The sequence below is a fragment of the Solea solea genome, chromosome 4, assembly GCF_958295425.1.
Source record: "Solea solea chromosome 4, fSolSol10.1, whole genome shotgun sequence".
Lineage (NCBI taxonomy): Eukaryota > Metazoa > Chordata > Actinopteri > Pleuronectiformes > Soleidae > Solea > Solea solea.
Window position 1 is genome coordinate 8,689,491 of NC_081137.1, and position 144,179 is coordinate 8,833,669.

Consider the following 144,179-nt stretch of genomic DNA (forward strand, 5'->3'; position numbering starts at 1 on the left):
CAGTGAAATCATTGCAAAATCAAACACTGAAGACATATAACTATATCTTATAAGATTTTAACTTTATTTGTGAGGTTTATGTTATGGGACAGTAGAAAATTGAAAAAAATCAGAAAACAGCCGTATACTTGCACAAAAACAGACACAAATAGAAAAACACATCCAAAGAGTGAAATCATTGCAAAATCAAACACTGAGGGTACAGAAGTATATCTTATAAGATGTTAACTTTATTTGTGAGGTTTATGTTATGGGACAGTAGAAAATTGAAAAAAATCAGAAAACAGCCGTATACTTGCTGAATGTGCACAAAAACAGACACAAATAGAAAAACACATCCAAACAGTGAAATCATTGCAAAATCAAACACTGAGTGTACAGAAGTATATCTTATAAGATGTTAACTTTATTTGTGAGGTTTATGTTATGGGACAGTAGAAAATTGAAAAAAATCAGAAAACAGCCGTATACTTGCTGAATGTGCACAAAAACAGACACAAATAGAAAAACACATCCAAACAGTGAAATCATTGCAAAATCAAACACTGAGGGTACAGACATATATCTTATAAGATGTTAACTTTATTTGTGAGGTTTATGTTATGGGACAGTAGAAAATTGAAAAAAATCAGAAAACAGCCGTATACTTGCTGAATGTGCACAAAAACAGACACAAATAGAAAAACACATCTAAACAGGGAAATAATTGCAAAATCAAACACTGAGGGTAAATAACTATATCTCATAAGATTTTAACTTTATTTGTGAGGTTTATGTTATGGGACAGTAGAAAATTGAAAAAAATCAGAAAAAAGCCGTATACTTGCTGAATGTGCACAAAAACAGACACAAATAGAAAAACACATCCAAAGAGTGAAATCATTGCAAAATCAAACACTGAGGGTACAGAAGTATATCTTATAAGATTTTAACTTTATTTGTGAGGTTTATGTTATGGGACAGTAGAAAATTGAAAAAAATCAGAAAACAGCCGTATACTTGCACAAAAACAGACACAAATAGAAAAACACATCCAAAGAGTGAAATCATTGCAAAATCAAACACTGAGGGTACAGAAGTATATCTTATAAGATGTTAACTTTATTTGTGAGGTTTATGTTATGGGACAGTAGAAAATTTAAAAAAATCAGAAAACAGCCGTATACTTGCTGAATGTGCACAAAAACAGACACAAATAGAAAAACACATCCAAACAGTGAAATCATTGCAAAATCAAACACTGAGGGTACAGAAGTATATCTTATAAGATTTTAACTTTATTTGTGAGGTTTATGTTATGGGACAGTAGAAAATTGAAAAAAATCAGAAAACAGCCGTATACTTGCACAAAAACAGACACAAATAGAAAAACACATCCAAAGAGTGAAATCATTGCAAAATCAAACACTGAGGGTACAGAAGTATATCTTATAAGATGTTAACTTTATTTGTGAGTTTTATGTTATGGGACAGTAGAAAATTGAAAAAAATCAGAAAACAGCCGTATACTTGCACAAAAACAGACACAAATAGAAAAACACATCCAAACAGTGAAATCATTGCAAAATCAAACACTGAAGGCATATAACTATATCTTATAAGATTTTAACTTTATTTGTGAGGTTTATGTTATGGGACAGTAGAAAATTGAAAAAAATCAGAAAACTGCCGTATACTTGCACAGAAACAGACACAAATAGAAAAACACATCCAAAGAGTGAAATCATTGCAAAATCAAACACTGAGGGTACAGAAGTATATCTTATAAGATGTTAACTTTATTTGTGAGGTTTATGTTATGGGACAGTAGAAAATTGAAAAAAATCAGAAAACAGCCGTATACTTGCACAAAAACAGACACAAATAGAAAAACACATCCAAACAGTGAAATCATTGCAAAATCAAACACTGAGGGTACAGAAGTATATCTTATAAGATGTTAACTTTATTTGTGAGGTTTATGTTATGGGACAGTAGAAAATTGAAAAAAATCAGAAAACAGCCGTATACTTGCTGAATGTGCACAAAAACAGACACAAATAGAAAAACACATCCAAACAGTGAAATCATTGCAAAATCAAACACTGAGGGTACAGAAGTATATCTTATAAGATGTTAACTTTATTTGTGAGGTTTATGTTATGGGACAGTAGAAAATTGAAAAAAATCAGAAAACAGCCGTATACTTGCACAAAAACAGACACAAAAAGAAAAACACATCCAAACAGTGAAATCATTGCAAAATCAAACACTGAGGGTACAGAAGTATATCTTATAAGATGTTAACTTTATTTGTGAGGTTTATGTTATGGGACAGTAGAAAATTTAAAAAAATCAGAAAACAGCCGTATACTTGCTGAATGTGCACAAAAACAGACACAAATAGAAAAACACATCCAAACAGTGAAATCATTGCAAAATCAAACACTGAGGGTACAGAAGTATATCTTATAAGATGTTAACTTTATTTGTGAGGTTTATGTTATGGGACAGTAGAAAATTTAAAAAAATCAGAAAACAGCCGTATACTTGCACAAAAACAGACACAAATAGAAAAACACATCCAAAGAGTGAAATCACTGCAAAATCAAACACTGAGGGTACAGAAGTATATCTTATAAGATGCTAACTTTATTTGTGAGGTTTATGTTATGGGACAGTAGAAAATTGAAAAAAATCAGAAAACAGCCGTATACTTGCACAAAAACAGACACAAATAGAAAAACACATCCAAACAGTGAAATCATTGCAAAATCAAACACTGAAGGCATATAACTATATCTTATAAGATTTTAACTTTATTTGTGAGGTTTATGTTATGGGACAGTAGAAAATTGAAAAAAATCAGAAAACTGCCGTATACTTGCACAAAAACAGACACAAATAGAAAAACACATCCAAAGAGTGAAATCATTGCAAAATCAAACACTGAGGGTACAGAAGTATATCTTATAAGATGTTAACTTTATTTGTGAGGTTTATGTTATGGGACAGTAGAAAATTTAAAAAAATCAGAAAACAGCCGTATACTTGCTGAATGTGCACAAAAACAGACACAAATAGAAAAACACATCCAAACAGTGAAATCATTGCAAAATCAAACACTGAGGGTACAGAAGTATATCTTATAAGATGTTAACTTTATTTGTGAGGTTTATGTTATGGGACAGTAGAAAATTGAAAAAAATCAGAAAACAGCCGTATACTTGCTGAAAGTGCACAAAAACAGACACAAATAGAAAAACACATCCAAACAGTGAAATCATTGCAAAATCAAACACTGAGGGTACAGAAGTATATCTTATAAGATTTTAACTTTATTTGTGAGGTTTATGTTATGGGACAGTAGAAAATTGAAAAAAATCAGAAAACAGCCGTATACTTGGACAGACACAAATAGAAAAACACATCCAAACAGTGAAATCATTGCAAAATCAAACACTGAGGGTACAGAAGTATATCTTATAAGATTTTTACTTTATTTGTGAGGTTTATGTTATGGGACAGTAGAAAATTGAAAAGAATCAGAAAACAGCCGTATACTTGCTGAATGTGCACAAAAACAGACACAAATAGAAAAACACATCCAAACAGTGAAATCATTGCAAAATCAAACACTGAGGGTACAGAAGTATATCTTATAAGATTTTTACTTTATTTGTGAGGTTTATGTTATGGGACAGTAGAAAATTGAAAAAAATCAGAAAACAGCCGTATACTTGCTGAATGTGCACAAAAACAGACACAAATAGAAAAACACATCCAAACAGTGAAATCATTGCAAAATCAAACACTGAGGGTACAGAAGTATATCTTATAAGATGTTAACTTTATTTGTGAGGTTTATGTTATGGGACAGTAGAAAATTTAAAAAAATCAGAAAACAGCCGTATACTTGCACAAAAACAGACACAAATAGAAAAACACATCCAAAGAGTGAAATCATTGCAAAATCAAACACTGAGGGTACAGAAGTATATCTTATAAGATTTTAACTTTATTTGTGAGGTTTATGTTATGGGACAGTAGAAAATTGAAAAAAATCAGAAAACAGCCGTATACTTGCTGAATGTGCACAAAAACAGACACAAATAGAAAAACACATCCAAACAGTGAAATCATTCCAAAATCAAACACTGAAGGCATATAACTATATCTTATAAGATTTTAACTTTATTTGTGAGGTTTATGTTATGGGACAGTAGAAAATTGAAAAAAATCAGAAAACAGCCGTATACTTGCACAAAAACAGACACAAATAGAAAAACACATCCAAAGAGTGAAATCATTGCAAAATCAAACACTGAGGGTACAGAAGTATATCTTATAAGATGTTAACTTTATTTGTGAGGTTTATGTTATGGGACAGTAGAAAATTGAAAAAAATCAGAAAACAGCCGTATACTTGCACAAAAACAGACACAAATAGAAAAACACATCCAAACAGTGAAATCATTGCAAAATCAAACACTGAAGGCATATAACTATATCTTATAAGATTTTAACTTTATTTGTGAGGTTTATGTTATGGGACAGTAGAAAATTGAAAAAAATCAGAAAACTGCCGTATACTTGCACAAAAACAGACACAAATAGAAAAACACATCCAAAGAGTGAAATCATTGCAAAATCAAACACTGAGGGTACAGACATATATCTTATAAGATGTTAACTTTATTTGTGAGGTTTATGTTATGGGACAGTAGAAAATTGAAAAAAATCAGAAAACAGCCGTATACTTGCTGAAAGTGCACAAAAACAGACACAAATAGAAAAACACATCCAAACAGTGAAATCATTGCAAAATCAAACACTGAGGGTACAGAAGTATATCTTATAAGATTTTAACTTTATTTGTGAGGTTTATGTTATGGGACAGTAGAAAATTGAAAAAAATCAGAAAACAGCCGTATACTTGGACAGACACAAATAGAAAAACACATCCAAACAGTGAAATCATTGCAAAATCAAACACTGAGGGTACAGAAGTATATCTTATAAGATTTTTACTTTATTTGTGAGGTTTATGTTATGGGACAGTAGAAAATTGAAAAAAATCAGAAAACAGCCGTATACTTGCTGAATGTGCACAAAAACAGACACAAATAGAAAAACACATCCAAACAGTGAAATCATTGCAAAATCAAACACTGAGGGTACAGAAGTATATCTTATAAGATTTTTACTTTATTTGTGAGGTTTATGTTATGGGACAGTAGAAAATTGAAAAAAATCAGAAAACAGCCGTATACTTGCTGAATGTGCACAAAAACAGACACAAATAGAAAAACACATCCAAACAGTGAAATCATTGCAAAATCAAACACTGAGGGTACAGAAGTATATCTTATAAGATGTTAACTTTATTTGTGAGGTTTATGTTATGGGACAGTAGAAAATTTAAAAAAATCAGAAAACAGCCGTATACTTGCACAAAAACAGACACAAATAGAAAAACACATCCAAAGAGTGAAATCATTGCAAAATCAAACACTGAGGGTACAGAAGTATATCTTATAAGATTTTAACTTTATTTGTGAGGTTTATGTTATGGGACAGTAGAAAATTTAAAAAAATCAGAAAACAGCCGTATACTTGCACAAAAACAGACACAAATAGAAAAACACATCCAAACAGTGAAATCATTGCAAAATCAAACACTGAAGACATATAACTATATCTTATAAGATTTTAACTTTATTTGTGAGGTTTATGTTATGGGACAGTAGAAAATTGAAAAAAATCAGAAAACAGCCGTATACTTGCACAAAAACAGACACAAATAGAAAAACACATCCAAAGAGTGAAATCATTGCAAAATCAAACACTGAGGGTACAGAAGTATATCTTATAAGATGTTAACTTTATTTGTGAGGTTTATGTTATGGGACAGTAGAAAATTGAAAAAAATCAGAAAACAGCCGTATACTTGCACAAAAACAGACACAAATAGAAAAACACATCCAAACAGTGAAATCATTGCAAAATCAAACACTGAAGGCATATAACTATATCTTATAAGATTTTAACTTTATTTGTGAGGTTTATGTTATGGGACAGTAGAAAATTGAAAAAAATCAGAAAACTGCCGTATACTTGCACAAAAACAGACACAAATAGAAAAACACATCCAAAGAGTGAAATCATTGCAAAATCAAACACTGAGGGTACAGACATATATCTTATAAGATGTTAACTTTATTTGTGAGGTTTATGTTATGGGACAGTAGAAAATTGAAAAAAATCAGAAAACAGCCGTATACTTGCTGAATGTGCACAAAAACAGACACAAATAGCAAAACACATCCAAACAGTGAAATCATTGCAAAATCAAACACTGAAGGCATATAACTATATCTTATAAGATTTTAACTTTATTTGTGAGGTTTATGTTATGGGACAGTAGAAAATTGAAAAAAATCAGAAAACAGCCGTATACTTGCTGAATGTGCACAAAAACAGACACAAATAGAAAAACACATCTAAACAGGGAAATAATTGCAAAATCAAACACTGAGGGTAAATAACTATATCTCATAAGATTTTAACTTTATTTGTGAGGTTTATGTTATGGGACAGTAGAAAATTGAAAAAAATCAGAAAAAAGCCATATACTTGCTGAATGTGCACAAAAACAGACACAAATAGAAAAACACATCCAAACAGTGAAATCATTGCAAAATCAAACACTGAGGGTACAGAAGTATATCTTATAAGATGTAAACTTTATTTGTGAGGTTTATGTTATGGGACAGTAGAAAATTGAAAAAAATCAGAAAACAGCCGTATACTTGCACACAAACAGACACAAATAGAAAAACACATCCAAAGAGTGAAATCATTGCAAAATCAAACACTGAGGGTACAGAAGTATATCTTATAAGATGTTAACTTTATTTGTGAGGATTATGTTATGGGACAGTAGAAAATTGAAAAAAATCAGAAAACAGCCGTATACTTGCACAAAAACAGACACAAATAGAAAAACACATCCAAACAGTGAAATCATTGCAAAATCAAACACTGAAGGCATATAACTATATCTTATAAGATTTTAACTTTATTTGTGAGGTTTATGTTATGGGACAGTAGAAAATTGAAAAAAATCAGAAAACTGCCGTATACTTGCACAAAAACAGACACAAATAGAAAAACACATCCAAAGAGTGAAATCATTGCAAAATCAAACACTGAGGGTACAGAAGTATATCTTATAAGATGTTAACTTTATTTGTGAGGTTTATGTTATGGGACAGTAGAAAATTGAAAAAAATCAGAAAACAGCCGTATACTTGCACAAAAACAGACACAAATAGAAAAACACATCCAAAGAGTGAAATCATTGCAAAATCAAACACTGAGGGTACAGAAGTATATCTTATAAGATGTTAACTTTATTTGTGAGGTTTATGTTATGGGACAGTAGAAAATTGAAAAAAATCAGAAAACAGCCGTATACTTGCACAAAAACAGACACAAATAGAAAAACACATCCAAACAGTGAAATCATTGCAAAATCAAACACTGAAGGCATATAACTATATCTTATAAGATTTTAACTTTATTTGTGAGGTTTATGTTATGGGACAGTAGAAAATTGAAAAAAATCAGAAAACTGCCGTATACTTGCACAAAAACAGACACAAATAGAAAAACACATCCAAAGAGTGAAATCATTGCAAAATCAAACACTGAGGGTACAGAAGTATATCTTATAAGATGTTAACTTTATTTGTGAGGTTTATGTTATGGGACAGTAGAAAATTGAAAAAAATCAGAAAACAGCCGTATACTTGCTGAATGTGCACAAAAACAGACACAAATAGAAAAACACATCCAAACAGTGAAATCATTGCAAAATCAAACACTGAGGGTACAGAAGTATATCTTATAAGATGTTAACTTTATTTGTGAGGTTTATGTTATGGGACAGTAGAAAATTTAAAAAAATCAGAAAACAGCCGTATACTTGCACAAAAACAGACACAAATAGAAAAACACATCCAAACAGTGAAATCATTGCAAAATCAAACACTGAGGGTACAGAAGTATATCTTATAAGATGTTAACTTTATTTGTGAGGTTTATGTTATGGGACAGTAGAAAATTTAAAAAAATCAGAAAACAGCCGTATACTTGCTGAATGTGCACAAAAACAGACACAAATAGAAAAACACATCCAAACAGTGAAATCATTGCAAAATCAAACACTGAGGGTACAGAAGTATATCTTATAAGATGTTAACTTTATTTGTGAGGTTTATGTTATGGGACAGTAGAAAATTTAAAAAAATCAGAAAACAGCCGTATACTTGCTGAATGTGCACAAAAACAGACACAAATAGAAAAACACATCCAAACAGTGAAATCATTGCAAAATCAAACACTGAGGGTACAGAAGTATATCTTATAAGATGTTAACTTTATTTGTGAGGTTTATGTTATGGGACAGTAGAAAATTTAAAAAAATCAGAAAACAGCCGTATACTTGCTGAATATGCACAAAAACAGACACAAATAGAAAAACACATCCAAACAGTGAAATCATTGCAAAATCAAACACTGAGGGTAGAGAAGTATATCTTATAAGATTTTAACTTTATTTGTGAGGTTTATGTTATGGGACAGTAGAAAATTTAAAAAAATCAGAAAACAGCCGTATACTTGCACAAAAACAGACACAAATAGAAAAACACATCCAAACAGTGAAATCATTGCAAAATCAAACACTGAAGGCATATAACTATATCTTATAAGATTTTAACTTTATTTGTGAGGTTTATGTTATGGGACAGTAGAAAATTGAAAAAAATCAGAAAACAGCCGTATACTTGCTGAATGTGCACAAAAACAGACACAAATAGAAAAACACATCTAAACAGGGAAATAATTGCAAAATCAAACACTGAGGGTAAATAACTATATCTTATAAGATTTTAACTTTATTTGTGAGGTTTATCTTATGGGACAGTAGAAAATTGAAAAAAATCAGAAAAAAGCCGTATACTTGCTGAATGTGCACAAAAACAGACACAAATAGAAAAACACATCCAAACAGTGAAATCATTGCAAAATCAAACAGTGAGGGTACAGAAGTATATCTTATAAGATGTTAACTTTATTTGTGAGGTTTATGTTATGGGACAGTAGAAAATTGAAAAAAATCAGAAAACAGCCGTATACTTGCTGAATGTGCACAAAAACAGACACAAATAGAAAAACACATCCAAACAGTGAAATCATTGCAAAATCAAACACTGAGGGTACAGAAGTATATCTTATAAGATGTTAACTTTATTTGTGAGGTTTATGTTATGGGACAGTAGAAAATTGAAAAAAATCAGAAAACAGCCGTATACTTGCACAAAAACAGACACAAATAGAAAAACACATCCAAACAGTGAAATCATTGCAAAATCAAACACTGAGGGTACAGAAGTATATCTTATAAGATGTTAACTTTATTTGTGAGGTTTATGTTATGGGACAGTAGAAAATTGAAAAAAATCAGAAAACAGCCGTATACTTGCACACAAACAGACACAAAAAGAAAAACACATCCAAACAGTGAAATCATTGCAAAATCAAACACTGAGGGTACAGAAGTATATCTTATAAGATGTTAACTTTATTTGTGAGGTTTATGTTATGGGACAGTAGAAAATTGAAAAAAATCAGAAAACAGCCGTATACTTGCTGAATGTGCACAAAAACAGACACAAATAGAAAAACACATCCAAACAGTGAAATCATTGCAAAATCAAACACTGAGGGTACAGAAGTATATCTTATAAGATGTTAACTTTATTTGTGAGGTTTATGTTATGGGACAGTAGAAAATTGAAAAAAATCAGAAAACAGCCGTATACTTGCACAAAAACAGACACAAATAGAAAAACACATCCAAACAGTGAAATCATTGCAAAATCAAACACTGAGGGTACAGAAGTATATCTTATAAAATGTTAACTTTATTTGTGAGGTTTATGTTATGGGACAGTAGAAAATTGAAAAAAATCAGAAAACAGCCGTATACTTGCACAAAAACAGACACAAATAGAAAAACACATCCAAACAGTGAAATCATTGCAAAATCAAACACTGAGGGTACAGAAGTATATCTTATAAGATGTTAACTTTATTTGTGAGGTTTATGTTATGGGACAGTAGAAAATTGAAAAAAATCAGAAAACAGCCGTATACTTGCACAAAAACAGACACAAATAGAAAAACACATCCAAACAGTGAAATCATTGCAAAATCAAACACTGAGGGTACAGAAGTATATCTTATAAGATGTTAACTTTATTTGTGAGGTTTATGTTATGGGACAGTAGAAAATTGAAAAAAATCAGAAAACAGCCGTATACTTGCACAAAAACAGACACAAATAGAAAAACACATCCAAACAGTGAAATCATTGCAAAATCAAACACTGAGGGTACAGAAGTATATCTTATAAGATGTTAACTTTATTTGTGAGGTTTATGTTATGGGACAGTAGAAAATTTAAAAAAATCAGAAAACAGCCGTATACTTGCTGAATGTGCACAAAAACAGACACAAATAGAAAAACACATCCAAACAGTGAAATCATTGCAAAATCAAACACTGAGGGTACAGAAGTATATCTTATAAGATGTTAACTTTATTTGTGAGGTTTATGTTATGGGACAGTAGAAAATTTAAAAAAATCAGAAAACAGCCGTATACTTGCTGAATGTGCACAAAAACAGACACAAATAGAAAAACACATCCAAACAGTGAAATCATTGCAAAATCAAACACTGAGGGTACAGAAGTATATCTTATAAGATGTTAACTTTATTTGTGAGGTTTATGTTATGGGACAGTAGAAAATTTAAAAAAATCAGAAAACAGCCGTATACTTGCACAAAAACAGACACAAATAGAAAAACACATCCAAACAGTGAAATCATTGCAAAATCAAACACTGAGGGTACAGAAGTATATCTTATAAGATTTTTACTTTATTTGTGAGGTTTATGTTATGGGACAGTAGAAAATTGAAAAAAATCAGAAAACAGCCGTATACTTGCACAAAAACAGACACAAATAGAAAAACACATCCAAACAGTGAAATCATTGCAAAATCAAACACTGAAGGCATATAACTATATCTTATAAGATTTTAACTTTATTTGTGAGGTTTATGTTATGGGACAGTAGAAAATTGAAAAAAATCAGAAAACAGCCGTATACTTGCTGAATGTGCAAAAAAACAGACACAAATAGAAAAACACATCCAAAGAGTGAAATCATTGCAAAATCAAACACTGAGGGTACAGAATTATATCTTCTAAGATGTTAACTTTATTTGTGAGGTTTATGTTATGGGACAGTAGAAAATTTAAAAAAATCAGAAAACAGCCGTATACTTGCTGAATGTGCACAAAAACAGACACAAATAAAAAAACACATCTAAACAGGGAAATAACTGCTAAATCAAACACTGAGGGTAAATAACTATATCTTATAAGATTTTAACTTTATTTGTGAGGTTTATGTTATGGGACAGTAGAAAATTGAAAAAAATCAGAAAACAGCCGTATACTTGCACAAAAACAGACACAAATAGAAAAACACATCCAAACAGTGAAATCATTGCAAAATCAAACACTGAGGGTACAGAAGTATATCTTATAAGATGTTAACTTTACTTGTGAGGTTTATGTTATGGGACAGTAGAAAATTTAAAAAAATCAGAAAACAGCCGTATACTTGCTGAATGTGCACAAAAACAGACACAAATAGAAAAACACATCCAAACAGTGAAATCATTGCAAAATCAAACACTGAGGGTACAGAAGTATATCTTATAAGATGTTAACTTTATTTGTGAGGTTTATGTTATGGGACAGTAGAAAATTGAAAAAAATCAGAAAACAGCCGTATACTTGCTGAATGTGCACAAAAACAGACACAAATAGAAAAACACATCCAAACAGTGAAATCATTGCAAAATCAAACACTGAAGGCATATAACTATATCTTATAAGATTTTAACTTTATTTGTGAGGTTTATGTTATGGGACAGTAGAAAATTGAAAAAAATCAGAAAACAGCCGTATACTTGCACAAAAACAGACACAAATAGAAAAACACATCCAAACAGTGAAATCATTGCAAAATCAAACACTGAGGGTAAAGAAGTATATCTTATAAGATTTTAACTTTATTTGTGAGGTTTATGTTATGGGACAGTAGAAAATTGAAAAAAATCAGAAAACAGCCGTATACTTGCTGAATGTGCACAAAAACAGACACAAATAGAAAAACACATCCAAACAGTGAAATCATTGCAAAATCAAACACTGAGGGTACATAAGTATATCTTATAAGATGTTAACTTTATTTGAGAGGTTTATGTTATGGGACAGTAGAAAATTGAAAAAAATCAGAAAACAGCCGTATACTTGCTGAATGTGCACAAAAACAGACACAAATAGCAAAACACATCCAAACATTGAAATCATTGCAAAATCAAACACTGAAGGCATATAACTATATCTTATAAGATTTTAACTTTATTTGTGAGGTTTATGTTATGGGACAGTAGAAAATTGAAAAAAATCAGAAAACAGCCGTATACTTGCTGAATGTGCACAAAAACAGACACAAATAGAAAAACACATCCAAACAGTGAAATCATTGCAAAATCAAACACTGAGGGTACAGAAGTATATCTTATAAGATGTTAACTTTATTTGTGAGGTTTATGTTATGGGACAGTAGAAAATTGAAAAAAATCAGAAAACAGCCGTATACTTGCACAAAAACAGACACAAATAGAAAAACACATCCAAACAGTGAAATCATTGCAAAATCAAACACTGAGGGTACAGAAGTATATCTTATAAGATGTTAACTTTATTTGTGAGGTTTATGTTTTGGGACAGTAGAAAATTGAAAAAAATCAGAAAACAGCCGTATACTTGCTGAATGTGCACAAAAACAGACACAAATAGAAAAACACATCCAAAGAGTGAAATCATTGCAAAATCAAACACTGAGGGTACAGAAGTATATCTTATAAGATGTTAACTTTATTTGTGAGGTTTATGTAATGGGACAGTAGAAAATTGAAAAAAATCAGAAAACAGCCGTATACTTGCTGAATGTGCACAAAAACAGACACAAATAGAAAAACACATCCAAACAGTGAAATCATTGCAAAATCAAACACTGAGGGTAGAGAAGTATATCTTATAAGATTTTAACTTTATTTGTGAGGTTTATGTTATGGGACAGTAGAAAATTGAAAAAAATCAGAAAACAGCCGTATACTTGCACAAAAACAGACACAAATAGAAAAACACATCCAAACATTGAAATCATTGCAAAATGAAACACTGAAGGCATATATCTATATCTTATAAGATTTTAATTTTATTTGTGAGGTTTATGTTATGGGACAGTAGAAAATAGAAAAAAATCAGAAAACAGCCGTATACTTGCTGAATGTGCACAAAAACAGACACAAATAGAAAAACACATCCAAACAGTGAAATCATTGCAAAATCAAACACTGAGGGTACAGAAGTATATATTATAAGATGTTAACTTTATTTGTGAGGTTTATGTTATGGGACAGTAGAAAATTTAAAAAAATCAGAAAACAGCTGTATACTTGCTGAATGTGCACAAAAACAGACACAAATAGCAAAACACATCCAAACAGTGAAATCATTGCAAAATCAAACACTGAAGGCATATAACTATATCTTATAAGATTTGAACTTTATTTGTGAGGTTTATGTTATGGGACAGTAGAAAATTGAAAAAAATCAGAAAACAGCCGTATACTTGCTGAATGTGCACAAAAACAGACACAAATAGCAAAACACATCCAAACAGTGAAATCATTGCAAAATCAAACACTGAGGGTACAGAAGTATATCTTATAAGATGTTAACTTTATTTGTGAGGTTTATGTTATGGGACAGTAGAAAATTGAAAAAAATCAGAAAACAGCCGTATACTTGCACAAAAACAGACACAAATAGAAAAACACATCCAAACAGTGAAATCATTGCAAAATCAAACACTGATGGTACAGAAGTATATCTTATAAGATGTTAACTTTATTTGTGAGGTTTATGTTATGGAACAGTAGAAAATTGAAAAAAATCAGAAAACAGCCGTATACTTGCTGAATGTGCACAAAAACAGACACAAATAGAAAAACACATCCAAACAGTGAAATCATTGCAAAATCAAACACTGAGGGTACAGAAGTATATCTTATAAGATGTTAACTTTATTTGTGAGGTTTATGTTATGGGACAGTAGAAAATTGAAAAAAATCAGAAAACAGCCGTATACTTGCACAAAAACAGACACAAATAGAAAAACACATCCAAACAGTGAAATCATTGCAAAATCAAACACTGAGGGTAAATAACTATATCTTATAAGATTTTAACTTTATTTGTGAAGTTTATGTTATGGGACAGTAGAAAATTGAAAAAAATCAGAAAACAGCCGTATACTTGCTGAATGTGCACAAAAACAGACACAAATAGAAAAACACATCCAAACAGTGAAATCATTGCAAAATCAAACACTGAGGGTAGAGAAGTATATCTTATAAGATTTTAACTTTATTTGTGAGGTTTATGTTATGGGACAGTAGAAAATTGAAAAAAATCAGAAAACAGCCGTATACTTGCACAAAAACAGACACAAATAGAAAAACACATCCAAACAGTGAAATCATTGCAAAATCAAACACTGAGGGTAAATAACTATATCTTATAAGATTTTAACTTTATTTGTGAGGTTTATGTTATGGGACAGTAGAAAATTGAAAAAAATCAGAAAACAGCCGTATACTTGCACAAAAACAGACACAAATAGAAAAACACATCCAAACAGTGAAATCATTGCAAAATCAAACACTGATGGTACAGAAGTATATCTTATAAGATGTTAACTTTATTTGTGAGGTTTATGTTATGGAACAGTAGAAAATTGAAAAAAATCAGAAAACAGCCGTATACTTGCTGAATGTGCACAAAAACAGACACAAATAGAAAAACACATCCAAACAGTGAAATCATTGCAAAATCAAACACTGAGGGTACAGAAGTATATCTTATAAGATGTTAACTTTATTTGTGAGGTTCATGTTATGGGACAGTAGAAAATTGAAAAAAATCAGAAAACAGCCGTATACTTGCTGAATGTGCACAAAAACAGACACAAATAGAAAAACACATCCAAACAGTGAAATCATTGCAAAATCACTGAGGGTAGAGAAGTATATCTTATAAGATTTTAACTTTATTTGTGAGGTTTATGTTATGGGACAGTAGAAAATTGAAAAAAATCAGAAAACAGCCGTATACTTGCACAAAAACAGACACAAATAGCAAAACACATCCAAAACAGTGAAATCATTGCAAAATCAAACACTGAGGGCACAGAAGTATATCTTATAAGATGTTAACTTTATTTGTGAGGTTTATGTTATGGGACAGTAGAAAATTGAAAAAAATCAGAAAACAGCCGTATACTTGCTGAATGTGCACAAAAACAGACACAAATAGAAAAACACATCCAAACAGTGAAATCATTGCAAAATCAAACACTGAGGGTACATAAGTATATCTTATAAGATGTTAACTTTATTTGTGAGGTTTATGTTATGGGACAGTAGAAAATTGAAAAAAATCAGAAAACAGCCGTTTACTTGCTGAATATGCACAAAAACAGACACAAATAGAAAAACACATCCAAACAGTGAAATCATTGCAAAATCAAACACTGAGGGTAAATAACTATATCTTATAAGATTTTAACTTTATTTGTGAGGTTTATGTTATGGGACAGTAGAAAATTGAAAAAAATCAGAAAACAGCCGTATACTTGCTGAATGTGCACAAAAACAGACACAAATAGCAAAACACATCCAAACAGTGAAATCATTGCAAAATCAAACACTGAAGGCATATAACTATATCTTATAAGATTTGAACTTTATTTGTGAGGTTTATGTTATGGGACAGTAGAAAATTTAAAAAAATCAGAAAACAGCCGTATACTTGCTGAATGTGCACAAAAACAGACACAAATAGAAAAACACATCTAAACAGGGAAATAATTGCAAAATCAAACACTTAGGGTAAATAACTATATCTTATAAGATTTTAACTTTATTTGTGAGGTTTATGTTATGGGACAGTAGAAAATTGAAAAAAATCAGAAAACAGCCGTATACTTGCTGAATGTGCACAAAAACAGACACAAATAGAAAAACACATCCAAACAGTGAAATCATTGCAAAATCAAACACTGAGGGTACATAAGTATATCTTATAAGATGTTAACTTTATTTGTGAGGTTTATGTTATGGGACAGTAGAAAATTGAAAAAAATCAGAAAACAGCCGTATACTTGCACAAAAACAGACACAAATAGAAAAACACATCCAAACAGTGAAATCATTGCAAAATCAAACACTGAGGGTAGAGAAGCATATCTTATAAGATTTTAACTTTATTTGTGAGGTTTATGTTATGGGACAGTAGAAAATTGAAAAAAATCAGAAAACAGCCGTATACTTGCTGAATGTGCACAAAAACAGACACAAATAGAAAAACACATCCAAACAGTGAAATCATTGCAAAATCAAACACTGAGGGTACAGAAGTATATCTTATAAGATTTTTACTTTATTTGTGAGGTTTATGTTATGGGACAGTAGAAAATTGAAAAAAATCAGAAAACAGCCGTATACGTGCACAAAAACAGACACAAATAGAAAAACACATCCAAACAGTGAAATCATTGCAAAATCAAACACTGAGGGTACAGAAGTATATCTTATAATATTTTTACTTTATTTGTGAGGTTTATGTTATGGGACAGTAGAAAATTGAAAAAAATCAGAAAACAGCCGTATACTTGCTGAATGTGCACAAAAACAGACACAAATAGAAACACACATCCAAAGAGTGAAATCATTGCAAAATCAAACACTGAGGGTACAGAAGTATATCTTATAAGATGTTAACTTTATTTGTGAGGTTTATGTTATGGGACAGTAGAAAATTTAAAAAAATCAGAAAACAGCCGTATACTTGCACAAAAACAGACACAAATAGAAAAACACATCCAAAGAGTGAAATCATTGCAAAATCAAACACTGAGGGTACAGAAGTATATCTTATAAGATGTTAACTTTATTTGTGAGGTTTATGTTATGGGACAGTAGAAAATTGAAAAAAATCAGAAAACAGCCGTATACTTGCTGAATGTGCACAAAAACAGACACAAATAGCAAAACACATCCAAACAGTGAAATCATTGCAAAATCAAACACTGAAGGCATATAACTATATCTTATAAGATTTTTACTTTATTTGTGAGGTTTATGTTATGGGACAGTAGAAAATTGAAAAAAATCAGAAAACAGCCGTATACTTGCTGAATGTGCACAAAAACAGACACAAATAGAAAAACACATCCAAACAGTGAAATCATTGCAAAATCAAACACTGAAGGCATATAACTATATCTTATAAGATTTTAACTTTATTTGTGAGGTTTATGTTATCGGACAGTAGAAAATTTAAAAAAATCAGAAAACAGCCGTATACTTGCTGAATGTGCACAAAAACAGACACACATAGAAAAACACATCCAAACAGTGAAATCATTGCAAAATCAAACACTGAAGGCATATAACTATATCTTATAAGATTTTAACTTTATTTGTGAGGTTTATGTTATGGGACAGTAGAAAATTGAAAAAAATCAGAAAACTGCCGTATACTTGCACAAAAACAGACACAAATAGAAAAACACATCCAAACAGTGAAATCATTGCAAAATCAAACACTGAGGGTACAGAAGTATATCTTATAAGATTTTTACTTTATTTGTGAGGTTTATGTTATGGGACAGTAGAAAATTGAAAAAAATCAGAAAACAGCCGTATACTTGCTGAATGTGCACAAAAACAGACACAAATAGAAAAACACATCCAAAGAGTGAAATCATTGCAAAATCAAACACTGAGGGTACAGAAGTATATCTTATAAGATGTTAACTTTATTTGTGAGGTTTATGTTATGGGACAGTAGAAAATTTAAAAAAATCAGAAAACAGCCGTATACTTGCACAAAAACAGACACAAATAGAAAAACACATCCAAAGAGTGAAATCATTGCAAAATCAAACACTGAGGGTACAGAAGTATATCTTATAAGATGTTAACTTTATTTGTGAGGTTTATGTTATGGGACAGTAGAAAATTGAAAAAAATCAGAAAACAGCCGTATACTTGCACAAAAACAGACACAAATAGAAAAACACATCCAAACAGTGAAATCATTGCAAAATCAAACACTGAAGGCATATAACTATATCTTATAAGATTTTAACTTTATTTGTGAGGTTTATGTTATGGGACAGTAGAAAATTTAAAAAAATCAGAAAACAGCCGTATACTTGCTGAATGTGCACAAAAACAGACACAAATAGAAAAACACATCCAAACAGTGAAATCATTGCAAAATCAAACACTGAAGGCATATAACTATATCTTATAAGATTTTAACTTTATTTGTGAGGTTTATGTTATGGGACAGTAGAAAATAGAAAAAAATCAGAAAACAGCCGTATACTTGCTGAATGTGCACAAAAACAGACACAAATAGCAAAACACATCCAAACAGTGAAATCATTGCAAAATCAAACACTGAAGGCATATAACTATATCTTATAAGATTTTAACTTTATTTGTGAGGTTTATGTTATGGGACAGTAGAAAATTGAAAAAAATCAGAAAACAGCCGTATACTTGCTGAATATGCACAAAAACAGACACAAATAGAAAAACACATCCAAACAGTGAAATCATTGCAAAATCAAACACTGAGGGTAAATAACTATATCTTATAAGATTTTAACTTTATTTGTGAGGTTTATGTTATGGGACAGTAGAAAATTGAAAAAAATCAGAAAACAGCCGTATACTTGCACAAAAACAGACACAAATAGAAAAACACATCCAAACATTTAAATCATTGCAAAATCAAACACTGAGGGTACAGAAGTATATCTTATAAGATGTTAACTTTATTTGTGAGGTTTATGTTATGGGACAGTAGAAAATTGAAAAAAATCAGAAAACAGCCGTATACTTGCTGAATGTGCACAAAAACAGACACAAATAGAAAAACACATCCAAACAGTGAAATCATTGCAAAATCAAACACTGAGGGTACAGAAGTATATCTTATAAGATGTTAACTTTATTTGTGAGGTTTATGTTATGGGACAGTAGAAAATTGAAAAAAATCAGAAAACAGCCGTATACTTGCTGAATGTGCACAAAAACAGACACAAATAGCAAAACACATCCAAACAGTGAAATCATTGCAAAATCAAACACTGAAGGCATATAACTATATCTTATAAGATTTTAACTTTATTTGTGAGGTTTATGTTATGGGACAGTAGAAAATAGAAAAAAATCAGAAAACAGCCGTATACTTGCTGAATGTGCACAAAAACAGACACAAATAGAAAAACACATCCAAACAGTGAAATCATTCCAAAATCAAACACTGAAGGCATATAACTATATCTTATAAGATTTTAACTTTATTTGTGAGGTTTATGTTATGGGACAGTAGAAAATTGAAAAAAATCAGAAAACAGCCGTATACTTGCTGAATGTGCACAAAAACAGACACAAATAGAAAAACACATCCAAACAGTGAAATCATTCCAAAATCAAACACTGAAGGCATATAACTATATCTTATAAGATTTTAACTTTATTTGTGAGGTTTATGTTATGGGACAGTAGAAAATTGAAAAAAATCAGAAAACAGCCGTATACTTGCACAAAAACAGACACAAATAGAAAAACACATCCAAACAGTGAAATCATTGCAAAATCAAACACTGAAGGCATATAACTATATCTTATAAGATTTTAACTTTATTTGTGAGGTTTATGTTATGGGACAGTAGAAAATTGAAAAAAATCAGAAAACAGCCGTATACTTGCTGAATGTGCACAAAAACAGACACAAATAGAAAAACACATCCAAACAGTGAAATCATTGCAAAATCAAACACTGAAGGCATATAACTATATCTTATAAGATTTTAACTTTATTTATGAGGTTTTTGTTATGGGACAGTAGAAAATTTAAAAAAATCAGAAAACAGCCGTATACTTGCACAAAAACAGACACAAATAGAAAAACACATCCAAAGAGTGAAATCATTGCAAAATCAAACACTGAGGGTACAGAAGTATATCTTATAAGATGTTAACTTTATTTGTGAGGTTTATGTTATGGGACAGTAGAAAATTGAAAAAAAATCAGAAAACAGCCGTATACTTGCACAAAAACAGACACAAATAGAAAAACACATCCAAACAGTGAAATCATTGCAAAATCAAACACTGAAGGCATATAACTATATCTTATAAGATTTTAACTTTATTTGTGAGGTTTATGTTATGGGACAGTAGAAAATTTAAAAAAATCAGAAAACAGCCGTATACTTGCACAAAAACAGACACAAATAGAAAAACACATCCAAAGAGTGAAATCATTGCAAAATCAAACACTGAGGGTACAGAAGTATATCTTATAAGATGTTAACTTTATTTGTGAGGTTTATGTTATGGGACAGTAGAAAATTGAAAAAAATCAGAAAACAGCCGTATACTTGCACAAAAACAGACACAAATAGAAAAACACATCCAAACAGTGAAATCATTGCAAAATCAAACACTGAAGGCATATAACTATATCTTATAAGATTTTAACTTTATTTGTGAGGTTTATGTTATGGGACAGTAGAAAATTGAAAAAAATCAGAAAACAGCCCTGTACTTGCTGAATGTGCACAAAAACAGACACAAATAGAAAAACACATCCAAACAGTCAAATCATTGCAAAATCAAACACTGAGGGTACAGAAGTATATCTTATAAGATGTTAACTTTATTTGTGAGGTTTATGTTATGGGACAGTAGAAAATTGAAAAAAATCAGAAAACAGCCGTATACTTGCACAAAAACAGACACAAATAGAAAAACACATCCAAACAGTGAAATCATTGCAAAATCAAACACTGAAGGCATATAACTATATCTTATAAGATTTTAACTTTATTTGTGAGGTTTATGTTTTGGGACAGTAGAAAATTGAAAAAAATCAGAAAACAGCCGTATACTTGCTGAATGTGCACAAAAACAGACACAAATAGAAAAACACATCCAAACAGTGAAATCATTGCAAAATCAAACACTGAGGGTACAGAAGTATATCTTATAAGATGTTAACTTTATTTGTGAGGTTTATGTTATGGGACAGTAGAAAATTGAAAAAAAACAGAAAACAGCCGTATACTTGCTGAATGTGCACAAAAACAGACACAAATAGAAAAACACATCCAGACAGTGAAATCATTGCAAAATCAAACACTGAGGGTACAGAAGTATATCTTATAAGATGTTAACTTTATTTGTGAGGTTTATGTTATGGGACAGTAGAAAATTGAAAAAAATCAGAAAACAGCCGTATACTTGCACAAAAACAGACACAAATAGAAAAACACATCCAAACAGTGAAATCATTGCAAAATCAAACACTGAAGGCATATAACTATATCTTATAAGATTTTAACTTTATTTGTGAGGTTTATGTTTTGGGACAGTAGAAAATTGAAAAAAAACAGAAAACAGCCGTATACTTGCTGAATGTGCACAAAAACAGACACAAATAGAAAAACACATCCAGACAGTGAAATCATTGCAAAATCAAACACTGAGGGTACAGAAGTATATCTTATAAGATGTTAACTTTATTTGTGAGGTTTATGTTATGGGACAGTAGAAAATTTAAAAAAATCAGAAAACAGCCGTATACTTGCACAAAAACAGACACAAATAGAAAAACACATCCAAACAGTGAAATCATTGCAAAATCAAACACTGAGGGTACAGAAGTATATCTTATAAGATTTTAACTTTATTTGTGAGGTTTATGTTATGGGACAGTAGAAAATTGAAAAAAATCAGAAAACAGCCGTATACTTGCTGAATGTGCACAAAAACAGACACAAATAGAAAAACACATCCAAACAGTGAAATCATTGCAAAATCAAACACTGAGGGTACAGAAGTATATCTTATAAGATTTTTACTTTATTTGTGAGGTTTATGTTATGGGACAGTAGAAAATTGAAAAAAATCAGAAAACAGCCGTATACTTGCTGAATGTGCACAAAAACAGACACAAATAGAAAAACACATCCAAAGAGTGAAATCATTGCAAAATCAAACACTGAGGGTACAGAAGTATATCTTATAAGATGTTAACTTTATTTGTGAGGTTTATGTTATGGGACAGTAGAAAATTTAAAAAAATCAGAAAACAGCCGTATACTTGCTGAATGTGCACAAAAACAGACACAAATAGAAAAACACATCCAAAGAGTGAAATCATTGCAAAATCAAACACTGAGGGTACAGAAGTATATCTTATAAGATTTTAACTTTATTTGTGAGGTTTATGTTATGGGACAGTAGAAAATTGAAAAAAATCAGAAAACAGCCGTATACTTGCTGAATGTGCACAAAAACAGACACAAATAGAAAAACACATCCAAAGAGTGAAATCATTGCAAAATCAAACACTGAGGGTACAGACATATATCTTATAAGATGTTAACTTTATTTGTGAGGTTTATGTTATGGGACAGTAGAAAATTGAAAAAAATCAGAAAACAGCCGTATACTTGCACAAAAACAGACACAAATAGAAAAACACATCCAAACAGTGAAATCATTGCAAAATCAAACACTGAGGGTACAGAAGTATATCTTATAAGATGTTAACTTTATTTGTGAGGTTTATGTTATGGGACAGTAGAAAATTGAAAAAAATCAGAAAACAGCCGTATACTTGCTGAATGTGCACAAAAACAGACACAAATAGAAAAACACATCCAAACAGTGAAATCATTGCAAAATCAAACACTGAGGGTACAGAAGTATATCTTATAAGATGTTAACTTTATTTGTGAGGTTTATGTTATGGTTCAGTAGAAAATTTAAAAAAATCAGAAAACAGCCGTATACTTGCTGAATGTGCACAAAAACAGACACAAATAGAAAAACACATCCAAACAGTGAAATCATTGCAAAATCAAACACTGAGGGTACAGAAGTATATCTTATAAGATGTTAACTTTACTTGTGAGGTTTATGTTATGGGACAGTAGAAAATTTAAAAAAATCAGAAAACAGCCGTATACTTGCTGAATGTGCACAAAAACAGACACAAATAGAAAAACACATCCAAACAGTGAAATCATTGCAAAATCAAACACTGAAGGCATATAACTATATCTTATAAGATTTCAACTTTATTTGTGAGGTTTATGTTATGGGACAGTAGAAAATTGAAAAAAATCAGAAAACAGCCGTATACTTGCACAAAAACAGACACAAATAGAAAAACACATCCAAACAGTGAAATCATTGCAAAATCAAACACTGAGGGTAAATAACTATATCTTATAAGATTTTAACTTTATTTGTGAGGTTTATGTTATGGGACAGTAGAAAATTGAAAAAAATCAGAAAACAGCCGTATACTTGCTGAATGTGCACAAAAACAGACACAAATAGAAAAACACATCCAAACAGTGAAATCATTGCAAAATCAAACACTGAGGGTACAGAAGTATATCTTATAAGATGTTAACTTTATTTGTGAGGTTTATGTTATGGGACAGTAGAAAATTGAAAAAAATCAGAAAACAGCCGTATACTTGCACAAAAACAGACACAAATAGAAAAACACATCCAAACATTGAAATCATTGCAAAATCAAACACTGAGGGTACAGAAGTATATCTTATAAGATTTTAACTTTATTTGTGAGGTTTATGTTATGGGACAGTAGAAAATTGAAAAAAATCAGAAAACAGCCGTATACTTGCACAAAAACAGACACAAATAGAAAAACACATCCAAACAGTGAAATCATTGCAAAATCAAACACTGAAGGCATATAACTATATCTTATAAGATTTTAACTTTATTTGTGAGGTTTATGTTATGGGACAGTAGAAAATTGAAAAAAATCAGAAAACAGCCGTATACTTGCTGAATGTGCACAAAAACAGACACAAATAGAAAAACACATCCAAAGAGTGAAATCATTGCAAAATCAAACACTGAGGGTACAGAAGTATATCTTATAAGATGTTAACTTTATTTGTGAGGTTTATGTTATGGGACAGTAGAAAATTTAAAAAAATCAGAAAACAGCCGTATACTTGCTCAAAAACAGACACAAATAGAAAAACACAGCAAACAGTGAAATCATTGCAAAATCAAACACTGAGGGTACAGAAGTATATCTTATAAGATTTTTACTTTATTTGTGAGGTTTATGTTATGGGACAGTAGAAAATTGAAAAAAATCAGAAAACAGCCGTATACTTGCTGAATGTGCACAAAAACAGACACAAATAGACAAACACATCCAAACAGTGAAATCATTGCAAAATCAAACACTGAGGGTACAGAAGTATATCTTATAAGATTTTAACTTTATTTGTGAGGTTTATGTTATGGGACAGAAGAAAATTGAAAAAAATCAGAAAACAGCCGTATACTTGCACAAAAACAGACACAAATAGAAAAACACATCCAAACAGTGAAATCATTGCAAAATCAAACACTGAAGGCATATAACTATATCTTATAAGATTTTAAATTTATTTGTGAGGTTTATGTTATGGGACAGTAGAAAATAGAAAAAAATCAGAAAACAGCCGTATACTTGCACAAATACAGACACAAATAGAAAAACACATCCAAACAGTGAAATCATTGCAAAATCAAACACTGAGGGTACAGAAGTATATCTTATAAGATTTTTACTTTATTTGTGAGGTTTATGTTATGGGACAGTAGAAAATTGAAAAAAATCAGAAAACAGCCGTATACTTGCTGAATGTGCACAAAAACAGACACAAATAGAAAAACACATCCAAAGAGTGAAATCATTGCAAAATCAAACACTGAGGGTACAGAAGTATATCTTATAAGATGTTAACTTTATTTGTGAGGTTTATGTTATGGGACAGTAGAAAATTGAAAAAAATCAGAAAACAGCCGTATACTTGCACAAAAACAGACACAAATAGAAAAACACATCCAAACAGTGAAATCATTGCAAAATCAAACACTGAGGGTACAGAAGTATATCTTATAAGATGTTAACTTTACTTGTGAGGTTTATGTTATGGGACAGTAGAAAATTGAAAAAAAATCAGAAAACAGCCGTATACTTGCTGAATGTGCACAAAAACAGACACAAATAGAAAAACACATCCAAACAGTGAAATCATTGCAAAATCAAACACTGAAGGCATATAACTATATCTTATAAGATTTTAACTTTATTTGTGAGGTTTATGTTATGGGACAGTAGAAAATTGAAAAAAATCAGAAAACAGCCGTATACTTGCTGAATGTGCACAAAAACAGACACAAATAGAAAAACACATCCAAAGAGTGAAATCATTGCAAAATCAAACACTGAGGGTACAGAAGTATATCTTATAAGATGTTAACTTTATTTGTGAGGTTTATGTTATGGGACAGTAGAAAATTGAAAAAAATCAGAAAACAGCCGTATACTTGCACAAAAACAGACACAAATAGAAAAACACATCCAAACAGTGAAATCATTGCAAAATCAAACACTGAGGGTACAGAAGTATATCTTATAAGATGTTAACTTTATTTGTGAGGTTTATGTTATGGGACAGTAGAAAATTGAAAAAAATCAGAAAACAGCCGTATACTTGCTGAATGTGCACAAAAACAGACACAAATAGAAAAACACATCCAAACAGTGAAATCATTGCAAAATCAAACACTGAGGGTACAGAAGTATATCTTATAAGATGTTAACTTTATTTGTGAGGTTTATGTTATGGTTCAGTAGAAAATTTAAAAAAATCAGAAAACAGCCGTATACTTGCTGAATGTGCACAAAAACAGACACAAATAGAAAAACACATCCAAACAGTGAAATCATTGCAAAATCAAACACTGAGGGTACAGAAGTATATCTTATAAGATGTTAACTTTATTTGTGAGGTTTATGTTATGGTTCAGTAGAAAATTGAAAAAAATCAGAAAACAGCCGTATACTTGCTGAATGTGCACAAAAACAGACACAAATAGCAAAACACATCCAAAGAGTGAAATCATTGCAAAATCAAACACTGAGGGTACAGAAGTATATCTTATAAGATGTTAACTTTATTTGTGAGGTTTATGTTATGGGACAGTAGAAAATTGAAAAAAATCAGAAAACAGCCGTATACTTGCACAAAAACAGACACAAATAGAAAAACACATCCAAACAGTGAAATCATTGCAAAATCAAACACTGAGGGTACAGAAGTATATCTTATAAGATGTTAACTTTACTTGTGAGGTTTATGTTATGGGACAGTAGAAAATTTAAAAAAATCAGAAAACAGCCGTATACTTGCTGAATGTGCACAAAAACAGACACAAATAGAAAAACACATCCAAACAGTGAAATCATTGCAAAATCAAACACTGAAGGCATATAACTATATCTTATAAGATTTCAACTTTATTTGTGAGGTTTATGTTATGGGACAGTAGAAAATTGAAAAAAATCAGAAAACAGCCGTATACTTGCACAAAAACAGACACAAATAGAAAAACACATCCAAACAGTGAAATCATTGCAAAATCAAACACTGAAGAAATATAACTATATCTTATAAGATTTTTACTTTATTTGTGAGGTTTATGTTATGGGACAGTAGAAAATTGAAAAAAATCAGAAAACAGCCGTATACTTGCACAAAAACAGACACAAATAGAAAAACACATCCAAACAGTGAAATCATTGCAAAATCAAACACTGAGGGTACAGAAGTATATCTTATAAGATGTTAACTTTATTTGTGAGGTTTATGTTATGGGACAGTAGAAAATTGAAAAAAATCAGAAAACAGCCGTATACTTGCTGAATGTGCACAAAAACAGACACAAATAGAAAAACACATCCAAACAGTGAAATCATTGCAAAATCAAACACTGAGGGTAAATAACTATATCTTATAAGATTTTAACTTTATTTGTGAGGTTTATGTTATGGGACAGTAGAAAATTGAAAAAAATCAGAAAACAGCCGTATACTTGCTGAATGTGCACAAAAACAGACACAAATAGAAAAACACATCCAAACAGTGAAATCATTGCAAAATCAAACACTGAGGGTACAGAAGTATATCTTATAAGATGTTAACTTTATTTGTGAGGTTTATGTTATGGGACAGTAGAAAATTGAAAAAAATCAGAAAACAGCCGTATACTTGCACAAAAACAGACACAAATAGAAAAACACATCCAAACATTGAAATCATTGCAAAATCAAACACTGAGGGTACAGAAGTATATCTTATAAGATTTTAACTTTATTTGTGAGGTTTATGTTATGGGACAGTAGAAAATTGAAAAAAATCAGAAAACAGCCGTATACTTGCACAAAAACAGACACAAATAGAAAAACACATCCAAACAGTGAAATCATTGCAAAATCAAACACTGAAGGCATATAACTATATCTTATAAGATTTTAACTTTATTTGTGAGGTTTATGTTATGGGACAGTAGAAAATTGAAAAAAATCAGAAAACAGCCGTATACTTGCTGAATGTGCACAAAAACAGACACAAATAGAAAAACACATCCAAAGAGTGAAATCATTGCAAAATCAAACACTGAGGGTACAGAAGTATATCTTATAAGATGTTAACTTTATTTGTGAGGTTTATGTTATGGGACAGTAGAAAATTTAAAAAAATCAGAAAACAGCCGTATACTTGCTCAAAAACAGACACAAATAGAAAAACACAGCAAACAGTGAAATCATTGCAAAATCAAACACTGAGGGTACAGAAGTATATCTTATAAGATTTTTACTTTATTTGTGAGGTTTATGTTATGGGACAGTAGAAAATTGAAAAAAATCAGAAAACAGCCGTATACTTGCTGAATGTGCACAAAAACAGACACAAATAGACAAACACATCCAAACAGTGAAATCATTGCAAAATCAAACACTGAGGGTACAGAAGTATATCTTATAAGATTTTAACTTTATTTGTGAGGTTTATGTTATGGGACAGAAGAAAATTGAAAAAAATCAGAAAACAGCCGTATACTTGCACAAAAACAGACACAAATAGAAAAACACATCCAAACAGTGAAATCATTGCAAAATCAAACACTGAGGGTACAGAAGTATATCTTATAAGATTTTAACTTTATTTGTGAGGTTTATGTTATGGGACAGAAGAAAATTGAAAAAAATCAGAAAACAGCCGTATACTTGCACAAAAACAGACACAAATAGAAAAACACATCCAAACAGTGAAATCATTGCAAAATCAAACACTGAGGGTACAGAAGTATATCTTATAAGATTTTTACTTTATTTGTGAGGTTTATGTTATGGGACAGTAGAAAATTGAAAAAAATCAGAAAACAGCCGTATACTTGCTGAATGTGCACAAAAACAGACACAAATAGAAAAACACATCCAAAGAGTGAAATCATTGCAAAATCAAACACTGAGGGTACAGAAGTATATCTTATAAGATGTTAACTTTATTTGTGAGGTTTATGTTATGGGACAGTAGAAAATTGAAAAAAATCAGAAAACAGCCGTATACTTGCACAAAAACAGACACAAATAGAAAAACACATCCAAACAGTGAAATCATTGCAAAATCAAACACTGAGGGTACAGAAGTATATCTTATAAGATGTTAACTTTATTTGTGAGGTTTATGTTATGGGACAGTAGAAAATTTAAAAAAATCAGAAAACAGCCGTATACTTGCTGAATGTGCACAAAAACAGACACAAATAGAAAAACACATCCAAACAGTGAAATCATTGCAAAATCAAACACTGAGGGTAGAGAAGTATATCTTATAAGATTTTTACTTTATTTGTGAGGTTTATGTTATGGGACAGTAGAAAATTGAAAAAATTAGAAAACAGCCGTATACTTGCTGAATATGCACAAAAACAGACACAAATAGAAAAACACATCCAAACAGTGAAATCATTGCAAAATCAAACACTGAGGGTACAGAAGTATATCTTATAAGATGTTAACTTTATTTGTGAGGTTTATGTTATGGGACAGTAGAAAATTGAAAAAAATCAGAAAACAGCCGTATACTTGCACAAAAACAGACACAAATAGAAAAACACATCCAAACAGTGAAATCATTGCAAAATCAAACACTGAGGGTACAGAAGTATATCTTATAAGATGTTAACTTTATTTGTGAGGTTTATGTTATGGGACAGTAGAAAATTTAAAAAAATCAGAAAACAGCCGTATACTTGAACAAAAACAGACACAAAAAGAAAAACACATCCAAACAGTGAAATCATTGCAAAATCAAACACTGAGGGTACAGAAGTATATCTTATAAGATGTTAACTTTATTTGTGAGGTTTATGTTATGGGACAGTAGAAAATTGAAAAAAATCAGAAAACAGCTGTATACTTGCTGAATGCGCACAAAAACTGACACAAATAGAAAAACACATCCAAACAGTGAAATCATTGCAAAATCAAACACTGAAGGCATATAACTATATCTTATAAGATTTTAACTTTATTTGTGAGGTTTATGTTATGGGACAGTAGAAAATTGAAAAAAATCAGAAAACAGCCGTATACTTGCTGAATGTGCACAAAAACAGACACAAATAGAAAAACACATCCAAACAGTGAAATCATTGCAAAATCAAACACTGAAGGCATATAACTATATCTTATAAGATTTTAACTTTGTTTGTGAGGTTTATGTTATGGGACAGTAGAAAATTGAAAAAAATCAGAAAAAAGCCGTATACTTGCTGAATGTGCACAAAAACAGACACAAATAGAAAAACACATCCAAACAGTGAAATCATTGCAAAATCAAACACTGAGGGTACAGAAGTATATCTTATAAGATGTTAACTTTATTTGTGAGGTTTATGTTATGGGACAGTAGAAAATTGAAAAAAATCAGAAAACAGCCGTATACTTGCACAAAAACAGACACAAATAGAAAAACACATCCAAACAGTGAAATCATTGCAAAATCAAACAGTGAGGGTACAGAAGTATATCTTATAAGATGTTAACTTTATTTGTGAGGTTTATGTTATGGGACAGTAGAAAATTGAAAAAAATCAGAAAACAGCCGTATACTTGCACAAAAACAGACACAAATAGAAAAACACATCCAAAGAGTGAAATCATTGCAAAATCAAACACTGAGGCTACAGAAGTATATCTTATAAGATGTTAACTTTATTTGTGAGGTTTATGTTATGGGACAGTAGAAAATTGAAAAAAATCAGAAAACAGCCGTATACTTGCACAAAAACAGACACAAATAGAAAAACACATCCAAACAGTGAAATCATTGCAAAATCAAACACTGAAGGCATATAACTATATCTTATAAGATTTTAACTTTATTTGTGAGGTTTATGTTATGGGACAGTAGAAAATTGAAAAAAATCAGAAAACAGCCGTATACTTGCTGAATGTGCACAAAAACAGACACAAATAGAAAAACACATCTAAACAGGGAAATAATTGCAAAATCAAACACTGAGGGTAAATAACTATATCTTATAAGATTTTAACTTTATTTGTGAGGTTTATGTTATGGGACAGTAGAAAATTGAAAAAAATCAGAAAAAAGCCGTATACTTGCTGAATGTGCACAAAAACAGACACAAATAGAAAAACACATCCAAACAGTGAAATCATTGCAAAATCAAACACTGAGGGTACAGAAGTATATCTTATAAGATGTTAACTTTATTTGTGAGGTTTATGTTATGGTTCAGTAGAAAATTTAAAAAAATCAGAAAACAGCCGTATACTTGCTGAATGTGCACAAAAACAGACACAAATAGAAAAACACATCCAAACAGTGAAATCATTGCAAAATCAAACACTGAGGGTACAGAAGTATATCTTATAAGATGTTAACTTTATTTGTGAGGTTTATGTTATGGTTCAGTAGAAAATTTAAAAAAATCAGAAAACAGCCGTATACTTGCTGAATGTGCACAAAAACAGACACAAATAGAAAAACACATCCAAACAGTGAAATCATTGCAAAATCAAACACTGAGGGTACAGAAGTATATCTTATAAGATGTTAACTTTACTTGTGAGGTTTATGTTATGGGACAGTAGAAAATTTAAAAAAATCAGAAAACAGCCGTATACTTGCTGAATGTGCACAAAAACAGACACAAATAGAAAAACACATCCAAACAGTGAAATCATTGCAAAATCAAACACTGAAGGCATATAACTATATCTTATAAGATTTTAACTTTATTTGTGAGGTTTATGTTATGGGACAGTAGAAAATTGAAAAAAATCAGAAAACAGCCGTATACTTGCACAAAAACAGACACAAATAGAAAAACACATCCAAACAGTGAAATCATTGCAAAATCAAACACTGAAGAAATATAACTATATCTTATAAGATTTTAACTTTATTTGTGAGGTTTATGTTATGGGACAGTAGAAAATTGAAAAAAATCAGAAAACAGCCGTATACTTGCACAAAAACAGACACAAATAGAAAAACACATCCAAACAGTGAAATCATTGCAAAATCAAACACTGAGGGTACAGAAGTATATCTTATAAGATGTTAACTTTATTTGTGAGGTTTATGTTATGGGACAGTAGAAAATTTAAAAAAATCAGAAAACAGCCGTATACTTGCTGAATGTGCACAAAAACAGACACAAATAGAAAAACACATCCAAACAGTGAAATCATTGCAAAATCAAACACTGAGGGTACAGAAGTATATCTTATAAGATGTTAACTTTATTTGTGAGGTTTATGTTATGGTTCAGTAGAAAATTTAAAAAAATCAGAAAACAGCCGTATACTTGCTGAATGTGCACAAAAACAGACACAAATAGAAAAACACATCCAAACAGTGAAATCATTGCAAAATCAAACACTGAGGGTACAGAAGTATATCTTATAAGATGTTAACTTTATTTGTGAGGTTTATGTTATGGTTCAGTAGAAAATTTAAAAAAATCAGAAAACAGCCGTATACTTGCTGAATGTGCACAAAAACAGACACAAATAGAAAAACACATCCAAACAGTGAAATCATTGCAAAATCAAAGACTGAGGGTACAGAAGTATATCTTATAAGATGTTAACTTTATTTGTGAGGTTTATGTTATGGGACAGTAGAAAATTGAAAAAAATCAGAAAACAGCCGTATACTTGCTGAATGTGCACAAAAACAGACACAAATAGAAAAACACATCCAAACAGTGAAATCATTGCAAAATCAAACACTGAGGCTACAGAAGTATATCTTATAAGATGTTAACTTTATTTGTGAGGTTTATGTTATGGGACAGTAGAAAATTGAAAAAAATCAGAAAACAGCCGTATACTTGCACAAAAACAGACACAAATAGAAAAACACATCCAAACAGTGAAATCATTGCAAAATCAAACACTGAAGGCATATAACTATATCTTATAAGATTTTAACTTTATTTGTGAGGTTTATGTTATGGGACAGTAGAAAATTGAAAAAAATCAGAAAACAGCCGTATACTTGCTGAATGTGCACAAAAACAGACACAAATAGAAAAACACATCTAAACAGGGAAATAATTGCAAAATCAAACACTGAGGGTAAATAACTATATCTTATAAGATTTTAACTTTATTTGTGAGGTTTATGTTATGGGACAGTAGAAAATTGAAAAAAATCAGAAAAAAGCCGTATACTTGCTGAATGTGCACAAAAACAGACACAAATAGAAAAACACATCCAAACAGTGAAATCATTGCAAAATCAAACACTGAGGGTACAGAAGTATATCTTATAAGATGTTAACTTTATTTGTGAGGTTTATGTTATGGTTCAGTAGAAAATTTAAAAAAATCAGAAAACAGCCGTATACTTGCTGAATGTGCACAAAAACAGACACAAATAGAAAAACACATCCAAACAGTGAAATCATTGCAAAATCAAACACTGAGGGTACAGAAGTATATCTTATAAGATGTTAACTTTATTTGTGAGGTTTATGTTATGGTTCAGTAGAAAATTTAAAAAAATCAGAAAACAGCCGTATACTTGCTGAATGTGCACAAAAACAGACACAAATAGAAAAACACATCCAAACAGTGAAATCATTGCAAAATCAAAGACTGAGGGTACAGAAGTATATCTTATAAGATGTTAACTTTATTTGTGAGGTTTATGTTATGGGACAGTAGAAAATTGAAAAAAATCAGAAAACAGCCGTATACTTGCTGAATGTGCACAAAAACAGACACAAATAGAAAAACACATCCAAACAGTGAAATCATTGCAAAATCAAACACTGAGGGTAGAGAAGTATATCTTATAAGATTTTAACTTTATTTGTGAGGTTTATGTTATGGGACAGTAGAAAATTTAAAAAAATCAGAAAACAGCCGTATACTTGCACAAAAACAGACACAAATAGAAAAACACATCCAAACAGTGAAATCATTGCAAAATCAAACACTGAGGGTACAGAAGTATATCTTATACGATTTTTACTTTATTTGTGAGGTTTATGTTATGGGACAGTAGAAAATTGAAAAAAATCAGAAAACAGCCGTATACTTGCTGAATGTGCACAAAAACAGACACAAATAGAAAAACACATCCAAACAGTGAAATCATTGCAAAATCAAACACTGAGGGTACAGAAGTATATCTTATAAGATGTTAACTTTATTTGTGAGGTTTATGTTATGGGACAGTAGAAAATTTAAAAAAATCAGAAAACAGCCGTATACTTGCACAAAAACAGACACAAATAGAAAAACACATCCAAACAGTGAAATCATTGCAAAATCAAACACTGAAGAAATATAACTATATCTTATAAGATTTTAACTTTATTTGTGAGGTTTATGTTATGGGACAGTAGAAAATTGAAAAAAATCAGAAAACAGCCGTATACTTGCACAAAAACAGACACAAATAGAAAAACACATCCAAACAGTGAAATCATTGCAAAATCAAACACTGAGGGTACAGAAGTATATCTTATAAGATGTTAACTTTATTTGTGAGGTTTATGTTATGGGACAGTAGAAAATTTAAAAAAATCAGAAAACAGCCGTATACTTGCTGAATGTGCACAAAAACAGACACAAATAGAAAAACACATCCAAACAGTGAAATCATTGCAAAATCAAACACTGAGGGTACAGAAGTATATCTTATAAGATGTTAACTTTATTTGTGAGGTTTATGTTATGGTTCAGTAGAAAATTTAAAAAAATCAGAAAACAGCCGTATACTTGCTGAATGTGCACAAAAACAGACACAAATAGAAAAACACATCCAAACAGTGAAATCATTGCAAAATCAAAGACTGAGGGTACAGAAGTATATCTTATAAGATGTTAACTTTATTTGTGAGGTTTATGTTATGGGACAGTAGAAAATTGAAAAAAATCAGAAAACAGCCGTATACTTGCTGAATGTGCACAAAAACAGACACAAATAGAAAAACACATCCAAACAGTGAAATCATTGCAAAATCAAACACTGAGGGTAGAGAAGTATATCTTATAAGATTTTAACTTTATTTGTGAGGTTTATGTTATGGGACAGTAGAAAATTGAAAAAAATCAGAAAACAGCCGTATACTTGCACAAAAACAGACACAAATAGAAAAACACATCCAAACAGTGAAATCATTGCAAAATCAAACACTGAGGGTACAGAAGTATATCTTATAAGATGTTAACTTTATTTGTGAGGTTTATGTTATGGGACAGTAGAAAATTTAAAAAAATCAGAAAACAGCCGTATACTTGCTGAATGTGCACAAAAACAGACACAAATAGAAAAACACATCCAAACAGTGAAATCATTGCAAAATCAAACACTGAGGGTACAGAAGTATATCTTATAAGATGTTAACTTTATTTGTGAGGTTTATGTTATGGTTCAGTAGAAAATTTAAAAAAATCAGAAAACAGCCGTATACTTGCTGAATGTGCACAAAAACAGACACAAATAGAAAAACACATCCAAACAGTGAAATCATTGCAAAATCAAACACTGAGGGTACAGAAGTATATCTTATAAGATGTTAACTTTATTTGTGAGGTTTATGTTATGGTTCAGTAGAAAATTTAAAAAAATCAGAAAACAGCCGTATACTTGCTGAATGTGCACAAAAACAGACACAAATAGAAAAACACATCCAAACAGTGAAATCATTGCAAAATCAAAGACTGAGGGTACAGAAGTATATCTTATAAGATGTTAACTTTATTTGTGAGGTTTATGTTATGGGACAGTAGAAAATTGAAAAAAATCAGAAAACAGCCATATACTTGCTGAATGTGCACAAAAACAGACACAAATAGAAAAACACATCCAAACAGTGAAATCATTGCAAAATCAAACACTGAGGGTAGAGAAGTATATCTTATAAGATTTTAACTTTATTTGTGAGGTTTATGTTATGGGACAGTAGAAAATTTAAAAAAATCAGAAAACAGCCGTATACTTGCACAAAAACAGACACAAATAGAAAAACACATCCAAACAGTGAAATCATTGCAAAATCAAACACTGAGGGTACAGAAGTATATCTTATACGATTTTTACTTTATTTGTGAGGTTTATGTTATGGGACAGTAGAAAATTGAAAAAAATCAGAAAACAGCCGTATACTTGCTGAATGTGCACAAAAACAGACACAAATAGAAAAACACATCCAAACAGTGAAATCATTGCAAAATCAAACACTGAGGGTACAGAAGTATATCTTATAAGATGTTAACTTTATTTGTGAGGTTTATGTTATGGGACAGTAGAAAATTTAAAAAAATCAGAAAACAGCCGTATACTTGAACAAAAACAGACACAAAAAGAAAAACACATCCAAACAGTGAAATCATTGCAAAATCAAACACTGAGGGTACAGAAGTATATCTTATAAGATGTTAACTTTATTTGTGAGGTTTATGTTATGGGACAGTAGAAAATTGAAAAAAATCAGAAAACAGCCGTATACTTGCTGAATGTGCACAAAAACAGACACAAATAGAAAAACACATCCAAACAGTGAAATCATTGCAAAATCAAACACTGAGGGTAGAGAAGTATATCTTATAAGATTTTTACTTTATTTGTGAGGTTTATGTTATGGGACAGTAGAAAATTGAAAAAAATCAGAAAACAGCTGTATACTTGCTGAATGCGCACAAAAACTGACACAAATAGAAAAACACATCCAAACAGTGAAATCATTGCAAAATCAAACACTGAAGGCATATAACTATATCTTATAAGATTTTAACTTTATTTGTGAGGTTTATGTTATGGGACAGTAGAAAATTGAAAAAAATCAGAAAACAGCCGTATACTTGCTGAATGTGCACAAAAACAGACACAAATAGAAAAACACATCCAAACAGTGAAATCATTGCAAAATCAAACAGTGAGGGTACAGAAGTATATCTTATAAGATGTTAACTTTATTTGTGAGGTTTATGTTATGGGACAGTAGAAAATTGAAAAAAATCAGAAAACAGCCGTATACTTGCTGAATGTGCACAAAAACAGACACAAATAGAAAAACACATCCAAACAGTGAAATCATTGCAAAATCAAACACTGAAGGCATATAACTATATCTTATAAGATTTTAACTTTATTTGTGAGGTTTATGTTTTGGGACAGTAGAAAATTGAAAAAAAACAGAAAACAGCCGTATACTTGCTGAATGTGCACAAAAACAGACACAAATAGAAAAACACATCCAGACAGTGAAATCATTGCAAAATCAAACACTGAGGGTACAGAAGTATATCTTATAAGATGTTAACTTTATTTGTGAGGTTTATGTTATGGGACAGTAGAAAATTGAAAAAAATCAGAAAACAGCCGTATACTTGCACAAAAACAGACACAAATAGAAAAACACATCCAAACAGTGAAATCATTGCAAAATCAAACACTGAAGGCATATAACTATATCTTATAAGATTTTAACTTTATTTGTGAGGTTTATGTTATGGGACAGTAGAAAATTGAAAAAAATCAGAAAACAGCCGTATACTTGCACAAAAACAGACACAAATAGAAAAACACATCCAAACAGTGAAATCATTGCAAAATCAAACACTGAGGGTACAGAAGTATATCTTATAAGATGTTAACTTTATTTGTGAGGTTTATGTTATGGGACAGTAGAAAATTTAAAAAAATCAGAAAACAGCCGTATACTTGCTGAATGTGCACAAAAACAGACACAAATAGCAAAACACATCCAAACAGTGAAATCATTCCAAAATCAAACACTGAAGGCATATAACTATATCTTATAAGATTTTAACTTTATTTGTGAGGTTTATGTTATGGGACAGTAGAAAATTGAAAAAAATCAGAAAACAGCCGTATACTTGCTGAATGTGCACAAAAACAGACACAAATAGAAAAACACATCCAAACAGTGAAATCATTGCAAAATCAAACACTGAGGGTAGAGAAGTATATCTTATAAGATTTTAACTTTATTTGTGAGGTTTATGTTATGGGACAGTAGAAAATTGAAAAAAATCAGAAAACAGCCGTATACTTGCACAAAAACAGACACAAATAGAAAAACACATCCAAACAGTGAAATCATTGCAAAATCAAACACTGAGGGTACAGAAGTATATCTTATAAGATTTTGACTTTATTTGTGAGGTTTATGTTATGGGACAGTAGAAAATTGAAAAAAATCAGAAAACAGCCGTATACTTGCTGAATGTGCACAAAAACAGACACAAATAGAAAAACACATCCAAAGAGTGAAATCATTGCAAAATCAAACACTGAGGGTACAGAAGTATATCTTATAAGATGTTAACTTTATTTGTGAGGTTTATGTTATGGGACAGTAGAAAATTTAAAAAAATCAGAAAACAGCCGTATACTTGCACAAAAACAGACACAAATAGAAAAACACATCCAAAGAGTGAAATCATTGCAAAATCAAACACTGAGGGTACAGAAGTATATCTTATAAGATGTTAACTTTATTTGTGAGGTTTATGTTATGGGACAGTAGAAAATTTAAAAAAATCAGAAAACAGCCGTATACTTGCACAAAAACAGACACAAATAGAAAAACACATCCAAAGAGTGAAATCATTGCAAAATCAAACACTGAGGGTACAGAAGTATATCTTATAAGATGTTAACTTTATTTGTGAGGTTTATGTTATGGGACAGTAGAAAATTGAAAAAAATCAGAAAACAGCCGTATACTTGCACAAAAACAGACACAAATAGAAAAACACATCCAAAGAGTGAAATCATTGCAAAATCAAACACTGAGGGTACAGAAGTATATCTTATAAGATGTTAACTTTATTTGTGAGGTTTATGTTATGGGACAGTAGAAAATTGAAAAAAATCAGAAAACAGCCGTATACTTGCTGAATGTGCACAAAAACAGACACAAATAGAAAAACACATCCAAAGAGTGAAATCATTGCAAAATCAAACACTGAGGGTACAGAAGTATATCTTATAAGATGTTAACTTTATTTGTGAGGTTTATGTTATGGGACAGTAGAAAATTGAAAAAAATCAGAAAACAGCCGTATACTTGCTGAATGTGCACAAAAACAGACACAAATAGAAAAACACATCCAAACAGTGAAATCATTGCAAAATCAAACACTGAGGGTACAGAAGTATATCTTATAAGATGTTAACTTTATTTGTGAGGTTTATGTTATGGGACAGTAGAAAATTGAAAAAAATCAGAAAACAGCCGTATACTTGCACAAAAACAGACACAAATAGAAAAACACATCCAAACAGTGAAATCATTGCAAAATCAAACACTGAGGGTACAGAAGTATATCTTATAAGATTTTTACTTTATTTGTGAGGTTTATGTTATGGGACAGTAGAAAATTGAAAAAAATCAGAAAACAGCCGTATACTTGCTGAATGTGCACAAAAACAGACACAAATAGAAAAACACATCCAAAGAGTGAAATCATTGCAAAATCAAACACTGAGGGTACAGAAGTATATCTTATAAGATGTTAACTTTATTTGTGAGGTTTATGTTATGGGACAGTAGAAAATTTAAAAAAATCAGAAAACAGCCGTATACTTGCACAAAAACAGACACAAATAGAAAAACACATCCAAACAGTGAAATCATTGCAAAATCAAACACTGAGGGCACAGAAGTATATCTTATAAGATTTTAACTTTATTTGTGAGGTTTATGTTATGGGACAGTAGAAAATTGAAAAAAATCAGAAAACAGCCGTATACTTGCTGAATGTGCACAAAAACAGACACAAATAGAAAAACACATCCAAAGAGTGAAATCATTGCAAAATCAAACACTGAGGGTACAGAATTATATCTTATAAGATGTTAACTTTATTTGTGAGGTTTATGTTATGGGACAGTAGAAAATTTAAAAAAATCAGAAAACAGCCGTATACTTGCTGAATGTGCACAAAAACAGACACAAATAGAAAAACACATCCAAACAGTGAAATCATTGCAAAATCAAACACTGAGGGTACAGAAGTATATCTTATAAGATGTTAACTTTATTTGTGAGGTTTATGTTATGGGACAGTAGAAAATTGAAAAAAATCAGAAAACAGCCGTATACTTGCACAAAAACAGACACAAATAGAAAAACACATCCAAACAGTGAAATCATTGCAAAATCAAACACTGAAGGCATATAACTATATCTTATAAGATTTTAACTTTATTTGTGAGGTTTATGTTATGGGACAGTAGAAAATTGAAAAAAATCAGAAAACAGCCGTATACTTGCACAAAAACAGACACAAATAGAAAAACACATCCAAACAGTGAAATCATTGCAAAATCAAACACTGAGGGTACAGAATTATATCTTATAAGATGTTAACTTTATTTGTGAGGTTTATGTTATGGGACAGTAGAAAATTTAAAAAAATCAGAAAACAGCCGTATACTTGCTGAATGTGCACAAAAACAGACACAAATAGAAAAACACATCCAAACAGTGAAATCATTGCAAAATCAAACACTGAGGGTACAGAAGTATATCTTATAAGATGTTAACTTTATTTGTGAGGTTTATGTTATGGGACAGTAGAAAATTTAAAAAAATCAGAAAACAGCCGTATACTTGCTGAATGTGCACAAAAACAGACACAAATAGAAAAACACATCCAAACAGTGAAATCATTGCAAAATCAAACACTGAGGGTACAGAAGTATATCTTATAAGATGTTAACTTTATTTGTGAGGTTTATGTTATGGGACAGTAGAAAATTTAAAAAAATCAGAAAACAGCCGTATACTTGCTGAATGTGCACAAAAACAGACACAAATAGAAAAACACATCCAAACAGTGAAATCATTGCAAAATCAAACACTGAGGGTACAGAAGTATATCTTATAAGATGTTAACTTTATTTGTGAGGTTTATGTTATGGGACAGTAGAAAATTGAAAAAAATCAGAAAACAGCCGTATACTTGCACAAAAACAGACACAAATAGAAAAACACATCCAAACAGTGAAATCATTGCAAAATCAAACACTGAAGGCATATAACTATATCTTATAAGATTTTAACTTTATTTGTGAGGTTTATGTTATGGGACAGTAGAAAATTGAAAAAAATCAGAAAACAGCCGTATACTTGCACAAAAACAGACACAAATAGAAAAACACATCCAAACAGTGAAATCATTGCAAAATCAAACACTGAGGGTACAGAAGTATATCTTATAAGATGTTAACTTTATTTGTGAGGTTTATGTTATGGGACAGTAGAAAATTGAAAAAAATCAGAAAACAGCCGTATACTTGCACAAAAACAGACACAAATAGAAAAACACATCCAAAGAGTGAAATCATTGCAAAATCAAACACTGAGGGTACAGAAGTATATCTTATAAGATGTTAACTTTATTTGTGAGGTTTATGTTATGGGACAGTAGAAAATTGAAAAAAATCAGAAAACAGCCGTATACTTGCTGAATGTGCACAAAAACAGACACAAATAGAAAAACACATCCAAACAGTGAAATCATTGCAAAATCAAACACTGAGGGTACAGAAGTATATCTTATAAGATGTTAACTTTATTTGTGAGGTTTATGTTATGGGACAGTAGAAAATTTAAAAAAATCAGAAAACAGCCGTATACTTGCTGAATGTGCACAAAAACAGACACAAATAGAAAAACACATCCAAACAGTGAAATCATTGCAAAATCAAACACTGAGGGTACAGAAGTATATCTTATAAGATGTTAACTTTATTTGTGAGGTTTATGTTATGGGACAGTAGAAAATTGAAAAAAATCAGAAAACAGCCGTATACTTGCACAAAAACAGACACAAATAGAAAAACACATCCAAACAGTGAAATCATTGCAAAATCAAACACTGAAGGCATATAACTATATCTTATAAGATTTTAACTTTATTTGTGAGGTTTATGTTATGGGACAGTAGAAAATTGAAAAAAATCAGAAAACAGCCGTATACTTGCACAAAAACAGACACAAATAGAAAAACACATCCAAACAGTGAAATCATTGCAAAATCAAACACTGAGGGTACAGAAGTATATCTTATAAGATGTTAACTTTATTTGTGAGGTTTATGTTATGGGACAGTAGAAAATTTAAAAAAATCAGAAAACAGCCGTATACTTGCTAAATGTGCACAAAAACAGACACAAATAGAAAAACACATCCAAACAGTGAAATCATTGCAAAATCAAACACTGAGGGTACAGAAGTATATCTTATAAGATGTTAACTTTATTTGTGAGGTTTATGTTATGGGACAGTAGAAAATTGAAAAAAATCAGAAAACAGCCGTATACTTGCACAAAAACAGACACAAATAGAAAAACACATCCAAACAGTGAAATCATTGCAAAATCAAACACTGAGGGTACAGAAGTATATCTTATAAGATGTTAACTTTATTTGTGAGGTTTATGTTATGGGACAGTAGAAAATTGAAAAAAATCAGAAAACAGCCGTATACTTGCACAAAAACAGACACAAATAGAAAAACACATCCAAAGAGTGAAATCATTGCAAAATCAAACACTGAGGGTACAGAAGTATATCTTATAAGATGTTAACTTTATTTGTGAGGTTTATGTTATGGGACAGTAGAAAATTGAAAAAAATCAGAAAACAGCCGTATACTTGCTGAATGTGCACAAAAACAGACACAAATAGAAAAACACATCCAAACAGTGAAATCATTCCAAAATCAAACACTGAAGGCATATAACTATATCTTATAAGATTTTAACTTTATTTGTGAGGTTTATGTTATGGGACAGTAGAAAATTGAAAAAAATCAGAAAACAGCCGTATACTTGCACAAAAACAGACACAAATAGAAAAACACATCCAAAGAGTGAAATCATTGCAAAATCAAACACTGAGGGTACAGAAGTATATCTTATAAGATGTTAACTTTATTTGTGAGGTTTATGTTATGGGACAGTAGAAAATTGAAAAAAATCAGAAAACAGCCGTATACTTGCTGAATGTGCACAAAAACAGACACAAATAGAAAAACACATCCAAACAGTGAAATCATTCCAAAATCAAACACTGAAGGCATATAACTATATCTTATAAGATTTTAACTTTATTTGTGAGGTTTATGTTATGGGACAGTAGAAAATTGAAAAAAATCAGAAAACAGCCGTATACTTGCACAAAAACAGACACAAATAGAAAAACACATCCAAAGAGTGAAATCATTGCAAAATCAAACACTGAGGGTACAGAAGTATATCTTATAAGATGTTAACTTTATTTGTGAGGTTTATGTTATGGGACAGTAGAAAATTGAAAAAAATCAGAAAACAGCCGTATACTTGCTGAATGTGCACAAAAACAGACACAAATAGAAAAACACATCCAAACAGTGAAATCATTGCAAAATCAAACACTGAGGGTACAGAAGTATATCTTATAAGATGTTAACTTTATTTGTGAGGTTTATGTTATGGGACAGTAGAAAATTGAAAAAAATCAGAAAACAGCCGTATACTTGCTGAATGTGCACAAAAACAGACACAAATAGAAAAACACATCCAAACAGTGAAATCATTGCAAAATCAAACACTGAGGGTACAGAAGTATATCTTATAAGATGTTAACTTTATTTGTGAGGTTTATGTTATGGGACAGTAGAAAATTTAAAAAAATCAGAAAACAGCCGTATACTTGCTGAATGTGCACAAAAACAGACACAAATAGAAAAACACATCCAAACAGTGAAATCATTGCAAAATCAAACACTGAGGGTACAGAAGTATATCTTATAAGATGTTAACTTTATTTGTGAGGTTTATGTTATGGGACAGTAGAAAATTGAAAAAAATCAGAAAACAGCCGTATACTTGCTGAATGTGCACAAAAACAGACACAAATAGAAAAACACATCCAAACAGTGAAATCATTGCAAAATCAAACACTGAGGGTACAGAAGTATATCTTATAAGATGTTAACTTTATTTGTGAGGTTTATGTTATGGGACAGTAGAAAATTGAAAAAAATCAGAAAACAGCCGTATACTTGCACAAAAACAGACACAAATAGAAAAACACATCCAAACAGTGAAATCATTGCAAAATCAAACACTGAAGGCATATAACTATATCTTATAAGATGTTAACTTTATTTGTGAGGTTTATGTTATGGGACAGTAGAAAATTGAAAAAAATCAGAAAACAGCCGTATACTTGCACAAAAACAGACACAAATAGAAAAACACATCCAAACAGTGAAATCATTGCAAAATCAAACACTGAGGGTACAGAAGTATATCTTATAAGATGTTAACTTTATTTGTGAGGTTTATGTTATGGGACAGTAGAAAATTTAAAAAAATCAGAAAACAGCCGTATACTTGCTGAATGTGCACAAAAACAGACACAAATAGAAAAACACATCCAAACAGTGAAATCATTGCAAAATCAAACACTGAGGGTACAGAAGTATATCTTATAAGATGTTAACTTTATTTGTGAGGTTTATGTTATGGGACAGTAGAAAATTGAAAAAAATCAGAAAACAGCCGTATACTTGCACAAAAACAGACACAAATAGAAAAACACATCCAAACAGTGAAATCATTGCAAAATCAAACACTGAGGGTACAGAAGTATATCTTATAAGATGTTAACTTTATTTGTGAGGTTTATGTTATGGGACAGTAGAAAATTGAAAAAAATCAGAAAACAGCCGTATACTTGCACAAAAACAGACACAAATAGAAAAACACATCCAAAGAGTGAAATCATTGCAAAATCAAACACTGAGGGTACAGAAGTATATCTTATAAGATGTTAACTTTATTTGTGAGGTTTATGTTATGGGACAGTAGAAAATTGAAAAAAATCAGAAAACAGCCGTATACTTGCTGAATGTGCACAAAAACAGACATAAATAGAAAAACACATCCAAACAGTGAAATCATTGCAAAATCAAACACTGAGGGTACAGAAGTATATCTTATAAGATGTTAACTTTATTTGTGAGGTTTATGTTATGGGACAGTAGAAAATTGAAAAAAATCAGAAAACAGCCGTATACTTGCTGAATGTGCACAAAAACAGACACAAATAGAAAAACACATCCAAACAGTGAAATCATTGCAAAATCAAACACTGAGGGTACAGAAGTATATCTTATAAGATGTTAACTTTATTTGTGAGGTTTATGTTATGGGACAGTAGAAAATTTAAAAAAATCAGAAAACAGCCGTATACTTGCTGAATGTGCACAAAAACAGACACAAATAGAAAAACACATCCAAACAGTGAAATCATTGCAAAATCAAACACTGAGGGTACAGAAGTATATCTTATAAGATGTTAACTTTATTTGTGAGGTTTATGTTATGGGACAGTAGAAAATTGAAAAAAATCAGAAAACAGCCGTATACTTGCACAAAAACAGACACAAATAGAAAAACACATCCAAAGAGTGAAATCATTGCAAAATCAAACACTGAGGGTACAGAAGTATATCTTATAAGATGTTAACTTTATTTGTGAGGTTTATGTTATGGGACAGTAGAAAATTGAAAAAAATCAGAAAACAGCCGTATACTTGCTGAATGTGCACAAAAACAGACACAAATAGAAAAACACATCCAAACAGTGAAATCATTGCAAAATCAAACACTGAGGGTACAGAAGTATATCTTATAAGATGTTAACTTTATTTGTGAGGTTTATGTTATGGGACAGTAGAAAATTGAAAAAAATCAGAAAACAGCCGTATACTTGCTGAATGTGCACAAAAACAGACACAAATAGAAAAACACATCCAAACAGTGAAATCATTGCAAAATCAAACACTGAGGGTACAGAAGTATATCTTATAAGATGTTAACTTTATTTGTGAGGTTTATGTTATGGGACAGTAGAAAATTGAAAAAAATCAGAAAACAGCCGTATACTTGCACAAAAACAGACACAAATAGAAAAACACATCCAAACAGTGAAATCATTGCAAAATCAAACACTGAAGGCATATAACTATATCTTATAAGATTTTAACTTTATTTGTGAGGTTTATGTTATGGGACAGTAGAAAATTGAAAAAAATCAGAAAACAGCCGTATACTTGCACAAAAACAGACACAAATAGAAAAACACATCCAAACAGTGAAATCATTGCAAAATCAAACACTGAGGGTACAGAAGTATATCTTATAAGATGTTAACTTTATTTGTGAGGTTTATGTTATGGGACAGTAGAAAATTGAAAAAAATCAGAAAACAGCCGTATACTTGCTAAATGTGCACAAAAACAGACACAAATAGAAAAACACATCCAAACAGTGAAATCATTGCAAAATCAAACACTGAGGGTACAGAAGTATATCTTATAAGATGTTAACTTTATTTGTGAGGTTTATGTTATGGGACAGTAGAAAATTGAAAAAAATCAGAAAACAGCCGTATACTTGCACAAAAACAGACACAAATAGAAAAACACATCCAAACAGTGAAATCATTGCAAAATCAAACACTGAGGGTACAGAAGTATATCTTATAAGATGTTAACTTTATTTGTGAGGTTTATGTTATGGGACAGTAGAAAATTGAAAAAAATCAGAAAACAGCCGTATACTTGCACAAAAACAGACACAAATAGAAAAACACATCCAAAGAGTGAAATCATTGCAAAATCAAACACTGAGGGTACAGAAGTATATCTTATAAGATGTTAACTTTATTTGTGAGGTTTATGTTATGGGACAGTAGAAAATTGAAAAAAATCAGAAAACAGCCGTATACTTGCTGAATGTGCACAAAAACAGACACAAATAGAAAAACACATCCAAACAGTGAAATCATTCCAAAATCAAACACTGAAGGCATATAACTATATCTTATAAGATTTTAACTTTATTTGTGAGGTTTATGTTATGGGACAGTAGAAAAGTGAAAAAAATCAGAAAACAGCCGTATACTTGCACAAAAACAGACACAAATAGAAAAACACATCCAAACAGTGAAATCATTGCAAAATCAAACACTGAGGGTACAGAAGTATATCTTATAAGATTTTTACTTTATTTGTGAGGTTTATGTTATGGGACAGTAGAAAATTGAAAAAAATCAGAAAACAGCCGTATACTTGCTGAATGTGCACAAAAACAGACACAAATAGAAAAACACATCCAAACAGTGAAATCATTGCAAAATCAAACACTGAGGGTACAGAAGTATATCTTATAAGATGTTAACTTTATTTGTGAGGTTTATGTTATGGGACAGTAGAAAATTTAAAAAAATCAGAAAACAGCCGTATACTTGCACAAAAACAGACACAAATAGAAAAACACATCCAAACAGTGAAATCATTGCAAAATCAAACACTGAGGGCACAGAAGTATATCTTATAAGATTTTAACTTTATTTGTGAGGTTTATGTTATGGGACAGTAGAAAATTGAAAAAAATCAGAAAACAGCCGTATACTTGCTGAATGTGCACAAAAACAGACACAAATAGAAAAACACATCCAAAGAGTGAAATCATTGCAAAATCAAACACTGAGGGTACAGAAGTATATCTTATAAGATGTTAACTTTATTTGTGAGGTTTATGTTATGGGACAGTAGAAAATTGAAAAAAATCAGAAAACAGCCGTATACTTGCTGAATGTGCACAAAAACAGACACAAATAGAAAAACACATCCAAACAGTGAAATCATTGCAAAATCAAACACTGAGGGTACAGAAGTATATCTTATAAGATGTTAACTTTATTTGTGAGGTTTATGTTATGGGACAGTAGAAAATTTAAAAAAATCAGAAAACAGCCGTATACTTGCTGAATGTGCACAAAAACAGACACAAATAGAAAAACACATCCAAACAGTGAAATCATTGCAAAATCAAACACTGAGGGTACAGAAGTATATCTTATAAGATGTTAACTTTATTTGTGAGGTTTATGTTATGGGACAGTAGAAAATTGAAAAAAATCAGAAAACAGCCGTATACTTGCACAAAAACAGACACAAATAGAAAAACACATCCAAACAGTGAAATCATTGCAAAATCAAACACTGAGGGTACAGAAGTATATCTTATAAGATTTTTACTTTATTTGTGAGGTTTATGTTATGGGACAGTAGAAAATTGAAAAAAATCAGAAAACAGCCGTATACTTGCTGAATGTGCACAAAAACAGACACAAATAGAAAAACACATCCAAAGAGTGAAATCATTGCAAAATCAAACACTGAGGGTACAGAAGTATATCTTATAAGATGTTAACTTTATTTGTGAGGTTTATGTTATGGGACAGTAGAAAATTGAAAAAAATCAGAAAACAGCCGTATACTTGCACAAAAACAGACACAAATAGAAAAACACATCCAAAGAGTGAAATCATTGCAAAATCAAACACTGAGGGTACAGAAGTATATCTTATAAGATGTTAACTTTATTTGTGAGGTTTATGTTATGGGACAGTAGAAAATTGAAAAAAATCAGAAAACAGCCGTATACTTGCAAAAAAACAGACACAAATAGAAAAACACATCCAAAGAGTGAAATCATTGCAAAATCAAACACTGAGGGTACAGAAGTATATCTTATAAGATGTTAACTTTATTTGTGAGGTTTATGTTATGGGACAGTAGAAAATTGAAAAAAATCAGAAAACAGCCGTATACTTGCTGAATGTGCACAAAAACAGACACAAATAGAAAAACACATCCAAACAGTGAAATCATTCCAAAATCAAACACTGAGGGTAGAGAAGTATATCTTATAAGATGTTAACTTTATTTGTGAGGTTTATGTTATGGGACAGTAGAAAATTGAAAAAAATCAGAAAACAGCCGTATACTTGCTGAATGTGCACAAAAACAGACACAAATAGAAAAACACATCCAAACAGTGAAATCATTGCAAAATCAAACACTGAGGGCACAGAAGTATATCTTATAAGATTTTAACTTTATTTGTGAGGTTTATGTTATGGGACAGTAGAAAATTGAAAAAAATCAGAAAACAGCCGTATACTTGCTGAATGTGCACAAAAACAGACACAAATAGAAAAACACATCCAAACAGTGAAATCATTGCAAAATCAAACACTGAGGGTACAGAAGTATATCTTATAAGATGTTAACTTTATTTGTGAGGTTTATGTTATGGGACAGTAGAAAATTGAAAAAAATCAGAAAACAGCCGTATACTTGCTGAATGTGCACAAAAACAGACACAAATAGAAAAACACATCCAAACAGTGAAATCATTGCAAAATCAAACACTGAGGGTACAGAAGTATATCTTATAAGATGTTAACTTTATTTGTGAGGTTTATGTTATGGGACAGTAGAAAATTGAAAAAAATCAGAAAACAGCCGTATACTTGCTGAATGTGCACAAAAACAGACACAAATAGAAAAACACATCCAAACAGTGAAATCATTGCAAAATCAAACACTGAGGGTACAGAAGTATATCTTATAAGATGTTAACTTTATTTGTGAGGTTTATGTTATGGGACAGTAGAAAATTGAAAAAAATCAGAAAACAGCCGTATACTTGCTGAATGTGCACAAAAACAGACACAAATAGAAAAACACATCCAAACAGTGAAATCATTGCAAAATCAAACACTGAGGGTACAGAAGTATATCTTATAAGATGTTAACTTTATTTGTGAGGTTTATGTTATGGGACAGTAGAAAATTGAAAAAAATCAGAAAACAGCCGTATACTTGCACAAAAACAGACACAAATAGAAAAACACATCCAAACAGTGAAATCATTGCAAAATCAAACACTGAAGGCATATAACTATATCTTATAAGATGTTAACTTTATTTGTGAGGTTTATGTTATGGGACAGTAGAAAATTGAAAAAAATCAGAAAACAGCCGTATACTTGCACAAAAACAGACACAAATAGAAAAACACATCCAAACAGTGAAATCATTGCAAAATCAAACACTGAGGGTACAGAAGTATATCTTATAAGATGTTAACTTTATTTGTGAGGTTTATGTTATGGGACAGTAGAAAATTTAAAAAAATCAGAAAACAGCCGTATACTTGCTGAATGTGCACAAAAACAGACACAAATAGAAAAACACATCCAAACAGTGAAATCATTGCAAAATCAAACACTGAGGGTACAGAAGTATATCTTATAAGATGTTAACTTTATTTGTGAGGTTTATGTTATGGGACAGTAGAAAATTGAAAAAAATCAGAAAACAGCCGTATACTTGCACAAAAACAGACACAAATAGAAAAACACATCCAAACAGTGAAATCATTGCAAAATCAAACACTGAGGGTACAGAAGTATATCTTATAAGATGTTAACTTTATTTGTGAGGTTTATGTTATGGGACAGTAGAAAATTGAAAAAAATCAGAAAACAGCCGTATACTTGCACAAAAACAGACACAAATAGAAAAACACATCCAAAGAGTGAAATCATTGCAAAATCAAACACTGAGGGTACAGAAGTATATCTTATAAGATGTTAACTTTATTTGTGAGGTTTATGTTATGGGACAGTAGAAAATTGAAAAAAATCAGAAAACAGCCGTATACTTGCTGAATGTGCACAAAAACAGACATAAATAGAAAAACACATCCAAACAGTGAAATCATTGCAAAATCAAACACTGAGGGTACAGAAGTATATCTTATAAGATGTTAACTTTATTTGTGAGGTTTATGTTATGGGACAGTAGAAAATTGAAAAAAATCAGAAAACAGCCGTATACTTGCTGAATGTGCACAAAAACAGACACAAATAGAAAAACACATCCAAACAGTGAAATCATTGCAAAATCAAACACTGAGGGTACAGAAGTATATCTTATAAGATGTTAACTTTATTTGTGAGGTTTATGTTATGGGACAGTAGAAAATTTAAAAAAATCAGAAAACAGCCGTATACTTGCTGAATGTGCACAAAAACAGACACAAATAGAAAAACACATCCAAACAGTGAAATCATTGCAAAATCAAACACTGAGGGTACAGAAGTATATCTTATAAGATGTTAACTTTATTTGTGAGGTTTATGTTATGGGACAGTAGAAAATTGAAAAAAATCAGAAAACAGCCGTATACTTGCACAAAAACAGACACAAATAGAAAAACACATCCAAAGAGTGAAATCATTGCAAAATCAAACACTGAGGGTACAGAAGTATATCTTATAAGATGTTAACTTTATTTGTGAGGTTTATGTTATGGGACAGTAGAAAATTGAAAAAAATCAGAAAACAGCCGTATACTTGCTGAATGTGCACAAAAACAGACACAAATAGAAAAACACATCCAAACAGTGAAATCATTGCAAAATCAAACACTGAGGGTACAGAAGTATATCTTATAAGATGTTAACTTTATTTGTGAGGTTTATGTTATGGGACAGTAGAAAATTGAAAAAAATCAGAAAACAGCCGTATACTTGCTGAATGTGCACAAAAACAGACACAAATAGAAAAACACATCCAAACAGTGAAATCATTGCAAAATCAAACACTGAGGGTACAGAAGTATATCTTATAAGATGTTAACTTTATTTGTGAGGTTTATGTTATGGGACAGTAGAAAATTGAAAAAAATCAGAAAACAGCCGTATACTTGCACAAAAACAGACACAAATAGAAAAACACATCCAAACAGTGAAATCATTGCAAAATCAAACACTGAAGGCATATAACTATATCTTATAAGATTTTAACTTTATTTGTGAGGTTTATGTTATGGGACAGTAGAAAATTGAAAAAAATCAGAAAACAGCCGTATACTTGCACAAAAACAGACACAAATAGAAAAACACATCCAAACAGTGAAATCATTGCAAAATCAAACACTGAGGGTACAGAAGTATATCTTATAAGATGTTAACTTTATTTGTGAGGTTTATGTTATGGGACAGTAGAAAATTGAAAAAAATCAGAAAACAGCCGTATACTTGCTAAATGTGCACAAAAACAGACACAAATAGAAAAACACATCCAAACAGTGAAATCATTGCAAAATCAAACACTGAGGGTACAGAAGTATATCTTATAAGATGTTAACTTTATTTGTGAGGTTTATGTTATGGGACAGTAGAAAATTGAAAAAAATCAGAAAACAGCCGTATACTTGCACAAAAACAGACACAAATAGAAAAACACATCCAAACAGTGAAATCATTGCAAAATCAAACACTGAGGGTACAGAAGTATATCTTATAAGATGTTAACTTTATTTGTGAGGTTTATGTTATGGGACAGTAGAAAATTGAAAAAAATCAGAAAACAGCCGTATACTTGCACAAAAACAGACACAAATAGAAAAACACATCCAAAGAGTGAAATCATTGCAAAATCAAACACTGAGGGTACAGAAGTATATCTTATAAGATGTTAACTTTATTTGTGAGGTTTATGTTATGGGACAGTAGAAAATTGAAAAAAATCAGAAAACAGCCGTATACTTGCTGAATGTGCACAAAAACAGACACAAATAGAAAAACACATCCAAACAGTGAAATCATTCCAAAATCAAACACTGAAGGCATATAACTATATCTTATAAGATTTTAACTTTATTTGTGAGGTTTATGTTATGGGACAGTAGAAAAGTGAAAAAAATCAGAAAACAGCCGTATACTTGCACAAAAACAGACACAAATAGAAAAACACATCCAAACAGTGAAATCATTGCAAAATCAAACACTGAGGGTACAGAAGTATATCTTATAAGATTTTTACTTTATTTGTGAGGTTTATGTTATGGGACAGTAGAAAATTGAAAAAAATCAGAAAACAGCCGTATACTTGCTGAATGTGCACAAAAACAGACACAAATAGAAAAACACATCCAAACAGTGAAATCATTGCAAAATCAAACACTGAGGGTACAGAAGTATATCTTATAAGATGTTAACTTTATTTGTGAGGTTTATGTTATGGGACAGTAGAAAATTTAAAAAAATCAGAAAACAGCCGTATACTTGCACAAAAACAGACACAAATAGAAAAACACATCCAAACAGTGAAATCATTGCAAAATCAAACACTGAGGGCACAGAAGTATATCTTATAAGATTTTAACTTTATTTGTGAGGTTTATGTTATGGGACAGTAGAAAATTGAAAAAAATCAGAAAACAGCCGTATACTTGCTGAATGTGCACAAAAACAGACACAAATAGAAAAACACATCCAAAGAGTGAAATCATTGCAAAATCAAACACTGAGGGTACAGAAGTATATCTTATAAGATGTTAACTTTATTTGTGAGGTTTATGTTATGGGACAGTAGAAAATTGAAAAAAATCAGAAAACAGCCGTATACTTGCTGAATGTGCACAAAAACAGACACAAATAGAAAAACACATCCAAACAGTGAAATCATTGCAAAATCAAACACTGAGGGTACAGAAGTATATCTTATAAGATGTTAACTTTATTTGTGAGGTTTATGTTATGGGACAGTAGAAAATTTAAAAAAATCAGAAAACAGCCGTATACTTGCTGAATGTGCACAAAAACAGACACAAATAGAAAAACACATCCAAACAGTGAAATCATTGCAAAATCAAACACTGAGGGTACAGAAGTATATCTTATAAGATGTTAACTTTATTTGTGAGGTTTATGTTATGGGACAGTAGAAAATTGAAAAAAATCAGAAAACAGCCGTATACTTGCACAAAAACAGACACAAATAGAAAAACACATCCAAACAGTGAAATCATTGCAAAATCAAACACTGAGGGTACAGAAGTATATCTTATAAGATTTTTACTTTATTTGTGAGGTTTATGTTATGGGACAGTAGAAAATTGAAAAAAATCAGAAAACAGCCGTATACTTGCTGAATGTGCACAAAAACAGACACAAATAGAAAAACACATCCAAAGAGTGAAATCATTGCAAAATCAAACACTGAGGGTACAGAAGTATATCTTATAAGATGTTAACTTTATTTGTGAGGTTTATGTTATGGGACAGTAGAAAATTGAAAAAAATCAGAAAACAGCCGTATACTTGCACAAAAACAGACACAAATAGAAAAACACATCCAAAGAGTGAAATCATTGCAAAATCAAACACTGAGGGTACAGAAGTATATCTTATAAGATGTTAACTTTATTTGTGAGGTTTATGTTATGGGACAGTAGAAAATTGAAAAAAATCAGAAAACAGCCGTATACTTGCAAAAAAACAGACACAAATAGAAAAACACATCCAAAGAGTGAAATCATTGCAAAATCAAACACTGAGGGTACAGAAGTATATCTTATAAGATGTTAACTTTATTTGTGAGGTTTATGTTATGGGACAGTAGAAAATTGAAAAAAATCAGAAAACAGCCGTATACTTGCTGAATGTGCACAAAAACAGACACAAATAGAAAAACACATCCAAACAGTGAAATCATTCCAAAATCAAACACTGAGGGTAGAGAAGTATATCTTATAAGATGTTAACTTTATTTGTGAGGTTTATGTTATGGGACAGTAGAAAATTGAAAAAAATCAGAAAACAGCCGTATACTTGCTGAATGTGCACAAAAACAGACACAAATAGAAAAACACATCCAAACAGTGAAATCATTGCAAAATCAAACACTGAGGGCACAGAAGTATATCTTATAAGATTTTAACTTTATTTGTGAGGTTTATGTTATGGGACAGTAGAAAATTGAAAAAAATCAGAAAACAGCCGTATACTTGCTGAATGTGCACAAAAACAGACACAAATAGAAAAACACATCCAAAGAGTGAAATCATTGCAAAATCAAACACTGAGGGTACAGAAGTATATCTTATAAGATGTTAACTTTATTTGTGAGGTTTATGTTATGGGACAGTAGAAAATTGAAAAAAATCAGAAAACAGCCGTATACTTGCTGAATGTGCACAAAAACAGACACAAATAGAAAAACACATCCAAACAGTGAAATCATTGCAAAATCAAACACTGAGGGTACAGAAGTATATCTTATAAGATGTTAACTTTATTTGTGAGGTTTATGTTATGGGACAGTAGAAAATTGAAAAAAATCAGAAAACAGCCGTATACTTGCACAAAAACAGACACAAATAGAAAAACACATCCAAACAGTGAAATCATTGCAAAATCAAACACTGAAGGCATATAACTATATCTTATAAGATTTTAACTTTATTTGTGAGGTTTATGTTATGGGACAGTAGAAAATTGAAAAAAAACAGAAAACAGCCGTATACTTGCTGAATGTGCACAAAAACAGACACAAATAGAAAAACACATCCAAAGAGTGAAATCATTGCAAAATCAAACACTGAGGGTACAGAAGTATATCTTATAAGATGTTAACTTTATTTGTGAGGTTTATGTTATGGGACAGTAGAAAATTGAAAAAAATCAGAAAACAGCCGTATACTTGCACAAAAACAGACACAAATAGAAAAACACATCCAAACAGTGAAATCATTGCAAAATCAAACACTGAAGGCATATAACTATATCTTATAAGATTTTAACTTTATTTGTGAGGTTTATGTTATGGGACAGTAGAAAATTGAAAAAAATCAGAAAACAGCCGTATACTTGCACAAAAACAGACACAAATAGAAAAACACATCCAAACAGTGAAATCATTGCAAAATCAAACACTGAGGGTACAGAAGTATATCTTATAAGATGTTAACTTTATTTGTGAGGTTTATGTTATGGGACAGTAGAAAATTGAAAAAAATCAGAAAACAGCCGTATACTTGCTGAATGTGCACAAAAACAGACACAAATAGAAAAACACATCCAAACAGTGAAATCATTGCAAAATCAAACACTGAGGGTACAGAAGTATATCTTATAAGATGTTAACTTTATTTGTGAGGTTTATGTTATGGGACAGTAGAAAATTTAAAAAAATCAGAAAACAGCCGTATACTTGCTGAATGTGCACAAAAACAGACACAAATAGAAAAACACATCCAAACAGTGAAATCATTGCAAAATCAAACACTGAGGGTACAGAAGTATATCTTATAAGATGTTAACTTTATTTGTGAGGTTTATGTTATGGGACAGTAGAAAATTGAAAAAAATCAGAAAACAGCCGTATACTTGCACAAAAACAGACACAAATAGAAAAACACATCCAAAGAGTGAAATCATTGCAAAATCAAACACTGAGGGTACAGAAGTATATCTTATAAGATTTTTACTTTATTTGTGAGGTTTATGTTATGGGACAGTAGAAAATTGAAAAAAATCAGAAAACAGCCGTATACTTGCTGAATGTGCACAAAAACAGACACAAATAGAAAAACACATCCAAAGAGTGAAATCATTGCAAAATCAAACACTGAGGGTACAGAAGTATATCTTATAAGATGTTAACTTTATTTGTGAGGTTTATGTTATGGGACAGTAGAAAATTGAAAAAAATCAGAAAACAGCCGTATACTTGCACAAAAACAGACACAAATAGAAAAACACATCCAAACAGTGAAATCATTGCAAAATCAAACACTGAGGGCACAGAAGTATATCTTATAAGATTTTAACTTTATTTGTGAGGTTTATGTTATGGGACAGTAGAAAATTGAAAAAAATCAGAAAACAGCCGTATACTTGCTGAATGTGCACAAAAACAGACACAAATAGAAAAACACATCCAAAGAGTGAAATCATTGCAAAATCAAACACTGAGGGTACAGAAGTATATCTTATAAGATGTTAACTTTATTTGTGAGGTTTATGTTATGGGACAGTAGAAAATTGAAAAAAATCAGAAAACAGCCGTATACTTGCACAAAAACAGACACAAATAGAAAAACACATCCAAAGAGTGAAATCATTGCAAAATCAAACACTGAGGGTACAGAAGTATATCTTATAAGATGTTAACTTTATTTGTGAGGTTTATGTTATGGGACAGTAGAAAATTGAAAAAAATCAGAAAACAGCCGTATACTTGCACAAAAACAGACACAAATAGAAAAACACATCCAAAGAGTGAAATCATTGCAAAATCAAACACTGAGGGTACAGAAGTATATCTTATAAGATGTTAACTTTATTTGTGAGGTTTATATTATGGGACAGTAGAAAATTGAAAAAAATCAGAAAACAGCCGTATACTTGCTGAATGTGCACAAAAACAGACACAAATAGAAAAACACATCCAAACAGTGAAATCATTGCAAAATCAAACACTGAGGGTACAGAAGTATATCTTATAAGATGTTAACTTTATTTGTGAGGTTTATGTTATGGGACAGTAGAAAATTTAAAAAAATCAGAAAACAGCCGTATACTTGCACAAAAACAGACACAAATAGAAAAACACATCCAAACAGTGAAATCATTGCAAAATCAAACACTGAGGGCACAGAAGTATATCTTATAAGATTTTAACTTTATTTGTGAGGTTTATGTTATGGGACAGTAGAAAATTGAAAAAAATCAGAAAACAGCCGTATACTTGCTGAATGTGCACAAAAACAGACACAAATAGAAAAACACATCCAAAGAGTGAAATCATTGCAAAATCAAACACTGAGGGTACAGAAGTATATCTTATAAGATGTTAACTTTATTTGTGAGGTTTATGTTATGGGACAGTAGAAAATTGAAAAAAATCAGAAAACAGCCGTATACTTGCTGAATGTGCACAAAAACAGACACAAATAGAAAAACACATCCAAACAGTGAAATCATTGCAAAATCAAACACTGAGGGTACAGAAGTATATCTTATAAGATGTTAACTTTATTTGTGAGGTTTATGTTATGGGACAGTAGAAAATTGAAAAAAATCAGAAAACAGCCGTATACTTGCTGAATGTGCACAAAAACAGACACAAATAGAAAAACACATCCAAACAGTGAAATCATTGCAAAATCAAACACTGAGGGTACAGAAGTATATCTTATAAGATGTTAACTTTATTTGTGAGGTTTATGTTATGGGACAGTAGAAAATTGAAAAAAATCAGAAAACAGCCGTATACTTGCACAAAAACAGACACAAATAGAAAAACACATCCAAACAGTGAAATCATTGCAAAATCAAACACTGAGGGTACAGAAGTATATCTTATAAGATTTTTACTTTATTTGTGAGGTTTATGTTATGGGACAGTAGAAAATTGAAAAAAATCAGAAAACAGCCGTATACTTGCTGAATGTGCACAAAAACAGACACAAATAGAAAAACACATCCAAAGAGTGAAATCATTGCAAAATCAAACACTGAGGGTACAGAAGTATATCTTATAAGATGTTAACTTTATTTGTGAGGTTTATGTTATGGGACAGTAGAAAATTGAAAAAAATCAGAAAACAGCCGTATACTTGCACAAAAACAGACACAAATAGAAAAACACATCCAAAGAGTGAAATCATTGCAAAATCAAACACTGAGGGTACAGAAGTATATCTTATAAGATGTTAACTTTATTTGTGAGGTTTATGTTATGGGACAGTAGAAAATTGAAAAAAATCAGAAAACAGCCGTATACTTGCAAAAAAACAGACACAAATAGAAAAACACATCCAAAGAGTGAAATCATTGCAAAATCAAACACTGAGGGTACAGAAGTATATCTTATAAGATGTTAACTTTATTTGTGAGGTTTATGTTATGGGACAGTAGAAAATTGAAAAAAATCAGAAAACAGCCGTATACTTGCTGAATGTGCACAAAAACAGACACAAATAGAAAAACACATCCAAAGAGTGAAATCATTGCAAAATCAAACACTGAGGGTACAGAAGTATATCTTATAAGATGTTAACTTTATTTGTGAGGTTTATGTTATGGGACAGTAGAAAATTGAAAAAAATCAGAAAACAGCCGTATACTTGCTGAATGTGCACAAAAACAGACACAAATAGAAAAACACATCCAAACAGTGAAATCATTGCAAAATCAAACACTGAGGGTACAGAAGTATATCTTATAAGATGTTAACTTTATTTGTGAGGTTTATGTTATGGGACAGTAGAAAATTGAAAAAAATCAGAAAACAGCCGTATACTTGCACAAAAACAGACACAAATAGAAAAACACATCCAAACAGTGAAATCATTGCAAAATCAAACACTGAAGGCATATAACTATATCTTATAAGATTTTAACTTTATTTGTGAGGTTTATGTTATGGGACAGTAGAAAATTGAAAAAAAACAGAAAACAGCCGTATACTTGCTGAATGTGCACAAAAACAGACACAAATAGAAAAACACATCCAAAGAGTGAAATCATTGCAAAATCAAACACTGAGGGTACAGAAGTATATCTTATAAGATGTTAACTTTATTTGTGAGGTTTATGTTATGGGACAGTAGAAAATTGAAAAAAATCAGAAAACAGCCGTATACTTGCACAAAAACAGACACAAATAGAAAAACACATCCAAACAGTGAAATCATTGCAAAATCAAACACTGAAGGCATATAACTATATCTTATAAGATTTTAACTTTATTTGTGAGGTTTATGTTATGGGACAGTAGAAAATTGAAAAAAATCAGAAAACAGCCGTATACTTGCACAAAAACAGACACAAATAGAAAAACACATCCAAACAGTGAAATCATTGCAAAATCAAACACTGAGGGTACAGAAGTATATCTTATAAGATGTTAACTTTATTTGTGAGGTTTATGTTATAGGACAGTAGAAAATTGAAAAAAATCAGAAAACAGCCGTATACTTGCACAAAAACAGACACAAATAGAAAAACACATCCAAAGAGTGAAATCATTGCAAAATCAAACACTGAGGGTACAGAAGTATATCTTATAAGATGTTAACTTTATTTGTGAGGTTTATGTTATGGGACAGTAGAAAATTGAAAAAAATCAGAAAACAGCCGTATACTTGCTGAATGTGCACAAAAACAGACACAAATAGAAAAACACATCCAAACAGTGAAATCATTGCAAAATCAAACACTGAGGGTACAGAAGTATATCTTATAAGATGTTAACTTTATTTGTGAGGTTTATGTTATGGGACAGTAGAAAATTTAAAAAAATCAGAAAACAGCCGTATACTTGCTGAATGTGCACAAAAACAGACACAAATAGAAAAACACATCCAAACAGTGAAATCATTGCAAAATCAAACACTGAGGGTACAGAAGTATATCTTATAAGATGTTAACTTTATTTGTGAGGTTTATGTTATGGGACAGTAGAAAATTGAAAAAAATCAGAAAACAGCCGTATACTTGCACAAAAACAGACACAAATAGAAAAACACATCCAAAGAGTGAAATCATTGCAAAATCAAACACTGAGGGTACAGAAGTATATCTTATAAGATTTTTACTTTATTTGTGAGGTTTATGTTATGGGACAGTAGAAAATTGAAAAAAATCAGAAAACAGCCGTATACTTGCTGAATGTGCACAAAAACAGACACAAATAGAAAAACACATCCAAAGAGTGAAATCATTGCAAAATCAAACACTGAGGGTACAGAAGTATATCTTATAAGATGTTAACTTTATTTGTGAGGTTTATGTTATGGGACAGTAGAAAATTGAAAAAAATCAGAAAACAGCCGTATACTTGCACAAAAACAGACACAAATAGAAAAACACATCCAAACAGTGAAATCATTGCAAAATCAAACACTGAGGGCACAGAAGTATATCTTATAAGATTTTAACTTTATTTGTGAGGTTTATGTTATGGGACAGTAGAAAATTGAAAAAAATCAGAAAACAGCCGTATACTTGCTGAATGTGCACAAAAACAGACACAAATAGAAAAACACATCCAAAGAGTGAAATCATTGCAAAATCAAACACTGAGGGTACAGAAGTATATCTTATAAGATGTTAACTTTATTTGTGAGGTTTATGTTATGGGACAGTAGAAAATTGAAAAAAATCAGAAAACAGCTGTATACTTGCACAAAAACAGACACAAATAGAAAAACACATCCAAAGAGTGAAATCATTGCAAAATCAAACACTGAGGGTACAGAAGTATATCTTATAAGATGTTAACTTTATTTGTGAGGTTTATGTTATGGGACAGTAGAAAATTGAAAAAAATCAGAAAACAGCCGTATACTTGCTGAATGTGCACAAAAACAGACACAAATAGAAAAACACATCCAAACAGTGAAATCATTGCAAAATCAAACACTGAGGGTACAGAAGTATATCTTATAAGATGTTAACTTTATTTGTGAGGTTTATGTTATGGGACAGTAGAAAATTGAAAAAAATCAGAAAACAGCCGTATACTTGCACAAAAACAGACACAAATAGAAAAACACATCCAAACAGTGAAATCATTGCAAAATCAAACACTGAGGGTACAGAAGTATATCTTATAAGATTTTTACTTTATTTGTGAGGTTTATGTTATGGGACAGTAGAAAATTGAAAAAAATCAGAAAACAGCCGTATACTTGCTGAATGTGCACAAAAACAGACACAAATAGAAAAACACATCCAAAGAGTGAAATCATTGCAAAATCAAACACTGAGGGTACAGAAGTATATCTTATAAGATGTTAACTTTATTTGTGAGGTTTATGTTATGGGACAGTAGAAAATTGAAAAAAATCAGAAAACAGCCGTATACTTGCTGAATGTGCACAAAAACAGACACAAATAGAAAAACACATCCAAAGAGTGAAATCATTGCAAAATCAAACACTGAGGGTACAGAAGTATATCTTATAAGATGTTAACTTTATTTGTGAGGTTTATGTTATGGGACAGTAGAAAATTTAAAAAAATCAGAAAACAGCCGTATACTTGCACAAAAACAGACACAAATAGAAAAACACATCCAAACAGTGAAATCATTGCAAAATCAAACACTGAGGGTACAGAAGTATATCTTATAAGATGTTAACTTTATTTGTGAGGTTTATGTTATGGGACAGTAGAAAATTGAAAAAAATCAGAAAACAGCCGTATACTTGCACAAAAACAGACACAAATAGAAAAACACATCCAAACAGTGAAATCATTGCAAAATCAAACACTGAGGGTACAGAAGTATATCTTATAAGATGTTAACTTTATTTGTGAGGTTTATGTTATGGGACAGTAGAAAATTTAAAAAAATCAGAAAACAGCCGTATACTTGCTGAATGTGCACAAAAACAGACACAAATAGAAAAACACATCCAAACAGTGAAATCATTGCAAAATCAAACACTGAGGGTAAATAACTATATCTTATAAGATTTTAACTTTATTTGTGAGGTTTATGTTATGGGACAGTAGAAAATTGAAAAAAATCAGAAAACAGCCGTATACTTGCTGAATGTGCACAAAAACAGACACAAATAGAAAAACACATCCAAACAGTGAAATCATTGCAAAATCAAACACTGAGGGTAAATAACTATATCTTATAAGATTTTAACTTTATTTGTGAGGTTTATGTTATGGGACAGTAGAAAATTGAAAAAAATCAGAAAACAGCCGTATACTTGCACAAAAACAGACACAAATAGAAAAACACATCCAAACAGTGAAATCATTGCAAAATCAAACACTGAAGGCATATAACTATATCTTATAAGATTTTAACTTTATTTGTGAGGTTTATGTTATGGGACAGTAGAAAATTGAAAAAAATCAGAAAACAGCCGTATACTTGCTGAATGTGCACAAAAACAGACACAAATAGAAAAACACATCCAAACAGTGAAATCATTGCAAAATCAAACACTGAGGGTACAGAAGTATATCTTATAAGATTTTAACTTTATTTGTGAGGTTTATGTTATGGGACAGTAGAAAATTGAAAAAAATCAGAAAACAGCCGTATACTTGCTGAATGTGCACAAAAACAGACACAAATAGAAAAACACATCCAAACAGTGAAATCATTCCAAAATCAAACACTGAAGGCATATAACTATATCTTATAAGATTTTAACTTTATTTGTGAGGTTTATGTTATGGGACAGTAGAAAATTGAAAAAAATCAGAAAACAGCCGCATACTTGCACAAAAACAGACACAAATAGAAAAACACATCCAAAGAGTGAAATCATTGCAAAATCAAACACTGAGGGTACAGAAGTATATCTTATAAGATGTTAACTTTATTTGTGAGGTTTATGTTATGGGACAGTAGAAAATTGAAAAAAATCAGAAAACAGCCGTATACTTGCTGAATGTGCACAAAAACAGACACAAATAGAAAAACACATCCAAACAGTGAAATCATTGCAAAATCAAACACTGAGGGTAAATAACTATATCTTATAAGATTTTAACTTTATTTGTGAGGTTTATGTTATGGGACAGTAGAAAATTGAAAAAAATCAGAAAACAGCCGTATACTTGCACAAAAACAGACACAAATAGAAAAACACATCCAAACAGTGAAATCATTGCAAAATCAAACACTGAAGGCATATAACTATATCTTATAAGATTCTAACTTTATTTGTGAGGTTTATGTTATGGGACAGTAGAAAATTGAAAAAAATCAGAAAACAGCCGTATACTTGCTGAATGTGCACAAAAACAGACACAAATAGAAAAACACATCCAAACAGTGAAATCATTGCAAAATCAAACACTGAGGGTACAGAAGTATATCTTATAAGATGTTAACTTTATTTGTGAGGTTTATGTTATGGGACAGTAGAAAATTTAAAAAAATCAGAAAACAGCCGTATACTTGCACAAAAACAGACACAAATAGAAAAACACATCCAAAGAGTGAAATCATTGCAAAATCAAACACTGAGGGTACAGAAGTATATCTTATAAGATGTTAACTTTATTTGTGAGGTTTATGTTATGGGACAGTAGAAAATTGAAAAAAATCAGAAAACAGCCGTATACTTGCACAAAAACAGACACAAATAGAAAAACACATCCAAAGAGTGAAATCATTGCAAAATCAAACACTGAGGGTACAGAAGTATATCTTATAAGATGTTAACTTTATTTGTGAGGTTTATATTATGGGACAGTAGAAAATTGAAAAAAATCAGAAAACAGCCGTATACTTGCTGAATGTGCACAAAAACAGACACAAATAGAAAAACACATCCAAACAGTGAAATCATTGCAAAATCAAACACTGAGGGTACAGAAGTATATCTTATAAGATGTTAACTTTATTTGTGAGGTTTATGTTATGGGACAGTAGAAAATTGAAAAAAATCAGAAAACAGCCGTATACTTGCACAAAAACAGACACAAATAGAAAAACACATCCAAACAGTGAAATCATTGCAAAATCAAACACTGAGGGTACAGAAGTATATCTTATAAGATTTTTACTTTATTTGTGAGGTTTATGTTATGGGACAGTAGAAAATTGAAAAAAATCAGAAAACAGCCGTATACTTGCTGAATGTGCACAAAAACAGACACAAATAGAAAAACACATCCAAAGAGTGAAATCATTGCAAAATCAAACACTGAGGGTACAGAAGTATATCTTATAAGATGTTAACTTTATTTGTGAGGTTTATGTTATGGGACAGTAGAAAATTGAAAAAAATCAGAAAACAGCCGTATACTTGCTGAATGTGCACAAAAACAGACACAAATAGAAAAACACATCCAAACAGTGAAATCATTGCAAAATCAAACACTGAGGGTACAGAAGTATATCTTATAAGATTTTTACTTTATTTGTGAGGTTTATGTTATGGGACAGTAGAAAATTGAAAAAAATCAGAAAACAGCCGTATACTTGCTGAATGTGCACAAAAACAGACACAAATAGAAAAACACATCCAAAGAGTGAAATCATTGCAAAATCAAACACTGAGGGTACAGAAGTATATCTTATAAGATGTTAACTTTATTTGTGAGGTTTATGTTATGGGACAGTAGAAAATTGAAAAAAATCAGAAAACAGCCGTATACTTGCTGAATGTGCACAAAAACAGACACAAATAGAAAAACACATCCAAACAGTGAAATCATTGCAAAATCAAACACTGAGGGTACAGAAGTATATCTTATAAGATGTTAACTTTATTTGTGAGGTTTATGTTATGGGACAGTAGAAAATTTAAAAAAATCAGAAAACAGCCGTATACTTGCACAAAAACAGACACAAATAGAAAAACACATCCAAAGAGTGAAATCATTGCAAAATCAAACACTGAGGGTACAGAAGTATATCTTATAAGATGTTAACTTTATTTGTGAGGTTTATGTTATGGGACAGTAGAAAATTGAAAAAAATCAGAAAACAGCCGTATACTTGCTGAATGTGCACAAAAACAGACACAAATAGAAAAACACATCCAAACAGTGAAATCATTGCAAAATCAAACACTGAGGGTACAGAAGTATATCTTATAAGATGTTAACTTTATTTGTGAGGTTTATGTTATGGGACAGTAGAAAATTGAAAAAAATCAGAAAACAGCCGTATACTTGCACAAAAACAGACACAAATAGAAAAACACATCCAAACAGTGAAATCATTGCAAAATCAAACACTGAGGGTACAGAAGTATATCTTATAAGATTTTTACTTTATTTGTGAGGTTTATGTTATGGGACAGTAGAAAATTGAAAAAAATCAGAAAACAGCCGTATACTTGCTGAATGTGCACAAAAACAGACACAAATAGAAAAACACATCCAAACAGTGAAATCATTGCAAAATCAAACACTGAGGGTACAGAAGTATATCTTATAAGATGTTAACTTTATTTGTGAGGTTTATGTTATGGGACAGTAGAAAATTGAAAAAAATCAGAAAACAGCCGTATACTTGCACAAAAACAGACACAAATAGAAAAACACATCCAAACAGTGAAATCATTGCAAAATCAAACACTGAGGGCACAGAAGTATATCTTATAAGATTTTAACTTTATTTGTGAGGTTTATGTTATGGGACAGTAGAAAATTGAAAAAAATCAGAAAACAGCCGTATACTTGCTGAATGTGCACAAAAACAGACACAAATAGAAAAACACATCCAAACAGTGAAATCATTGCAAAATCAAACACTGAGGGTACAGAAGTATATCTTATAAGATGTTAACTTTATTTGTGAGGTTTATGTTATGGGACAGTAGAAAATTGAAAAAAATCAGAAAACAGCCGTATACTTGCACAAAAACAGACACAAATAGAAAAACACATCCAAACAGTGAAATCATTGCAAAATCAAACACTGAAGGCATATAACTATATCTTATAAGATTTTAACTTTATTTGTGAGGTTTATGTTATGGGACAGTAGAAAATTGAAAAAAAACAGAAAACAGCCGTATACTTGCTGAATGTGCACAAAAACAGACACAAATAGAAAAACACATCCAAAGAGTGAAATCATTGCAAAATCAAACACTGAGGGTACAGAAGTATATCTTATAAGATGTTAACTTTATTTGTGAGGTTTATGTTATGGGACAGTAGAAAATTGAAAAAAATCAGAAAACAGCCGTATACTTGCACAAAAACAGACACAAATAGAAAAACACATCCAAAGAGTGAAATCATTGCAAAATCAAACACTGAGGGTACAGAAGTATATCTTATAAGATGTTAACTTTATTTGTGAGGTTTATGTTATGGGACAGTAGAAAATTGAAAAAAATCAGAAAACAGCCGTATACTTGCACAAAAACAGACACAAATAGAAAAACACATCCAAACAGTGAAATCATTGCAAAATCAAACACTGAAGGCATATAACTATATCTTATAAGATTTTAACTTTATTTGTGAGTTTTATGTTATGGGACAGTAGAAAATTGAAAAAAATCAGAAAACAGCCGTATACTTGCACAAAAACAGACACAAATAGAAAAACACATCCAAACAGTGAAATCATTGCAAAATCAAACACTGAGGGTACAGAAGTATATCTTATAAGATGTTAACTTTATTTGTGAGGTTTATGTTATGGGACAGTAGAAAATTGAAAAAAATCAGAAAACAGCCGTATACTTGCACAAAAACAGACACAAATAGAAAAACACATCCAAACAGTGAAATCATTGCAAAATCAAACACTGAGGGTACAGAAGTATATCTTATAAGATTTTTACTTTATTTGTGAGGTTTATGTTATGGGACAGTAGAAAATTGAAAAAAATCAGAAAACAGCCGTATACTTGCTGAATGTGCACAAAAACAGACACAAATAGAAAAACACATCCAAAGAGTGAAATCATTGCAAAATCAAACACTGAGGGTACAGAAGTATATCTTATAAGATGTTAACTTTATTTGTGAGGTTTATGTTATGGGACAGTAGAAAATTGAAAAAAATCAGAAAACAGCCGTATACTTGCACAAAAACAGACACAAATAGAAAAACACATCCAAACAGTGAAATCATTGCAAAATCAAACACTGAAGGCATATAACTATATCTTATAAGATTTTAACTTTATTTGTGAGGTTTATGTTATGGGACAGTAGAAAATTGAAAAAAATCAGAAAACAGCCGTATACTTGCACAAAAACAGACACAAATAGAAAAACACATCCAAACAGTGAAATCGTTGCAAAATCAAACACTGAGGGTACAGAAGTATATCTTATAAGATTTTTACTTTATTTGTGAGGTCTATGTTATGGGACAGTAGAAAATTGAAAAAAATCAGAAAACAGCCGTATACTTGCTGAATGTGCACAAAAACAGACACAAATAGAAAAACACATCCAGACAGTGAAATCATTGCAAAATCAAACACTGAGGGTACAGAAGTATATCTTATAAGATGTTAACTTTATTTGTGAGGTTTATGTTATGGGACAGTAGAAAATTGAAAAAAATCAGAAAACAGCCGTATACTTGCACAAAAACAGACACAAATAGAAAAACACATCCAAAGAGTGAAATCATTGCAAAATCAAACACTGAGGGTACAGAAGTATATCTTATAAGATGTTAACTTTATTTGTGAGGTTTATGTTATGGGACAGTAGAAAATTGAAAAAAATCAGAAAACAGCCGTATACTTGCACAAAAACAGACACAAATAGAAAAACACATCCAAACAGTGAAATCATTGCAAAATCAAACACTGAAGGCATATAACTATATCTTATAAGATTTTAACTTTATTTGTGAGGTTTATGTTATGGGACAGTAGAAAATTGAAAAAAATCAGAAAACAGCCGTATACTTGCTGAATGTGCACAAAAACAGACACAAATAGAAAAACACATCCAAACAGTGAAATCATTGCAAAATCAAACACTGAGGGTACAGAAGTATATCTTATAAGATGTTAACTTTATTTGTGAGGTTTATGTTATGGGACAGTAGAAAATTTAAAAAAATCAGAAAACAGCCGTATACTTGCTGAATGTGCACAAAAACAGACACAAATAGAAAAACACATCCAAACAGTGAAATCATTGCAAAATCAAACACTGAGGGTAGAGAAGTATATCTTATAAGATTTTAACTTTATTTGTGAGGTATATGTTATGGGACAGTAGAAAATTGAAAAAAATCAGAAAACAGCCGTATACTTGCACAAAAACAGACACAAATAGAAAAACACATCCAAACAGTGAAATCGTTGCAAAATCAAACACTGAGGGTACAGAAGTATATCTTATAAGATTTTTACTTTATTTGTGAGGTTTATGTTATGGGACAGTAGAAAATTGAAAAAAATCAGAAAACAGCCGTATACTTGCTGAATGTGCACAAAAACAGACACAAATAGAAAAACACATCCAGACAGTGAAATCATTGCAAAATCAAACACTGAGGGTACAGAAGTATATCTTATAAGATGTTAACTTTATTTGTGAGGTTTATGTTATGGGACAGTAGAAAATTGAAAAAAATCAGAAAACAGCCGTATACTTGCACAAAAACAGACACAAATAGAAAAACACATCCAAAGAGTGAAATCATTGCAAAATCAAACACTGAGGGTACAGAAGTATATCTTATAAGATGTTAACTTTATTTGTGAGGTTTATGTTATGGGACAGTAGAAAATTGAAAAAAATCAGAAAACAGCCGTATACTTGCACAAAAACAGACACAAATAGAAAAACACATCCAAACAGTGAAATCATTGCAAAATCAAACACTGAAGGCATATAACTATATCTTATAAGATTTTAACTTTATTTGTGAGGTTTATGTTATGGGACAGTAGAAAATTGAAAAAAATCAGAAAACAGCCGTATACTTGCACAAAAACAGACACAAATAGAAAAACACATCCAAACAGTGAAATCGTTGCAAAATCAAACACTGAGGGTACAGAAGTATATCTTATAAGATTTTTACTTTATTTGTGAGGTCTATGTTATGGGACAGTAGAAAATTGAAAAAAATCAGAAAACAGCCGTATACTTGCTGAATGTGCACAAAAACAGACACAAATAGAAAAACACATCCAGACAGTGAAATCATTGCAAAATCAAACACTGAGGGTACAGAAGTATATCTTATAAGATGTTAACTTTATTTGTGAGGTTTATGTTATGGGACAGTAGAAAATTGAAAAAAATCAGAAAACAGCCGTATACTTGCACAAAAACAGACACAAATAGAAAAACACATCCAAAGAGTGAAATCATTGCAAAATCAAACACTGAGGGTACAGAAGTATATCTTATAAGATGTTAACTTTATTTGTGAGGTTTATGTTATGGGACAGTAGAAAATTGAAAAAAATCAGAAAACAGCCGTATACTTGCACAAAAACAGACACAAATAGAAAAACACATCCAAACAGTGAAATCATTGCAAAATCAAACACTGAAGGCATATAACTATATCTTATAAGATTTTAACTTTATTTGTGAGGTTTATGTTATGGGACAGTAGAAAATTGAAAAAAATCAGAAAACAGCCGTATACTTGCTGAATGTGCACAAAAACAGACACAAATAGAAAAACACATCCAAACAGTGAAATCATTGCAAAATCAAACACTGAGGGTACAGAAGTATATCTTATAAGATGTTAACTTTATTTGTGAGGTTTATGTTATGGGACAGTAGAAAATTTAAAAAAATCAGAAAACAGCCGTATACTTGCTGAATGTGCACAAAAACAGACACAAATAGAAAAACACATCCAAACAGTGAAATCATTGCAAAATCAAACACTGAGGGTAGAGAAGTATATCTTATAAGATTTTAACTTTATTTGTGAGGTATATGTTATGGGACAGTAGAAAATTGAAAAAAATCAGAAAACAGCCGTATACTTGCACAAAAACAGACACAAATAGAAAAACACATCCAAACAGTGAAATCGTTGCAAAATCAAACACTGAGGGTACAGAAGTATATCTTATAAGATTTTTACTTTATTTGTGAGGTTTATGTTATGGGACAGTAGAAAATTGAAAAAAATCAGAAAACAGCCGTATACTTGCTGAATGTGCACAAAAACAGACACAAATAGAAAAACACATCCAGACAGTGAAATCATTGCAAAATCAAACACTGAGGGTACAGAAGTATATCTTATAAGATGTTAACTTTATTTGTGAGGTTTATGTTATGGGACAGTAGAAAATTGAAAAAAATCAGAAAACAGCCGTATACTTGCACAAAAACAGACACAAATAGAAAAACACATCCAAAGAGTGAAATCATTGCAAAATCAAACACTGAGGGTACAGAAGTATATCTTATAAGATGTTAACTTTATTTGTGAGGTTTATGTTATGGGACAGTAGAAAATTGAAAAAAATCAGAAAACAGCCGTATACTTGCACAAAAACAGACACAAATAGAAAAACACATCCAAACAGTGAAATCATTGCAAAATCAAACACTGAAGGCATATAACTATATCTTATAAGATTTTAACTTTATTTGTGAGGTTTATGTTATGGGACAGTAGAAAATTGAAAAAAATCAGAAAACAGCCGTATACTTGCACAAAAACAGACACAAATAGAAAAACACATCCAAAGAGTGAAATCATTGCAAAATCAAACACTGAGGGTACAGAAGTATATCTTATAAGATGTTAACTTTATTTGTGAGGTTTATGTTATGGGACAGTAGAAAATTGAAAAAAATCAGAAAACAGCCGTATACTTGCTGAATGTGCACAAAAACAGACACAAATAGAAAAACACATCCAAACAGTGAAATCATTGCAAAATCAAACACTGAGGGTACAGAAGTATATCTTATAAGATGTTAACTTTATTTGTGAGGTTTATGTTATGGGACAGTAGAAAATTTAAAAAAATCAGAAAACAGCCGTATACTTGCTGAATGTGCACAAAAACAGACACAAATAGAAAAACACATCCAAACAGTGAAATCATTGCAAAATCAAACACTGAGGGTAGAGAAGTATATCTTATAAGATTTTAACTTTATTTGTGAGGTATATGTTATGGGACAGTAGAAAATTGAAAAAAATCAGAAAACAGCCGTATACTTGCACAAAAACAGACACAAATAGAAAAACACATCCAAACAGTGAAATCATTGCAAAATCAAACACTGAGGGTACAGAAGTATATCTTATAAGATTTTTACTTTATTTGTGAGGTTTATGTTATGGGACAGTAGAAAATTGAAAAAAATCAGAAAACAGCCGTATACTTGCTGAATGTACACAAAAACAGACACAAATAGAAAAACACATCCAAAGAGTGAAATCATTGCAAAATCAAACACTGAGGGTACAGAAGTATATCTTATAAGATGTTAACTTTATTTGTGAGGTTTATGTTATGGGACAGTAGAAAATTGAAAAAAATCAGAAAACAGCCGTATACTTGCACAAAAACAGACACAAATAGAAAAACACATCCAAAGAGTGAAATCATTGCAAAATCAAACACTGAGGGTACAGAAGTATATCTTATAAGATGTTAACTTTATTTGTGAGGTTTATGTTATGGGACAGTAGAAAATTGAAAAAAATCAGAAAACAGCCATATACTTGCACAAAAACAGACACAAATAGAAAAACACATCCAAACAGTGAAATCATTGCAAAATCAAACACTGAGGGTACAGAAGTATATCTTATAAGATGTTAACTTTATTTGTGAGGTTTATGTTATGGGACAGTAGAAAATTTAAAAAAATCTGAAAACAGCCGTATACTTGCACAAAAACAGACACAAATAGAAAAACACATCCAAACAGTGAAATCATTGCAAAATCAAACACTGAGGGTACAGAAGTATATCTTATAAGATGTTAACTTTATTTGTGAGGTTTATGTTATGGGACAGTAGAAAATTGAAAAAAATCAGAAAACAGCCGTATACTTGCACAAAAACAGACACAAATAGAAAAACACATCCAAACAGTGAAATCATTGCAAAATCAAACACTGAAGGCATATAACTATATCTTATAAGATTTTAACTTTATTTGTGAGGTTTATGTTATGGGACAGTAGAAAATTGAAAAAAATCAGAAAACAGCCGTATACTTGCTGAATGTGCACAAAAACAGACACAAATAGAAAAACACATCCAAACAGTGAAATCATTGCAAAATCAAACACTGAAGGCATATAACTATATCTTATAAGATGTTAACTTTATTTGTGAGGTTTATGTTATGGGACAGTAGAAAATTGAAAAAAATCAGAAAACTGCCGTATACTTGCACAAAAACAGACACAAATAGAAAAACACATCCAAACAGTGAAATCATTGCAAAATCAAACACTGAGGGTACAGAAGTATATCTTATAAGATTTTTACTTTATTTGTGAGGTTTATGTTATGGGACAGTAGAAAATTGAAAAAAATCAGAAAACAGCCGTATACTTGCTGAATGTGCACAAAAACAGACACAAATAGAAAAACACATCCAAAGAGTGAAATCATTGCAAAATCAAACACTGAGGGTACAGAAGTATATCTTATAAGATGTTAACTTTATTTGTGAGGTTTATGTTATGGGACAGTAGAAAATTGAAAAAAATCAGAAAACAGCCGTATACTTGCACAAAAACAGACACAAATAGAAAAACACATCCAAACAGTGAAATCATTGCAAAATCAAACACTGAAGGCATATAACTATATCTTATAAGATTTTAACTTTATTTGTGAGGTTTATGTTATGGGACAGTAGAAAATTGAAAAAAATCAGAAAACAGCCGTATACTTGCACAAAAACAGACACAAATAGAAAAACACATCCAAACAGTGAAATCGTTGCAAAATCAAACACTGAGGGTACAGAAGTATATCTTATAAGATTTTTACTTTATTTGTGAGGTTTATGTTATGGGACAGTAGAAAATTGAAAAAAATCAGAAAACAGCCGTATACTTGCTGAATGTGCACAAAAACAGACACAAATAGAAAAACACATCCAGACAGTGAAATCATTGCAAAATCAAACACTGAGGGTACAGAAGTATATCTTATAAGATGTTAACTTTATTTGTGAGGTTTATGTTATGGGACAGTAGAAAATTGAAAAAAATCAGAAAACAGCCGTATACTTGCACAAAAACAGACACAAATAGAAAAACACATCCAAAGAGTGAAATCATTGCAAAATCAAACACTGAGGGTACAGAAGTATATCTTATAAGATGTTAACTTTATTTGTGAGGTTTATGTTATGGGACAGTAGAAAATTGAAAAAAATCAGAAAACAGCCGTATACTTGCACAAAAACAGACACAAATAGAAAAACACATCCAAACAGTGAAATCATTGCAAAATCAAACACTGAAGGCATATAACTATATCTTATAAGATTTTAACTTTATTTGTGAGGTTTATGTTATGGGACAGTAGAAAATTGAAAAAAATCAGAAAACAGCCGTATACTTGCACAAAAACAGACACAAATAGAAAAACACATCCAAAGAGTGAAATCATTGCAAAATCAAACACTGAGGGTACAGAAGTATATCTTATAAGATGTTAACTTTATTTGTGAGGTTTATGTTATGGGACAGTAGAAAATTGAAAAAAATCAGAAAACAGCCGTATACTTGCTGAATGTGCACAAAAACAGACACAAATAGAAAAACACATCCAAACAGTGAAATCATTGCAAAATCAAACACTGAGGGTACAGAAGTATATCTTATAAGATGTTAACTTTATTTGTGAGGTTTATGTTATGGGACAGTAGAAAATTTAAAAAAATCAGAAAACAGCCGTATACTTGCTGAATGTGCACAAAAACAGACACAAATAGAAAAACACATCCAAACAGTGAAATCATTGCAAAATCAAACACTGAGGGTAGAGAAGTATATCTTATAAGATTTTAACTTTATTTGTGAGGTATATGTTATGGGACAGTAGAAAATTGAAAAAAATCAGAAAACAGCCGTATACTTGCACAAAAACAGACACAAATAGAAAAACACATCCAAACAGTGAAATCATTGCAAAATCAAACACTGAGGGTACAGAAGTATATCTTATAAGATTTTTACTTTATTTGTGAGGTTTATGTTATGGGACAGTAGAAAATTGAAAAAAATCAGAAAACAGCCGTATACTTGCTGAATGTACACAAAAACAGACACAAATAGAAAAACACATCCAAAGAGTGAAATCATTGCAAAATCAAACACTGAGGGTACAGAAGTATATCTTATAAGATGTTAACTTTATTTGTGAGGTTTATGTTATGGGACAGTAGAAAATTGAAAAAAATCAGAAAACAGCCGTATACTTGCACAAAAACAGACACAAATAGAAAAACACATCCAAAGAGTGAAATCATTGCAAAATCAAACACTGAGGGTACAGAAGTATATCTTATAAGATGTTAACTTTATTTGTGAGGTTTATGTTATGGGACAGTAGAAAATTGAAAAAAATCAGAAAACAGCCGTATACTTGCACAAAAACAGACACAAATAGAAAAACACATCCAAAGAGTGAAATCATTGCAAAATCAAACACTGAGGGTACAGAAGTATATCTTATAAGATGTTAACTTTATTTGTGAGGTTTATGTTATGGGACAGTAGAAAATTGAAAAAAATCAGAAAACAGCCGTATACTTGCACAAAAACAGACACAAATAGAAAAACACATCCAAACAGTGAAATCATTGCAAAATCAAACACTGAGGGTACAGAAGTATATCTTATAAGATGTTAACTTTATTTGTGAGGTTTATGTTATGGGACAGTAGAAAATTTAAAAAAATCTGAAAACAGCCGTATACTTGCACAAAAACAGACACAAATAGAAAAACACATCCAAACAGTGAAATCATTGCAAAATCAAACACTGAGGGTACAGAAGTATATCTTATAAGATGTTAACTTTATTTGTGAGGTTTATGTTATGGGACAGTAGAAAATTGAAAAAAATCAGAAAACAGCCGTATACTTGCACAAAAACAGACACAAATAGAAAAACACATCCAAACAGTGAAATCATTGCAAAATCAAACACTGAAGGCATATAACTATATCTTATAAGATTTTAACTTTATTTGTGAGGTTTATGTTATGGGACAGTAGAAAATTGAAAAAAATCAGAAAACAGCCGTATACTTGCTGAATGTGCACAAAAACAGACACAAATAGAAAAACACATCCAAACAGTGAAATCATTGCAAAATCAAACACTGAAGGCATATAACTATATCTTATAAGATGTTAACTTTATTTGTGAGGTTTATGTTATGGGACAGTAGAAAATTGAAAAAAATCAGAAAACTGCCGTATACTTGCACAAAAACAGACACAAATAGAAAAACACATCCAAACAGTGAAATCATTGCAAAATCAAACACTGAGGGTACAGAAGTATATCTTATAAGATTTTTACTTTATTTGTGAGGTTTATGTTATGGGACAGTAGAAAATTGAAAAAAATCAGAAAACAGCCGTATACTTGCTGAATGTGCACAAAAACAGACACAAATAGAAAAACACATCCAAAGAGTGAAATCATTGCAAAATCAAACACTGAGGGTACAGAAGTATATCTTATAAGATGTTAACTTTATTTGTGAGGTTTATGTTATGGGACAGTAGAAAATTGAAAAAAATCAGAAAACAGCCGTATACTTGCACAAAAACAGACACAAATAGAAAAACACATCCAAACAGTGAAATCATTGCAAAATCAAACACTGAAGGCATATAACTATATCTTATAAGATTTTAACTTTATTTGTGAGGTTTATGTTATGGGACAGTAGAAAATTGAAAAAAATCAGAAAACAGCCGTATACTTGCTGAATATGCACAAAAACAGACACAAATAGAAAAACACATCCAAACAGTGAAATCATTGCAAAATCAAACACTGAGGGTAAATAACTATATCTTATAAGATTTTAACTTTATTTGTGAGGTTTATGTTATGGGACAGTAGAAAATTGAAAAAAATCAGAAAACAGCCGTATACTTGCTGAATGTGCACAAAAACAGACACAAATAGAAAAACACATCCAAACAGTGAAATCATTGCAAAATCAAACACTGAGGGTACAGAAGTATATCTTATAAGATGTTAACTTTATTTGTGAGGTTTATGTTATGGGACAGTAGAAAATTTAAAAAAATCAGAAAACAGCCGTATACCTGCACAAAAACAGACACAAATAGAAAAACACATCCAAACAGTGAAATCATTGCAAAATCAAACACTGAGGGTAAATAACTATATCTTATAAGATTTTAACTTTATTTGTGAGGTTTATGTTATGGGACAGTAGAAAATAGAAAAAAATCAGAAAACAGCCGTATACTTGCACAAAAACAGACACAAATAGAAAAACACATCCAAAGAGTGAAATCATTGCAAAATCAAACACTGAGGGTACAGAAGTATATCTTATAAGATGTTAACTTTATTTGTGAGGTTTATGTTATGGGACAGTAGAAAATTGAAAAAAATCAGAAAACAGCCGTATACTTGCACAAAAACAGACACAAATAGAAAAACATATCCAAACAGTGAAATCATTGCAAAATCAAACACTGAAGGCATATAACTATATCTTATAAGATTTTAACTTTATTTGTGAGGTTTATGTTATGGGACAGTAGAAAATTGAAAAAAATCAGAAAACAGCCGTATACTTGCACAAAAACAGACACAAATAGAAAAACACATCCAAAGAGTGAAATCATTGCAAAATCAAACACTGAGGGTACAGAAGTATATCTTATAAGATGTTAACTTTATTTGTGAGGTTTATGTTATGGGACAGTAGAAAATTTAAAAAAATCAGAAAACAGCCGTATACTTGCACAAAAACAGACACAAATAGAAAAACACATCCAAAGAGTGAAATCATTGCAAAATCAAACACTGAGGGTACAGAAGTATATCTTATAAGATGTTAACTTTATTTGTGAGGTTTATGTTATGGGACAGTAGAAAATTGAAAAAAATCAGAAAACAGCCGTATACTTGCACAAAAACAGACACAAATAGAAAAACATATCCAAACAGTGAAATCATTGCAAAATCAAACACTGAAGGCATATAACTATATCTTATAAGATTTTAACTTTATTTGTGAGGTTTATGTTATGGGACAGTAGAAAATTGAAAAAAATCAGAAAACAGCCGTATACTTGCACAAAAACAGACACAAATAGAAAAACACATCCAAACAGTGAAATCATTGCAAAATCAAACACTGAGGGTAGAGAAGTATATCTTATAAGATTTTAACTTTATTTGTGAGGTTTATGTTATGGGACAGTAGAAAATTGAAAAAAATCAGAAAACAGCCGTATACTTGCACAAAAACAGACACAAATAGAAAAACACATCCAAACAGTGAAATCATTGCAAAATCAAACACTGAGGGTACAGAAGTATATCTTATAAGATGTTAACTTTATTTGTGAGGTTTATGTTATGGGACAGTAGAAAATTGAAAAAAATCAGAAAACAGCCGTATACTTGCTGAATGTGCACAAAAACAGACACAAATAGAAAAACACATCCAAACAGTGAAATCATTGCAAAATCAAACACTGAGGGTACAGAAGTATATCTTATAAGATTTTAACTTTATTTGTGAGGTTTATGTTATGGGACAGTAGAAAATTGAAAAAAATCAGAAAACAGCCGTATACTTGCACAAAAACAGACACAAATAGAAAAACACATCCAAACAGTGAAATCATTGCAAAATCAAACACTGAGGGTACAGAAGTATATCTTATAAGATTTTTACTTTATTTGTGAGGTTTATGTTATGGGACAGTAGAAAATTGAAAAAAATCAGAAAACAGCCGTATACTTGCACAAAAACAGACACAAATAGAAAAACACATCCAAACAGTGAAATCATTGCAAAATCAAACACTGAGGGTACAGAAGTATATCTTATAAGATTTTTACTTTATTTGTGAGGTTTATGTTATGGGACAGTAGAAAATTGAAAAAAATCAGAAAACAGCCGTATACTTGCTGAATGTGCACAAAAACAGACACAAATAGAAAAACACATCCAAAGAGTGAAATCATTGCAAAATCAAACACTGAGGGTACAGAAGTATATCTTATAAGATGTTAACTTTATTTGTGAGGTTTATGTTATGGGACAGTAGAAAATTGAAAAAAATCAGAAAACAGCCGTATACTTGCTGAATGTGCACAAAAACAGACACAAATAGAAAAACACATCCAAACAGTGAAATCATTGCAAAATCAAACACTGAGGGTACAGACATATATCTTATAAGATGTTAACTTTATTTGTGAGGTTTATGTTATGGGACAGTAGAAAATTGAAAATAATCAGAAAACAGCCGTATACTTGCACAAAAACAGACACAAATAGAAAAACACATCCAAACAGTGAAATCATTGCAAAATCAAACACTGAGGGTACAGACATATATCTTATAAGATGTTAACTTTATTTGTGAGGTTTATGTTATGGGACAGTAGAAAATTGAAAAAAATCAGAAAACAGCCATATACTTGCTGAATGTGCACAAAAACAGACACAAATAGAAAAACACATCCAAACAGTGAAATCATTGCAAAATCAAACACTGAGGGTACAGAAGTATATCTTATAAGATGTTAACTTTATTTGTGAGGTTTATGTTATGGGACAGTAGAAAATTGAAAAAAATCAGAAAACAGCCGTATACTTGCACAAAAACAGACACAAAAAGAAAAACACATCCAAACAGTGAAATCATTGCAAAATCAAACACTGAGGGTACAGAAGTATATCTTATAAGATGTTAACTTTATTTGTGAGGTTTATGTTATGGGACAGTAGAAAATTGAAAAAAATCAGAAAACAGCCGTATACTTGCTGAATGTGCACAAAAACAGACACAAATAGAAAAACACATCCAAACAGTGAAATCATTGCAAAATCAAACACTGAGGGTACAGAAGTATATCTTATAAGATGTTAACTTTATTTGTGAGGTTTATGTTATGGGACAGTAGAAAATTGAAAAAAATCAGAAAACAGCCGTATACTTGCTGAATGTGCACAAAAACAGACACAAATAGAAAAACACATCCAAACAGTGAAATCATTGCAAAATCAAACACTGAGGGTACAGAAGTATATCTTATAAGATGTTAACTTTATTTGTGAGGTTTATGTTATGGGACAGTAGAAAATTTAAAAAAATCAGAAAACAGCCGTATACCTGCACAAAAACAGACACAAATAGAAAAACACATCCAAACAGTGAAATCATTGCAAAATCAAACACTGAGGGTAAATAACTATATCTTATAAGATTTTAACTTTATTTGTGAGGTTTATGTTATGGGACAGTAGAAAATAGAAAAAAAATCAGAAAACAGCCGTATACTTGCACAAAAACAGACACAAATAGAAAAACACATCCAAAGAGTGAAATCATTGCAAAATCAAACACTGAGGGTACAGAAGTATATCTTATAAGATGTTAACTTTATTTGTGAGGTTTATGTTATGGGACAGTAGAAAATTGAAAAAAATCAGAAAACAGCCGTATACTTGCACAAAAACAGACACAAATAGAAAAACATATCCAAACAGTGAAATCATTGCAAAATCAAACACTGAAGGCATATAACTATATCTTATAAGATTTTAACTTTATTTGTGAGGTTTATGTTATGGGACAGTAGAAAATTGAAAAAAATCAGAAAACAGCCGTATACTTGCACAAAAACAGACACAAATAGAAAAACACATCCAAAGAGTGAAATCATTGCAAAATCAAACACTGAGGGTACAGAAGTATATCTTATAAGATGTTAACTTTATTTGTGAGGTTTATGTTATGGGACAGTAGAAAATTTAAAAAAATCAGAAAACAGCCGTATACTTGCACAAAAACAGACACAAATAGAAAAACACATCCAAAGAGTGAAATCATTGCAAAATCAAACACTGAGGGTACAGAAGTATATCTTATAAGATGTTAACTTTATTTGTGAGGTTTATGTTATGGGACAGTAGAAAATTGAAAAAAATCAGAAAACAGCCGTATACTTGCACAAAAACAGACACAAATAGAAAAACATATCCAAACAGTGAAATCATTGCAAAATCAAACACTGAAGGCATATAACTATATCTTATAAGATTTTAACTTTATTTGTGAGGTTTATGTTATGGGACAGTAGAAAATTGAAAAAAATCAGAAAACAGCCGTATACTTGCACAAAAACAGACACAAATAGAAAAACACATCCAAACAGTGAAATCATTGCAAAATCAAACACTGAGGGTACAGAAGTATATCTTATAAGATTTTTACTTTATTTGTGAGGTTTATGTTATGGGACAGTAGAAAATTTAAAAAAATCAGAAAACAGCCGTATACTTGCTGAATGTGCACAAAAACAGACACAAATAGAAAAACACATCCAGACAGTGAAATCATTGCAAAATCAAACACTGAGGGTACAGAAGTATATCTTATAAGATGTTAACTTTATTTGTGAGGTTTATGTTATGGGACAGTAGAAAATAGAAAAAAATCAGAAAACAGCCGTATACTTGCTGAATGTGCACAAAAACAGACACAAATAGAAAAACACATCCAAAGAGTGAAATCATTGCAAAATCAAACACTGAGGGTACAGAAGTATATCTTATAAGATGTTAACTTTATTTGTGAGGTTTATGTTATGGGACAGTAGAAAATTGAAAAAAATCAGAAAACAGCCGTATACTTGCTGAATGTGCACAAAAACAGACACAAATAGAAAAACACATCCAGACAGTGAAATCATTGCAAAATCAAACACTGAGGGTACAGAAGTATATCTTATAAGATGTTAACTTTATTTGTGAGGTTTATGTTATGGGACAGTAGAAAATAGAAAAAAATCAGAAAACAGCCGTATACTTGCTGAATGTGCACAAAAACAGACACAAATAGAAAAACACATCCAAAGAGTGAAATCATTGCAAAATCAAACACTGAGGGTACAGAAGTATATCTTATAAGATGTTAACTTTATTTGTGAGGTTTATGTTATGGGACAGTAGAAAATTGAAAAAAATCAGAAAACAGCCGTATACTTGCTGAATATGCACAAAAACAGACACAAATAGAAAAACACATCCAAACAGTGAAATCATTGCAAAATCAAACACTGAGGGTAAATAACTACATCTTATAAGATTTTAACTTTATTTGTGAGGTTTATGTTATGGGACAGTAGAAAATTGAAAAAAATCAGAAAACAGCCGTATACTTGCTGAATGTGCACAAAAACAGACACAAATAGAAAAACACATCCAAACAGTGAAATCATTGCAAAATCAAACACTGAGGGTACAGAAGTATATCTTATAAGATTTTAACTTTATTTGTGAGGTTTATGTTATGGGACAGTAGAAAATTGAAAAAAATCAGAAAACAGCCGTATACTTGCTGAATGTGCACAAAAACAGACACAAATAGAAAAACACATCCAAACAGTGAAATCATTGCAAAATCAAACACTGAGGGTAGAGAAGTATATCTTATAAGATTTTAACTTTATTTGTGAGGTTTATGTTATGGGACAGTAGAAAATTGAAAAAAATCAGAAAACAGCCGTATACTTGCACAAAAACAGACACAAATAGAAAAACACATCCAAACAGTGAAATCATTGCAAAATCAAACACTGAGGGTACAGAAGTATATCTTATAAGATGTTAACTTTATTTGTGAGGTTTATGTTATGGGACAGTAGAAAATTGAAAAAAATCAGAAAACAGCCGTATACTTGCTGAATGTGCACAAAAACAGACACAAATAGAAAAACACATCCAAACAGTGAAATCATTGCAAAATCAAACACTGAGGGTACAGACATATATCTTATAAGATGTTAACTTTATTTGTGAGGTTTATGTTATGGGACAGTAGAAAATTGAAAATAATCAGAAAACAGCTGTATACTTGCACAAAAACAGACACAAATAGAAAAACACATCCAAACAGTGAAATCATTGCAAAATCAAACACTGAGGGTACAGACATATATCTTATAAGATGTTAACTTTATTTGTGAGGTTTATGTTATGGGACAGTAGAAAATTGAAAAAAATCAGAAAACAGCCATATACTTGCTGAATGTGCACAAAAACAGACACAAATAGAAAAACACATCCAAACAGTGAAATCATTGCAAAATCAAACACTGAGGGTACAGAAGTATATCTTATAAGATGTTAACTTTATTTGTGAGGTTTATGTTATGGGACAGTAGAAAATTGAAAAAAATCAGAAAACAGCCGTATACTTGCACAAAAACAGACACAAAAAGAAAAACACATCCAAACAGTGAAATCATTGCAAAATCAAACACTGAGGGTACAGAAGTATATCTTATAAGATGTTAACTTTATTTGTGAGGTTTATGTTATGGGACAGTAGAAAATTGAAAAAAATCAGAAAACAGCCGTATACTTGCTGAATGTGCACAAAAACAGACACAAATAGAAAAACACATCCAAACAGTGAAATCATTGCAAAATCAAACACTGAGGGTACAGAAGTATATCTTATAAGATGTTAACTTTATTTGTGAGGTTTATGTTATGGGACAGTAGAAAATTGAAAAAAATCAGAAAACAGCCGTATACTTGCTGAATGTGCACAAAAACAGACACAAATAGAAAAACACATCCAAACAGTGAAATCATTGCAAAATCAAACACTGAGGGTACAGAAGTATATCTTATAAGATGTTAACTTTATTTGTGAGGTTTATGTTATGGGACAGTAGAAAATTTAAAAAAATCAGAAAACAGCCGTATACCTGCACAAAAACAGACACAAATAGAAAAACACATCCAAACAGTGAAATCATTGCAAAGTCAAACACTGAGGGTAAATAACTATATCTTATAAGATTTTAACTTTATTTGTGAGGTTTATGTTATGGGACAGTAGAAAATAGAAAAAAAATCAGAAAACAGCCGTATACTTGCACAAAAACAGACACAAATAGAAAAACACATCCAAAGAGTGAAATCATTGCAAAATCAAACACTGAGGGTACAGAAGTATATCTTATAAGATGTTAACTTTATTTGTGAGGTTTATGTTATGGGACAGTAGAAAATTGAAAAAAATCAGAAAACAGCCGTATACTTGCACAAAAACAGACACAAATAGAAAAACATATCCAAACAGTGAAATCATTGCAAAATCAAACACTGAAGGCATATAACTATATCTTATAAGATTTTAACTTTATTTGTGAGGTTTATGTTATGGGACAGTAGAAAATTGAAAAAAATCAGAAAACAGCCGTATACTTGCACAAAAACAGACACAAATAGAAAAACACATCCAAAGAGTGAAATCATTGCAAAATCAAACACTGAGGGTACAGAAGTATATCTTATAAGATGTTAACTTTATTTGTGAGGTTTATGTTATGGGACAGTAGAAAATTGAAAAAAATCAGAAAACAGCCGTATACTTGCACAAAAACAGACACAAATAGAAAAACACATCCAAACAGTGAAATCATTGCAAAATCAAACACTGAAGGCATATAACTATATCTTATAAGATTTTAACTTTATTTGTGAGGTTTATGTTATGGGACAGTAGAAAATTGAAAAAAATCAGAAAATAGCCGTATACTTGCACAAAAACAGACACAAATAGAAAAACACATCCAAACAGTGAAATCATTGCAAAATCAAACACTGAGGGTACAGAAGTATATCTTATAAGATGTTAACTTTATTTGTGAGGTTTATGTTATGGGACAGTAGAAAATTGAAAAAAATCAGAAAACAGCCGTATACTTGCACAAAAACAGACACAAAGAGAAAAACACATCCAAACAGTGAAATCATTGCAAAATCAAACACTGAGGGTACAGAAGTATATCTTATAAGATTTTAACTTTATTTGTGAGGTTTATGTTATGGGACAGTAGAAAATTGAAAAAAATCAGAAAACAGCCGTATACTTGCTGAATGTGCACAAAAACAGACACAAATAGAAAAACACATCCAAACAGTGAAATCATTCCAAAATCAAACACTGAAGGCATATAACTATATCTTATAAGATTTTAACTTTATTTGTGAGGTTTATGTTATGGGACAGTAGAAAATTGAAAAAAATCAGAAAACAGCCGTATACTTGCTGAATGTGCACAAAAACAGACACAAATAGAAAAACACATCCAAACAGTGAAATCATTGCAAAATCAAACACTGAGGGTAGAGAAGTATATCTTATAAGATTTTAACTTTATTTGTGAGGTATATGTTATGGGACAGTAGAAAATTGAAAAAAATCAGAAAACAGCCGTATACTTGCACAAAAACAGACACAAATAGAAAAACACATCCAAACAGTGAAATCATTGCAAAATCAAACACTGAGGGTACAGAAGTATATCTTATAAGATTTTTACTTTATTTGTGAGGTTTATGTTATGGGACAGTAGAAAATTGAAAAAAATCAGAAAACAGCCGTATACTTGCTGAATGTACACAAAAACAGACACAAATAGAAAAACACATCCAAAGAGTGAAATCATTGCAAAATCAAACACTGAGGGTACAGAAGTATATCTTATAAGATGTTAACTTTATTTGTGAGGTTTATGTTATGGGACAGTAGAAAATTGAAAAAAATCAGAAAACAGCCGTATACTTGCACAAAAACAGACACAAATAGAAAAACACATCCAAAGAGTGAAATCATTGCAAAATCAAACACTGAGGGTACAGAAGTATATCTTATAAGATGTTAACTTTATTTGTGAGGTTTATGTTATGGGACAGTAGAAAATTGAAAAAAATCAGAAAACAGCCGTATACTTGCACAAAAACAGACACAAATAGAAAAACACATCCAAACAGTGAAATCATTGCAAAATCAAACACTGAAGGCATATAACTATATCTTATAAGATTTTAACTTTATTTGTGAGGTTTATGTTATGGGACAGTAGAAAATTGAAAAAAATCAGAAAATAGCCGTATACTTGCACAAAAACAGACACAAATAGAAAAACACATCCAAACAGTGAAATCATTGCAAAATCAAACACTGAGGGTACAGAAGTATATCTTATAAGATGTTAACTTTATTTGTGAGGTTTATGTTATGGGACAGTAGAAAATTGAAAAAAATCAGAAAACAGCCGTATACTTGCACAAAAACAGACACAAAGAGAAAAACACATCCAAACAGTGAAATCATTGCAAAATCAAACACTGAGGGTACAGAAGTATATCTTATAAGATTTTAACTTTATTTGTGAGGTTTATGTTATGGGACAGTAGAAAATTGAAAAAAATCAGAAAACAGCCGTATACTTGCTGAATGTGCACAAAAACAGACACAAATAGAAAAACACATCCAAACAGTGAAATCATTCCAAAATCAAACACTGAAGGCATATAACTATATCTTATAAGATTTTAACTTTATTTGTGAGGTTTATGTTATGGGACAGTAGAAAATTGAAAAAAATCAGAAAACAGCCGTATACTTGCTGAATGTGCACAAAAACAGACACAAATAGAAAAACACATCCAAACAGTGAAATCATTGCAAAATCAAACACTGAGGGTAGAGAAGTATATCTTATAAGATTTTAACTTTATTTGTGAGGTATATGTTATGGGACAGTAGAAAATTGAAAAAAATCAGAAAACAGCCGTATACTTGCACAAAAACAGACACAAATAGAAAAACACATCCAAACAGTGAAATCATTGCAAAATCAAACACTGAGGGTACAGAAGTATATCTTATAAGATTTTTACTTTATTTGTGAGGTTTATGTTATGGGACAGTAGAAAATTGAAAAAAATCAGAAAACAGCCGTATACTTGCTGAATGTACACAAAAACAGACACAAATAGAAAAACACATCCAAAGAGTGAAATCATTGCAAAATCAAACACTGAGGGTACAGAAGTATATCTTATAAGATGTTAACTTTATTTGTGAGGTTTATGTTATGGGACAGTAGAAAATTGAAAAAAATCAGAAAACAGCCGTATACTTGCACAAAAACAGACACAAATAGAAAAACACATCCAAAGAGTGAAATCATTGCAAAATCAAACACTGAGGGTACAGAAGTATATCTTATAAGATGTTAACTTTATTTGTGAGGTTTATGTTATGGGACAGTAGAAAATTGAAAAAAATCAGAAAACAGCCGTATACTTGCACAAAAACAGACACAAATAGAAAAACACATCCAAACAGTGAAATCATTGCAAAATCAAACACTGAAGGCATATAACTATATCTTATAAGATTTTAACTTTATTTGTGAGGTTTATGTTATGGGACAGTAGAAAATTGAAAAAAATCAGAAAATAGCCGTATACTTGCACAAAAACAGACACAAATAGAAAAACACATCCAAACAGTGAAATCATTGCAAAATCAAACACTGAGGGTACAGAAGTATATCTTATAAGATGTTAACTTTATTTGTGAGGTTTATGTTATGGGACAGTAGAAAATTGAAAAAAATCAGAAAACAGCCGTATACTTGCACAAAAACAGACACAAAGAGAAAAACACATCCAAACAGTGAAATCATTGCAAAATCAAACACTGAGGGTACAGAAGTATATCTTATAAGATTTTAACTTTATTTGTGAGGTTTATGTTATGGGACAGTAGAAAATTGAAAAAAATCAGAAAACAGCCGTATACTTGCTGAATGTGCACAAAAACAGACACAAATAGAAAAACACATCCAAACAGTGAAATCATTCCAAAATCAAACACTGAAGGCATATAACTATATCTTATAAGATTTTAACTTTATTTGTGAGGTTTATGTTATGGGACAGTAGAAAATTGAAAAAAATCAGAAAACAGCCGTATACTTGCTGAATGTGCACAAAAACAGACACAAATAGAAAAACACATCCAAAGAGTGAAATCATTGCAAAATCAAACACTGAGGGTACAGAAGTATATCTTATAAGATGTTAACTTTATTTGTGAGGTTTATGTTATGGGACAGTAGAAAATTGAAAAAAATCAGAAAACAGCCGTATACTTGCACAAAAACAGACACAAATAGAAAAACATATCCAAACAGTGAAATCATTGCAAAATCAAACACTGAAGGCATATAACTATATCTTATAAGATTTTAACTTTATTTGTGAGGTTTATGTTATGGGACAGTAGAAAATTGAAAAAAATCAGAAAACAGCCGTATACTTGCACAAAAACAGACACAAATAGAAAAACACATCCAAAGAGTGAAATCATTGCAAAATCAAACACTGAGGGTAAATAACTATATCTTATAAGATTTTAACTTTATTTGTGAGGTTTATGTTATGGGACAGTAGAAAATTGAAAAAAATCAGAAAACAGCCGTATACTTGCACAAAAACAGACACAAATAGAAAAACACATCCAAACAGTGAAATCATTGCAAAATCAAACACTGAGGGTACAGAAGTATATCTTATAAGATTTTAACTTTATTTGTGAGGTTTATGTTATGGGACAGTAGAAAATTGAAAAAAATCAGAAAACAGCCGTATACTTGCTGAATGTGCACAAAAACAGACACAAATAGAAAAACACATCCAAACAGTGAAATCATTGCAAAATCAAACACTGAGGGTAGAGAAGTATATCTTATAAGATTTTAACTTTATTTGTGAGGTTTATGTTATGGGACAGTAGAAAATTGAAAAAAATCAGAAAACTGCCGTATACTTGCACAAAAACAGACACAAATAGAAAAACACATCCAAAGAGTGAAATCATTGCAAAATCAAACACTGAGGGTACAGAAGTATATCTTATAAGATGTTAACTTTATTTGTGAGGTTTATGTTATGGGACAGTAGAAAATTTAAAAAAATCAGAAAACAGCCGTATACTTGCTGAATGTGCACAAAAACAGACACAAATAGAAAAACACATCCAAAGAGTGAAATCATTGCAAAATCAAACACTGAGGGTACAGAAGTATATCTTATAAGATGTTAACTTTATTTGTGAGGTTTATGTTATGGGACAGTAGAAAATTTAAAAAAAACAGAAAACAGCCGTATACTTGCTGAATGTGCACAAAAACAGACACAAATAGAAAAACACATCCAAACAGTGAAATCATTGCAAAATCAAACACTGAGGGTACAGAAGTATATCTTATAAGATTTTAACTTTATTTGTGAGGTTTATGTTATGGGACAGTAGAAAATTGAAAAAAATCAGAAAACAGCCGTATACTTGCACAAAAACAGACACAAATAGAAAAACACATCCAAACAGTGAAATCATTGCAAAATCAAACACTGAGGGTACAGAAGTATATCTTATAAGATTTTTACTTTATTTGTGAGGTTTATGTTATGGGACAGTAGAAAATTGAAAAAAATCAGAAAACAGCCGTATACTTGCTGAATGTGCACAAAAACAGACACAAATAGAAAAACACATCCAAAGAGTGAAATCATTGCAAAATCAAACACTGAGGGTACAGAAGTATATCTTATAAGATGTTAACTTTATTTGTGAGGTTTATGTTATGGGACAGTAGAAAATTGAAAAAAATCAGAAAACAGCCGTATACTTGCTGAATGTGCACAAAAACAGACACAAATAGAAAAACACATCCAAACAGTGAAATCATTGCAAAATCAAACACTGAGGGTACAGAAGTATATCTTATAAGATGTTAACTTTATTTGTGAGGTTTATGTTATGGGACAGTAGAAAATTGAAAAAAATCAGAAAACAGCCGTATACTTGCTGAATGTGCACAAAAACAGACACAAATAGAAAAACACATCCAGACAGTGAAATCATTGCAAAATCAAACACTGAGGGTACAGAAGTATATCTTATAAGATGTTAACTTTATTTGTGAGGTTTATGTTATGGGACAGTAGAAAATAGAAAAAAATCAGAAAACAGCCGTATACTTGCTGAATGTGCACAAAAACAGACACAAATAGAAAAACACATCCAAAGAGTGAAATCATTGCAAAATCAAACACTGAGGGTACAGAAGTATATCTTATAAGATGTTAACTTTATTTGTGAGGTTTATGTTATGGGACAGTAGAAAATTGAAAAAAATCAGAAAACAGCCGTATACTTGCTGAATATGCACAAAAACAGACACAAATAGAAAAACACATCCAAACAGTGAAATCATTGCAAAATCAAACACTGAGGGTAAATAACTATATCTTATAAGATTTTAACTTTATTTGTGAGGTTTATGTTATGGGACAGTAGAAAATTGAAAAAAATCAGAAAACAGCCGTATACTTGCTGAATGTGCACAAAAACAGACACAAATAGAAAAACACATCCAAACAGTGAAATCATTGCAAAATCAAACACTGAGGGTACAGAAGTATATCTTATAAGATGTTAACTTTATTTGTGAGGTTTATGTTATGGGACAGTAGAAAATTGAAAAAAATCAGAAAACAGCCGTATACTTGCACAAAAACAGACACAAATAGAAAAACACATCCAAAGAGTGAAATCATTGCAAAATCAAACACTGAGGGTACAGAAGTATATCTTATAAGATGTTAACTTTATTTGTGAGGTTTATGTTATGGGACAGTAGAAAATTGAAAAAAATCAGAAAACAGCCGTATACTTGCACAAAAACAGACACAAATAGAAAAACACATCCAAACAGTGAAATCATTGCAAAATCAAACACTGAAGGCATATAACTATATCTTATAAGATTTTAACTTTATTTGTGAGGTTTATGTTATGGGACAGTAGAAAATTGAAAAAAATCAGAAAATAGCCGTATACTTGCACAAAAACAGACACAAATAGAAAAACACATCCAAACAGTGAAATCATTGCAAAATCAAACACTGAGGGTACAGAAGTATATCTTATAAGATGTTAACTTTATTTGTGAGGTTTATGTTATGGGACAGTAGAAAATTGAAAAAAATCAGAAAACAGCCGTATACTTGCACAAAAACAGACACAAAGAGAAAAACACATCCAAACAGTGAAATCATTGCAAAATCAAACACTGAGGGTACAGAAGTATATCTTATAAGATTTTAACTTTATTTGTGAGGTTTATGTTATGGGACAGTAGAAAATTGAAAAAAATCAGAAAACAGCCGTATACTTGCTGAATGTGCACAAAAACAGACACAAATAGAAAAACACATCCAAACAGTGAAATCATTCCAAAATCAAACACTGAAGGCATATAACTATATCTTATAAGATTTTAACTTTATTTGTGAGGTTTATGTTATGGGACAGTAGAAAATTGAAAAAAATCAGAAAACAGCCGTATACTTGCTGAATGTGCACAAAAACAGACACAAATAGAAAAACACATCCAAAGAGTGAAATCATTGCAAAATCAAACACTGAGGGTACAGAAGTATATCTTATAAGATGTTAACTTTATTTGTGAGGTTTATGTTATGGGACAGTAGAAAATTGAAAAAAATCAGAAAACAGCCGTATACTTGCACAAAAACAGACACAAATAGAAAAACATATCCAAACAGTGAAATCATTGCAAAATCAAACACTGAAGGCATATAACTATATCTTATAAGATTTTAACTTTATTTGTGAGGTTTATGTTATGGGACAGTAGAAAATTGAAAAAAATCAGAAAACAGCCGTATACTTGCACAAAAACAGACACAAATAGAAAAACACATCCAAAGAGTGAAATCATTGCAAAATCAAACACTGAGGGTAAATAACTATATCTTATAAGATTTTAACTTTATTTGTGAGGTTTATGTTATGGGACAGTAGAAAATTGAAAAAAATCAGAAAACAGCCGTATACTTGCACAAAAACAGACACAAATAGAAAAACACATCCAAACAGTGAAATCATTGCAAAATCAAACACTGAGGGTACAGAAGTATATCTTATAAGATTTTAACTTTATTTGTGAGGTTTATGTTATGGGACAGTAGAAAATTGAAAAAAATCAGAAAACAGCCGTATACTTGCTGAATGTGCACAAAAACAGACACAAATAGAAAAACACATCCAAACAGTGAAATCATTGCAAAATCAAACACTGAGGGTAGAGAAGTATATCTTATAAGATTTTAACTTTATTTGTGAGGTTTATGTTATGGGACAGTAGAAAATTGAAAAAAATCAGAAAACTGCCGTATACTTGCACAAAAACAGACACAAATAGAAAAACACATCCAAAGAGTGAAATCATTGCAAAATCAAACACTGAGGGTACAGAAGTATATCTTATAAGATGTTAACTTTATTTGTGAGGTTTATGTTATGGGACAGTAGAAAATTTAAAAAAATCAGAAAACAGCCGTATACTTGCTGAATGTGCACAAAAACAGACACAAATAGAAAAACACATCCAAACAGTGAAATCATTGCAAAATCAAACACTGAGGGTACAGAAGTATATCTTATAAGATGTTAACTTTATTTGTGAGGTTTATGTTATGGGACAGTAGAAAATTTAAAAAAAACAGAAAACAGCCGTATACTTGCTGAATGTGCACAAAAACAGACACAAATAGAAAAACACATCCAAACAGTGAAATCATTGCAAAATCAAACACTGAGGGTACAGAAGTATATCTTATAAGATTTTAACTTTATTTGTGAGGTTTATGTTATGGGACAGTAGAAAATTGAAAAAAATCAGAAAACAGCCGTATACTTGCACAAAAACAGACACAAATAGAAAAACACATCCAAACAGTGAAATCATTGCAAAATCAAACACTGAGGGTACAGAAGTATATCTTATAAGATTTTTACTTTATTTGTGAGGTTTATGTTATGGGACAGTAGAAAATTGAAAAAAATCAGAAAACAGCCGTATACTTGCACAAAAACAGACACAAATAGAAAAACACATCCAAACAGTGAAATCATTGCAAAATCAAACACTGAGGGTACAGAAGTATATCTTATAAGATTTTTACTTTATTTGTGAGGTTTATGTTATGGGACAGTAGAAAATTGAAAAAAATCAGAAAACAGCCGTATACTTGCTGAATGTGCACAAAAACAGACACAAATAGAAAAACACATCCAAAGAGTGAAATCATTGCAAAATCAAACACTGAGGGTACAGAAGTATATCTTATAAGATGTTAACTTTATTTGTGAGGTTTATGTTATGGGACAGTAGAAAATTGAAAAAAATCAGAAAACAGCCGTATACTTGCTGAATGTGCACAAAAACAGACACAAATAGAAAAACACATCCAAACAGTGAAATCATTGCAAAATCAAACACTGAGGGTACAGAAGTATATCTTATAAGATGTTAACTTTATTTGTGAGGTTTATGTTATGGGACAGTAGAAAATTGAAAAAAATCAGAAAACAGCCGTATACTTGCACAAAAACAGACACAAAAAGAAAAACACATCCAAACAGTGAAATCATTGCAAAATCAAACACTGAGGGTACAGACATATATCTTATAAGATGTTAACTTTATTTGTGAGGTTTATGTTATGGGACAGTAGAAAATTGAAAAAAATCAGAAAACAGCCGTATACTTGCACAAAAACAGACACAAATAGAAAAACACATCCAAACAGTGAAATCATTGCAAAATCAAACACTGAAGGCATATAACTATATCTTATAACATTTTAACTTTATTTGTGAGGTTTATGTTATGGGACAGTAGAAAATTGAAAAAAATCAGAAAACAGCCGTATACTTGCTGAATGTGCACAAAAACAGACACAAATAGCAAAACACATCCAAACAGTGAAATCATTGCAAAATCAAACACTGAAGGCATATAACTATATCTTATAAGATTTTAACTTTATTTGTGAGGTTTATGTTATGGGACAGTAGAAAATTGAAAAAAATCAGAAAACAGCCGTATACTTGCTGAATGTGCACAAAAACAGACACAAATAGCAAAACACATTCAAACAGTGAAATCATTGCAAAATCAAACACTGAGGGTACAGAAGTATATCTTATAAGATTTTTACTTTATTTGTGAGGTTTATGTTATGGGACAGTAGAAAATTGAAAAAAATCAGAAAACAGCCGTATACTTGCTGAATGTGCACAAAAACAGACACAAATAGAAAAACACATCCAAAGAGTGAAATCATTGCAAAATCAAACACTGAGGGTACAGAAGTATATCTTATAAGATGTTAACTTTATTTGTGAGGTTTATGTTATGGGACAGTAGAAAATTTAAAAAAATCAGAAAACAGCCGTATACTTGCACAAAAACAGACACAAATAGAAAAACACATCCAAACAGTGAAATCATTGCAAAATCAAACACTGAGGGTACAGAAGTATATCTTATAAGATTTTTACTTTATTTGTGAGGTTTATGTTATGGGACAGTAGAAAATTGAAAAAAATCAGAAAACAGCCGTATACTTGCTGAATGTGCACAAAAACAGACACAAATAGAAAAACACATCCAAAGAGTGAAATCATTGCAAAATCAAACACTGAGGGTACAGAAGTATATCTTATAAGATGTTAACTTTATTTGTGAGGTTTATGTTATGGGACAGTAGAAAATTGAAAAAAATCAGAAAACAGCCGTATACTTGCACAAAAACAGACACAAATAGAAAAACACATCCAAACAGTGAAATCATTGCAAAATCAAACACTGAGGGTACAGAAGTATATCTTATAAGATGTTAACTTTATTTGTGAGGTTTATGTTATGGGACAGTAGAAAATAGAAAAAAATCAGAAAACAGCCGTATACTTGCTGAATGTGCACAAAAACAGACACAAATAGAAAAACACATCCAAACAGTGAAATCATTGCAAAATCAAACACTGAGGGTACAGAAGTATATCTTATAAGATGTTAACTTTATTTGTGAGGTTTATGTTATGGGACAGTAGAAAATTGAAAAAAGTCAGAAAACAGCCGTATACTTGCTGAATGTGCACAAAAACAGACACAAATAGCAAAACACATCCAAACAGTGAAATCATTGCAAAATCAAACACTGAGGGTACAGAAGTATATCTTATAAGATGTTAACTTTATTTGTGAGGTTTATGTTATGGGACAGTAGAAAATTTAAAAAAATCAGAAAACAGCCGTATACTTGCTGAATGTGCACAAAAACAGACACAAATAGAAAAACACATCCAAACAGTGAAATCATTGCAAAATCAAACACTGAGGGTAAATAACTATATCTTATAAGATTTTAACTTTATTTGTGAGGTTTATGTTATGGGACAGTAGAAAATTGAAAAAAATCAGAAAACAGCCGTATACTTGCACAAAAACAGACACAAATAGAAAAACACATCCAAACAGTGAAATCATTGCAAAATCAAACACTGAAGGCATATAACTATATCTTATAAGATTTTAACTTTATTTGTGAGGTTTATGTTATGGGACAGTAGAAAATTGAAAAAAATCAGAAAACAGCCGTATACTTGCTGAATGTGCACAAAAACAGACACAAATAGAAAAACACATCCAAACAGTTAAATCATTGCAAAATCAAACACTGAGGGTACAGAAGTATATCTTATAAGATTTTAACTTTATTTGTGAGGTTTATGTTATGGGACAGTAGAAAATTGAAAAAAATCAGAAAACAGCCGTATACTTGCTGAATGTGCACAAAAACAGACACAAATAGAAAAACACATCCAAACAGTGAAATCATTCCAAAATCAAACACTGAAGGCATATAACTATATCTTATAAGATTTTAACTTTATTTGTGAGGTTTATGTTATGGGACAGTAGAAAATTGAAAAAAATCAGAAAACAGCCGCATACTTGCACAAAAACAGACACAAATAGAAAAACACATCCAAAGAGTGAAATCATTGCAAAATCAAACACTGAGGGTACAGAAGTATATCTTATAAGATGTTAACTTTATTTGTGAGGTTTATGTTATGGGACAGTAGAAAATTGAAAAAAATCAGAAAACAGCCGCATACTTGCACAAAAACAGACACAAATAGAAAAACACATCCAAAGAGTGAAATCATTGCAAAATCAAACACTGAGGGTACAGAAGTATATCTTATAAGATGTTAACTTTATTTGTGAGGTTTATGTTATGGGACAGTAGAAAATTGAAAAAAATCAGAAAACAGCCGTATACTTGCACAAAAACAGACACAAATAGAAAAACACATCCAAACAGTGAAATCATTGCAAAATCAAACACTGAGGGTACAGAAGTATATCTTATAAGATGTTAACTTTATTTGTGAGGTTTATGTTATGGGACAGTAGAAAATTGAAAAAAATCAGAAAACAGCCGTATACTTGCACAAAAACAGACACAAATAGAAAAACACATCCAAACAGTGAAATCATTGCAAAATCAAACACTGAGGGTACAGAAGTATATCTTATAAGATGTTAACTTTATTTGTGAGGTTTATGTTATGGGACAGTAGAAAATTTAAAAAAATCAGAAAACAGCCGTATACTTGCTGAATTTGCACAAAAACAGACACAAATAGAAAAACACATCCAAACAGTGAAATCATTGCAAAATCAAACACTGAGGGTACAGAAGTATATCTTATAAGATTTTTACTTTATTTGTGAGGTTTATGTTATGGGACAGTAGAAAATTTAAAAAAATCAGAAAACAGCCGTATACTTGCTGAATGTGCACAAAAACAGACACAAATAGAAAAACACATCCAAACAGTGAAATCATTGCAAAATCAAACACTGAGGGTACAGAAGTATATCTTATAAGATTTTTACTTTATTTGTGAGGTTTATGTTATGGGACAGTAGAAAATTTAAAAAAATCAGAAAACAGCCGTATACTTGCTGAATGTGCACAAAAACAGACACAAATAGAAAAACACATCCAAAGAGTGAAATCATTGCAAAATCAAACACTGAGGGTACAGAAGTATATCTTATAAGATGTTAACTTTATTTGTGAGGTTTATGTTATGGGACAGTAGAAAATTGAAAAAAATCAGAAAACAGCCGTATACTTGCACAAAAACAGACACAAATAGAAAAACACATCCAAACAGTGAAATCATTGCAAAATCAAACACTGAGGGTACAGAAGTATATCTTATAAGATGTTAACTTTATTTGTGAGGTTTATGTTATGGGACAGTAGAAAATTGAAAAAAATCAGAAAACAGCCGTATACTTGCTGAATGTGCACAAAAACAGACACAAATAGAAAAACACATCCAAACAGTGAAATCATTGCAAAATCAAACACTGAGGGTACAGAAGTATATCTTATAAGATGTTAACTTTATTTGTGAGGTTTATGTTATGGGACAGTAGAAAATTGAAAAAAATCAGAAAACAGCCGTATACTTGCACAAAAACAGACACAAATAGAAAAACACATCCAAACAGTGAAATCATTGCAAAATCAAACACTGAGGGTACAGAAGTATATCTTATAAGATGTTAACTTTATTTGTGAGGTTTATGTTATGGGACAGTAGAAAATTGAAAAAAATCAGAAAACAGCCGTATACTTGCTGAATGTGCACAAAAACAGACACAAATAGAAAAACACATCCAAAGAGTGAAATCATTGCAAAATCAAACACTGAGGGTACAGAAGTATATCTTATAAGATGTTAACTTTATTTGTGAGGTTTATGTTATGGGACAGTAGAAAATTGAAAAAAATCAGAAAACAGCCGTATACTTGCTGAATGTGCACAAAAACAGACACAAATAGAAAAACACATCCAAACAGTGAAATCATTCCAAAATCAAACACTGAAGGCATATAACTATATCTTATAAGATGTTAACTTTATTTGTGAGGTTTATGTTATGGGACAGTAGAAAATTGAAAAAAATCAGAAAACAGCCGTATACTTGCACAAAAACAGACACAAATAGAAAAACACATCCAAAGAGTGAAATCATTGCAAAATCAAACACTGAGGGTACAGAAGTATATCTTATAAGATGTTAACTTTATTTGTGAGGTTTATGTTATGGGACAGTAGAAAATTTAAAAAAATCAGAAAACAGCCGTATACTTGCTGAACGTGCACAAAAACAGACACAAATAGAAAAACACATCCAAACAGTGAAATCATTGCAAAATCAAACACTGAGGGTACAGAAGTATATCTTATAAGATGTCAACTTTATTTGTGAGGTTTATGTTATGGGACAGTAGAAAATTTAAAAAAATCAGAAAACAGCCGTATACTTGCACAAAAACAGACACAAAGAGAAAAACACATCCAAACAGTGAAATCATTGCAAAATCAAACACTGAGGGTACAGAAGTATATCTTATAAGATTTTTACTTTATTTGTGAGGTTTATGTTATGGGACAGTAGAAAATTTAAAAAAATCAGAAAACAGCCGTATACTTGCTGAATGTGCACAAAAACAGACACAAATAGAAAAACACATCCAGACAGTGAAATCATTGCAAAATCAAACACTGAGGGTACAGAAGTATATCTTATAAGATGTTAACTTTATTTGTGAGGTTTATGTTATGGGACAGTAGAAAATAGAAAAAAATCAGAAAACAGCCGTATACTTGCTGAATGTGCACAAAAACAGACACAAATAGAAAAACACATCCAAACAGTGAAATCATTGCAAAATCAAACACTGAGGGTACAGAAGTATATCTTATAAGATTTTAACTTTATTTGTGAGGTTTATGTTATGGGACAGTAGAAAATTGAAAAAAATCAGAAAACAGCCGTATACTTGCACAAAAACAGACACAAATAGAAAAACACATCCAAACAGTGAAATCATTGCAAAATCAAACACTGAAGGCATATAACTATATCTTATAAGATTTTAACTTTATTTGTGAGGTTTATGTTATGGGACAGTAGAAAATTGAAAAAAATCAGAAAACAGCCGTATACTTGCACAAAAACAGACACAAATAGAAAAACACATCCAAACAGTGAAATCATTGCAAAATCAAACACTGAGGGTACAGAAGTATATCTTATAAGATGTTAACTTTATTTGTGAGGTTTATGTTATGGGACAGTAGAAAATTGAAAAAAATCAGAAAACAGCCGTATACTTGCTGAATGTGCACAAAAACAGACACAAATAGAAAAACACATCCAAACAGTGAAATCATTGCAAAATCAAACACTGAGGGTAAATAACTATATCTTATAAGATTTTAACTTTATTTGTGAGGTTTATGTTATGGGACAGTAGAAAATTGAAAAAAATCAGAAAACAGCCGTATACTTGCACAAAAACAGACACAAATAGAAAAACACATCCAAACAGTGAAATCATTGCAAAATCAAACACTGAGGGCACAGAAGTATATCTTATAAGATTTTAACTTTATTTGTGAGGTTTATGTTATGGGACAGTAGAAAATTGAAAAAAATCAGAAAACAGCCGTATACTTGCTGAATGTGCACAAAAACAGACACAAATAGAAAAACACATCCAAACAGTGAAATCATTGCAAAATCAAACACTGAGGGTAGAGAAGTATATCTTATAAGATTTTAACTTTATTTGTGAGGTTTATGTTATGGGACAGTAGAAAATTGAAAAAAATCAGAAAACAGCCTTATACTTGCACAAAAACAGACACAAATAGAAAAACACATCCAAACAGTGAAATCATTGCAAAATCAAACACTGAGGGTACATAAGTATATCTTATAAGATTTTTACTTTATTTGTGAGGTTTATGTTATGGGACAGTAGAAAATTGAAAAAAATCAGAAAACAGCCGTATACTTGCTGAATGTGCACAAAAACAGACACAAATAGAAAAACACATCCAAACAGTGAAATCATTGCAAAATCAAACACTGAGGGTACAGAAGTATATCTTATAAGATGTTAACTTTATTTGTGAGGTTTATGTTATGGGACAGTAGAAAATTTAAAAAAATCAGAAAACAGCCGTATACTTGCTGAATGTGCACAAAAACAGACACAAATAGAAAAACACATCCAAACAGTGAAATCATTCCAAAATCAAACACTGAAGGCATATAACTATATCTTATAAGATCTTAACTTTATTTGTGAGGTTTATGTTATGGGACAGTAGAAAATTGAAAAAAATCAGAAAACAGCCGTATACTTGCTGAATGTGCACAAAAACAGACACAAATAGAAAAACACATCCAAACAGTGAAATCATTGCAAAATCAAACACTGAGGGTACATAAGTATATCTTATAAGATGTTAACTTTATTTGTGAGGTTTATGTTATGGGACAGTAGAAAATTGAAAAAAATCAGAAAACAGCCGTATACTTGCACAAAAACAGACACAAATAGAAAAACACATCCAAAGAGTGAAATCATTGCAAAATCAAACACTGAGGGTACAGAAGTATATCTTATAAGATGTTAACTTTATTTGTGAGGTTTATGTTATGGGACAGTAGAAAATTGAAAAAAATCAGAAAACAGCCGTATACTTGCACAAAAACAGACACAAATAGAAAAACACATCCAAACAGTGAAATCATTGCAAAATCAAACACTGAAGGCATATAACTATATCTTATAAGATTTTAACTTTATTTGTGAGGTTTATGTTATGGGACAGTAGAAAATTGAAAAAAATCAGAAAACAGCCGTATACTTGCACAAAAACAGACACAAATAGAAAAACACATCCAAACAGTGAAATCATTGCAAAATCAAACACTGAGGGTACAGAAGTATATCTTATAAGATGTTAACTTTATTTGTGAGGTTTATGTTATGGGACAGTAGAAAATTGAAAAAAATCAGAAAACAGCCGTATACTTGCACAAAAACAGACACAAATAGAAAAACACATCCAAAGAGTGAAATCATTGCAAAATCAAACACTGAGGGTACAGAAGTATATCTTATAAGATGTTAACTTTATTTGTGAGGTTTATGTTATGGGACAGTAGAAAATTGAAAAAAATCAGAAAACAGCCGTATACTTGCACAAAAACAGACACAAATAGAAAAACACATCCAAACAGTGAAATCATTGCAAAATCAAACACTGAAGGCATATAACTATATCTTATAAGATTTTAACTTTATTTGTGAGGTTTATGTTATGGGACAGTAGAAAATTGAAAAAAATCAGAAAACAGCCGTATACTTGCACAAAAACAGACACAAATAGAAAAACACATCCAAACAGTGAAATCATTGCAAAATCAAACACTGAGGGTACAGAAGTATATCTTCCTCAAAAAATCAGAAAACAGCCGTATACTTGCTGAATGTGCACAAAAACAGACACAAATAGAAAAACACATCCAAACAGTGAAATCATTGCAAAATCAAACACTGAGGGTACAGAAGTATATCTTATAAGATTTTTACTTTATTTGTGAGGTTTATGTTATGGGACAGTAGAAAATTGAAAAAAATCAGAAAACAGCCATATACTTGCTGAATGTGCACAAAAACAGACACAAATAGAAAAACACATCCAAAGAGTGAAATCATTGCAAAATCAAACACTGAGGGTACAGAAGTATATCTTATAAGATGTTAACTTTATTTGTGAGGTTTATGTTATGGGACAGTAGAAAATTGAAAAAAATCAGAAAACAGCCGTATACTTGCACAAAAACAGACACAAATAGAAAAACACATCCAAACAGTGAATTCATTGCAAAATCAAACACTGAGGGTACAGAAGTATATCTTATAAGATTTTTACTTTATTTGTGAGGTTTATGTTATGGGACAGTAGAAAATTTAAAAAAATCAGAAAACAGCCGTATACTTGCTGAATGTGCACAAAAACAGACACAAATAGAAAAACACATCCAGACAGTGAAATCATTGCAAAATCAAACACTGAGGGTACAGAAGTATATCTTATAAGATGTTAACTTTATTTGTGAGGTTTATGTTATGGGACAGTAGAAAATTGAAAAAAATCAGAAAACAGCCGTATACTTGCTGAATGTGCACAAAAACAGACACAAATAGAAAAACACATCCAAACAGTGAAATCATTGCAAAATCAAACACTGAGGGCACAGAAGTATATCTTATAAGATTTTAACTTTATTTGTGAGGTTTATGTTATGGGACAGTAGAAAATTGAAAAAAATCAGAAAACAGCCGTATACTTGCTGAATGTGCACAAAAACAGACACAAATAGAAAAACACATCCAAAGAGTGAAATCATTGCAAAATCAAACACTGAGGGTACAGAAGTATATCTTATAAGATGTTAACTTTATTTGTGAGGTTTATGTTATGGGACAGTAGAAAATTGAAAAAAATCAGAAAACAGCCGTATACTTGCACAAAAACAGACACAAATAGAAAAACACATCCAAACAGTGAAATCATTGCAAAATCAAACACTGAAGGCATATAACTATATCTTATAAGATTTTAACTTTATTTGTGAGGTTTATGTTATGGGACAGTAGAAAATTGAAAAAAATCAGAAAACAGCCATATACTTGCTGAATGTGCACAAAAACAGACACAAATAGAAAAACACATCCAAAGAGTGAAATCATTGCAAAATCAAACACTGAGGGTACAGAAGTATATCTTATAAGATGTTAACTTTATTTGTGAGGTTTATGTTATGGGACAGTAGAAAATTGAAAAAAATCAGAAAACAGCCGTATACTTGCACAAAAACAGACACAAATAGAAAAACACATCCAAACAGTGAATTCATTGCAAAATCAAACACTGAGGGTACAGAAGTATATCTTATAAGATTTTTACTTTATTTGTGAGGTTTATGTTATGGGACAGTAGAAAATTTAAAAAAATCAGAAAACAGCCGTATACTTGCTGAATGTGCACAAAAACAGACACAAATAGAAAAACACATCCAGACAGTGAAATCATTGCAAAATCAAACACTGAGGGTACAGAAGTATATCTTATAAGATGTTAACTTTATTTGTGAGGTTTATGTTATGGGACAGTAGAAAATTGAAAAAAATCAGAAAACAGCCGTATACTTGCTGAATGTGCACAAAAACAGACACAAATAGAAAAACACATCCAAACAGTGAAATCATTGCAAAATCAAACACTGAGGGCACAGAAGTATATCTTATAAGATTTTAACTTTATTTGTGAGGTTTATGTTATGGGACAGTAGAAAATTGAAAAAAATCAGAAAACAGCCGTATACTTGCTGAATGTGCACAAAAACAGACACAAATAGAAAAACACATCCAAAGAGTGAAATCATTGCAAAATCAAACACTGAGGGTACAGAAGTATATCTTATAAGATGTTAACTTTATTTGTGAGGTTTATGTTATGGGACAGTAGAAAATTGAAAAAAATCAGAAAACAGCCGTATACTTGCACAAAAACAGACACAAATAGAAAAACACATCCAAACAGTGAAATCATTGCAAAATCAAACACTGAAGGCATATAACTATATCTTATAAGATTTTAACTTTATTTGTGAGGTTTATGTTATGGGACAGTAGAAAATTGAAAAAAATCAGAAAACAGCCGTATACTTGCACAAAAACAGACACAAATAGAAAAACACATCCAAACAGTGAAATCATTGCAAAATCAAACACTGAGGGTACAGAAGTATATCTTATAAGATGTTAACTTTATTTGTGAGGTTTATGTTATGGGACAGTAGAAAATTTAAAAAAATCAAAAAAACAGCCGTATACTTGCACAAAAACAGACACAAATAGAAAAACACATCCAAACAGTGAAATCATTGCAAAATCAAACACTGAGGGTACAGAAGTATATCTTATAAGATGTTAACTTTATTTGTGAGGTTTATGTTATGGGACAGTAGAAAATTTAAAAAAATCAGAAAACAGCCGTATACTTGCTGAATGTGCACAAAAACAGACACAAATAGCAAAACACATCCAAACAGTGAAATCATTGCAAAATCAAACACTGAAGGCATATAACTATATCTTATAAGATTTTAACTTTATTTGTGAGGTTTATGTTATGGGACAGTAGAAAATTGAAAAAAATCAGAAAACAGCCGTATACTTGCTGAATATGCACAAAAACAGACACAAATAGAAAAACACATCCAAACAGTGAAATCATTGCAAAATCAAACACTGAGGGTACAGAAGTATATCTTATAAGATGTTAACTTTATTTGTGAGGTTTATGTTATGGGACAGTAGAAAATTGAAAAAAATCAGAAAACAGCCGTATACTTGCTGAATGTGCACAAAAACAGACACAAATAGAAAAACACATCCAAACAGTGAAATCATTGCAAAATCAAACACTGAGGGTACATAAGTATATCTTATAAGATGTTAACTTTATTTGTGAGGTTTATGTTATGGGACAGTAGAAAATTGAAAAAAATCAGAAAACAGCCGTATACTTGCACAAAAACAGACACAAATAGAAAAACACATCCAAAGAGTGAAATCATTGCAAAATCAAACACTGAGGGTACAGAAGTATATCTTATAAGATGTTAACTTTATTTGTGAGGTTTATGTTATGGGACAGTAGAAAATTGAAAAAAATCAGAAAACAGCCGTATACTTGCACAAAAACAGACACAAATAGAAAAACACATCCAAACAGTGAAATCATTGCAAAATCAAACACTGAAGGCATATAACTATATCTTATAAGATTTTAACTTTATTTGTGAGGTTTATGTTATGGGACAGTAGAAAATTGAAAAAAATCAGAAAACAGCCGTATACTTGCACAAAAACAGACACAAATAGAAAAACACATCCAAACAGTGAAATCATTGCAAAATCAAACACTGAGGGTACAGAAGTATATCTTATAAGATGTTAACTTTATTTGTGAGGTTTATGTTATGGGACAGTAGAAAATTTAAAAAAATCAAAAAAACAGCCGTATACTTGCACAAAAACAGACACAAATAGAAAAACACATCCAAACAGTGAAATCATTGCAAAATCAAACACTGAGGGTACAGAAGTATATCTTATAAGATGTTAACTTTATTTGTGAGGTTTATGTTATGGGACAGTAGAAAATTGAAAAAAATCAGAAAACAGCCGTATACTTGCTGAATGTGCACAAAAACAGACACAAATAGCAAAACACATCCAAACAGTGAAATCATTGCAAAATCAAACACTGAAGGCATATAACTATATCTTATAAGATTTTAACTTTATTTGTGAGGTTTATGTTATGGGACAGTAGAAAATTGAAAAAAATCAGAAAACAGCCGTATACTTGCTGAATATGCACAAAAACAGACACAAATAGAAAAACACATCCAAACAGTGAAATCATTGCAAAATCAAACACTGAGGGTAAATAACTATATCTTATAAGATTTTAACTTTATTTGTGAGGTTTATGTTATGGGACAGTAGAAAATTAAAAAAAATCAGAAAACAGCCGTATACTTGCTGAATGTGCACAAAAACAGACACAAATAGAAAAACACATCCAAACAGTGAAATCATTGCAAAATCAAACACTGAGGGTACAGAAGTATATCTTATAAGATGTTAACTTTATTTGTGAGGTTTATGTTATGGGACAGTAGAAAATTGAAAAAAATCAGAAAACAGCCGTATACTTGCACAAAAACAGACACAAATAGAAAAACACATCCAAAGAGTGAAATCATTGCAAAATCAAACACTGAGGGTACAGAAGTATATCTTATAAGATTTTAACTTTATTTGTGAGGTTTATGTTATGGGACAGTAGAAAATTGAAAAAAATCAGAAAACAGCCATATACTTGCTGAATGTGAACAAAAACAGACACAAATAGAAAAACACATCCAAACAGTGAAATCATTGCAAAATCAAACACTGAGGGTACAGAAGTATATCTTATAAGATGTTAACTTTATTTGTGAGGTTTATGTTATGGGACAGTAGAAAATTGAAAAAAATCAGAAAACAGCCGTATACTTGCACAAAAACAGACACAAATAGAAAAACACATCCAAAGAGTGAAATCATTGCAAAATCAAACACTGAGGGTACAGAAGTATATCTTATAAGATTTTAACTTTATTTGTGAGGTTTATGTTATGGGACAGTAGAAAATTGAAAAAAATCAGAAAACAGCCGTATACTTGCTGAATGTGCACAAAAACAGACACAAATAGAAAAACACATCCAAACAGTGAAATCATTGCAAAATCAAACACTGAGGGCACAGAAGTATATCTTATAAGATTTTAACTTTATTTGTGAGGTTTATGTTATGGGACAGTAGAAAATTGAAAAAAATCAGAAAACAGCCGTATACTTGCTGAATGTGCACAAAAACAGACACAAATAGAAAAACACATCCAAACAGTGAAATCATTCCAAAATCAAACACTGAAGGCATATAACTATATCTTATAAGATTTTAACTTTATTTGTGAGGTTTATGTTATGGGACAGTAGAAAATTGAAAAAAATCAGAAAACAGCCGTATACTTGCTGAATGTGCACAAAAACAGACACAAATAGAAAAACACATCCAAACAGTGAAATCATTGCAAAATCAAACACTGAGGGTAGAGAAGTATATCTTATAAGATTTTAACTTTATTTGTGAGGTTTATGTTATGGGACAGTAGAAAATTGAAAAAAATCAGAAAACAGCCTTATACTTGCACAAAAACAGACACAAATAGAAAAACACATCCAAACAGTGAAATCATTGCAAAATCAAACACTGAGGGTACAGAAGTATATCTTATAAGATTTTTACTTTATTTGTGAGGTTTATGTTATGGGACAGTAGAAAATTGAAAAAAATCAGAAAACAGCCGTATACTTGCTGAATGTGCACAAAAACAGACACAAATAGAAAAACACATCCAAAGAGTGAAATCATTGCAAAATCAAACACTGAGGGTACAGAAGTATATCTTATAAGATGTTAACTTTATTTGTGAGGTTTATGTTATGGGACAGTAGAAAATTGAAAAAAATCAGAAAACAGCCGTATACTTGCACAAAAACAGACACAAATAGAAAAACACATCCAAAGAGTGAAATCATTGCAAAATCAAACACTGAGGGTACAGAAGTATATCTTATAAGATGTTAACTTTATTTGTGAGGTTTATGTTATGGGACAGTAGAAAATTGAAAAAAATCAGAAAACAGCCGTATACTTGCTGAATGTGCACAAAAACAGACACAAATAGAAAAACACATCCAAACAGTGAAATCATTGCAAAATCAAACACTGAGGGTACAGAAGTATATCTTATAAGATTTTAACTTTATTTGTGAGGTTTATGTTATGGGACAGTAGAAAATTGAAAAAAATCAGAAAACAGCCGTATACTTGCTGAATGTGCACAAAAACAGACACAAATAGAAAAACACATCCAAACAGTGAAATCATTCCAAAATCAAACACTGAAGGCATATAACTATATCTTATAAGATTTTAACTTTATTTGTGAGGTTTATGTTATGGGACAGTAGAAAATTGAAAAAAATCAGAAAACAGCCGTATACTTGCTGAATGTGCACAAAAACAGACACAAATAGAAAAACACATCCAAACAGTGAAATCATTGCAAAATCAAACACTGAGGGTAGAGAAGTATATCTTATAAGATTTTAACTTTATTTGTGAGGTTTATGTTATGGGACAGTAGAAAATTGAAAAAAATCAGAAAACAGCCTTATACTTGCACAAAAACAGACACAAATAGAAAAACACATCCAAACAGTGAAATCATTGCAAAATCAAACACTGAGGGTACAGAAGTATATCTTATAAGATTTTTACTTTATTTGTGAGGTTTATGTTATGGGACAGTAGAAAATTGAAAAAAATCAGAAAACAGCCGTATACTTGCTGAATGTGCACAAAAACAGACACAAATAGAAAAACACATCCAAAGAGTGAAATCATTGCAAAATCAAACACTGAGGGTACAGAAGTATATCTTATAAGATTTTTACTTTATTTGTGAGGTTTATGTTATGGGACAGTAGAAAATTGAAAAAAATCAGAAAACAGCCGTATACTTGCTGAATGTGCACAAAAACAGACACAAATAGAAAAACACATCCAAACAGTGAAATCATTGCAAAATCAAACACTGAGGGTACAGAAGTATATCTTATAAGATTTTTACTTTATTTGTGAGGTTTATGTTATGGGACAGTAGAAAATTGAAAAAAATCAGAAAACAGCCGTATACTTGCTGAATGTGCACAAAAACAGACACAAATAGAAAAACACATCCAAAGAGTGAAATCATTGCAAAATCAAACACTGAGGGTACAGAAGTATATCATATAAGATGTTAACTTTATTTGTGAGGTTTATGTTATGGGACAGTAGAAAATTGAAAAAAATCAGAAAACAGCCGTATACTTGCTGAATGTGCACAAAAACAGACACAAATAGCAAAACACATCCAAACAGTGAAATCATTGCAAAATCAAACACTGAGGGTACAGAAGTATATCTTATAAGATGTTAACTTTATTTGTGAGGTTTATGTTATGGGACAGTAGAAAATTGAAAAAAATCAGAAAACAGCCGTATACTTGCTGAATGTGCACAAAAACAGGCACAAATAGAAAAACACATCCAAACAGTGAAATCATTGCAAAATCAAACACTGAAGGCATATAACTATATCTTATAAGATTTTAACTTTATTTGTGAGGTTTATGTTATGGGACAGTAGAAAATTGAAAAAAATCAGAAAACAGCCGTATACTTGCTGAATGTGCACAAAAACAGACACAAATAGAAAAACACATCCAAACAGTGAAATCATTGCAAAATCAAACACTGAAGGCATATAACTATATCTTATAAGATTTTAACTTTATTTGTGAGGTTTATGTTATGGGACAGTAGAAAATTGAAAAAAATCAGAAAACTGCCGTATACTTGCACAAAAACAGACACAAATAGAAAAACACATCCAAACAGTGAAATCATTGCAAAATCAAACACTGAGGGTACAGAAGTATATCTTATAAGATTTTTACTTTATTTGTGAGGTTTATGTTATGGGACAGTAGAAAATTTAAAAAAATCAGAAAACAGCCGTATACTTGCTGAATGTGCACAAAAACAGACACAAATAGAAAAACACATCCAAAGAGTGAAATCATTGCAAAATCAAACACTGAGGGTACAGAAGTATATCTTATAAGATGTTAACTTTATTTGTGAGGTTTATGTTATGGGACAGTAGAAAATTGAAAAAAATCAGAAAACAGCCGTATACTTGCACAAAAACAGACACAAATAGAAAAACACATCCAAACAGTGAAATCATTGCAAAATCAAACACTGAGGGTACAGAAGTATATCTTATAAGATGTTAACTTTATTTGTGAGGTTTATGTTATGGGACAGTAGAAAATTGAAAAAAATCAGAAAACAGCCGTATACTTGCACAAAAACAGACACAAATAGAAAAACACATCCAAACAGTGAAATCATTGCAAAATCAAACACTGAAGGCATATAACTATATCTTATAAGATTTTAACTTTATTTGTGAGGTTTATGTTATGGGACAGTAGAAAATTGAAAAAAATCAGAAAACAGCCGTATACTTGCTGAATGTGCACAAAAACAGACACAAATAGAAAAACACATCCAAACAGTGAAATCATTGCAAAATCAAACACTGAGGGTAAATAACTATATCTTATAAGATTTTAACTTTATTTGTGAGGTTTATGTTATGGGACAGTAGAAAATTGAAAAAAATCAGAAAACAGCCGTATACTTGCACAAAAACAGACACAAATAGAAAAACACATCCAAACAGTGAAATCATTGCAAAATCAAACACTGAAGGCATATAACTATATCTTATAAGATTTTAACTTTATTTGTGAGGTTTATGTTATGGGACAGTAGAAAATTGAAAAAAATCAGAAAACAGCCGTATACTTGCTGAATGTGCACAAAAACAGACACAAATAGAAAAACACATCCAAACAGTGAAATCATTGCAAAATCAAACACTGAGGGTAAATAACTATATCTTATAAGATTTTAACTTTATTTGTGAGGTTTATGTTATGGGACAGTAGAAAATTGAAAAAAATCAGAAAACAGCCGTATACTTGCACAAAAACAGACACAAAGAGAAAAACACATCCAAACAGTGAAATCATTGCAAAATCAAACACTGAAGGCATATAACTATATCTTATAAGATTTTAACTTTATTTGTGAGGTTTATGTTATGGGACAGTAGAAAATTGAAAAAAATCAGAAAACAGCCGTATACTTGCTGAATGTGCACAAAAACAGACACAAATAGAAAAACACATCCAAACAGTGAAATCATTGCAAAATCAAACACTGAGGGTACAGAAGTATATCTTATAAGATTTTAACTTTATTTGTGAGGTTTATGTTATGGGACAGTAGAAAATTGAAAAAAATCAGAAAACAGCCGTATACTTGCTGAATGTGCACAAAAACAGACACAAATAGAAAAACACATCCAAACAGTGAAATCATTCCAAAATCAAACACTGAAGGCATATAACTATATCTTATAAGATTTTAACTTTATTTGTGAGGTTTATGTTATGGGACAGTAGAAAATTGAAAAAAATCAGAAAACAGCCGTATACTTGCACAAAAACAGACACAAATAGAAAAACACATCCAAAGAGTGAAATCATTGCAAAATCAAACACTGAAGGCATATAACTATATCTTATAAGATTTTAACTTTATTTGTGAGGTTTATGTTATGGGACAGTAGAAAATTGAAAAAAATCAGAAAACAGCCGTATACTTGCACAAAAACAGACACAAATAGAAAAACACATCCAAACAGTGAAATCATTGCAAAATCAAACACTGAGGGTACAGAAGTATATCTTATAAGATTTTTACTTTATTTGTGAGGTTTATGTTATGGGACAGTAGAAAATTGAAAAAAATCAGAAAACAGCCGTATACTTGCTGAATGTGCACAAAAACAGACACAAATAGAAAAACACATCCAAACAGTGAAATCATTGCAAAATCAAACACTGAGGGTAGAGAAGTATATCTTATAAGATTTTAACTTTATTTGTGAGGTTTATGTTATGGGACAGTAGAAAATTGAAAAAAATCAGAAAACAGCCGTATACTTGCACAAAAACAGACACAAATAGAAAAACACATCCAAACAGTGAAATCATTGCAAAATCAAACACTGAGGGTACAGAAGTATATCTTATAAGATTTTTACTTTATTTGTGAGGTTTATGTTATGGGACAGTAGAAAATTGAAAAAAATCAGAAAACAGCCGTATACTTGCTGAATGTGCACAAAAACAGACACAAATAGAAAAACACATCCAAACAGTGAAATCATTGCAAAATCAAACACTGAGGGTAGAGAAGTATATCTTATAAGATTTTAACTTTATTTGTGAGGTTTATGTTATGGGACAGTAGAAAATTGAAAAAAATCAGAAAACTGCCGTATACTTGCACAAAAACAGACACAAATAGAAAAACACATCCAAACAGTGAAATCATTGCAAAATCAAACACTGAGGGTACAGAAGTATATCTTATAAGATTTTTACTTTATTTGTGAGGTTTATGTTATGGGACAGTAGAAAATTTAAAAAAATCAGAAAACAGCCGTATACTTGCTGAATGTGCACAAAAACAGACACAAATAGAAAAACACATCCAAAGAGTGAAATCATTGCAAAATCAAACACTGAGGGTACAGAAGTATATCTTATAAGATGTTAACTTTATTTGTGAGGTTTATGTTATGGGACAGTAGAAAATTGAAAAAAATCAGAAAACAGCCGTATACTTGCACAAAAACAGACACAAATAGAAAAACACATCCAAACAGTGAAATCATTGCAAAATCAAACACTGAAGGCATATAACTATATCTTATAAGATTTTAACTTTATTTGTGAGGTTTATGTTATGGGACAGTAGAAAATTGAAAAAAATCAGAAAACAGCCGTATACTTGCTGAATGTGCACAAAAACAGACACAAATAGAAAAACACATCCAAACAGTGAAATCATTGCAAAATCAAACACTGAGGGTACAGAAGTATATCTTATAAGATTTTAACTTTATTTGTGAGGTTTATGTTATGGGACAGTAGAAAATTGAAAAAAATCAGAAAACAGCCGTATACTTGCTGAATGTGCACAAAAACAGACACAAATAGAAAAACACATCCAAACAGTGAAATCATTCCAAAATCAAACACTGAAGGCATATAACTATATCTTATAAGATTTTAACTTTATTTGTGAGGTTTATGTTATGGGACAGTAGAAAATTGAAAAAAATCAGAAAACAGCCGTATACTTGCACAAAAACAGACACAAATAGAAAAACACATCCAAACAGTGAAATCATTGCAAAATCAAACACTGAAGGCATATAACTATATCTTATAAGATTTTAACTTTATTTGTGAGGTTTATGTTATGGGACAGTAGAAAATTGAAAAAAATCAGAAAACAGCCGTATACTTGCTGAATGTGCACAAAAACAGACACAAATAGAAAAACACATCCAAACAGTGAAATCATTGCAAAATCAAACACTGAGGGTACAGAAGTATATCTTATAAGATTTTAACTTTATTTGTGAGGTTTATGTTATGGGACAGTAGAAAATTGAAAAAAATCAGAAAACAGCCGTATACTTGCTGAATGTGCACAAAAACAGACACAAATAGAAAAACACATCCAAACAGTGAAATCATTCCAAAATCAAACACTGAAGGCATATAACTATATCTTATAAGATTTTAACTTTATTTGTGAGGTTTATGTTATGGGACAGTAGAAAATTGAAAAAAATCAGAAAACAGCCGCATACTTGCACAAAAACAGACACAAATAGAAAAACACATCCAAAGAGTGAAATCATTGCAAAATCAAACACTGAGGGTACAGAAGTATATCTTATAAGATTTTAACTTTATTTGTGAGGTTTATGTTATGGGACAGTAGAAAATTGAAAAAAATCAGAAAACAGCCGTATACTTGCTGAATGTGCACAAAAACAGACACAAATAGAAAAACACATCCAAACAGTGAAATCATTGCAAAATCAAACACTGAGGGTAAATAACTATATCTTATAAGATTTTAACTTTATTTGTGAGGTTTATGTTATGGGACAGTAGAAAATTGAAAAAAATCAGAAAACAGCCGTATACTTGCACAAAAACAGACACAAATAGAAAAACACATCCAAACAGTGAAATCATTGCAAAATCAAACACTGAAGGCATATAACTATATCTTATAAGATTTTAACTTTATTTGTGAGGTTTATGTTATGGGACAGTAGAAAATTGAAAAAAATCAGAAAACAGCCGTATACTTGCTGAATGTGCACAAAAACAGACACAAATAGAAAAACACATCCAAACAGTGAAATCATTGCAAAATCAAACACTGAGGGTACAGAAGTATATCTTATAAGATGTTAACTTTATTTGTGAGGTTTATGTTATGGGACAGTAGAAAATTGAAAAAAATCAGAAAACAGCCGTATACTTGCACAAAAACAGACACAAATAGAAAAACACATCCAAACAGTGAAATCATTGCAAAATCAAACACTGAGGGTACAGAAGTATATCTTATAAGATGTTAACTTTATTTGTGAGGTTTATGTTATGGGACAGTAGAAAATTTAAAAAAATCAGAAAACAGCCGTATACTTGCTGAATGTGCACAAAAACAGACACAAATAGAAAAACACATCCAAACAGTGAAATCATTGCAAAATCAAACACTGAGGGTAAATAACTATATCTTATAAGATTTTAACTTTATTTGTGAGGTTTATGTTATGGGACAGTAGAAAATTGAAAAAAATCAGAAAACAGCCGTATACTTGCACAAAAACAGACACAAATAGAAAAACACATCCAAACAGTGAAATCATTGCAAAATCAAACACTGAAGGCATATAACTATATCTTATAAGATTTTAACTTTATTTGTGAGGTTTATGTTATGGGACAGTAGAAAATTGAAAAAAATCAGAAAACAGCCGTATACTTGCTGAATGTGCACAAAAACAGACACAAATAGAAAAACACATCCAAACAGTGAAATCATTGCAAAATCAAACACTGAGGGTACAGAAGTATATCTTATAAGATTTTAACTTTATTTGTGAGGTTTATGTTATGGGACAGTAGAAAATTGAAAAAAATCAGAAAACAGCCGTATACTTGCTGAATGTGCACAAAAACAGACACAAATAGAAAAACACATCCAAACAGTGAAATCATTCCAAAATCAAACACTGAAGGCATATAACTATATCTTATAAGATTTTAACTTTATTTGTGAGGTTTATGTTATGGGACAGTAGAAAATTGAAAAAAATCAGAAAACAGCCGCATACTTGCACAAAAACAGACACAAATAGAAAAACACATCCAAAGAGTGAAATCATTGCAAAATCAAACACTGAGGGTACAGAAGTATATCTTATAAGATGTTAACTTTATTTGTGAGGTTTATGTTATGGGACAGTAGAAAATTGAAAAAAATCAGAAAACAGCCGTATACTTGCACAAAAACAGACACAAATAGAAAAACACATCCAAACAGTGAAATCATTGCAAAATCAAACACTGAGGGTACAGAAGTATATCTTATAAGATGTTAACTTTATTTGTGAGGTTTATGTTATGGGACAGTAGAAAATTTAAAAAAATCAGAAAACAGCCGTATACTTGCTGAATGTGCACAAAAACAGACACAAATAGAAAAACACATCCAAAGAGTGAAATCATTGCAAAATCAAACACTGAGGGTACAGAAGTATATCTTATAAGATGTTAACTTTATTTGTGAGGTTTATGTTATGGGACAGTAGAAAATTGAAAAAAATCAGAAAACAGCCGTATACTTGCACAAAAACAGACACAAATAGAAAAACACATCCAAACAGTGAAATCATTGCAAAATCAAACACTGAGGGTACAGAAGTATATCTTATAAGATGTTAACTTTATTTGTGAGGTTTATGTTATGGGACAGTAGAAAATTGAAAAAAATCAGAAAACAGCCGTATACTTGCTGAATGTGCACAAAAACAGACACAAATAGAAAAACACATCCAAACAGTGAAATCATTGCAAAATCAAACACTGAGGGTACAGAAGTATATCTTATAAGATGTTAACTTTATTTGTGAGGTTTATGTTATGGGACAGTAGAAAATTGAAAAAAATCAGAAAACAGCCGTATACTTGCACAAAAACAGACACAAATAGAAAAACACATCCAAACAGTGAAATCATTGCAAAATCAAACACTGAGGGTACAGAAGTATATCTTATAAGATGTTAACTTTATTTGTGAGGTTTATGTTATGGGACAGTAGAAAATTTAAAAAAATCAGAAAACAGCCGTATACTTGCTGAATGTGCACAAAAACAGACACAAATAGAAAAACACATCCAAACAGTGAAATCATTGCAAAATCAAACACTGAGGGTAAATAACTATATCTTATAAGATTTTAACTTTATTTGTGAGGTTTATGTTATGGGACAGTAGAAAATTGAAAAAAATCAGAAAACAGCCGTATACTTGCACAAAAACAGACACAAATAGAAAAACACATCCAAACAGTGAAATCATTGCAAAATCAAACACTGAAGGCATATAACTATATCTTATAAGATTTTAACTTTATTTGTGAGGTTTATGTTATGGGACAGTAGAAAATTGAAAAAAATCAGAAAACAGCCGTATACTTGCTGAATGTGCACAAAAACAGACACAAATAGAAAAACACATCCAAACAGTGAAATCATTGCAAAATCAAACACTGAGGGTAAATAACTATATCTTATAAGATTTTAACTTTATTTGTGAGGTTTATGTTATGGGACAGTAGAAAATTGAAAAAAATCAGAAAACAGCCGTATACTTGCACAAAAACAGACACAAATAGAAAAACACATCCAAAGAGTGAAATCATTGCAAAATCAAACACTGAGGGTACAGAAGTATATCTTATAAGATGTTAACTTTATTTGTGAGGTTTATGTTATGGGACAGTAGAAAATTGAAAAAAATCAGAAAACAGCCGTATACTTGCACAAAAACAGACACAAATAGAAAAACACATCCAAACAGTGAATTCATTGCAAAATCAAACACTGAGGGTACAGAAGTATATCTTATAAGATTTTTACTTTATTTGTGAGGTTTATGTTATGGGACAGTAGAAAATTTAAAAAAATCAGAAAACAGCCGTATACTTGCTGAATGTGCACAAAAACAGACACAAATAGAAAAACACATCCAGACAGTGAAATCATTGCAAAATCAAACACTGAGGGTACAGAAGTATATCTTATAAGATGTTAACTTTATTTGTGAGGTTTATGTTATGGGACAGTAGAAAATTGAAAAAAATCAGAAAACAGCCGTATACTTGCTGAATGTGCACAAAAACAGACACAAATAGAAAAACACATCCAAACAGTGAAATCATTGCAAAATCAAACACTGAGGGCACAGAAGTATATCTTATAAGATTTTAACTTTATTTGTGAGGTTTATGTTATGGGACAGTAGAAAATTGAAAAAAATCAGAAAACAGCCGTATACTTGCTGAATGTGCACAAAAACAGACACAAATAGAAAAACACATCCAAACAGTGAAATCATTCCAAAATCAAACACTGAAGGCATATAACTATATCTTATAAGATTTTAACTTTATTTGTGAGGTTTATGTTATGGGACAGTAGAAAATTTAAAAAAATCAGAAAACAGCCGTATACTTGCACAAAAACAGACACAAAGAGAAAAACACATCCAAACAGTGAAATCATTGCAAAATCAAACACTGAGGGTACAGAAGTATATCTTATAAGATGTTAACTTTATTTGTGAGGTTTATGTTATGGGACAGTAGAAAATTTAAAAAAATCAGAAAACAGCCGTATACTTGCTGAATGTGCACAAAAACAGACACAAATAGAAAAACACATCCAAACAGTGAAATCATTGCAAAATCAAACACTGAGGGTAAATAACTATATCTTATAAGATTTTAACTTTATTTGTGAGGTTTATGTTATGGGACAGTAGAAAATTGAAAAAAATCAGAAAACAGCCGTATACTTGCACAAAAACAGACACAAATAGAAAAACACATCCAAACAGTGAAATCATTGCAAAATCAAACACTGAAGGCATATAACTATATCTTATAAGATTTTAACTTTATTTGTGAGGTTTATGTTATGGGACAGTAGAAAATTGAAAAAAATCAGAAAACAGCCGTATACTTGCTGAATGTGCACAAAAACAGACACAAATAGAAAAACACATCCAAACAGTGAAATCATTGCAAAATCAAACACTGAGGGTACAGAAGTATATCTTATAAGATTTTAACTTTATTTGTGAGGTTTATGTTATGGGACAGTAGAAAATTGAAAAAAATCAGAAAACAGCCGTATACTTGCTGAATGTGCACAAAAACAGACACAAATAGAAAAACACATCCAAACAGTGAAATCATTCCAAAATCAAACACTGAAGGCATATAACTATATCTTATAAGATTTTAACTTTATTTGTGAGGTTTATGTTATGGGACAGTAGAAAATTGAAAAAAATCAGAAAACAGCCGCATACTTGCACAAAAACAGACACAAATAGAAAAACACATCCAAAGAGTGAAATCATTGCAAAATCAAACACTGAGGGTACAGAAGTATATCTTATAAGATGTTAACTTTATTTGTGAGGTTTATGTTATGGGACAGTAGAAAATTGAAAAAAATCAGAAAACAGCCGTATACTTGCACAAAAACAGACACAAATAGAAAAACACATCCAAACAGTGAAATCATTGCAAAATCAAACACTGAGGGTACAGAAGTATATCTTATAAGATGTTAACTTTATTTGTGAGGTTTATGTTATGGGACAGTAGAAAATTTAAAAAAATCAGAAAACAGCCGTATACTTGCTGAATGTGCACAAAAACAGACACAAATAGAAAAACACATCCAAAGAGTGAAATCATTGCAAAATCAAACACTGAGGGTACAGAAGTATATCTTATAAGATGTTAACTTTATTTGTGAGGTTTATGTTATGGGACAGTAGAAAATTGAAAAAAATCAGAAAACAGCCGTATACTTGCACAAAAACAGACACAAATAGAAAAACACATCCAAACAGTGAAATCATTGCAAAATCAAACACTGAGGGTACAGAAGTATATCTTATAAGATGTTAACTTTATTTGTGAGGTTTATGTTATGGGACAGTAGAAAATTGAAAAAAATCAGAAAACAGCCGTATACTTGCTGAATGTGCACAAAAACAGACACAAATAGAAAAACACATCCAAACAGTGAAATCATTGCAAAATCAAACACTGAGGGTACAGAAGTATATCTTATAAGATGTTAACTTTATTTGTGAGGTTTATGTTATGGGACAGTAGAAAATTGAAAAAAATCAGAAAACAGCCGTATACTTGCACAAAAACAGACACAAATAGAAAAACACATCCAAACAGTGAAATCATTGCAAAATCAAACACTGAGGGTACAGAAGTATATCTTATAAGATGTTAACTTTATTTGTGAGGTTTATGTTATGGGACAGTAGAAAATTTAAAAAAATCAGAAAACAGCCGTATACTTGCTGAATGTGCACAAAAACAGACACAAATAGAAAAACACATCCAAACAGTGAAATCATTGCAAAATCAAACACTGAGGGTAAATAACTATATCTTATAAGATTTTAACTTTATTTGTGAGGTTTATGTTATGGGACAGTAGAAAATTGAAAAAAATCAGAAAACAGCCGTATACTTGCACAAAAACAGACACAAATAGAAAAACACATCCAAACAGTGAAATCATTGCAAAATCAAACACTGAAGGCATATAACTATATCTTATAAGATTTTAACTTTATTTGTGAGGTTTATGTTATGGGACAGTAGAAAATTGAAAAAAATCAGAAAACAGCCGTATACTTGCTGAATGTGCACAAAAACAGACACAAATAGAAAAACACATCCAAACAGTGAAATCATTGCAAAATCAAACACTGAGGGTAAATAACTATATCTTATAAGATTTTAACTTTATTTGTGAGGTTTATGTTATGGGACAGTAGAAAATTGAAAAAAATCAGAAAACAGCCGTATACTTGCACAAAAACAGACACAAATAGAAAAACACATCCAAACAGTGAATTCATTGCAAAATCAAACACTGAGGGTACAGAAGTATATCTTATAAGATTTTTACTTTATTTGTGAGGTTTATGTTATGGGACAGTAGAAAATTTAAAAAAATCAGAAAACAGCCGTATACTTGCTGAATGTGCACAAAAACAGACACAAATAGAAAAACACATCCAGACAGTGAAATCATTGCAAAATCAAACACTGAGGGTACAGAAGTATATCTTATAAGATGTTAACTTTATTTGTGAGGTTTATGTTATGGGACAGTAGAAAATTGAAAAAAATCAGAAAACAGCCGTATACTTGCTGAATGTGCACAAAAACAGACACAAATAGAAAAACACATCCAAACAGTGAAATCATTGCAAAATCAAACACTGAGGGCACAGAAGTATATCTTATAAGATTTTAACTTTATTTGTGAGGTTTATGTTATGGGACAGTAGAAAATTGAAAAAAATCAGAAAACAGCCGTATACTTGCTGAATGTGCACAAAAACAGACACAAATAGAAAAACACATCCAAACAGTGAAATCATTCCAAAATCAAACACTGAAGGCATATAACTATATCTTATAAGATTTTAACTTTATTTGTGAGGTTTATGTTATGGGACAGTAGAAAATTTAAAAAAATCAGAAAACAGCCGTATACTTGCACAAAAACAGACACAAAGAGAAAAACACATCCAAACAGTGAAATCATTGCAAAATCAAACACTGAGGGTACAGAAGTATATCTTATAAGATGTTAACTTTATTTGTGAGGTTTATGTTATGGGACAGTAGAAAATTTAAAAAAATCAGAAAACAGCCGTATACTTGCACAAAAACAGACACAAATAGAAAAACACATCCAAAGAGTGAAATCATTGCAAAATCAAACACTGAAGGCATATAACTATATCTTATAAGATTTTAACTTTATTTGTGAGGTTTATGTTATGGGACAGTAGAAAATTGAAAAAAATCAGAAAACAGCCGTATACTTGCACAAAAACAGACACAAATAGAAAAACACATCCAAACAGTGAAATCATTGCAAAATCAAACACTGAGGGTACAGAAGTATATCTTATAAGATTTTTACTTTATTTGTGAGGTTTATGTTATGGGACAGTAGAAAATTGAAAAAAATCAGAAAACAGCCGTATACTTGCTGAATGTGCACAAAAACAGACACAAATAGAAAAACACATCCAAACAGTGAAATCATTGCAAAATCAAACACTGAGGGTAGAGAAGTATATCTTATAAGATTTTAACTTTATTTGTGAGGTTTATGTTATGGGACAGTAGAAAATTGAAAAAAATCAGAAAACTGCCGTATACTTGCACAAAAACAGACACAAATAGAAAAACACATCCAAACAGTGAAATCATTGCAAAATCAAACACTGAGGGTACAGAAGTATATCTTATAAGATTTTTACTTTATTTGTGAGGTTTATGTTATGGGACAGTAGAAAATTTAAAAAAATCAGAAAACAGCCGTATACTTGCTGAATGTGCACAAAAACAGACACAAATAGAAAAACACATCCAAAGAGTGAAATCATTGCAAAATCAAACACTGAGGGTACAGAAGTATATCTTATAAGATGTTAACTTTATTTGTGAGGTTTATGTTATGGGACAGTATAAAATTGAAAAAAATCAGAAAACAGCCGTATACTTGCTGAATGTGCACAAAAACAGACACAAATAGAAAAACACATCCAAAGAGTGAAATCATTGCAAAATCAAACACTGAGGGTACAGAAGTATATCTTATAAGATGTTAACTTTATTTGTGAGGTTTATGTTATGGGACAGTAGAAAATTGAAAAAAATCAGAAAACAGCCGTATACTTGCACAAAAACAGACACAAATAGAAAAACACATCCAAACAGTGAAATCATTGCAAAATCAAACACTGAGGGTACAGAAGTATATCTTATAAGATGTTAACTTTATTTGTGAGGTTTATGTTATGGGACAGTAGAAAATTGAAAAAAATCAGAAAACAGCCGTATACTTGCTGAATGTGCACAAAAACAGACACAAATAGAAAAACACATCCAAACAGTGAAATCATTGCAAAATCAAACACTGAAGGCATATAACTATATCTTATAAGATTTTAACTTTATTTGTGAGGTTTATGTTATGGGACAGTAGAAAATTGAAAAAAATCAGAAAACAGCCGTATACTTGCTGAATGTGCACAAAAACAGACACAAATAGAAAAACACATCCAAACAGTGAAATCATTGCAAAATCAAACACTGAGGGTACAGAAGTATATCTTATAAGATTTTAACTTTATTTGTGAGGTTTATGTTATGGGACAGTAGAAAATTGAAAAAAATCAGAAAACAGCCGTATACTTGCTGAATGTGCACAAAAACAGACACAAATAGAAAAACACATCCAAACAGTGAAATCATTCCAAAATCAAACACTGAAGGCATATAACTATATCTTATAAGATTTTAACTTTATTTGTGAGGTTTATGTTATGGGACAGTAGAAAATTGAAAAAAATCAGAAAACAGCCGCATACTTGCACAAAAACAGACACAAATAGAAAAACACATCCAAAGAGTGAAATCATTGCAAAATCAAACACTGAGGGTACAGAAGTATATCTTATAAGATTTTAACTTTATTTGTGAGGTTTATGTTATGGGACAGTAGAAAATTGAAAAAAATCAGAAAACAGCCGTATACTTGCTGAATGTGCACAAAAACAGACACAAATAGAAAAACACATCCAAACAGTGAAATCATTGCAAAATCAAACACTGAGGGTAAATAACTATATCTTATAAGATTTTAACTTTATTTGTGAGGTTTATGTTATGGGACAGTAGAAAATTGAAAAAAATCAGAAAACAGCCGTATACTTGCACAAAAACAGACACAAATAGAAAAACACATCCAAACAGTGAAATCATTGCAAAATCAAACACTGAAGGCATATAACTATATCTTATAAGATTTTAACTTTATTTGTGAGGTTTATGTTATGGGACAGTAGAAAATTGAAAAAAATCAGAAAACAGCCGTATACTTGCTGAATGTGCACAAAAACAGACACAAATAGAAAAACACATCCAAACAGTGAAATCATTGCAAAATCAAACACTGAGGGTACAGAAGTATATCTTATAAGATGTTAACTTTATTTGTGAGGTTTATGTTATGGGACAGTAGAAAATTGAAAAAAATCAGAAAACAGCCGTATACTTGCACAAAAACAGACACAAATAGAAAAACACATCCAAACAGTGAAATCATTGCAAAATCAAACACTGAGGGTACAGAAGTATATCTTATAAGATGTTAACTTTATTTGTGAGGTTTATGTTATGGGACAGTAGAAAATTGAAAAAAATCAGAAAACAGCCGTATACTTGCTGAATGTGCACAAAAACAGACACAAATAGAAAAACACATCCAAACAGTGAAATCATTGCAAAATCAAACACTGAGGGTAAATAACTATATCTTATAAGATTTTAACTTTATTTGTGAGGTTTATGTTATGGGACAGTAGAAAATTGAAAAAAATCAGAAAACAGCCGTATACTTGCACAAAAACAGACACAAATAGAAAAACACATCCAAACAGTGAAATCATTGCAAAATCAAACAGTGAAGGCATATAACTATATCTTATAAGATTTTAACTTTATTTGTGAGGTTTATGTTATGGGACAGTAGAAAATTGAAAAAAATCAGAAAACAGCCGTATACTTGCTGAATGTGCACAAAAACAGACACAAATAGAAAAACACATCCAAACAGTGAAATCATTGCAAAATCAAACACTGAGGGTACAGAAGTATATCTTATAAGATTTTAACTTTATTTGTGAGGTTTATGTTATGGGACAGTAGAAAATTGAAAAAAATCAGAAAACAGCCGTATACTTGCTGAATGTGCACAAAAACAGACACAAATAGAAAAACACATCCAAACAGTGAAATCATTCCAAAATCAAACACTGAAGGCATATAACTATATCTTATAAGATTTTAACTTTATTTGTGAGGTTTATGTTATGGGACAGTAGAAAATTGAAAAAAATCAGAAAACAGCCGCATACTTGCACAAAAACAGACACAAATAGAAAAACACATCCAAAGAGTGAAATCATTGCAAAATCAAACACTGAGGGTACAGAAGTATATCTTATAAGATGTTAACTTTATTTGTGAGGTTTATGTTATGGGACAGTAGAAAATTGAAAAAAATCAGAAAACAGCCGTATACTTGCTGAATGTGCACAAAAACAGACACAAATAGAAAAACACATCCAAACAGTGAAATCATTGCAAAATCAAACACTGAGGGCACAGAAGTATATCTTATAAGATTTTAACTTTATTTGTGAGGTTTATGTTATGGGACAGTAGAAAATTGAAAAAAATCAGAAAACAGCCGTATACTTGCTGAATGTGCACAAAAACAGACACAAATAGAAAAACACATCCAAACAGTGAAATCATTCCAAAATCAAACACTGAAGGCATATAACTATATCTTATAAGATTTTAACTTTATTTGTGAGGTTTATGTTATGGGACAGTAGAAAATTTAAAAAAATCAGAAAACAGCCGTATACTTGCACAAAAACAGACACAAAGAGAAAAACACATCCAAACAGTGAAATCATTGCAAAATCAAACACTGAGGGTACAGAAGTATATCTTATAAGATGTTAACTTTATTTGTGAGGTTTATGTTATGGGACAGTAGAAAATTTAAAAAAATCAGAAAACAGCCGTATACTTGCACAAAAACAGACACAAATAGAAAAACACATCCAAAGAGTGAAATCATTGCAAAATCAAACACTGAAGGCATATAACTATATCTTATAAGATTTTAACTTTATTTGTGAGGTTTATGTTATGGGACAGTAGAAAATTGAAAAAAATCAGAAAACAGCCGTATACTTGCACAAAAACAGACACAAATAGAAAAACACATCCAAACAGTGAAATCATTGCAAAATCAAACACTGAGGGTACAGAAGTATATCTTATAAGATTTTTACTTTATTTGTGAGGTTTATGTTATGGGACAGTAGAAAATTGAAAAAAATCAGAAAACAGCCGTATACTTGCTGAATGTGCACAAAAACAGACACAAATAGAAAAACACATCCAAACAGTGAAATCATTGCAAAATCAAACACTGAGGGTAGAGAAGTATATCTTATAAGATTTTAACTTTATTTGTGAGGTTTATGTTATGGGACAGTAGAAAATTGAAAAAAATCAGAAAACTGCCGTATACTTGCACAAAAACAGACACAAATAGAAAAACACATCCAAACAGTGAAATCATTGCAAAATCAAACACTGAGGGTACAGAAGTATATCTTATAAGATTTTTACTTTATTTGTGAGGTTTATGTTATGGGACAGTAGAAAATTTAAAAAAATCAGAAAACAGCCGTATACTTGCTGAATGTGCACAAAAACAGACACAAATAGAAAAACACATCCAAAGAGTGAAATCATTGCAAAATCAAACACTGAGGGTACAGAAGTATATCTTATAAGATGTTAACTTTATTTGTGAGGTTTATGTTATGGGACAGTATAAAATTGAAAAAAATCAGAAAACAGCCGTATACTTGCTGAATGTGCACAAAAACAGACACAAATAGAAAAACACATCCAAAGAGTGAAATCATTGCAAAATCAAACACTGAGGGTACAGAAGTATATCTTATAAGATGTTAACTTTATTTGTGAGGTTTATGTTATGGGACAGTAGAAAATTGAAAAAAATCAGAAAACAGCCGTATACTTGCACAAAAACAGACACAAATAGAAAAACACATCCAAACAGTGAAATCATTGCAAAATCAAACACTGAGGGTACAGAAGTATATCTTATAAGATGTTAACTTTATTTGTGAGGTTTATGTTATGGGACAGTAGAAAATTGAAAAAAATCAGAAAACAGCCGTATACTTGCTGAATGTGCACAAAAACAGACACAAATAGAAAAACACATCCAAACAGTGAAATCATTGCAAAATCAAACACTGAAGGCATATAACTATATCTTATAAGATTTTAACTTTATTTGTGAGGTTTATGTTATGGGACAGTAGAAAATTGAAAAAAATCAGAAAACAGCCGTATACTTGCTGAATGTGCACAAAAACAGACACAAATAGAAAAACACATCCAAACAGTGAAATCATTGCAAAATCAAACACTGAGGGTACAGAAGTATATCTTATAAGATTTTAACTTTATTTGTGAGGTTTATGTTATGGGACAGTAGAAAATTGAAAAAAATCAGAAAACAGCCGTATACTTGCTGAATGTGCACAAAAACAGACACAAATAGAAAAACACATCCAAACAGTGAAATCATTCCAAAATCAAACACTGAAGGCATATAACTATATCTTATAAGATTTTAACTTTATTTGTGAGGTTTATGTTATGGGACAGTAGAAAATTGAAAAAAATCAGAAAACAGCCGCATACTTGCACAAAAACAGACACAAATAGAAAAACACATCCAAAGAGTGAAATCATTGCAAAATCAAACACTGAGGGTACAGAAGTATATCTTATAAGATTTTAACTTTATTTGTGAGGTTTATGTTATGGGACAGTAGAAAATTGAAAAAAATCAGAAAACAGCCGTATACTTGCTGAATGTGCACAAAAACAGACACAAATAGAAAAACACATCCAAACAGTGAAATCATTGCAAAATCAAACACTGAGGGTAAATAACTATATCTTATAAGATTTTAACTTTATTTGTGAGGTTTATGTTATGGGACAGTAGAAAATTGAAAAAAATCAGAAAACAGCCGTATACTTGCACAAAAACAGACACAAATAGAAAAACACATCCAAACAGTGAAATCATTGCAAAATCAAACACTGAAGGCATATAACTATATCTTATAAGATTTTAACTTTATTTGTGAGGTTTATGTTATGGGACAGTAGAAAATTGAAAAAAATCAGAAAACAGCCGTATACTTGCTGAATGTGCACAAAAACAGACACAAATAGAAAAACACATCCAAACAGTGAAATCATTGCAAAATCAAACACTGAGGGTACAGAAGTATATCTTATAAGATGTTAACTTTATTTGTGAGGTTTATGTTATGGGACAGTAGAAAATTGAAAAAAATCAGAAAACAGCCGTATACTTGCACAAAAACAGACACAAATAGAAAAACACATCCAAACAGTGAAATCATTGCAAAATCAAACACTGAGGGTACAGAAGTATATCTTATAAGATGTTAACTTTATTTGTGAGGTTTATGTTATGGGACAGTAGAAAATTGAAAAAAATCAGAAAACAGCCGTATACTTGCTGAATGTGCACAAAAACAGACACAAATAGAAAAACACATCCAAACAGTGAAATCATTGCAAAATCAAACACTGAGGGTAAATAACTATATCTTATAAGATTTTAACTTTATTTGTGAGGTTTATGTTATGGGACAGTAGAAAATTGAAAAAAATCAGAAAACAGCCGTATACTTGCACAAAAACAGACACAAATAGAAAAACACATCCAAACAGTGAAATCATTGCAAAATCAAACAGTGAAGGCATATAACTATATCTTATAAGATTTTAACTTTATTTGTGAGGTTTATGTTATGGGACAGTAGAAAATTGAAAAAAATCAGAAAACAGCCGTATACTTGCTGAATGTGCACAAAAACAGACACAAATAGAAAAACACATCCAAACAGTGAAATCATTGCAAAATCAAACACTGAGGGTACAGAAGTATATCTTATAAGATTTTAACTTTATTTGTGAGGTTTATGTTATGGGACAGTAGAAAATTGAAAAAAATCAGAAAACAGCCGTATACTTGCTGAATGTGCACAAAAACAGACACAAATAGAAAAACACATCCAAACAGTGAAATCATTCCAAAATCAAACACTGAAGGCATATAACTATATCTTATAAGATTTTAACTTTATTTGTGAGGTTTATGTTATGGGACAGTAGAAAATTGAAAAAAATCAGAAAACAGCCGCATACTTGCACAAAAACAGACACAAATAGAAAAACACATCCAAAGAGTGAAATCATTGCAAAATCAAACACTGAAGGCATATAACTATATCTTATAAGATTTTAACTTTATTTGTGAGGTTTATGTTATGGGACAGTAGAAAATTGAAAAAAATCAGAAAACAGCCGCATACTTGCACAAAAACAGACACAAATAGAAAAACACATCCAAAGAGTGAAATCATTGCAAAATCAAACACTGAGGGTACAGAAGTATATCTTATAAGATGTTAACTTTATTTGTGAGGTTTATGTTATGGGACAGTAGAAAATTGAAAAAAATCAGAAAACAGCCGTATACTTGCACAAAAACAGACACAAATAGAAAAACACATCCAAACAGTGAAATCATTGCAAAATCAAACACTGAGGGTACAGAAGTATATCTTATAAGATGTTAACTTTATTTGTGAGGTTTATGTTATGGGACAGTAGAAAATTTAAAAAAATCAGAAAACAGCCGTATACTTGCTGAATGTGCACAAAAACAGACACAAATAGAAAAACACATCCAAAGAGTGAAATCATTGCAAAATCAAACACTGAGGGTACAGAAGTATATCTTATAAGATGTTAACTTTATTTGTGAGGTTTATGTTATGGGACAGTAGAAAATTGAAAAAAATCAGAAAACAGCCGTATACTTGCACAAAAACAGACACAAATAGAAAAACACATCCAAACAGTGAAATCATTGCAAAATCAAACACTGAGGGTACAGAAGTATATCTTATAAGATGTTAACTTTATTTGTGAGGTTTATGTTATGGGACAGTAGAAAATTGAAAAAAATCAGAAAACAGCCGTATACTTGCACAAAAACAGACACAAATAGAAAAACACATCCAAAGAGTGAAATCATTGCAAAATCAAACACTGAGGGTACAGAAGTATATCTTATAAGATGTTAACTTTATTTGTGAGGTTTATGTTATGGGACAGTAGAAAATTGAAAAAAATCAGAAAACAGCCGTATACTTGCACAAAAACAGACACAAATAGAAAAACACATCCAAACAGTGAATTCATTGCAAAATCAAACACTGAGGGTACAGAAGTATATCTTATAAGATGTTAACTTTATTTGTGAGGTTTATGTTATGGGACAGTAGAAAATTGAAAAAAATCAGAAAACAGCCGTATACTTGCTGAATGTGCACAAAAACAGACACAAATAGAAAAACACATCCAAACAGTGAAATCATTGCAAAATCAAACACTGAGGGCACAGAAGTATATCTTATAAGATTTTAACTTTATTTGTGAGGTTTATGTTATGGGACAGTAGAAAATTGAAAAAAATCAGAAAACAGCCGTATACTTGCTGAATGTGCACAAAAACAGACACAAATAGAAAAACACATCCAAACAGTGAAATCATTCCAAAATCAAACACTGAAGGCATATAACTATATCTTATAAGATTTTAACTTTATTTGTGAGGTTTATGTTATGGGACAGTAGAAAATTGAAAAAAATCAGAAAACAGCCGTATACTTGCTGAATGTGCACAAAAACAGACACAAATAGAAAAACACATCCAAACAGTGAAATCATTGCAAAATCAAACACTGAGGGTACAGAAGTATATCTTATAAGATGTTAACTTTATTTGTGAGGTTTATGTTATGGGACAGTAGAAAATTGAAAAAAATCAGAAAACAGCCGTATACTTGCACAAAAACAGACACAAATAGAAAAACACATCCAAACAGTGAAATCATTGCAAAATCAAACACTGAGGGTACAGAAGTATATCTTATAAGATGTTAACTTTATTTGTGAGGTTTATGTTATGGGACAGTAGAAAATTTAAAAAAATCAAAAAAACAGCCGTATACTTGCACAAAAACAGACACAAATAGAAAAACACATCCAAACAGTGAAATCATTGCAAAATCAAACACTGAGGGTACAGAAGTATATCTTATAAGATGTTAACTTTATTTGTGAGGTTTATGTTATGGGACAGTAGAAAATTGAAAAAAATCAGAAAACAGCCGTATACTTGCTGAATGTGCACAAAAACAGACACAAATAGCAAAACACATCCAAACAGTGAAATCATTGCAAAATCAAACACTGAAGGCATATAACTATATCTTATAAGATTTTAACTTTATTTGTGAGGTTTATGTTATGGGACAGTAGAAAATTGAAAAAAATCAGAAAACAGCCGTATACTTGCTGAATATGCACAAAAACAGACACAAATAGAAAAACACATCCAAACAGTGAAATCATTGCAAAATCAAACACTGAGGGTACAGAAGTATATCTTATAAGATGTTAACTTTATTTGTGAGGTTTATGTTATGGGACAGTAGAAAATTGAAAAAAATCAGAAAACAGCCGTATACTTGCTGAATGTGCACAAAAACAGACACAAATAGAAAAACACATCCAAACAGTGAAATCATTGCAAAATCAAACACTGAGGGTACAGAAGTATATCTTATAAGATGTTAACTTTATTTGTGAGGTTTATGTTATGGGACAGTAGAAAATTGAAAAAAATCAGAAAACAGCCGTATACTTGCTGAATGTGCACAAAAACAGACACAAATAGAAAAACACATCCAAACAGTGAAATCATTGCAAAATCAAACACTGAGGGTACAGAAGTATATCTTATAAGATGTTAACTTTATTTGTGAGGTTTATGTTATGGGACAGTAGAAAATTTAAAAAAATCAAAAAAACAGCCGTATACTTGCACAAAAACAGACACAAATAGAAAAACACATCCAAACAGTGAAATCATTGCAAAATCAAACACTGAGGGTACAGAAGTATATCTTATAAGATGTTAACTTTATTTGTGAGGTTTATGTTATGGGACAGTAGAAAATTGAAAAAAATCAGAAAACAGCCGTATACTTGCTGAATGTGCACAAAAACAGACACAAATAGCAAAACACATCCAAACAGTGAAATCATTGCAAAATCAAACACTGAAGGCATATAACTATATCTTATAAGATTTTAACTTTATTTGTGAGGTTTATGTTATGGGACAGTAGAAAATTGAAAAAAATCTGAAAACAGCCGTATACTTGCTGAATATGCACAAAAACAGACACAAATAGAAAAACACATCCAAACAGTGAAATCATTGCAAAATCAAACACTGAGGGTACAGAAGTATATCTTATAAGATGTTAACTTTATTTGTGAGGTTTATGTTATGGGACAGTAGAAAATTGAAAAAAATCAGAAAACAGCCGTATACTTGCTGAATGTGCACAAAAACAGACACAAATAGAAAAACACATCCAAACAGTGAAATCATTGCAAAATCAAACACTGAGGGTACAGAAGTATATCTTATAAGATGTTAACTTTATTTGTGAGGTTTATGTTATGGGACAGTAGAAAATTGAAAAAAATCAGAAAACAGCCGTATACTTGCTGAATGTGCACAAAAACAGACACAAATAGAAAAACACATCCAAACAGTGAAATCATTGCAAAATCAAACACTGAGGGTACAGAAGTATATCTTATAAGATGTTAACTTTATTTGTGAGGTTTATGTTATGGGACAGTAGAAAATTTAAAAAAATCAGAAAACAGCCGTATACTTGCACAAAAACAGACACAAATAGAAAAACACATCCAAACAGTGAATTCATTGCAAAATCAAACACTGAGGGTACAGAAGTATATCTTATAAGATTTTTACTTTATTTGTGAGGTTTATGTTATGGGACAGTAGAAAATTTAAAAAAATCAGAAAACAGCCGTATACTTGCTGAATGTGCACAAAAACAGACACAAATAGAAAAACACATCCAGACAGTGAAATCATTGCAAAATCAAACACTGAGTGTACAGAAGTATATCTTATAAGATGTTAACTTTATTTGTGAGGTTTATGTTATGGGACAGTAGAAAATTGAAAAAAATCAGAAAACAGCCGTATACTTGCTGAATGTGCACAAAAACAGACACAAATAGAAAAACACATCCAAACAGTGAAATCATTGCAAAATCAAACACTGAGGGCACAGAAGTATATCTTATAAGATTTTAACTTTATTTGTGAGGTTTATGTTATGGGACAGTAGAAAATTGAAAAAAATCAGAAAACAGCCGTATACTTGCTGAATGTGCACAAAAACAGACACAAATAGAAAAACACATCCAAACAGTGAAATCATTCCAAAATCAAACACTGAAGGCATATAACTATATCTTATAAGATTTTAACTTTATTTGTGAGGTTTATGTTATGGGACAGTAGAAAATTGAAAAAAATCAGAAAACAGCCGTATACTTGCTGAATGTGCACAAAAACAGACACAAATAGAAAAACACATCCAAACAGTGAAATCATTGCAAAATCAAACACTGAGGGTACATAAGTATATCTTATAAGATGTTAACTTTATTTGTGAGGTTTATGTTATGGGACAGTAGAAAATTGAAAAAAATCAGAAAACAGCCGTATACTTGCACAAAAACAGACACAAATAGAAAAACACATCCAAACAGTGAAATCATTGCAAAATCAAACACTGAAGGCATATAACTATATCTTATAAGATTTTAACTTTATTTGTGAGGTTTATGTTATGGGACAGTAGAAAATTGAAAAAAATCAGAAAACAGCCGTATACTTGCACAAAAACAGACACAAATAGAAAAACACATCCAAACAGTGAAATCATTGCAAAATCAAACACTGAGGGTACAGAAGTATATCTTATAAGATGTTAACTTTATTTGTGAGGTTTATGTTATGGGACAGTAGAAAATTTAAAAAAATCAAAAAAACAGCCGTATACTTGCACAAAAACAGACACAAATAGAAAAACACATCCAAACAGTGAAATCATTGCAAAATCAAACACTGAGGGTACAGAAGTATATCTTATAAGATGTTAACTTTATTTGTGAGGTTTATGTTATGGGACAGTAGAAAATTGAAAAAAATCAGAAAACAGCCGTATACTTGCTGAATGTGCACAAAAACAGACACAAATAGCAAAACACATCCAAACAGTGAAATCATTGCAAAATCAAACACTGAAGGCATATAACTATATCTTATAAGATTTTAACTTTATTTGTGAGGTTTATGTTATGGGACAGTAGAAAATTGAAAAAAATCAGAAAACAGCCGTATACTTGCTGAATATGCACAAAAACAGACACAAATAGAAAAACACATCCAAACAGTGAAATCATTGCAAAATCAAACACTGAGGGTAAATAACTATATCTTATAAGATTTTAACTTTATTTGTGAGGTTTATGTTATGGGACAGTAGAAAATTAAAAAAAATCAGAAAACAGCCGTATACTTGCTGAATGTGCACAAAAACAGACACAAATAGAAAAACACATCCAAACAGTGAAATCATTGCAAAATCAAACACTGAGGGTACAGAAGTATATCTTATAAGATGTTAACTTTATTTGTGAGGTTTATGTTATGGGACAGTAGAAAATTGAAAAAAATCAGAAAACAGCCGTATACTTGCTGAATGTGCACAAAAACAGACACAAATAGAAAAACACATCCAAACAGTGAAATCATTGCAAAATCAAACACTGAGGGTACAGAAGTATATCTTATAAGATGTTAACTTTATTTGTGAGGTTTATGTTATGGGACAGTAGAAAATTGAAAAAAATCAGAAAACAGCCGTATACTTGCACAAAAACAGACACAAATAGAAAAACACATCCAAACAGTGAAATCATTGCAAAATCAAACACTGAGGGTACAGAAGTATATCTTATAAGATTTTAACTTTATTTGTGAGGTTTATGTTATGGGACAGTAGAAAATTGAAAAAAATCAGAAAACAGCCGTATACTTGCTGAATGTGCACAAAAACTGACACAAATAGCAAAACACATCCAAACAGTGAAATCATTGCAAAATCAAACACTGAAGGCATATAACTATATCTTATAAGATTTTAACTTTATTTGTGAGGTTTATGTTATGGGACAGTAGAAAATTGAAAAAAATCAGAAAACAGCCGTATACTTGCTGAATATGCACAAAAACAGACACAAATAGAAAAACACATCCAAACAGTGAAATCATTGCAAAATCAAACACTGAGGGTAAATAACTATATCTTATAAGATTTTAACTTTATTTGTGAGGTTTATGTTATGGGACAGTAGAAAATTGAAAAAAATCAGAAAACAGCCGTATACTTGCTGAATGTGCACAAAAACAGACACAAATAGAAAAACACATCCAAACAGTGAAATCATTGCAAAATCAAACACTGAGGGTACAGAAGTATATCTTATAAGATGTTAACTTTATTTGTGAGGTTTATGTTATGGGACAGTAGAAAATTGAAAAAAATCAGAAAACAGCCGTATACTTGCTGAATGTGCACAAAAACAGACACAAATAGAAAAACACATCCAAACAGTGAAATCATTGCAAAATCAAACACTGAAGGCATATAACTATATCTTATAAGATGTTAACTTTATTTGTGAGGTTTATGTTATGGGACAGTAGAAAATTTAAAAAAATCAGAAAACAGCCGTATACTTGCACAAAAACAGACACAAATAGAAAAACACATCCAAACAGTGAAATCATTGCAAAATCAAACACTGAAGGCATATAACTATATCTTATAAGATTTTAACTTTATTTGTGAGGTTTATGTTATGGGACAGTAGAAAATTGAAAAAAATCAGAAAACAGCCGTATACTTGCACAAAAACAGACACAAATAGAAAAACACATCCAAACAGTGAAATCATTGCAAAATCAAACACTGAGGGTACAGAAGTATATCTTATAAAATGTTAACTTTATTTGTGAGGTTTATGTTATGGGACAGTAGAAAATTTAAAAAAATCAAAAAAACAGCCGTATACTTGCACAAAAACAGACACAAATAGAAAAACACATCCAAACAGTGAAATCATTGCAAAATCAAACACTGAGGGTACAGAAGTATATCTTATAAGATGTTAACTTTATTTGTGAGGTTTATGTTATGGGACAGTAGAAAATTGAAAAAAATCAGAAAACAGCCGTATACTTGCTGAATGTGCACAAAAACAGACACAAATAGCAAAACACATCCAAACAGTGAAATCATTGCAAAATCAAACACTGAAGGCATATAACTATATCTTATAAGATTTTAACTTTATTTGTGAGGTTTATGTTATGGGACAGTAGAAAATTGAAAAAAATCAGAAAACAGCCGTATACTTGCTGAATATGCACAAAAACAGACACAAATAGAAAAACACATCCAAACAGTGAAATCATTGCAAAATCAAACACTGAGGGTACATAAGTATATCTTATAAGATGTTAACTTTATTTGTGAGGTTTATGTTATGGGACAGTAGAAAATTGAAAAAAATCAGAAAACAGCCGTATACTTGCTGAATGTGCACAAAAACAGACACAAATAGAAAAACACATCCAAACAGTGAAATCATTGCAAAATCAAACACTGAGGGTACAGACATATATCTTATAAGATGTTAACTTTATTTGTGAGGTTTATGTTATGGGACAGTAGAAAATTGAAAAAAATCAGAAAACAGCCGTATACTTGCACAAAAACAGACACAAATAGAAAAACACATCCAAACAGTGAAATCATTGCAAAATCAAACACTGAGGGTACAGAAGTATATCTTATAAGATTTTTACTTTATTTGTGAGGTTTATGTTATGGGACAGTAGAAAATTGAAAAAAATCAGAAAACAGCCGTATACTTGCTGAATGTGCACAAAAACAGACACAAATAGAAAAACACATCCAAAGAGTGAAATCATTGCAAAATCAAACACTGAGGGTACAGAAGTATATCTTATAAGATGTTAACTTTATTTGTGAGGTTTATGTTATGGGACAGTAGAAAATTTAAGAAAATCAGAAAACAGCCGTATACCTGCACAAAAACAGACACAAATAGAAAAACACATCCAAAGAGTGAAATCATTGCAAAATCAAACACTGAGGGTACAGAAGTATATCTTATAAGATGTTAACTTTATTTGTGAGGTTTATGTTATGGGACAGTAGAAAATTGAAAAAAATCAGAAAACAGCCGTATACTTGCTGAATGTGCACAAAAACAGACACAAATAGAAAAACACATCCAAACAGTGAAATCATTGCAAAATCAAACACTGAGGGTACAGAAGTATATCTTATAAGATGTTAACTTTATTTGTGAGGTTTATGTTATGGGACAGTAGAAAATTGAAAAAAATCAGAAAACAGCCGTATACTTGCACAAAAACAGACACAAATAGAAAAACACATCCAAAGAGTGAAATCATTGCAAAATCAAACACTGAGGGTACAGAAGTATATCTTATAAGATGTTAACTTTATTTGTGAGGTTTATGTTATGGGACAGTAGAAAATTGAAAAAAATCAGAAAACAGCCGTATACTTGCTGAATGTGCACAAAAACAGACACAAATAGAAAAACACATCCAAACAGTGAAATCATTGCAAAATCAAACACTGAGGGTACAGAAGTATATCTTATAAGATGTTAACTTTATTTGTGAGGTTTATGTTATGGGACAGTAGAAAATTGAAAAAAATCAGAAAACAGCCGTATACTTGCACAAAAACAGACACAAATAGAAAAACACATCCAAACAGTGAAATCATTGCAAAATCAAACACTGAGGGTACAGAAGTATATCTTATAAGATTTTAACTTTATTTGTGAGGTTTATGTTATGGGACAGTAGAAAATTGAAAAAAATCAGAAAACAGCCGTATACTTGCTGAATGTGCACAAAAACAGACACAAATAGAAAAACACATCCAAACAGTGAAATCATTGCAAAATCAAACACTGAAGGCATATAACTATATCTTATAAGATTTTAACTTTATTTGTGAGGTTTATGTTATGGGACAGTAGAAAATTGAAAAAAATCAGAAAACAGCCGTATACTTGCTGAATGTGCACAAAAACAGACACAAATAGAAAAACACATCCAAACAGTGAAATCATTGCAAAATCAAACACTGAAGGCATATAACTATATCTTATAAGATTTTAACTTTATTTGTGAGGTTTATGTTATGGGACAGTAGAAAATTGAAAAAAATCAGAAAACTGCCGTATACTTGCACAAAAACAGACACAAATAGAAAAACACATCCAAACAGTGAAATCATTGCAAAATCAAACACTGAGGGTACAGAAGTATATCTTATAAGATGTTAACTTTATTTGTGAGGTTTATGTTATGGGACAGTAGAAAATTGAAAAAAATCAGAAAACAGCCGTATACTTGCTGAATGTGCACAAAAACAGACACAAATAGAAAAACACATCCAAAGAGTGAAATCATTGCAAAATCAAACACTGAGGGTACAGAAGTATATCTTATAAGATGTTAACTTTATTTGTGAGGTTTATGTTATGGGACAGTAGAAAATTGAAAAAAATCAGAAAACAGCCGTATACTTGCACAAAAACAGACACAAATAGAAAAACACATCCAAACAGTGAAATCATTGCAAAATCAAACACTGAGGGTACAGAAGTATATCTTATAAGATGTTAACTTTATTTGTGAGGTTTATGTTATGGGACAGTAGAAAATTGAAAAAAATCAGAAAACAGCCGTATACTTGCTGAATGTGCACAAAAACAGACACAAATAGAAAAACACATCCAAACAGTGAAATCATTGCAAAATCAAACACTGAGGGTACAGAAGTATATCTTATAAGATGTTAACTTTATTTGTGAGGTTTATGTTATGGGACAGTAGAAAATTTAAAAAAATCAGAAAACAGCCGTATACTTGCACAAAAACAGACACAAATAGAAAAACACATCCAAACAGTGAAATCATTGCAAAATCAAACACTGAGGGCACAGAAGTATATCTTATACGATTTTAACTTTATTTGTGAGGTTTATGTTATGGGACAGTAGAAAATTGAAAAAAATCAGAAAACTGCCGTATACTTGCACAAAAACAGACACAAATAGAAAAACACATCCAAACAGTGAAATCATTGCAAAATCAAACACTGAGGGTACAGAAGTATATCTTATAAGATGTTAACTTTATTTGTGAGGTTTATGTTATGGGACAGTAGAAAATTGAAAAAAATCAGAAAACAGCCGTATACTTGCTGAATGTGCACAAAAACAGACACAAATAGAAAAACACATCCAAAGAGTGAAATCATTGCAAAATCAAACACTGAGGGTACAGAAGTATATCTTATAAGATGTTAACTTTATTTGTGAGGTTTATGTTATGGGACAGTAGAAAATTGAAAAAAATCAGAAAACAGCCGTATACTTGCTGAATGTGCACAAAAACAGACACAAATAGAAAAACACATCCAAACAGTGAAATCATTCCAAAATCAAACACTGAGGGTACAGAAGTATATCTTATAAGATTTTAACTTTATTTGTGAGGTTTATGTTATGGGACAGTAGAAAATTGAAAAAAATCAGAAAACAGCCGTATACTTGCACAAAAACAGACACAAATAGAAAAACACATCCAAACAGTGAAATCATTGCAAAATCAAACACTGAGGGCACAGAAGTATATCTTATAAGATTTTAACTTTATTTGTGAGGTTTATGTTATGGGACAGTAGAAAATTGAAAAAAATCAGAAAACAGCCGTATACTTGCACAAAAACAGACACAAATAGAAAAACACATCCAAACAGTGAAATCATTGCAAAATCAAACACTGAGGGTACAGAAGTATATCTTATAAGATGTTAACTTTATTTGTGAGGTTTATGTTATGGGACAGTAGAAAATTGAAAAAAATCAGAAAACAGCCGTATACTTGCTGAATGTGCACAAAAACAGACACAAATAGAAAAACACATCCAAAGAGTGAAATCATTGCAAAATCAAACACTGAGGGTACAGAAGTATATCTTATAAGATGTTAACTTTATTTGTGAGGTTTATATTATGGGACAGTAGAAAATTGAAAAAAATCAGAAAACAGCCGTATACTTGCTGAATGTGCACAAAAACAGACACAAATAGAAAAACACATCCAAACAGTGAAATCATTGCAAAATCAAACACTGAGGGTACAGAAGTATATCTTATAAGATGTTAACTTTATTTGTGAGGTTTATGTTATGGGACAGTAGAAAATTGAAAAAAATCAGAAAACAGCCGTATACTTGCTGAATGTGCACAAAAACAGACACAAATAGAAAAACACATCCAAAGAGTGAAATCATTGCAAAATCAAACACTGAGGGTACAGAAGTATATCTTATAAGATGTTAACTTTATTTGTGAGGTTTATGTTATGGGACAGTAGAAAATTGAAAAAAATCAGAAAACAGCCGTATACTTGCTGAATGTGCACAAAAACAGACACAAATAGAAAAACACATCCAAACAGTGAAATCATTCCAAAATCAAACACTGAGGGTAGAGAAGTATATCTTATAAGATTTTAACTTTATTTGTGAGGTTTATGTTATGGGACAGTAGAAAATTGAAAAAAATCAGAAAACTGCCGTATACTTGCACAAAAACAGACACAAATAGAAAAACACATCCAAACAGTGAAATCATTGCAAAATCAAACACTGAGGGTACAGAAGTATATCTTATAAGATTTTAACTTTATTTGTGAGGTTTATGTTATGGGACAGTAGAAAATTGAAAAAAATCAGAAAACAGCCGTATACTTGCTGAATGTGCACAAAAACAGACACAAATAGAAAAACACATCCAAAGAGTGAAATCATTGCAAAATCAAACACTGAGGGTACAGAAGTATATCTTATAAGATGTTAACTTTATTTGTGAGGTTTATGTTATGGGACAGTAGAAAATTGAAAAAAATCAGAAAACAGCCGTATACTTGCACAAAAACAGACACAAATAGAAAAACACATCCAAACAGTGAAATCATTGCAAAATCAAACACTGAAGGCATATAACTATATCTTATAAGATTTTAACTTTATTTGTGAGGTTTATGTTATGGGACAGTAGAAAATTGAAAAAAATCAGAAAACAGCCGTATACTTGCACAAAAACAGACACAAATAGAAAAACACATCCAAAGAGTGAAATCATTGCAAAATCAAACACTGAGGGTACAGAAGTATATCTTATAAGATGTTAACTTTATTTGTGAGGTTTATGTTATGGGACAGTAGAAAATTGAAAAAAATCAGAAAACAGCCGTATACTTACTGAATGTGCACAAAAACAGACACAAATAGAAAAACACATCCAAACAGTGAAATCATTGCAAAATCAAACACTGAGGGTACAGAAGTATATCTTATAAGATGTTAACTTTATTTGTGAGGTTTATGTTATGGGACAGTAGAAAATTTAAAAAAATCAGAAAACAGCCGTATACTTGCACAAAAACAGACACAAATAGAAAAACACATCCAAACAGTGAAATCATTGCAAAATCAAACACTGAAGGCATATAACTATATCTTATAAGATTTTAACTTTATTTGTGAGGTTTATGTTATGGGACAGTAGAAAATTGAAAAAAATCAGAAAACAGCCGTATACTTGCTGAATGTGCACAAAAACAGACACAAATAGAAAAACACATCCAAACAGTGAAATCATTCCAAAATCAAACACTGAAGGCATATAACTATATCTTATAAGATTTTAACTTTATTTGTGAGGTTTATGTTATGGGACAGTAGAAAATTGAAAAAAATCAGAAAACAGCCGTATACTTGCACAAAAACAGACACAAATAGAAAAACACATCCAAAGAGTGAAATCATTGCAAAATCAAACACTAAGGGTACAGAAGTATATCTTATAAGATGTTAACTTTATTTGTGAGGTTTATGTTATGGGACAGTAGAAAATTTAAAAAAATCAGAAAACAGCCGTATACTTGCTGAACGTGCACAAAAACAGACACAAATAGAAAAACACATCCAAACAGTGAAATCATTGCAAAATCAAACACTGAGGGTACAGAAGTATATCTTATAAGATGTTAACTTTATTTGTGAGGTTTATGTTATGGGACAGTAGAAAATTTAAAAAAATCAGAAAACAGCCGTATACTTGCACAAAAACAGACACAAAGAGAAAAACACATCCAAACAGTGAAATCATTGCAAAATCAAACACTGAGGGTACAGAAGTATATCTTATAAGATTTTAACTTTATTTGTGAGGTTTATGTTATGGGACAGTAGAAAATTGAAAAAAATCAGAAAACAGCCGTATACTTGCTGAATGTGCACAAAAACAGACACAAATAGAAAAACACATCCAAACAGTGAAATCATTCCAAAATCAAACACTGAAGGCATATAACTATATCTTATAAGATTTTAACTTTATTTGTGAGGTTTATGTTATGGGACAGTAGAAAATTGAAAAAAATCAGAAAACAGCCGTAATCCAAACAGTGAAATCATTGCAAAATCAAACACTGAGGGTACAGAAGTATATCTTATAAGATTTTTACTTTATTTGTGAGGTTTATGTTATGGGACAGTAGAAAATTGAAAAAAATCAGAAAACAGCCGTATACTTGCTGAATGTGCACAAAAACAGACACAAATAGAAAAACACATCCAGACAGTGAAATCATTGCAAAATCAAACACTGAGGGTACAGAAGTATATCTTATAAGATGTTAACTTTATTTGTGAGGTTTATGTTATGGGACAGTAGAAAATTGAAAAAAATCAGAAAACAGCCGTATACTTGCACAAAAACAGACACAAATAGAAAAACACATCCAAACAGTGAAATCATTGCAAAATCAAACACTGAAGGCATATCACTATATCTTATAAGATTTTAACTTTATTTGTGAGGTTTATGTTATGGGACAGTAGAAAATTGAAAAAAATCAGAAAACAGCCGTATACTTGCACAAAAACAGACACAAATAGAAAAACACATCCAAACAGTGAAATCATTGCAAAATCAAACACTGAGGGTACAGAAGTATATCTTATAAGATGTTAACTTTATTTGTGAGGTTTATGTTATGGGACAGTAGAAAATTTAAAAAAATCAAAAAAACAGCCGTATACTTGCACAAAAACAGACACAAATAGAAAAACACATCCAAAGAGTGAAATCATTGCAAAATCAAACACTGAGGGTACAGAAGTATATCTTATAAGATGTTAACTTTATTTGTGAGGTTTATGTTATGGGACAGTAGAAAATTGAAAAAAATCAGAAAACAGCCGTATACTTGCACAAAAACAGACACAAATAGAAAAACACATCCAAAGAGTGAAATCATTGCAAAATCAAACACTGAGGGTACAGAAGTATATCTTATAAGATGTTAACTTTATTTGTGAGGTTTATGTTATGGGACAGTAGAAAATTGAAAAAAATCAGAAAACAGCCGTATACTTGCACAAAAACAGACACAAATAGAAAAACACATCCAAAGAGTGAAATCATTGCAAAATCAAACACTGAGGGTACAGAAGTATATCTTATAAGATGTTAACTTTATTTGTGAGGTTTATGTTATGGGACAGTAGAAAATTGAAAAAAATCAGAAAACAGCCGTATACTTGCTGAATGTGCACAAAAACAGACACAAATAGAAAAACACATCCAAACAGTGAAATCATTCCAAAATCAAACACTGAGGGTACAGAAGTATATCTTATAAGATTTTAACTTTATTTGTGAGGTTTATGTTATGGGACAGTAGAAAATTGAAAAAAATCAGAAAACAGCCGTATACTTGCACAAAAACAGACACAAATAGAAAAACACATCCAAACAGTGAAATCATTGCAAAATCAAACACTGAGGGCACAGAAGTATATCTTATAAGATTTTAACTTTATTTGTGAGGTTTATGTTATGGGACAGTAGAAAATTGAAAAAAATCAGAAAACAGCCGTATACTTGCACAAAAACAGACACAAATAGAAAAACACATCCAAACAGTGAAATCATTGCAAAATCAAACACTGAGGGTACAGAAGTATATCTTATAAGATGTTAACTTTATTTGTGAGGTTTATGTTATGGGACAGTAGAAAATTGAAAAAAATCAGAAAACAGCCGTATACTTGCTGAATGTGCACAAAAACAGACACAAATAGAAAAACACATCCAAAGAGTGAAATCATTGCAAAATCAAACACTGAGGGTACAGAAGTATATCTTATAAGATGTTAACTTTATTTGTGAGGTTTATATTATGGGACAGTAGAAAATTGAAAAAAATCAGAAAACAGCCGTATACTTGCTGAATGTGCACAAAAACAGACACAAATAGAAAAACACATCCAAACAGTGAAATCATTGCAAAATCAAACACTGAGGGTACAGAAGTATATCTTATAAGATGTTAACTTTATTTGTGAGGTTTATGTTATGGGACAGTAGAAAATTGAAAAAAATCAGAAAACAGCCGTATACTTGCTGAATGTGCACAAAAACAGACACAAATAGAAAAACACATCCAAAGAGTGAAATCATTGCAAAATCAAACACTGAGGGTACAGAAGTATATCTTATAAGATGTTAACTTTATTTGTGAGGTTTATGTTATGGGACAGTAGAAAATTGAAAAAAATCAGAAAACAGCCGTATACTTGCTGAATGTGCACAAAAACAGACACAAATAGAAAAACACATCCAAACAGTGAAATCATTCCAAAATCAAACACTGAGGGTAGAGAAGTATATCTTATAAGATTTTAACTTTATTTGTGAGGTTTATGTTATGGGACAGTAGAAAATTGAAAAAAATCAGAAAACTGCCGTATACTTGCACAAAAACAGACACAAATAGAAAAACACATCCAAACAGTGAAATCATTGCAAAATCAAACACTGAGGGTACAGAAGTATATCTTATAAGATTTTAACTTTATTTGTGAGGTTTATGTTATGGGACAGTAGAAAATTGAAAAAAATCAGAAAACAGCCGTATACTTGCTGAATGTGCACAAAAACAGACACAAATAGAAAAACACATCCAAAGAGTGAAATCATTGCAAAATCAAACACTGAGGGTACAGAAGTATATCTTATAAGATGTTAACTTTATTTGTGAGGTTTATGTTATGGGACAGTAGAAAATTGAAAAAAATCAGAAAACAGCCGTATACTTGCACAAAAACAGACACAAATAGAAAAACACATCCAAACAGTGAAATCATTGCAAAATCAAACACTGAAGGCATATAACTATATCTTATAAGATTTTAACTTTATTTGTGAGGTTTATGTTATGGGACAGTAGAAAATTGAAAAAAATCAGAAAACAGCCGTATACTTGCACAAAAACAGACACAAATAGAAAAACACATCCAAAGAGTGAAATCATTGCAAAATCAAACACTGAGGGTACAGAAGTATATCTTATAAGATGTTAACTTTATTTGTGAGGTTTATGTTATGGGACAGTAGAAAATTGAAAAAAATCAGAAAACAGCCGTATACTTACTGAATGTGCACAAAAACAGACACAAATAGAAAAACACATCCAAACAGTGAAATCATTGCAAAATCAAACACTGAGGGTACAGAAGTATATCTTATAAGATGTTAACTTTATTTGTGAGGTTTATGTTATGGGACAGTAGAAAATTTAAAAAAATCAGAAAACAGCCGTATACTTGCACAAAAACAGACACAAATAGAAAAACACATCCAAACAGTGAAATCATTGCAAAATCAAACACTGAAGGCATATAACTATATCTTATAAGATTTTAACTTTATTTGTGAGGTTTATGTTATGGGACAGTAGAAAATTGAAAAAAATCAGAAAACAGCCGTATACTTGCTGAATGTGCACAAAAACAGACACAAATAGAAAAACACATCCAAACAGTGAAATCATTCCAAAATCAAACACTGAAGGCATATAACTATATCTTATAAGATTTTAACTTTATTTGTGAGGTTTATGTTATGGGACAGTAGAAAATTGAAAAAAATCAGAAAACAGCCGTATACTTGCACAAAAACAGACACAAATAGAAAAACACATCCAAAGAGTGAAATCATTGCAAAATCAAACACTAAGGGTACAGAAGTATATCTTATAAGATGTTAACTTTATTTGTGAGGTTTATGTTATGGGACAGTAGAAAATTTAAAAAAATCAGAAAACAGCCGTATACTTGCTGAACGTGCACAAAAACAGACACAAATAGAAAAACACATCCAAACAGTGAAATCATTGCAAAATCAAACACTGAGGGTACAGAAGTATATCTTATAAGATGTTAACTTTATTTGTGAGGTTTATGTTATGGGACAGTAGAAAATTTAAAAAAATCAGAAAACAGCCGTATACTTGCACAAAAACAGACACAAAGAGAAAAACACATCCAAACAGTGAAATCATTGCAAAATCAAACACTGAGGGTACAGAAGTATATCTTATAAGATTTTAACTTTATTTGTGAGGTTTATGTTATGGGACAGTAGAAAATTGAAAAAAATCAGAAAACAGCCGTATACTTGCTGAATGTGCACAAAAACAGACACAAATAGAAAAACACATCCAAACAGTGAAATCATTCCAAAATCAAACACTGAAGGCATATAACTATATCTTATAAGATTTTAACTTTATTTGTGAGGTTTATGTTATGGGACAGTAGAAAATTGAAAAAAATCAGAAAACAGCCGTAATCCAAACAGTGAAATCATTGCAAAATCAAACACTGAGGGTACAGAAGTATATCTTATAAGATTTTTACTTTATTTGTGAGGTTTATGTTATGGGACAGTAGAAAATTGAAAAAAATCAGAAAACAGCCGTATACTTGCACAAAAACAGACACAAATAGAAAAACACATCCAAAGAGTGAAATCATTGCAAAATCAAACACTAAGGGTACAGAAGTATATCT